The sequence below is a fragment of the Megascapheus bottae genome, chromosome 20 (genome assembly GCF_031878675.1).
Source record: "Megascapheus bottae isolate mThoBot1 chromosome 20, mThoBot2.hap1, whole genome shotgun sequence".
NCBI lineage: Eukaryota > Metazoa > Chordata > Mammalia > Rodentia > Geomyidae > Megascapheus > Megascapheus bottae.
Window position 1 is genome coordinate 18957903 of NC_143528.1, and position 144179 is coordinate 19102081.

The 144179-nt window shown below is 39.3% G+C and overlaps 2 protein-coding genes across 8 annotated transcripts; both read left to right on the forward strand.

The window, feature by feature from the left end:
- The first annotated feature begins 6222 nt into the window (after positions 1-6222).
- Fat1 (FAT atypical cadherin 1) lies at positions 6223-116993 on the forward strand. Of its 7 annotated transcripts, none has more exons than XR_016539037.1 (30): positions 6223-6484; positions 20787-24073; positions 56463-56777; positions 70847-70908; positions 73625-73954; positions 74238-74448; positions 76323-76391; positions 77425-77564; positions 80195-80470; positions 80603-80813; positions 86092-90159; positions 90862-91058; positions 94446-94599; positions 95540-95773; positions 96282-96671; positions 97671-97885; positions 98484-98621; positions 99833-99976; positions 100246-100443; positions 100796-101600; positions 101740-101874; positions 102050-102207; positions 102898-103363; positions 104625-104778; positions 105329-105439; positions 107773-108404; positions 109066-109203; positions 109707-109759; positions 111735-111794; positions 114462-114489. XR_016539037.1 is itself a non-coding variant. In XM_090354048.1 (30 exons), exons 2-30 carry the CDS (start codon positions 20806-20808, stop codon positions 116138-116140), a joined length of 13947 nt encoding a protein of 4648 aa, XP_090210174.1. In that variant the 5' UTR covers positions 6230-6484; positions 20787-20805; the 3' UTR covers positions 116141-116993. The 7 variants fall into 7 exon arrangements, 6 of the variants coding, with proteins under 6 accessions (XP_090210174.1, XP_090210175.1, XP_090210176.1 ...); XM_090354048.1 differs by lacking the exon at positions 109707-109759 and adding an exon at positions 115509-116993 and having other exon boundaries at positions 6230-6484; positions 114462-114497; XM_090354049.1 differs by lacking the exons at positions 109707-109759; positions 111735-111794 and adding an exon at positions 115509-116993 and having other exon boundaries at positions 6230-6484; positions 114462-114497.
- Positions 116994-123747: 6754 nt separating this feature from the next.
- Positions 123748-138345, forward strand: Mtnr1a (melatonin receptor 1A). The gene is made up of 2 exons (XM_090353768.1): positions 123748-123949; positions 137477-138345. The coding sequence occupies exons 1-2, from the start codon at positions 123748-123750 to the stop codon at positions 138343-138345; spliced, it is 1071 nt and encodes a 356-aa protein (XP_090209894.1).
- The last annotated feature ends 5834 nt before the right edge of the window (positions 138346-144179 follow it).

The window sequence follows — 144179 nt, forward strand, 5'->3', positions numbered from 1 at the left end:
AAGCACAAACATACAATTTTTTGCATAGTCAAGTCTATCTCTAGGTAGGTTTAACTGTAATCACAAGTAACTGGGTGCAATTCATTTTCATTTTTAGTCACATACTTATTCAATGACATCACTGTATAAAGTGTTGCTAAGAAATACTCTCTCACTCACCAGGTGGATGAATCAGCATTACCTTGTGTGGTTAGGGAAGCCATGGTTAAACCAGTTGGTTCACTTCTTGATTCTTTAATCAATCAAGCAAATGAGTCAGGTGTGTGAGACATTCAATTGAATCCATAGTTTCATGTCAAATAAATTGCACATTCATACATCAAAAGAAATCTTAGAAAGGTCTCACAAAATACAGTTTTTTACAACATGCATTTAAAAAAAATATAGGTTGAAGTAATTGCTTATCTGGACTTCATAAATAACTCATCTTCCTTAAGAAAAATCATGATTGGAATTGAGGTAGACAAAGTTACTGAGACCCCCATCTCAAAAATAGAATTAAAAACAAAGGGGTTCTTGGGTTCAATTCCCATCACTCTACTTCTTTGATCCCCTTCTCCACCAATGACTTTGGTTAAGAACATGGGCTGAGGACTTTTACTCACTGTGATTTCTTTGACTTGTTTTTGAAATAGTCATGTGTTGGTTTAGAAAGTGTCTAGACCTGCACTGTTCAAAGGGTTGGCCATTAGCCGCATGTAACTATTTAAAGTTAGATGAATGAAAATGAATAAAATATTCCCTTGGTCATTTTGCACAGTCTACATATAAAGTATTCAGTATCACCATTCAGGACAGCATAGATCAAAACTTCCACCATCACAGATAGAACTGTTCATCATGAAGTTCTGTCTAGATATTCTTATAGTCTATTTACATGGTTCTAACATTCAAATTAGCCTTTATGGTTTTTCTCATCCAATCATTCACCAATTCCTTACATTTTATTGGTAGAAAGTTGTCACCTCTAAATGTATTGATTGCTGACTAACAGACCCTGGCCTCCCCAGCTTACAACAGCATTTATTATCTCACATAGTTTCTGCAGGCCAGGGAGCAGCTTTGTTGGGTGGTCTGCCTCAGATTCTCTTAGGAGATTGCAGTCAAGGCATCTGCCCCGTTTAAGTTCTCTGAAGACAGGACTGGGGCTGGTTTGACTCTTATGTGTCTGTTAGAAAGCTTTAGTTCCTCACCAAGGGGGCTTTTGGCTTTCCCTAGAGTAAATAAGGGAAAGAAGATGGAGAGGGAGAGAAAAACCTTGTTATAATAGATGAATAGATCATGCCAGCCAAAAGTAATCCAAATCCTAACATGAATCAGCTTAATACAGACACTTATACCTTCTCATAAAAAAGTCTGGAGTGGCTGGGAGTTTGGCCTAGTGGTTAAAGTGCTTGCCTAGCATGCATGAAGACCCGGGTTCGATTCCTCGGTACCACATACATAGAAAAAAGCCGGAAGTGGTGCTGAGGCTCAAGTGGCAGAGCTCTAGCCTTGAGAAAGTCCAAGGACAGTGCTCAGGCCCTGAGCTCAAGCCCAGGACTGGCAAAAAAAAAATAAAGTCTGGAGTTAAGAAACTGTTGATCCAGTACTCTTATCTACCTTCCCTAGTTTAGCTCTCATTCTCAGTTAAGATGTCTGGTATATCTTGACCTGACACTGTCCATACAGGGAGATAGTTTCTTTGGTGGATCCTTATTAGAATGAGGGAGGGAGATTTTTACCCCCAGAAGTCCCCAAGAAGCATCCTGGCATCTCATTGGATAAAGTTGTTCCACATGCCCATGACAAGTAGTGCATATCTATGATGGGTTTAGATATGTACTGTGGTAAAGAATGACACTTAGCAACCATTCCAATACATATTGCATTTCTTAAATGGCATCCTCTGAGTTTCTTCATAAGATTGGCTACCATGACCCCCAAAAACACTGCAAGAAAAAGAGATCGAATCTAATATCAATAAGTACAAATAAAGGGAAAATTCCCAATGGTAAAATTACTTGTTAAATGTAAAGGGCTAAATGAAAGAAAGAACTGAAAGAAGAGCACCAGTGGTTCCAGACTTGGAAAGGGAAAAGCAAGGCATAAATTGAAATGCTGATCACGAAATCCTGGGAGATAGTCCTTGTCAGAATTCATTGAGAATCAGTGGTGTGTATTTTTTCTGTTGTTCAGCCTAAGCAAGTCAAAAGCCAGATGCTGATTTTGAATTCAAACGAAATGCACCTAAGTGAATGTATACCTCCTTTAAAAAAATCTGAGCAAATAATGGATGTATTACAAATATATTTCTAAACACAATTAGTGATGCTGGCACTCTGTGATTAAAGAACCTGCTTTTAAAACATCATTTGTCCACATTTAATATAGCAGCTAGAAAGGAACATTTCCCTCTGGTCATTACTTGAGAGTGTTTTCCTCTCTTTCCGGGCCAATTCTTAAAACCACAACATTGTTGATCTTTAATGTAAAACAGTCATGGTTCATAAAGAGTGTAGATGAGGTGCAAGCTATAAGGAACTAGTATATCATAGCAGACAACAATGTTGGCTTATCAGCTAGTCAGCTATAAGTTTCAGTCTGGAAGGTGAACAATGTGTTTCTCATTTATAAAATAGTTTAGGGCATTAATTGGTAGGATTTTGTATGAACCAATGAAATAATAAATGTAAAGAATTTAGAGCACACTGGATCCCAATTGGCTTTGAAGTAAGTTAAAGTTACTTATTACCCTTGGTTCTACAAAGCTTCATAGCTGAATTGAGAATGGCCGAGTAAGACATGGTGCGTAAATTTCAGAAGAATAATATTGTCAAGATTTACATTCTCTAATTGTGTTTCTCAAAACCAGTGAGGCAGATCATTAGGGCATTCATTTTACAGGGGGGAATGAGACTCCTAAAATTTTGTAAATTCATACAAATTCAGATTTTTTGTTTATCAAAGGAAAAATTCACACTGTCTTCTTAATTCAAGCCTGATTGTGAAAGAATTGTATCAATTTCTAGATGATTTCTTTCTTATTGTTTAAAAATGATAATCACCTCTGAGTTGGGAAAGTGTTAGAATTTTATGCATCTCTCAACATCTTGTTTTCAGCATACTTAGGGATACTGAGGTACTGTATTTGTAGGGAAGGACAGCCCCCTCACACCTTATTATTCTATGTATCTCCATAACGAAGGTGTACCTTGTTTTTTAGTAGTTAGCTATCAATAGATAATTTGTAATGATTTTCCAATTAATTGGCTATGGCTTCTAGAATTTCAAAGTTACAAGAATTTTTTTTTTATCATTAAGGTACAGTTTTAAGAAAATCCTCTTTGTACTGAACTAGGAAAGGAGGAGAAATGCTCATGGTGGTTTGAATTCTTAATAGATTGCCTAGTTTTTCTTATGGCCCTATTGGAGAACAGCAGAAGGTCCCCAATAGAGCTGAATTCAAATGTAAATAGAGTAACTGTGAGACTTTTGCAAATGGAAAGAGTTGACACTTCTGCCACCTCCAGGAAGTGTAGGCAGCAAGAGAAGAGCTAGCAGATGAAGAACAAAAAGGGTAGGGTGCTAGAAATTAGTCAAGACTACTTAGGATTATTTTGTCCCAGGCCTGTTCCTAAAAATGATTTAAGAGACAGTTTAATAAGTGAAATTAATGTAAGATTCAAAAGTTAATGAGTTAGGTGTGTTTATTGATTAAGAAATATGAACCTCTCAACATGGCCTTGTTGTTTTACATCTTTGCTGAAAACAAAAACTAAAGTCATCTTTTAAGTTTCACTTATTAAACTGTTGATAATTGATAAATATTTGCTGAATGTGTGAATCCTTTCATGATTCTCTCCCCAACCAACTGCCCACATTATTTTTAAAAAGTAATTCAATATTGGAGGCACTGCATTGTTAATATTTGAAATAACTCTTTGAAAAAGCCAGGCATAGTCAGTCAGGCAGTGGTGGCTTACACCTGTCTGTAATCCTAGCTACTCAGGAGACTGAAATTTAAAGGATCTCGGTTTGAAGTTAGCCTGGGAAGGAAAGTATGTGAGACTCTTAACTCCAATAAACTAGTACAAATGCTGAAAGTAGAGTTGGGGTTCAAGTGGTAGAGTGCTAGCATTAAGAAAAAGAAGCTCAGGAACAAGGACTCACACACATACACACACAATAGAAAGCCAGGCATAAGATGGTATATAACTATAAGTTTAGTAATTCAGGAGGTGGAGACAAAATACGTGTACAATGATAGTTCAGTTATCTGGAAAAACCTATCTGGAAAACAAAAACAAAACCAAACACACACACACACACACACACACACACAGAAAGAAGGAAAGGATGTGGAGTGTGAGTCAAATGGTAGCTCTTCTGAGGTCAGTCTTCAGTTCCCTTCTCAAGTTGTGTTCTGACCTGCACAATTGCCATTAGCCAAATCTGGATATTGAATACAGGAAAAGGTAGTTAGGAAAACGAGGGAATTCCATTTTTACTTTTTAATGATAAGTAAACACACGTGACTAATCACTAATTACATTACACATTGCAAGTCTAAGAGTTTTGTTAGAAGTGTTCTGCTCCTCTCACTTCAGAAACTAGCTGTTAGATCAATCCCGTCAGTAGGGATGTGTCAGTTTCTCTCGTTTGTCCAGTGTACTTCCTAGCAAACCACATCAAGTACACAGCAGCAGCTCAGGGAACTTTACGGGCATCCTTCTGAGGACTTGGAGTATGTATCCACTTTCTAATTTCAACTCAAATAAAAGGAGTGAGCCTCTGTAGTTGAAGGAGTGCTGGTCTACCCAGCCAACCTCCCTTTTGGTCTGCATCCTCCTTCCTAGGGATTTTGGCACCTCTGTCCCCACCCCCATCCTTCTCCACCCTCCTCCACTTCATGGATTCCCAGAGCCCTCCCCACCCCTGCCAAAAAAAAAAAATCCATAAATCTTAAAAGGGGAGTGAGTTGGAAGCACCAGGAGATGTCCACTTACAAACACTGAAACTTAGAGCAGTTTATGGCGTCCCAAAGCCCAGCCACACACAACTACTTCTACCTCTTTCCTGTTTCAACCCCCCCCCCCTCATTGCTCATGTCCTGGAGGGGGTTCATCCCCCCACCCCCCTTCTCTCAAAGGTCTAAAACCGAATGACCACCTCAACTGACCAATAGGTTTTACTCGGGCCGGTGCCAATGTCTAGGTAGACCCTGCCCCCCCCCACGCGCGGCTCCTGTTCCCCGGCTCTTCGTGCCAGCCACGCCAACCTTTGGGGGACAGTGTCAGTTTACAAAAATGGCTCCCTCAGAATTTCACGCTGTTCGGGAGATTCATCCTGGTACCTTCCTGGCGTTCGAAATATTCCACGGCAGATATTTGCACACACGCGCGCACACGCGCACACGCGCACACACACACACCCCTTCCCTGGGGTCTGCATTGGACTGAATCGTCGCGGGTCTCCGGGGCCGGGGGAGGCCTGAGCGCGTTGAGTCCCCGCCCCGCCCCTCGGATCCTCCTCGGCTCCCGACCACAGTGCACAGACGCCGGGGCGTGGGGGAAGGATTTGGAAATTCAAGCCCAGCACCGTCGTCCCTGACACTTCCCAGCCCCCGGCCAGGGCGCGTGCACGCCGCCACTCGTTCCGACTCTCCGCGTCCCCAAGTTCGCCCAGTCGGGTCCGTGGAGATTTGAGGCACGCGTTCGTCTGCCCGGCGAACACTGGGGCCGGCGACCCTAGGGGACGCGAGCCGCACCTGCGGTCCCCGGCGAGGGACGCGCGGCCCGCGGGACGCCGTGCGCCGGAGAGGGGGCGCCCCCCCCCGGAGCCCCGGGGCCCGTTCCAGAGCGGGGCGCCCGGAAGTCCGGCACTCGGCTGGACCCCCCACGGGACCTCCCCCCTCCGCCCCCAGCACCGCAGCCGGACAGACGTGAGGCCGTGGGGAAATCCGAGGCAGCCGCCACTGTCCGGGAGGCCAACCCGGCAGGAGCACCCTTTTGGAGTTGGAGAGCTTGAGGGGTGGGGTGGGGGGGCCCAGGCGGGGCGCTGACGTCACCGCCCCTTCCCCCCCGCCCGAGCACCTCCAGGAGGGAGGGAGTGGGGAGAAGAGGCCGCGAGCCGCCGCAGCTCCCGGCCGCAACTCTAGCCCGGGCGGCTGGCTGCCTGGGCATGTCCTGACAAACTTGGCTTCTCCGTAGCCCTCGTGCGCTCCGGCCGCCGGCGGTTCATTTATTTTTATTTTTATTATTGTTATTATTTTTAATTTTTTGCTGCTCAACTTTTCCACCTGGTCCGATCACTCGGGTCCGGAGATGCGACCACCTGGGTCCCGGCCGCGCCGGCGGGTCGCGCCCTGGTTGGGGATACGCTGAAGATCTCTAGGAGGCAAAGTTAGCACTTCCCACACGGCCGATCACCACCGTCCACACCGCGCGGGGAGCTGCCGAACTCGCCGGCGCGGCGCAGCGGGCGCAGGACCGGGACGCCGTGGGTGAGTGCCTCTCCCCCCCCCTTTCAGTGGAAATGTAACTGATAAGAATCCGGGGTGTTGGATCTACGCGAGTGTAGACTGAACTGAGGGGCGAGGGGCTCGCTGCACGCCCCTTGGGTCTGTGCACGCTCCGGGAATGGACGCTCGCTCACGAGCAGCTTTGGGCATTCATAAAAGACACGCCGAGCACCGTCGAGCAGAAGTTGAGCCGCGGCGATGCCGAGTGTGAGTTATTGCCAGCATAACTTGCTGTGTTAATGGTGCCCGGGGAGGGCGCGTGGGGGACCCGAGCCATCCGCAGTGGCGCAGCGCCCTCTAGGCCGCGCGTCGAGCCAGGCGCGCCGCCGCCGGCCCGGGTCCCGGGTCCGCGCTGACCGGCCGGAATCCCCGGGGACCTGACACCTCCTCCTCCTCCTCCTCCTCCTCCTCCTCCTCCTCCTCCTCCTCCTCCTCCTCCTCCTCCTCCTCCTCCTCCTCCTCTTCCTCCTCCTCCCCCCGCCCCCCCCTCGGCTGGCCAGCTCCCCAGGCTTCACCCCCCCCCCCCGGCCGGGCTACCTATAGCTTCGGAAACCCCCTCGACTGGACTGGAGGCTGAATCGAGCAGGGCTGGAGGAAAAGGATTTTGTTTTGGGCAACCAGCCCCCTCTCCCCCCCATTGCTTGGGTCCTCAGGGGACCGCATTAGGGAAGACTGTTTAAACCCCCCCCCCACACACACTTTATGTGAAGGTAGTTCGATAGATAGCGCCAAACTCAACCGCCATTGCCGGCTGTTTGGAGAAAGGATCGGTCAAATCGCGGCGGCAGCAGCCGGGTCTGCAACCTTTGACTCTCCGCGGCTGCCGGGGCTGGGAAGTGTAACTTGAGGCAATTCCAGGTTTCTCCAGGAGCCTGGAAAACCTGAGTTCCCAGGCCCAGGGTCTAGTCCTCGTAAGTGGTAGTAACATTTATTAACCAAGGGCCATGCTCTCCATCTAGCATGCGTGGAGATTTTCACGTGGCAGATGGGCATCTTGGTACTTTTTGCACCTTCTTCTCACCCCAAGGTCCGTGTTCCCCTCTACCCACTCCCCCCCCCCCACTCCGTCCCCAATGGCCGGAGAGGTTGTGTTTGGTCAAGAGTTAAAATCCTGCCCGGGGAGCAAAGTGGCCGAGCTTGGAGATCAGGTTATCCACTTTCGAGGTGTTCCGTGCGTGAAATCGACCTGCGCCTTCCTCACCCCGGGCAAACCACGCGCTAGCTGGGGGGCGTTGGTGCTAGCTGACGGCGTGAATTGGTGTGCGTTTTCTAAAATAGTGTGCGGACGGAATCCGCAGGGCCTGGCAGGCCGTCCTCCTCATTACGATGATGATTATTTTCAATCACCTTCTTTAAGATGGCTTAAGAAATGACCACGGTAACTTTGAACCGGAGAAAGCTTTGTTTGGCTCCTCCGGCTCGGCTCGTCGTTCCTCCTGCAGCGCCCCCAGCCGTCTCGGGGAAATCGGGTCTTTTTTATTCATTTATTTTTTGTCCTGGCAGTGTTCAGACCTCACAAACTTTCCTAGGTCGTGCTTACCCTCGATTCCCGGCTTCCGCCGGGTCTTGGGGCGCCGTGTGAACCCTCGTCGGGAGCCTGGCGGGTGTCTACGAAGGGCTCCACGCCCCCGGGACGCGCGGACCCGGCGCTCCCGGCTCGGGAGGGAAGTTTCCCCGGAGCGCGCCCGGAGCTTTCCTTTCCCCGGAGGCTCCCCGGGAAAGGAGGGCAGGGAATGTGCTCGGGGCGGTTCGGCGCGGCCTTTTGTCCCGCAGATTCACAAGTTGGGGGTGTTCGCTTGGGGAGGCCGGCGTGAGGGGGGGCGGGGGATATGGGCAATCAGAGTCCCGGCGGCTCCGGGATGTAAGGGGGGGAAATACAAGAGGTCTGGGAGGGAAGACGGCATTTTCTGAAGACTTACAAGTGTTCATTTCATCAGGAAAAAGATTTCGGTCTAGATCTGATTACTTTCCAGACCTTCGGCGGGGTGGTGCCCCTCCAGAACACGGCCTGGCGGGGGCTCTCAGGATTCAAATGCAAATTTAGGGATTTCCTGGAGGTTCTTAAAAATAAAGCCTCTAAAGGGATGCTGGGGGGGGGGGAGAGACTTTTCCCCCTTTAGCTTAGCTCGACATTTCCCTTTTTCCATTTCTTTATGAGTTAAGCTCCGTTCTCCTTTTTCTGAGCCGAGAACATTCCAGGTTAATTCTTCGCCTCGGTGTGGTTGGCTGGCTGGCCATCACTAATGTGGGCATTTTGAACAAACCCCTAACTACTTCTCACGGACGCGCGGAGATCACCTTGCGTGCATGCCTGCTCACCTCCGGGTTCGGGGTTGGCCTGGGCGGGGGCCCGGGACTGGGGAGGGGGGGAGGGTCTCCGGACCCCTGCACGGGGCGTGGTCGTCCCGGACCCGCGGGCGGTCGCAACCGCTTTGGAAAAGTGGGCTCGAGTTTCTGCGCTGGGGGAAAAGAAGCTCCGGCAAAGGAGGGCGTGGCCACGGGCGGAGGAATATCCTCGGCGCGGAGAGAGCGAGTGAGGCTCCTGAACCGAGCGGGACGCCGGGGGCTGGGTGCGCTGGCGGTGGAGTGCGGCTCGGAGCCCGGCGCGCGCCGGGGCGAGGCTAGACAAACCCGAGCCCGCGACCACACCATGCGGACGTGCGGGCCCAGTGAGGTCCCCGGCAGACCCGTGCCCGGCTCGTGGGCACGCTGAAGCTTCCCGGTGCCCGCGGACATCCCCTCTCCCACCCCACCACCAGAAGCGGCGTTTCCACTGAGGGGAGAACTTTGAAGTAAGTTTGCTGTCCGTGAAGTTGGGGCCGGGGCGATGAAGTTGGGGCTGGGGCGCCTCTGCCAGTGCCAGGCCGGAGAGCCGTCTGCGTGCCCAGGTGGCGTGCAAGTTGGCCGTTTCGGATTTTGCAGACTTGCAGCAGCTCGGTGCGTTGCTTTCTCTCGGTTATCCAACTCGGGACTGGTTCCCCTACCCAAGGGGGAAACAAGGAAGAGCGGTGGAAGAAAGAACTCGGTTGCAAGGTGGGGGGCACTGGAGCCCTGCTTCCCACTGGGAAAGTTGGGTCTCGTCCCCAGATTCGCGGTCGCCGGGGAGGACGCGGAGGCGGAGGGGAAGGAGGGGGGGCGGTAATGGGCGACGTGAAGGGAATGGTAATTACCGAGAGGAGCCGGCAGCGGCGGTCGGCCCTGCCCCCGGGTCGGCTCCGGAGCCATTGCTGGAAACCGCAGCGGCGCCGCGCGCTGGCGCGGAGCTCCCGGCGGCCGCGGGCGCAGCGCCGCTGCCCGCAGCTCGGAAACATCCCGCAGGCCATCGCCTGCTCTCCCCGCGCGGTGACCACCCGCACCCCGCGCTGGACGTCGCTGCCGCGCTCTCACCTCTGATGCAACTTTTTAAGTAAATCTTTTATTTTGATTTATTTTTTTTTCCTCGTCGAGGAGATGAAGGGGATGTCAGTGGCCGCCAGTGGGATCTTAGTGGTGGAGTTCTGTGTGCGGGAGTGGGGCTCCGGGGCTGAGGCTTTCCAGTGCAACTTGTTGTTTGTGGGCTAGACATGGGGGAGAATGTGCACTCTGCGGTTTCTTCGGAGGAGAAACTTGCGTAAGATCTTTATTAAAGGAAGAGATTCCGGTTTTTTGGTGCTTCCCCCATCCCACCTCCTTATTTTTAGGAAGCTAACTTTCTCAAGTTTCTCAAGAAATCCTCCCCCCCCCCATACACACCATGTGAACTTCTGGACTTTGGAAACAAGGGCGTAATTGTATGTATTAGGAAAGTAAACTCATAAATATTTTCTATGTAGTTAATTTTTTTTCTTTTTTTTTTTTGCTTAGGTCTAAACTAGTTTCGTTAAGTGGCTTTTGTGAAGCAACTCCCTGGTGCCTGGTAGAGGAGACTTTTTTTTTTTTAACTGAGTATTTAGAATGAGTGTTAAAATTGACAATGATTTTTAAAGGCGCTTAACCTTTGGTAGCCTACTTGCCTTTTTCAAAGCAGACTCCTAAAGTCTTCATATATTCAGTGATCAATAGTTTCTGAAGATGTTTGCTTGTGTTAAAACTACACAGTGCATTGGTTTTCAGTTAAGGTAAACAACACTTCCAGTTGTTACCATGAAAAGGTGTTCTCCGGATATATTGGTGAACCCTGGTGTTTGTCTTTGTCTTAGAGAATGGCTCTGATTTCACAATTAGAATTATCCCTCTTGTTCTGTAGTTAAGCTTTAAGATATACAAACACTCAGCATGTTTTTTTTTTTCAAAATATATAATTAAGTTATGTCAAACTTGGCTTTTGACAAAGCTCAGCATTAATTTTGTATTTCAGGTTTGCATTTGTGAACCCATTTTTTGAAAAGTTACATTAGGCTATTTTTTTCCTTTTTTTACCAGTCCTGGGGCTTTAACTCAGAGCCTGGGAACTGTCCTTGGGCACCTTTGCTCAAGGCTAGCACTCTGCCACTTGAACTACAGTGCCACTTCCAGCTTTTTCTGTAATGTGGTCCTGAGGAATCAAACCCAGGGCTTCGTGAATGCTAAGTGAGCACTCTATCACTAGGCTATGTTCCTGACTGACAGTGAGCCAATTTTTGTCACTAAAAAGAAATAAGGTTGTTCAAGGACTTGGTGAAATAATTTAGACCAGTGATATATATATATATATATATTGATTTGTATATTGATTAGTTTCTAGGAATGTCTATTGTATTCTCATCATGTGATTAGATCATTTAAATCTATGTTAGAAATTTATACCCAGTGTGGACATTTCAAAATGATATCCTCATATAGTTGATGGATGCTATTTTTTTTAAGAAGGGCTACGAAAGAAAACTTACGGCCAAACAAATACAGTATTCATTCTCCTGAACGTCTGCCTTTGTAGTCCATCCACTTTAGACATAGCTCTTGAGCCATCTTTGAAGCAACCATTTCTTTAAACATTAGAAATGAAAAGAATCTTGGTGATTATCATAAATATGATCTACTTTAAAGTACTCTTTATCAAGTCATCAAGTAGCTAGGCTTGTTGATTCATGCCTGTAATCTCAGCTCTTGGGAGACTGAAGGAGGAGGACCAAGAGTTCAAAACCAGCTGGGCTACAAATAGATTTCCCACCCAAACAAACAAACCAACAAACAAAACATTCTATTACTACTTGTTTTCCATTCAAGAGTAAGTGGTCCAGATGGAATCAATATGTACTGTTACCATTGTAGTCTGCTGTTGTGTTACAGTGACTAATCTGTGGCCCAAAGGACCTGGTTAATAGAGGAAACTGTGGAGCCTTGTGTGTTCATTTCAGTTTTGATAAGTGAGAATTTTAAGTGGAAAGTATTCTTGGTGGGAATTGCATTGGTAATGAAGCCAAGCTCTGTTGATCTCAATTATTCGGTTAATAAATATCAATTTATCCTTAAATTTGGAAAGAATTTTTTTAAATGGGTGATACACATTAAGATCAAAAGGGAGAGGGAAAATGCAGTTCTAAAATTTAATGCATATTCTACAAAATTCAGAAAATTTGAGGGAGGGAAGGGCTTAGGTTGAGAGGGATGGGGGAGAATGATGATTAGATGGCCCTGTTCAAGATTCCTTTTATTCTAATACTACTTTGTTGAATGGCAACTCCTTTCCCATCTTTTAAAGAAGAGGAGTTTTACTTAAAAAAATGTGCACAATCAGATTAGGATTTCTATATATTGTACATTTTAGAAGATTTTAAATCTCAGTGTTTTATTACTGAAAAGTCCCAGATGCACATTTGAGTACAATTCTTGCTTAATCCCAAGAGTTCATTCTATATATGGAGATAAGTCTAGGAATTGAATGTTTTCTACAGATCATTTCAGAAGTCTTTCACAGAGCATTCAGGCATTGAGCCTGTGCTGCGATCTGTAGCTCAGGCATTTAGTTGACATCCCTACCCAGTCTTGAAGCATTTTGAAGTGGTTGGTGACCTCTTCTGAGACTGTGGAAATTGAGTCATCTGCACTGTTGTCTCTAGCCTGTTGCTTGTGCCTGCTTGTTTTGTGTTAGTTTTAGAGGGATGGAAGTATTATCTTCTTACATTATCCCCTCTTCCCTTCCTCTGTGGTTATCTTCCCATACTTAGCACCTTCCATTAAACATTTCATAGTAGCACCTTCTAATCTCCATTCTTAATTCTTTTTTTTTTTTTTTTGCCAGTCCTGGGCTTGAGCTTAGGGCCTGAGCACTGTCCTTGGACTTTCTCAAGGCTAGAGCTCTACCACTTGAGCCTCAGCACCACTTCTGGCTTTTTTCTATGTATGTGGTACCGAGGAATCGAACCTGGGTCTTCATGCATGCTAGGCAAGCACTTTACCCACTAAGCCAAACTCCCGGCCCCATCCATTCTTAATTCTTTATCCTTCAGTCCAGCAACTGCGGGTCTGGTTTGTGCCAAGTATTGGCACAGTAGGTAGTCATGAACAAATCAGATTCCAGTGCAGCGAAGGAGGACAACTAAGCATTCAGTTTATATATAATATAGCCTGGTCCCTACTTTTTTGTTGATATCGGGTCTCTAACTCCACTGCCTTCCCACTGGCCTTAAACAGTGAGCTGTGATTCTCTTGATCTTTACCTCCCAAGGAGCTGGGATTACAGGAGTGTGGTACCACACCCAGTAGAGATTTATTTTGAAGCAAAAAAGTACCTGTGTTTGTAGACTCAGCAGAAGGTCATTGTTGTGAAGAGATTGTTGCGGTTCAGGTATGGAGCTAATTCAGGGAGAAGAAATTTAAGGCATCAGGATGTCTATTTACAGGTAGGCTGTGTCTCATCTTTTGTGAGGTGTGAGCAGAAATAAAAATGGGCCAAAAGAACATTTAAGGAAACAAAGGAAGGTCAAGGACTTTTTCCTGGATGACCCACTTTCTTCCTGTCCTACTCATTACTCAGGAGCACCGAAGTGTCCATAATAAAACCTTACTAATTTGGGAGTGGAAGAAGTGGCCCTTGGTAATTACTGACTGCCCTTCATGTGAACATATCCTGTGAATGATTTCTCTTCGCAGAGAAAAATGGATTAGGTGAAATGACTTTTTAAATTTTTTTTTTACCTTGTCTCTCTTTGTCTTTATTGCTCATTTCTATTAAAAAAAATGACATTATTAAGGCGTTGTATAGAGGACTAAGTGAGGTAATGAGGACATTTCTTTTTCTTGGACAAAATCATACCTTCCTTTACTTTTTCCATTATTTTTCAAATACAAATGCTCACACATTTTTGAGAGTTGGTTCAATAAAATACAACTTAACTTGTAAGTTCCTCTCCTATTTACCGTCATCCACCATCTTTTTACCCTCTCATAATCTTTTGTAACTGCATTTATTATTTACTGTTTTAAATAAACAGCTTTATTGAAATATAAGACAGAGCCCATGAAGTCTGTCCCTCTCAGTAGTTTTTAGGGCATTCACAAAATTGTGCAACTATCACCACTAACTACTACCAGGACACTTTCTTCAGGAAGCAGAAGCCTGGCCCCCATTTTTTTTTTAAGAATTTATTAACATTGATTTTTACATCATATTTTAAATGACAGGTTTAACAAATGAGTGTTCAAGAAGGGAATCTCTATTTACAATCACTAGGACTTAGTATTTAGAACTTAATCAAAATTAGGCTAAGGGTTTGTATGTCATAGAAACATTAATTTATGAAATAAAACATTATGTCTATAGAGTCATAGGTTTTTATATCTATATAGTTATGTTTATATTTCCATAACCATGTCCATAGCATTGGGTATGCAGTTATTGAGTCCTTGCTCTTGTACTCTTTGGATTTAATAGCCACATATTAAGGATACCATATGCCTTTCGTTCCTTTGGTCTTGACTTGTCTCACTCAACATGATTCACTCTAGATTCATCCACTTCCCTGTGAATGCCATTATTTTATCTTGTCTGTTGGCTATGTAGAATTCCATTGTGTTTATATACCACATTTTCTGTATCCATTCATCTGCAGTAGGACATCTGGATTGTTTCCATCGCCTGGCTATTGTGAATAGTGCAGAGATGAACATAGCTAAGCAGGTGTCCTTATCATATCTTGGGTTATGATGTTCAGGGTAGATGCCCAGAAGACTTTTTAAATTTTTTTCTCTTTATTTTCTTTTTTTTTTGTGCCAGTACTGGGGCTTGAACTTAGGGCTTAGGCACTGTCCCTGAGCTTTTTCACTCAACACTGGCATTCTACCACTTGAAACACAGTTTCATTCGGTGATTAATTGTAGATAGGAATCTTAAGGACTTTTCTGCTTGAGTCTTAAGGACTTTTCTTCCTGAGTTACTGACACCTGGCTAAGTGGTTTATTGAGCTGTTCTATGGGCAGAGCTTGTCCTGGAATGTGTGTGCAGTGATGGAAGATGAGAAGATGAGTACTCTACACTGGTCATCTCTCCCCCAAAGAAGAAAGGGGGAGAAGAAGCCAGGACTGCCTCGCCCAGCCAGAAATGTATGTGCAGCCTTTGTTTGCCTGCTTTGAATCTTTGCTCACAATGGCACACAACACGTAGAAACAGTGGTCTACATAATGCTTTATAGAGGTGTTCTATAGAGTCAGATAATAATAGATAGTAGAGTGGGGTGCAGTGGCTCACACCTGTAATCCTAGCTACTCAAGAGGCTGAGCTCCAAGTAAGGATCAAGATTCAAAGCCAGCCTGGGCACAAAAGGACCCGAGATTCTTATCTCCATTAACATCTGGGCTTGGCTCAAGGGTATGGCCGTAGCTAGCTCAGGGACAGTGCCCAGGCTGCGTTCAAGCCCCATGACCCACCCCCCCAAAAATAATAGTAGATACTAGATTTTACAATGGAGGTCATTAAAAAAATACCTTTCTTAGAATGAGAGATTACATTTATTATTGAAAGGCCTTTAAAATTGTATTTTGGATTAATCAAATTATTTAAATACCCAGGTGTTAAAATGGAGGGAAGTTTTGTATTGTACCCTGTTAGTTTGAAGACTAGTCTCAGTCACACTGAAATCAGTTGATGATTACAAGGTAATTCTCCATCTGTCCATTACATTATATTGATCTGTCTATTTGCCTATCTACCATTTATCTATCTATGAACCATACATTAGTTACACAGGGGGAGATTTCAACATATTTCCACCCAGAAATATGTATCCTTCAATCAGTCTCATCCTCTCTATTACTCTTCCTTTTTCCCTTTGGCCTCCTTCCTAAAACAGTTTCAACTGGCTTCATTGTTCTTTTTCCATGCATGCAAATAAATGACTCTGACATATTCATTCTCATTCACTGTCAGTGTTAGTTCAGCCCCCACCTGCTTGTGTCCACTCTACCAATAGAGCCTGCTCCAAGGTAATATTTAACTAGAGTAATGCCATCCACTGCAGCTTCAGTCAAAACTAACAACCTATAAGTGGAGTTTTCAGAAGAAATCAGATGATATACACCAAGCCTAAAGCTGCTAGTTTCTCGTCCCATTTTTACCGAAAAATTTAAGATGGTTTTAAAAGAATAAGTATGCACCTAGAAAATAGAAAAGATCTACTATGTTTTCAGTGTCGAAATAATAGCTCTTAAAAGTGTGGTCTGGCTATTATAACATTAAAAATTGGATAGGTTCCCCCTCCCCCATTTCAATGTTTCTAAAAGCTGTGAATTGATTATAGATGACCAACAAACAGGTTTTTTTGTGTGTGTGTGTGCGGGTGAAAACTTTCTAATTTTTTTATTTTGCATGCTCTTAAAAATAAAGTGTTTAATATAAATATTTTTATTGAAAATAGTTTACGGTGTGTGTGTGCGCGCGCGCGTGTGTATTGCATAACAGTATTGGGGCTTGAAATTGGCCTTACACGCTTGCTTAACATTTTCTGGTCAGGCATGGTGCATGCTCTACCACTTGAACTATTACCTCTACTTCTGTTGCTTTTGTTGTTGTTTGTTGTTGTTATTGTTTTGTTTTGTTTTCTGGTTGACTGGAACTAAGGCTCCCATAAACTTTTCTGCTTAAATTGTCTTTGCATTCTACACCTCCGATCCCAGCCTCCTGAACAGATGAGCTTTCAGGTATAAGTGAGCCAGCAGCACCCAGCTGGCTTCATAGTTGTTCAAACAACTTTGTGATCTGACTTTGGAACATAACTGGATTCTTTGCAGTTTTGAGGTCTTTAGAAAATTACGTTAAAAATGGCAACAAGGGCTGGGGCGGGGTGGGGGGGAGTGATAGGAGAAGGGTCAGAGCATCGCTGAACATGTGTGAGGCCTTCACCTTGAGTCCAGTCCCCAGCACCCCCAAGAAAGGAGGGGATAGTAAAGCAAATGTGATGCCGAATTTCAGTAGTGAATCTGTAGTGAAGCTCCCTCAGGGTTGTAGATATGAAATAAGCGTGTGGGGGACAGTGCCTTGAGGGACAACAGAGTTCTTCAGCTCAGTGTTTCTTGCGTGTTTTGTCTTATGTGGAATGACTGACTATCTCTTCCTGTGGACAGTACTGCTCATGCATGAAGGGGAAGGGCCTGACAGTAATAAGGTAATAAAATTGCTGCCTGGTCTTTTGACTGTCCTGTCACTGAAAAGTAGCACTTCTCGTGTATTTCAAGCCTTGGGCTTCAGCCTGGGAACGAATAGTTACATTCTCCCCATGGACTCTGGCTTCCTTGAGGAATTTGCTTTCACAGTGATAGATTGGACAGAGCATTTTACATGAAAGTTTCCTTAATGAAGAATTATGAGGATATTAATATCTCATTTTTTACCAGCAAAATTATTTTTGTCTTGTGTTTATGGATTTTCAGAAATCTATACTAACAGTATTTAAGCTTTACAACTCAAGGGTCCTTTCCCTAAATTGTATTTTGGAAATGGTAAATTGCTGTAAGTTCAAGTAGTGTGACCACTTCCTGAATGTCAGGGTAGCCCTGGGCTAAATTGGTTCTGAAGTTTAATGTTCATAAGCATGAACTCTAGGTAATGAAATATTGCTGTAGTATCTTCCCCCACCCCCAATCATGCCTTTGCTGTTTGTTTTGCATGGAGTAACAGCCATAGTTTGATCTTGGTGTTTTCTTGATAAAATACAAATTCACAGTTTTTTGTTACATAGCTGTGGGGTTCAGCATGTCTCCTAAGAAGCAGATTATTTTCTCACCAAAGGGTTACACTGAATAGTCCTAATTATGGGTAGGTGTTGGGTAGGTGTGCAGATTGAAAAGCCTCTGTTAACAAATGTGTTCTGGAAGTTGCTGAAGTTGTTGCTCAGACTTCCAGGATCAACAAGGCTCCATCATGGATTTCGTACCTCCCTACCCCCCATCTGTGTTGTCTTCATTTATGGTCTCAGTCATGATGACAACAAAACAAAAGAAGAGGAGGCTTGGATAACTTTCAAGGCAGCCCTCAGTGACCTAACTTGCTTTCTCTAAGCCCCAACTTTTAAAGGTTCCCCAGCTGTCAGTACCACTATAGGCTGATAGCTAAGCCTTTCAACACATGAGATGGTAAGAGATCCTTCCAATCCTTAGTCATTTCTAAACTCTTGTTTTAAACTGAGCTCCCTGATCTTACTTCTTAAGTCCCATTCCTTCTTTGGTCTTCCCATTTTTGGACACATAGCAGCACCATTTCCTTTGCTTGGCATCTACTTCTTGAAAATTTCCAGGTTACTTGTTTTTCTTTCTACCTTCCCCCATCCCTTCTAATGAATCAACAAATTCCAAATAGGATTTCTTGGTTCTTTGAATTAAATTAATCATGTTTAAGTTTCTTTTTTATGTGCCTGGAATTCTTCTCTCAATTTTAGACATACACACCCAATTTTTTTGCATCCCTCCTTTAAACCAGCAGATGTGATTAGCTCAGTTTTTCCAGCCAGTTCACCAATATACTTGTCAATGACTTTACAAACCAACATATAGAATGGTTGTGTAACATTTTACATGAACTAAGCAAAAATATGGTTGGGTGCCAGTGTCTCATGCTTGTAATTCTAGCTACTCAGGAGGCTGAAATCTGTGGATTGTGGTTCAGAGCTAGCCCAGGCAGGAAAGCCCACGAGACACTTACCTCCAATAAGCTACCAAAAAATGTGGGAAGTGTAGCTGTGGCTCAAGTTGTAGAGTGCTAGCTTATTGCAAAAAGAAGTTCAGGGACAGTGCTCAGGCCCTGAGTTAAAGCCCCAGGACCAGAAAAGAAGTATATATTTTAATGTATTATATATGTGTATGTATACATATATATGTATATTATATTTCACGTGTTTACAATAGAATCTTGGTGTAATATCTTTCTGAAAAGTTTAATAATATCTCCTAAAACATGGGTTTCTTCAAACAGTGCTTATTTACCATCATTTTTATGAATGTTCTTTTGAAACAGTTTCTTAATATGCATATCTTATTCTTCGCTTGTAAATGATTGGGGATTGAGATCCTTGCCATTTTCTAACCTATGTACTAGTATGATGGTGTAAGATTGTGACCCAGAGCAACTATAGGTTGAATTGCATTGGTTCCTTTATTTCTGTTAAAATTAAAGGATGATTGAAAAATACCCTTAATGTTGTTTTCCAGTTGTTAGAACCACTGGCCAGATTGATATAATTACAGAGATAACTCAGAGAGAATTTTTTTCTTATTTTGGTTTGTGTATCAAAGGCCAAACATCTGCATAATGTTCCTGATCCCACCCGAATATTAGAAGGCATGCTAGTTCAAGATCAAGTTAGGTGCCCAACTTGATCATGATTCAGTATCAATTAAATTTCTAATTGCTTTAAGCATATGAAGTCTTTTCTGTTTTTTTTTTCCCTCCCTTAATGAAATGACTAATCGTGCGAAGTTGGCAGTGGCTGAGTTAAGTGACTATAAATTAATGTTGCCATACTAATTTCAACCTGGCTGATAAACCAGTCTGCTGTGTCTTTTTACCTTTGGTAGCATTCCTATTTTGTGAATATTAATCTGGGAGTTACTTTGTCAATGGTATAGTGCTGTCTGCTACTGACAGTGCTGTGGAATTTTGTGAAACAGCATTGATTTACAAGTTGAATTTGTTAGCATAATAAAAAACAGTTAGCCCGGAATGTAATTGTCTTATTCCTCTGAGCAGGCCACTGGACTCGACCTTTGTTCCCACTGTGAAAGGTGACCCTTAGTTCAGTTTGCCCTCCTCCTTTCCAGTTGATCTCTGAGTCTCTGACAATTTTGCTTCTTGGCTGCATTGGTCTGTTAGTTTTGATGGCTTCATCCTGGCGTGTATATATATTGTCTTCTAATTAGGGCCTATTGGGTGACGGGTGGTTCAGGGTCTTGGAGATAGTAGACACTCTGTGCACTGATGATTGACAGCTGTGCAGTACAATATCGATGTTGTTTGTGAGATTTGCTCCTCTGACTTAGACAGGAAAAGCCTTGCTATCCATTAGCTGGATTCTGGTTTTCATATTGCAGACCTTTCTGGATGTCCAAATGGAAGTTCCAGAAATTATTTGGCTATCCAATACAGGATTATATATAGCTGGAAGTGAGATTAAGGCTATTTTTTCACAGGGTCATATAAAACCACTGTTGAGGATTTAATCTCAAATTCTTTGTTAGAAGCTCTGCATGTTCACAACACTGTAGTAGCATCTGCCTGTAGGCTTTTCCCACATTTAATTCATTCTGTGTAAGTAAAGGTAAATTGTTGTCAATTATAAGGACAAAAATGTAGTTGTTATTGAGTTGTTACTCCAGGTAGCTTTTCTTGCGCGCGCGCGCGCGCGTGTGTGTGTGTCTGTGTGTGTGTGTGGGCGTGCGCGCGCACGGGTGCTGGATCTTGAATTCGGGGCTCAGACACTGTCCCTTACTTTTTTGCTCAAGCCTGGTTCACTGTCCATTGAGCCAAACCTCTACTTCTGTTTTGTTTTTGTTTGGTTGTTGTTTGTTTGTTTTCTGGTTAATGTGAGATAAAAATCTCATGAATTTATTTACATGTAATGACTTCAAACAGTGAGTCTCAGATCTCAGTCTTCTTGGTAGCCAGCATTGCAGGTGGGGCCATCAATACTTGAGTCATCACATATGAAATAGAGGAACTTGAATCATTAAAAGAAGATAGACTTATTAGAAGGATGTGGATACTTGAACTGGAGCACAGGAAAAGCTTCCAATCCATTATATTTGTTCATATTTTATATAGATGAGAAATACTATTTTTTTAAGATGGGCATTTTGCTTCTTTTATTTCTCCAAAGTAATAATTCTTATTTCTTTTATTTAGGGTTCCTGTGAATTAAACCATGGGGAAAGATTTGGCCTTGCTTCTGCTACTGCTCTTCGTCCTCCAGGATTTTGGAGATAGCCATGGAAGCCAGAAACTTGAACAGACCCCTCCTCTACAGTTTACACATTTCCAGTACAATGTCACTGTTCATGAGAACTCTGCAGCCAAAACCTACGTTGGGCACCCTGTAAAAATGGGCATTTACATTACAGATCCATCCTGGGAATTACGGTACAAAATTATCTCAGGAGACAATGAAAACCTATTCAAAGCTGAAGAGTACATTCTTGGAGACTTTTGCTTTCTAAGAATAAGGACCAAAGGAGGAAATACAGCTATTCTTAACAGAGAAGTGAAAGACCATTACACACTGGTCATCAAAGCAGTGGAAAAAACCACTAATGCTGAAGCACGAACAAAGGTCAGGGTGCAAGTGCTGGATACAAATGACTTAAGACCCTTATTCTCCCCCACCTCCTACAGTGTCTCCTTACCCGAAAACACAGCCATAAGGACCAGCATCGCCAGGGTCAGTGCCACTGATGCAGATATTGGAACCAATGGAGAATTCTACTACAGCTTTAAAGACCGAACAGACATGTTTGCTATTCACCCAAGCAGTGGCGTGGTACTGTTGACTGGGAGACTTGATTACACAGAGACCCAGCTCTATGAGCTGGAAATCCTTGCTGTGGACCGGGGAATGAAACTGTATGGTAGCAGTGGTGTCAGCAGCATGGCCAAGCTAACAGTTCATGTGGAACAGGCAAATGAATGTGCTCCTGTGGTGACAGCTGTGACCTTAGCCCCATCAGAACTGGACAAGGACCCAACATTTGCAATTGTCACTGTGGAGGACTGTGATCAGGGTGTCAATGGGGAAATAGCTTCTTTAACTATTGTGGCCGGGGACCTTCACCAGCAGTTTAGGACTGTGAGGTCCTTCCCAGGGAGCAAGGAGTATAAAGTCAAAGCGGTGGGTGCCATTGATTGGGACAGTCATCCTTTTGGCTACAATCTGACCCTCCAGGCTAAAGACAAAGGAACTCCTCCCCAGTTCTCCTCAGTGAAAGTGATTCATGTGGCTTCTCCACAATTCAAAGCCGGCCCAGTCAAGTTCGAAAAGGATGTTTACAGAGCAGAGATCAGTGAGTTTGCCCCTCCCAACACACCTGTGGTCATGGTCAAAGCCTTTCCTAGTTATTTGCATTTGAGATACATTTTTAAAAGTGCACCTGGAAAAGTGAGGTTCAGCATCAATCCCAGCACTGGTCTCATTTCTGTTTTGGAACCAATCAGAAGACAACAGGCATCTCATTTTGAACTTGAGGTATTGACAAATGACAGAAAAGCCTCCACCAAAGTCTTGGTTAAAGTCTTAGGTGTAAATAGCAACCCACCAGAATTTTCTCAGGCAGCCTACAAAGCATCCTTTGATGAGAACACACCCATTGGTACGACTGTTATGAGTGTGAGTGCTGTAGATCCTGATGAGGGCGAGAATGGGTATGTAACTTACAGTATTGCAAATTTAAATCATGTGCCGTTTGTGATCGACCATTTCACTGGTGCTTTGAGTACTTCAGAAAACTTGGACTATGAACTGATGCCTCGAGTTTACACACTAAGGATTCGAGCGTCAGACTGGGGCTTGCCTTACCGCAGGGAAGTTGAAGTCCTGGCTACGATTACTCTCAATAACTTGAATGATAATACACCCTTGTTTGAGAGAATAAACTGTGAAGGAACAATTCCCAGATATCTCGGGGTAGGGGAGCAGATCACTACCGTTTCTGCTATTGACGCTGATGAGCTTCAGTTGGTACGATACCAGATTGAAGCTGGAAATGAACTGGACTTATTTGACTTAAACCCCACCTCTGGGGTGTTATCATTAAAGCAGTCTCTTATGGATGGCTTGGGTGCGAAGATGTCTTTTCACAGTCTGAGAATTACAGCTACAGATGGAGAAAATTTTGCCACTCCGTTATATATCAATATCACCGTGGCTGCCAGTCGCAAGCCAGTAGACTTGCAATGTGAGGAGACAGGCGTTGCCAAAATGCTCGCAGAGAAACTCCTGCAGGCCAATAAATTACACAGTCAGGAGGAAGTAGAGGACATTTTCTTTGATTCTCATTCCATCAATGCTCATGCCCCACAGTTTAGGAGTACCCTTCCAACTGGTATTGAAGTAAAGGAAAATCATCCTGTGGGTTCCAGTATAATTTCCATGAATGCTACAGACCTTGACTCTGGCTTCAATGGGAAGCTGGTCTATGCTATTTCTGGAGGGAATGAGGATAGTTGCTTCGTTATTGACATGGAAACAGGCATGCTGAAAATTTTATCTCCACTAGACCGTGAAACAACAGACACGTATACCTTGAATATTACTGTGTATGACCTTGGCATACCACAGAAGGCAGCCTGGCATCTTCTACACATCACTGTCCTTGATGCCAATGACAACCCACCCGAGTTTTTACAGGAGCGCTATTTCATTGAAGTGAGCGAAGACAAGGAGATAAACAGTGAGATCATCCAGGTTGAAGCCTCTGATAGAGATCTAGGCCCCAATGGACATGTGACATACTCCATTCTTACTGACACTGATAAATTTTCAATTGACAGCGTGACTGGTGTGGTAAAAGTTGTTCAGCCTTTGGATCGTGAAGTCCAGCATGTGCATTACTTGAAGATTGAAGCCAGGGACCAAGCCATAGAAGAAGCCCAGCTGTTTTCCACTGTGCTTCTGAAAGTGTCAGTAGGAGATGTTAATGACAACCCTCCCAAGTTTATTCCACCTAATTACCGTGTGAAGGTTCGAGAAGATCTGCCAGAAGGGACTATAGTCATGTGGTTAGAAGCCTATGATCCTGATTTAGGTCAATCTAGTCAAGTGAGATACAGTCTTATGGATTATGGAGAAGGATACTTCGAAGTGGATAAATTGAGTGGAGCAGTTAGAATTGTACAGCAGTTGGACTTTGAGAAGAAGCAAGTATATAATCTCACTGTGAGGGCAAAGGACAAAGGGAAGCCAATTTCTCTGTCTTCCACTTGCTATGTGGAAGTTGAGGTGGTTGATGTGAATGAGAACCTACACTCGCCAGTGTTTTCTAGTTTTGTGGAAAAGGGTGTGGTGAAAGAAGATGTCCCCATTGGCTCATCAGTCATGACAGTGTCAGCTCATGATGAGGACACAGGAAGAGATGGGGAGATCCGATACTCCATTAGAGATGGATCTGGTGTCGGTGTTTTCAGGATAGATGAAGAAACAGGTACATATGTTTTTATTGCTCTAGCTTGATATACCTTCTCATATATATGTGAATATATACATATATACATATGTGTATAGGTCACATAAGTAGGGCATGATTATATAACATATTTAATATATTGTATACGATTATATACATATATATGCATATATATATGTACATATATAATCTGTCTTAAGGGATTTCTGCAAATCCCAATTGCGCTCTCAGGGTTCAGTATAAAAGTGCATATGGCCGGATGCCAGTGGCTCATGCCTGTAATCCTAGTTACTCAGGAGGTTGTGAGCTGAGGATCATCATTTGAAGCTAGTTGGGCAGAAAAGTCCACGAGACAGTTACATCCAGTGAATTACTCAGAAAAAGACAGAAGTGGTACTGTGGTTCATGTGTAAAGTTCTAGCCTTAAGCACAAAGAGGCTTAGGGGAAGCAGGAATTAGCACCAAACCCTAAATTCAAACCCCAGAACCGGCCAAAAAATAAAAATAAGAAAATAAAGTACATATTCATATTTTTGGTCCTGTTGTATGTAAATGTCCTTATGTATAGTAAGCCATGAAAATCGAACCAAAGGAGCCCGAATGAGTATAAGATGAGTAAAAGAAAATTGCTAATACTGATATTGATTTCTAACAGTGTACTCTCTGTTGTGATTTTGTTGTTAACTTCAAAAGCTCTTGGGAGGAGCTTAAAGGCCTTAGTACTTGTCAGTTTTTACTTACCACAACACCAGTGCCATTTGGCAAGCCATCCAGAGGTTATTGCACACCTGCAAACTTGTGCAGTGACTCACAAGATTATGTGCTAAAACTTCTACATTGTGATCTGCTGTTCTTCAAGGTTGAATTTGAGAAGCCAGTGAAGGAAAATAGAGTGTTGCAGGGCTAAGATTTGGCTTGTTATCCTGGCTCTTTCAGTTGCTAATACATTGTCATGGATAAGTGAAATACTTCTTAAAATGAACTTCTTGAATCAGTAAGATGGAGACATTCAAAATTACAAGTTTTCCGTGAGGATATGGTGGAATAACATGGGGGAACTCCTAGTAGGTGTTAGATTTAGGACTATATTTGGAAATGGTAGCAATGTTTCCTTACGTTAGTCTTTCTCCTGAAATAAGGTTCTAAATCTGAAATCTCCAAGGTAGTCCATTGTCGCAAGTATATACTGTTTATATTCTGTGTCCCTTCCTCTAGCAGCATAGATGTTGTAGTTATTCCTCATCAGTCTCCCTGAGGGACTGTGAGCCTACTGTAAACTGCACCAGGCAAGAAAGTGCCCGGTACATGGAACCTTCTTAATCAATGTTAAAGGAAAAAGTGAGGCTTGGCTTTGATTGTCCTGCTCTCTGAGCATGGTAGAGAGGAAAACAGAAATGACAGCTCTCATCATCCTAAATGAGTTTCAGTTTACTATCAGTGTTTGCTTTGTAGATCTGTTCATCCTAAATGGTACCTATTTTATTATATTAAAATGTTTATGTTCAAATCACACACTCACATATACACACCCTCTTTAGTCAACATTCATCCTACCCTCTAGTCAACATTCTACCAGTATCTAAAGGTGCACAATACATGAAAAAAAATTAATTGTCATGGAAACAGTTGCTGGTAGACTAATAAGGGCTTTTACTGTGCTTCTGTTAATTTAAGGGCTATTTGAGTGTGGTGGTCAGGTGAGAGTGAAGGTGGTCCTTGGGCTTGAACTCAGAGCCTGAATACTGTCCCTAAGCATTTTTCTTTCCTCAAGGCTGGCACTCTACCACTGGAGTCATAGCTCTATTTCCAAGCATTTGTAAGTGATTATATGCCACAATTATGGATGTGATATAAGTTTACAGGTTATATTAGCTTACAGGTTATATATTAGGTATCCAAATTTATATTCTGTTTAATTCAGGAAATAATAGCACGATCAACACTGTTCAACAATCACTCATCAGAAGAGGAGAATGTTGAATTGTTTGTGCTTATGTGTACATTAGAGTTTCCAGATACAATTTCAACATAGGAAAATACCTGAAAGCTAAAGCTGAAATTATATTGTGCTTAAGTAAAATTTCGAAGAATAATTATTCTCAACTCTTTTCCAAGAAGGTTTCCAAGTCTATAAAGACCTGTTACAAAGTTAGAGTTGAGTCAAAATAGAACCTGAATCTTAATTTACATTCTCTTTGTGACTCAAATTATATAGGCTTTGCCCTTTTTTCCCCTTTCATACAAAGAGTATTTTTATTGTTGCTTTTTAAAGAATCATTTAGAACTAGTATTTTTCAGCTATAAATTTAAGGAATTGTGTTATTCTTATTATGGAGGAAAAAAAAAAGGAAACGGCCAAATAAATGAAGGTGAGCCTTTGAATAGAAGTACAGTAGTTTTCAAAGCTGAAAGGCAGTGCTGGACTTCCGTGGCAATTTAGTGGGAGGCTAAAGGAGATGTTAGGGTTGTGGGTAGGGTGGTTGGTAAGTTTATAGCTGTCATGCATTTGTATAAATAAATGATAATTAAAGATGAGAGAAGCTGGAAATTTTTACTTCATTTATTCTCTGGCCTTTGCTTGACAGAGGAAAGTACTCAGCATACAGTAGATTTAGGTTTGTCTCCTTTTAGAAGTTGGTTAAATGATATGATACACAGTGGACTGGTGTGCATGATACATTTTTAGGAGTAGAATTATTTGCTCAAATTATTGTACAGATTCCAAGCCAGAATAGTTGGTATTATGGGATTCCCTTAGGAAAAACTGGTATGTTTTATGCAGTAAAAGTGCTAAAAATTAGGAAAGCTAATTCCTTATTTTAATTGGAGTTTAATTTTTTTTTTTTTTTTGCTAATCGTCGGGGTTGAACTCAGGGCCTGAGCACTGTCCTTGAGCTTTTCTCAAGGCTAGCACCCTCTAGCACTCTACCACTTAAGCTATAGCACCACTTCCAGCTTTTTCTATGTATCTGGTACAGAGGAATCGAACTCCGGTCTTTGTGCATGCTAGGCAAGCATTCTTACCACTAGGCCAATCTCCCGGTCCCTGGAGTTTAATTGTTAAGGCAGTGTATAACTGTGGGGCCAGATCTGTCCCATGGAGGGGAGAAGAGAAAGTACTAGCGAATACCACACAGTGTGTAAGAAAATCTCAGTGAGAATTGGCATTGATCTGGTGCAGTTCTGGCTAGCAGTTTTGTGGGTTGTTACTCTCCGCTCATTTCCCATTTCACTCAGCTGTTTCTTTAACATTGGTGCATTTAATAATGGCCAAATTGATTCAAGTTGGACAGGACTACTTTGGTTTTAGAGAGCAAAAATCTGCTTGTCTACTAGCTTCTTTGGCTCTCAATTACGAGTGTTGGTGGGGTAATTGGATCAAAGTTTTGTGGTGGTTTAACTATTTTAAAATTGTGAAATATTCTTTCATGTACTTTACACAGACCAGCAATCCGAGTGTATTTTGGTTTTAATAGTCTGCATTTTTCTCTTTAAATTGGTTTTATGTTTAAAACAGCCCCTGAAAAATTGGTTCTTAAAAAGTAGAAATTGCATGGATCACCTACAAACATGTCAGTCGCCACATATTTTGTTAATGGACCTTGTAGGGAAATAACTTATAATTGCTGTGTGGGGATGACTATCCTTTGCTCATCTGAAAATATTTCCTTGTAATATATCTAAATCTATATCTATATCTATATCTATCTATATATTGTCCCCAGAAAGTCTCCTAGGTACCAGTGAATAGCTCTGACAAACCCTTTACCCACATCATTGCTCTTCCATTTGAGATGAAGCATTATTTGGAAAGTCAGTCTGAAAGTCTCAGCACCATTCGCCAGAGTTCCAATTAAAATTCCTTAAAATTTCTCTCTTTGAAATCTAAACTGTAGGGTTTCAACAGTGTTTAGTAGAACAAGTATCTTGGATGCATGTGTAAGTTTATACGTTGTAGATTTTTGGTTTGCCTGGCCTTGCATTTCACTTGAGTTTTACTTACTCTAGTTTTACTTTCCAGTTGCTTTATTGTAGGCTTCAAAGTTAAGCAGAAAAGAATTGAGCCCCTCCTACTTCTCTGTGGAATCAATTCTGTTTGATCTTGGCTGATGATTGTCTGTCTCCCCAGCACATTAATTTTATTTAAGAACCTAAAGCATTATTCCTTGGTAACTTTTAAAACTAAGGTAGTTTAAAAGAAAATGTTTGGCCAGATGTGTTTGATAGTTAATGGTTTGGAGCAATGTTATGATAGTTAATGGTTTGGAGCAATGTTATGTCTTTTCCCTGTTTGTGGCAGTGATGTTCCCGTGTGTAGTATGATGTAAATAAGCACCTTTCCCTCTTTACTTGGGGAAGCCATGCTTTTCATTAAGATAAGGACCACATTTTAAAAGTTATTAATGCTGTATTGCTTTTAAAACCCCAATTATGGTTTCAGGATTCAAATTTACATACATTTTGCTGGAAAGACTAGGAATGTGTGAATATAGAGGCACAGCTGTTGGGACAAGATAAATCACAGTTCATGAAAGTGGAGAGGGAGAATGAAGACCGCTTTTTTCTGTATTCTCAGTGTGGGAAACCTTCTTGGGGATGGGCTTTTGGCTTTCTTCAAGGGGAAACAATTAGTATATTTGTATGGTTGGAAGCCGATGTGAACTCCCAAGTTCACTAGCCCAATAACCTATCTCATCGAGAATGAGAAGTTTCCTGCTGCCTTGGGGGCAAAAATGAATATTTAATATTATTTGACTTAGCATTTGAGTTTGAAGAGTGCATTTTCTTATCTTACATAGGATATTCTGGGTTCTTTTCCTACTGTCCATTTGCTCGGGACAGGAAGTAGAATGGGAAGGATGCATTCAAGCGCTAGCCACCAGTACTAAGAGTAGTGGGAGTGGCCAAGAGCTGGGGGGGTCCCTGGGAGTGTGGCCTCTGTGGTGGGTAGGAGCAGCTCCCTGGATCAGAACTGAGTTTAGAATTCTGGCAGCATGATACTGAGGGGAGGTGTGGTTAGGGAGTTAAGAAATTTGCTGGTGAAGGAACTTTGGTATTGTTGTCGCCTCCTCCCTTAAGTGGCACCAGCTGCTGTCCTCTTCTCTGTGGTCTTCTAGGAAAGTTGGAGAGCCAAGAAACTTACCCCCCCCCACACACCCACCACAGTGAAATTGAAAGTCAAGCTCTAGAAGAAAGGGCATTAGGATAATGCACTGGGGCTCTATTAGGGAGTAGAGCTGTGTGTTTGTGTGTGTGTGTGTTTGTATGTCTGTCTGTCTGTGTCCACGTCCTTGAATCAAGGCAGTGCATGGCAGTATGATCTCAGGTAGGATAAGTATACTACTTGAACTAGGTGGGTGTTTAAGGTCAAAGTGAGGTCTAATTAGAGATCTGGCTGAAATGAAATTCCATTTTGTTTTGAAAGCAAACAAGACCAGGCTTTTTAAAGCTATTTTTACAGTAAAGTTACATACTTTAAGTGCTCAATGACTAAATCTTGTTATCAGGAGTGTGGGGATAAAAATGAATATACTATGAGGCAAAACATGGTAATGTACTGTGCCATTCCACAATTCCAAAGTAGGAGCCAGGAGTGGGCAGAAATAGGGAAGAGAAGGAGTAGAAACAGTAGACTACATTCCTTCCACAGTAATGATAATACTAATACTGATAATCAGTAGTAATACCATAAACTATAGACACTGAAATATTACCATCAGGTTCTGTTCTAAACACTGGATGAACTTAATTACTACAATTGCCAGAAGAATACTGTTTGTTTCATATAAGGAAACTTTTTGCACAGAAATTTAAGCAAGCTGAGACCTCTTGGGTACTAAGCAGTCTGACAACATTTTTTTGCCTCTGACTTGTAGAGATGTTCTCCAGAACTACTAGTTAAGTAGGATTTGGGATTAGGCTGGGCTGGAGACCTGAGTCCTAAATTTGAAGCTTGGTCTTGAAGGAATATTAAATGACATGTTTTTGTAGAATGGTGGAATTTTTTTTTTTTAGCTCACAGAACATTAGAATGCATGGTGGTTGTATGAGACAAGATTATTACAGTGTCATGATTGGTCGGTAAATTATAGCAAACGCATTGTCAGTGAAGAGATGACAAACTGGTGCCTTACCTGTGTTTGCAAATAAAAGTATGCATGCCATTAGCCAAAATGCTGGCTCTCTAAGCGCACCTAGGCCATTCATCTTCTAGAGCATCTTGTCAAACAATGTTTTAGATGGTGGTTAAGATCACAACTAACCTTCAAAACAACTACCTCCACAGAGTAGTTGACACTAACTTTGTACACAGATCTTTTTTGAGTCAAGTTACTGTGATCATTGTTTCTTTGCATTGTCCTCCTTGAAGCTTGGAGCTGCAGCTGTTCCCCCAGGCATCTAGTCCAGTGTGAAAAGCCAGAGTTAAAGCAACCCTCCTCACATGTCTTTGCAGGGAACCATTTCTGTGTTCTAAGAATGTTTCGGTTTGGATGGCCGTAATTGATGAGAGACCTTCGGCTACAGAGATATGATATGCAATTGCTGTCTTGTCAGTTCTTTCCATACTACCAGCCTTTAAAAATTAAAAACTGAATAGAGCTTCAGATTACAGGTGTTTCTCAATGTTGTTTTTTTTTCTCCCCTTCCCTCTCTCCTCCCTCACTTCTCTCTCTCTCTCTCTCTCTCTCTCTCTCTCTCTCTCTCTCTCTTCCTTCCTTTTGTTTTCTTTTTCTTTCTCTCTCTTTTTCTCTTTCTCTCTCTCTCTTTCTTTCTCTCTCTCTCCCTCTCTTTTTCTTTTTCTTTTTCTTTCTCTCTTTGCCAGGATTGGGCTTCAGCTCAGGGCCTGGGCACTATCCCTTAGCTTTTTCACTTAAGGATAGTGTGCCACAGTGCCATTTCTGGCTTTTTGCTGGTTAACTGGGGATAAGTCTCATGGCCTTTCCTGCCTGGGTTGGCTTTGAGCCTCAATCCTTAAATCTCAACCTCCTGAGTACCTAGGTTTGCAGGTATGAGCCATTAGCACCCACGTAGATTTTTTTTCCTTCATACTTTAGAGGCTGTTGTTCTAACTGCATTATTGTAGTTCATCAGGCTGAGCTTGTCAAGCTTCCCCTCATTATTAATTTGTTTTCTGTGTTATTATTACTTTGCAGTTACTTTTATGTCATTTAACAAAGGATAAACCATGACTTATACCTACTGCTGGCTCACCATATAAGACCCAGTGCCCTGACACACAATCTCTCCAGTCTTTGTTACTAGGAGTAAATGGATTTGAGAGATTGCCATTCAAGGGCACATGCCTGTGCTTGTTGAATTGGCAGCTCTCCAGTTCCATAGCACTGATAGAAAGTCTAGGAAACTATTCACAGAGCATTTCAAGGGCCAGGCTTATCATCTAGCTGCCTTGCTGGTTAAGCTGCACCTTATCTTCTCAGGATATCTGATACTGTATTGAACCTGTTTCATTGCAAGGTCTGCAAAGGGCTGAGTGTACTAACCTGTTGAATGGAATTCTTTAGAACTGCATTTTTTTTTAAAGTTTAATGTAGGGAGAGTCTATTAAATAGAGATTTTTTTTTTTAGTTTTAGAGTAATTGATTTTTTAAAATAAAAGCTGCTTTGCTATTTCAGTATTTTCTTAAGACTTCTTTGTAGCTGGTGATAGTTTAACCATATTCTTATCAGCAGCAACCTCCCATCCTCATCAGTATGAAATTGTAATGGATATTTATTGAATACCTACTGTATGCTACTTTAAGCTTTTTCATGCACTTATATGGTTACTGTGATCCATGATAAAGTTACATGGCATTATGTACTTCATGTTATGCAGCTCTGTAGTTAAATGATAAAATATGTCAAATATGATGAGGCACACTGATTTGAGTCACTGACTTTTGAAATATTCCTTATTAGAAAATTAGGAGTGTAACAGAAATGGATATAGCTTTAAGTATGGTACTGGGCAGGGCTCAGTGTCACATTGATGTCATCCCAGCTACATGGGGAGCGAGATTGGGAGGATTGGGTTCAGTGACATCTTGGGCAAGAAGTTAGTGAGATCCCATTTCAGTCAATAAGCTGGGCATAGTTTGATTGCAGTGCAAGGCCAGACAAAGACCCTATATGAAAGGCTAGACCTTAGACCCTATATGAAAAATAATGGAATTGAAATGGGGCATATGATGAGGCTGCTGTGATAGAGTGCCCTGAATTCATATTCCAGGACCAGTCCCTCCCCCACAAATCCTCCCCCCCCAAAAAATACTGAAGTGACACATTTAAGGGTAACTGTGTAATAGGTTCTTCTTGAGTAGCATTGATCCCACCCTCATGTGATCTTCCTTGAGACTCCTTACTCCCTTTGCATGAAGTCTGTACTCTGTAGTGAAGCCTGTAACACTTTCGGTTTAGGTTTGCTTTTAATTCTATTATTGTTATTGCTACTATCATTAGTATTTCTATTGTGAGACAGAGTCTTATTCTTTACCTAAATTGTCCTCAGTTCTAGATCCTGTCTCTCTGTGTCACAGCTATGAGTGTCTTCACTTCCTTTCCTATCTTGAAGATGCTTGACAGGTAGACTCTGGCAGATATTTCTCTCATCACAGTGCCTGACACATATTTGGTATTTAGCAAATACTCACTGATGGTCATCTGTTAATGAATCAGATGGGCTTTTTTTGGGGATTTGTTGCTCAGCTTGGAAGTATTTAAGTGGAAAAAAATAGATAAGTTTGTCATGTAAGTATCCGGTTAGTTTGTTCCTTGAGGGGACCTAATTTGAAGGCTGTGAAAACACTTTTTAAAGGAAAGGGTTTCGTCATAGTATTATGATAGCTTCATGTAGGTGAAGCCTGAGTGTGAAGAGAATTCATGGTTGGTGTTAATTAGCTGAATGTTGTCAGAAAAGCCCACCTAAGCACCACATCTGCAGAAGGTAAGCATTATAACTTACAGCCAACGGTTTTTACATGGCATGTTCTGCATAAAGCATATACTAAGAGTTATTTTAACAATTTACAAAACCTGCTTTTGCCATTTTTTTTTGTTGGTTGTGGGACTTGAACTCTGGGCCCAGGAGTTGTCCCTGAGCTCTTCAGCTCAAGGCTTCCTCCCTACCCCTTGAGCCACAGTGCCACTTCTGGTTTTCTAGTGATTAATTGGAGATAAGAGTCTCATGTTCTTTAGTGCCCAAGCTGACTTTGAACTGTGATCCTCAGATCTCAGCCTCCTGAGTAGCTAGGATTACAGGCATGGGGCCACCATGCATGACTTTTTTCCTTTTCTTTTCTTTTTTTCATAAGAAAACTTGGCAGAGCTTTATTTTTTATTTTTTCATATATTTTTATTGTAATTAATAGAAAGGTTACATTATATTCGCCAGATAGACGGTACATTACTTCACATCCACTTATACCCTTTCTCGTGTCTTGGTCCTCATTTCCCTCCCCTGAGTGAACAAGGGGCTAGGCAAACAGGGAAGCACGCAGTCAGAAAAGCACAGGCCCATGCTAACAGAATATGGTTGCTCTCAAAAGAAGAATCCTTCTCTTTTACTTCCAGAAGCTAGGATTCATGATGGCAGAAACTGCTTTTTGTCTGTGTGTATTGCCTAGCATTGGTGCCCAGAAAGCACTTGTTCAGAGCATAACAACTTGAAATTGAAATAGACTATGGTAAAATACTAAAAGGAAGCACTTATATAAATAACTATGATTAGGAAAGACCTTTCACATTTCTCCTGTAGTTTTGTATGGTCCTTTTGCAACTCCTGTTCCACTTAAACCATCTTTTTTCACAGCTGCTCCAAATAAGAATTACAACATCAAAAAATGGTACAGTAACAGTGCATTCCTTTCAGTTTTGATTTTTCCTTTTCCAGAAAGAGCTTCTTTTTTTGAGATCCAGTACCAAAGCAAAGCATTAGGAACCCTAAGTGCATATGATGCCTTACTCTTCAGGACTGAACATATTTCTTGTTTTCCATGTAAAAATTCTGTACTTTCTCCGTCTTGTGTCATTTGATAACGTCTCCATCTCTTATCACACTCAGTTTAGTTGAGTATATTTTTATGTGCACCATAATCATTGCTGTTTAATTTATTAGAACTTAATGTATTTATTTCTGGCCAGGTGCTGGTGTCTCACACCTGTAAATCCTAGCTATTCAAGAGCTGAGATCTAAGAGTCACAGTACAAAGCCAGCAGAAAAGTCCATGAGACTTACCTCTAATTAATTAGTAAAAAGCTGGAAGTGGAGGTGTGGCTCAGGTGGTAATACACTAGACCTAACTAAAAGAAGCTAAGGGACAGCATCAGGTACTGAGTTGACATCCCAGGACTTCCATAAGAAATAACTAAATAAAATGATGATTTCTTGAAGCTGACAGAGTATTTTTGAAACTTACCTGGATTAAATTGAATACCCACAATCTGTTCTTAAGAAAAAAAAAGGGGAGGGCTGGGAGTTTGGCCTAGTGGTGGAGTGCTTGCCTAGCATGCACGAAGACCCGGGTTCTATTCCTTGTTACCACCAAAATAGAAAAAAAAAAAAAGCTGGAAGCGGTGCTGAGGCTCAAGTGGTAGAGCTCTAGCCTTGAGAAAATCCAAGGACAGTGCTCAGGCCCTGAGCTCAAGCCCAGGAGTGGCCAAAAAAAAAAAAAAAAGAGGAAAAGTATTTGGTGTGTGTTTTAAGCTTGGTTATTTTTGTTGAAAGACCCAACAAATTTACAAGCAAATGCTCTCCTTTTTTGATCATGGCTGGCACTTTACCACCTGAGCTATGTTTCCAGTCCAACTTTTTGCTGAATAATTGGAGTGGGAGTTCCATGGCTGGCTTTGAACTGTGATCCTCAGATCTCAGCCTCCTGAGTAGCTAGGATTAGAGGCTTGGTAACTTTTAGAGTCTAGCTTCTCCCTTTCCTTTGAAGTCTGATTTAGCAATGAGAAGAAATTGAGGGACCAGATTCTTTTGAGGAGAAGTGTGTACACACACACACACACACACACACACACACACACACACACAATAAAGACATTTCCTTCATTTTTGTGAGTACATATAAACATTTTAGAAGCCCATTTGCTCTTTATCTTTTTTGCTTAGAGCTTGATTACAAACTTTTATGAGGAAGAAGGGTTAAGTAGCTAGTTATTCCTTAAGATGAGGACGGAAGAACTTTAGAAGGTGGTTTCTGTGTCCATCCTAAAATCAGGTCAGAGGAAATAAATTTAGGGTTTGTGAGAAATTATATGCTTTAACAGTAATTTTGGCTAGATAAGTTAGTTTGGAACAGAGATTAGAAAAGTGGAGTAAATGTAGACAACTCTAAAACTGAATTGAAGCATTCAGCAGCACAAGGAACTTTTATAAACATTTCTGTATTTGGGAAACAAACTATCCTGAAACTGAGGAGCCTCCAATTCCATCATTCGTAAAGGACACAGGACTTCCCTGAGCGGTTAGGGCTGGATCAGCCACATGCTTCCCCTGCTAGTTTCTGCTGTGTTTTCCCACGGGTTTACTGTTGAGCTTGGTGTCTCTGTGTCTGAGGTTGGCTGGATGTTGCCCAAGGGCAGGGGTGTAAGAGGCCCCGTCTGTCATCTTCCAGCAGCCAGTTCCAGGCCTGTTCCACAGGATGAGCCCTGCAGCTTTCAAAGAAAAGAAGCAGCATGTTCTTTGAGGTTACTCCCCTGCCCCCATTCAAGTCCTACATTCTCTCCTTCCCCCACTTAGGAACCATCTGATAGTGTAGTACCATTGGCTCTTTGATCTGGTTTTCCCTTGGAGAATATTCATTTTGGGTGTTCAGTGTGTTTAAGTTAAAGGCTTTTGAAATTGTTTGGTAAAAATAGCTATGTTATCTTAAAATCTCACATAACATAGTTCAGGCTTTTAAGGTACCATAAAACCATGTGATGGCATTAAAATGAATTTCAAGTTTTTGTTTTGCCAGTTCTCCAGCTTGAGTCTCAGGGCCTGAACTCAGGACCTGGTGCTTGCTAGATTGGTATTCTGTCACTTGAACCCTACCTCTAGTCTTCCATTTTGATGGATTAATTGGAGGTTCACTCTTTTTTAATATTCTTTTTTATTGTAATTAATAGAAGGGTTACATTATATTCGCCAGATAGGTCTGTCACTTGAACCCTACCTCTAGTCTTCCATTTTGATGGATTAATTGGAGGTTCACTCTTTTTTAATATTCTTTTTTATTGTAATTAATAGAAGGGTTACATTATATTCGCCAGATAGGAGGTGCATTACTTCACAAGCATTGATTACCCCTTCTGATGTTTTTGTCCCCATTTCCCCCCCCAACCCCCTCCCCTCATCTTGTTTTTCTCCCTTCCCTATCCTATTTCAAATAAACATATGTACAATATACAAGATAACAAGGTAAGATACTGTAACAATATGAGATAGTCAAGGGACAGGGCTTTTCTGATCAGACTGGTTACAAACCATGGTTCTCAAGGTCTCAGTCTTTTCTGTAGCTATGATTACAGTCAGGAGCCATGAATGCCTGGGTTCAAGTTATTTTTAATACATTTCCATTTAAGGTAGAGCCTTATGCATACTTTGGCTTAAGTTTCCACTTCAGCAGAAATGTGTACAAATTAACTTGAAAATGAGTATAATACATGTTGCCATTATGCAAAATAGAGTTTCTGCGAGAAGTTATCAGGGAACTTGCATGCAACTGAGTCAATAGCAAAAATGCTCTGTGATAGGTTCAAACAGAACTCTGAGAATATTCAACAGAAACTTGTAACTACTGATTCACTGTTTTTATTTCTGTCTGGCTATTTTGGGACTGAATTTTTAATATGTTGATATGTCAAGGGACACTTGGGGCCTTCTTGAACGGTGTATTAGAGAAATACTTGAACCGTATTGTTATTCTTCTGTTTAAAGAGAGGAAAAACTGAGTAGAAACCAAATCATCATGAGGGATAAAAAGTAAGTAACTAAAATATAGTGTGTGTTTATATGCAGTGGCATATTTCTTGGAGAAATTCTCAGTAGTCATTATGTGTCAAAATGTAGGATACTATTTCTAACATGGTTTTGTATAATCAGATTAAGTTTCAGTGGCAATTTAGTTGACAGACTTCATTGGAAGCTTAATCTAGAGGTGCTGGCTTTAAATTTTATATTTTTATATGTAGTTAGCCTTGGATATACATAATATGATACATGAGATCATTTTGCCTAAGAGAATAACAGTTTTAAACTCTTCCCTCTGGTATCATAGGACAGCCATTGTAGGTAATCTAGCATTATAGGTGCAATCAACAATAAAAAGGTGAAATTAGTTTACTCATATTAATTTAATGCAAAATATCAAAAAGTAAAATTTTAGCAGTGTTCAAATAAATAAATGAGACAATATTTGGATTCTTTTTTTGTATAGTATCTTTTAGGTCAATTAAAAATATAATAAATCTCAAGTTGAAATAGTTCCATTTCAAATTCCCATCTACCATGGCACAGGTTTATATGTGTTTTTGGAGTTTGGTAATTTGAGGATTATTTGTCAAGTTAAATTTGAACAATAAATTATTTAGGTGAGTAGCATTCACAGAACATTTGACTAACATCTAAGTCTCTGGCCATGCCATTAAGAGGTTAGTTACAATCTGAAAATAACTTCTGCTGGATTCTTCTGGCATAGGAAGATGATTTGATTTTTGATTGTTTTTACTGTCTCAGTTGTCTTGAAGTCACTAACATTCTAAGAAATATATGTATTCAAATACATAATAATTTTTTCTGTAGTCTCAAAAATTTATTTTTGGAGAAATAGGGCTTTGTATAAATTTTTTGTTGCTGCTGCTTTGTTTTATTTAGTGTTTAGAGCTTGTGTCTTGCCATATTACCCAAGTTAGGCTCAAACTTCTGGGCTCCTGCAATCATTTTTGTCAGTCTCCTGAGTACCTGGACTGTGTGCATGCACTGTTATACTCAGCTAACTATACTGATGGATGATGCTTTGCAAGAACTAATGTTTCATGTTGTTTATAGCTGTCTTAGAATATGAGGACATGTAATTGAAGATAAACTTCATCTTAATAGGAAGTGGCTGCTCAAATGTGCTAAAATAAAATGGTGAGAAAAACTACTCTTCATTTGCTGGGTGATGGGGGTCTCTAAGGGAGTGAAAATTCCAATATCCCTTTCAAAGAAAGTTAAATATTGTGATTTTCCTGGTGACTATTAAGAGATGGTTTACTAAGTCCCAGTTAACTGAGTCATTGTCCTCAGGTCTGATCCTTTATGATTGGTTAGCACACTCTTGTGGACAGAGGAGATGGAAAGAGTTAAGTTCTTCATGTGGCGTGTACTGTAGCTTTGTGTGGGTGCCAGAAACCCTGTTCTGATGACATTCAGTAAGGAAATTAAAAGCCCATTGTGCTGGTGTTTTAGAAAATTTCTTTGTTAAAGACACCGATGGCTTGGATCCTGGCATGGCTTTAAAAATAATACAGTGAAGTAATTCTTGGGATGTTTGAGCTCATATCAAAGCTAGATAGAAACACATTTTATAATTATTTGACTTGGGATTTCTTGTTCTGAGTTAATGGATGTAGGAAAACATCCCAGCAATTAATTTTAAACCGGAATGTTGTTTTCAATTAAAAACTGCCTGGTGATAGGTTTAAAAAAATTCTGAGTAAATCAGCCAATTTCTCAGGATCAGCATCTGTGGTTTTATTGAAGTTGCTCCATTGTAATGGCTCATCGGGCATATTTGGGGTTGGTAGCATCATTCTAGTTGGATTTGACTTTTGAGACATAAGTCTTCCTTCTGTGGAAGTATGGGATGGCTTAAAACAATCCTTTACACAGTAATTTTCCAGGAGATTTATTTAACCCAGGTTCACCATTCTGAAGCCTAAGGGAAACCTTAAGTAATTAGCTAGCAAGGTCCTTTGTGCTTCTCGAACTCTTACCTTGTGTAATTAACTTAAAATGTGCAAATTTTGTAGTGCTCCTTGGAAATAAGAGGAATTCATGGAAAGCAGTTGCTGTTCTGCAAACCTGATCTTTGAAGTTTCAATGGCCTGTTTAATAAGTTCCAAAAGGCTGCCATTTTGAGGCTTAAAGAATTTTCCATGTAAATGGATTCATTGGCTAGGGTGATTTTTCTACTCTAGGTCTTCTTATCCTGATTCGTACTATGATGTCATTGTATTTCTATGAACAAGGAGAATTAAAAGCTCTGGTGATGGCATATTGGCCCTGCTACCCTGGTTTGTCACCTTGTCCTTCTCAGCCTTCAGTAATTTCCCACCAAAAGTTGTGAATGAAGCCTGAGTAAATAAGTTTATTTTGTGCTGGCTGCTGACCAGGAAATCTGCTGGAACAGCAGAACGTCCCCCTACCAAAAAAAAAAAAAAAAAAAAAAAAAAAGCTCCTGCTGGGCAAAACCATCACTGTGACAGGTAAAAAGCTTTCCTCCATAAAGCCCCAACTCCCTCCCTCTTCATTTGGTTATAGCTGGTGAATGTGGGGATTGTCTGGCTTGGTACCCTATTGATTAGGTCAGTGCCTGGTCTGCTAAAAACAGAGCTGCCCCAGGCCATCTCACCACAGGGGATTTGCTAAAGCCCGTGTGAAAGGCTGCTTGGGGTTTTAACCATTACCTTCTGAAGCAGGATCACTTCAGGCCCCAGAGCAGATATTAGGGAGCTATTAACTTCTACAGGCTTCTCTTTGAGTTGAAAAGCTATTGGGAGCTGAAGAATAATAAAAGGAAATTATTACCACCACCACTGAGGGTGTGTCTTGCCTTATCTCTGTAGGTGCATCTGTTGAATTGCAAAAGCATTTCCTGCTGGGGCATCTGTGTAGCTTTAGAAGTCTCCTAGGAAGGTCTTTTAAGGGGAGTTAGAAAATGATGGCAGTGTTGATTTCTTTTCTTGAAGAGTTGACTTTCCATGGCATCAGAACAAAATTAGCAAAGCACTACCCCTATTTAAAAAATACCCCGTCTTAAAAAGAAAAGAAAAATGTAGTAAATAAGCTGTTGTAGAAAATGGGAAAATGAAAATGTAGACTCATATAAAATTTTAAAATGGACTTTTGAGAGCACCAATGATGTTTTCCTGAATGCACATATGGGCATGTGCATAACTATATCCCCTTGAAACAGGATCAAATTTATTCATCATTTGTGTATTGTTTTTAATTTATATACAGCCTTTTTGGATTTGTAAGTAACCCCAGCTTGGTTATGCCATAATAGAGATAACCTACCATAGGTATAACAGGAGTTTTGTACATTTGTTTTCTTGTTTGTGTGTATCTGTTGTGTGAAATTAATTGGCATAATTTTTCAAAGCTCTTAATAAATAATGCTGCATGTCTGAATCTGAAATAGTTTTCAGAAATAAAGGTCCCATGAGCATTTGCTTATTTCTCTTTATTTTTGCTGCCGTTGACTATTTAGGTTTAAAAATGAAGGCAAATGGTGTCAGTTTTGTTAAATGAAAATTACTTCCTCAGGAAGCTCATATTAAAACAATGATTGTTCACTAGTGGCTGTGGTTCTTGGTGAATAATCTGATTTTTACAAACCTGTGGGACAGTATTTTGATTTAACTTTTCTTTTTCAGATTTTTGTCCCAGAGGTACCTTTTGCATTAATTGGTTATTATTTTTTGAAAGACAGTGTCTCTCATGTGCTAGTTTCCAGGTTATGTGTGGGAAAAAGCTATAAAATGAGCTTCCAATTTTCCTTTCTTTTGGTTAGATACTACTTAACCTATAAAATCATGGTTAAGGTGCATTTACAGATTTAGCTACTATGAGCCTTTTCAATTTTTTTTTAAGTGACTTTGAAAACCAAGAATGAACCTTCACCCTTCCCGAAGTGGTCTTGTAAATTAATTCATTGTCTTATGTCTGGAGTTAATATTTGCCCCATGATGCAGTGATAGAATCTAAACAGATTATCTTCCTCCTGGGATTTGAGAACAAATGATCAGATTTGTTTCCAGACAACAAGTAATTTCTGGGCAGCTGTTGACTATAAAACATATAAAAGACACAGGGTTCAGTTCAAAATGTAATTGGGTAAAGAACCACTGATGAAGAAATCCCAAAGAACATAGCAATACTAATAATAAATAAAGGTTTAAAATTGGAGATTTAGGCAGTAGATTCAAGAAGTTACTATTAACATGGTATTTTGCAATTGAGGCAGAATGTTGCATTGGAACAAATGAGTCCCAGATGTTAGTCAAGTTCTCTGTGGACTTCAATGAGTCCTTGGAAAAAGGAACACCCATTCAAAAAATCCGAGTTTTTATTTTTCCTTAGCTTCAGGTTGTACTTCTATATAATTCCGGTAACCAGTAAAAGTGGTATTGTAGAGTCTAATTTACCAATAAAATGTTCACAGTAGGAGGAAGTATGTAAGGAAGAAAAGATCCCTACAGGCTTTTTTTTTTTTTTTTTTTTTCAGAATTAGAGTGGAGAAGAAAATTCACACATAATTATGGCATACAGGTTTTCTGCCTTCTTGCTCCATGGGGGAGCCAGTCTAAGGCAGTCTTACTGAATAGGTGCATCTTTAATCATCTAGAAGAAAAAAAATCATTTTTATAAACCAGACTGTGCTTGTCTGTTTATGCCATAGTTGGTTGATTATAGCTCTTCGGGGATTCATTTCTGAATGTCTACTTCCCGTAGATACTTTGAGTTCAGCTTTCCTGTTAGTCCTAAGTGAATCAGTCAAAAAACTTAAGAATAATCTGCTATTAATGTATTAGTTTTGTGACATTGCAATGGGAATTGAAGAGAAATTATTATTTTTTTTATCAGATTCCCACATCCTGGATGCTTAGTTTGTTGGATGCTTAGAAGTTGAGTCCTACCTGCAAGTACATAAGGAAATCTTTTTGCTTTGGTGAAACCTACCAGATAGAATTGAAAGTTCATGATGTGCTAACATTTTCTTCTTCTGGAGATTGATAATTCTTATCTAGATTGAAAGGGAAGAGATTCTGGTAGAAGTTACTAGAAAGGCTTGACTTTTTTTTTAAACCAAATACATATCAGCTGTATAGACATCAGTCAGTAATTACAGAGCCTCATATATGGAAAGCAATCCCAGGACACTTTAACAGACTACAAAATCTGTGATTTTCACAAAATCCTACGGGGGTTTTAAAATTTTTTGAAGTAGGAATTTTTAGCCGTTCCTATATTTTATGTTCTTACTTAAAAAAGGAAATAGAAGAATTTGCCTGAATGTTCTTTCCATGATAGTAATCGTGTAATGGTGTCTGATACTGTTTCTTACACTATCATTGATTTAAAAATTTCTTCGAGAACATAGAAAAAGGCTTAATTGCAACTTTGTCATTCATAAATTGACAGCCTGATCTCTCTTTTCTGTGAGGCAAGCTTCCTTTGCCTTTCTGGAAAGCTTTACTTGATCTGGATATAATGCCCTTGAAATACCCTCTCAGTGTAGGGGAAATAAGCTACATGTAAATAATGCCTGGTTAGGGGAATCCCTTCTTAGGTAACCTATATGGATTTGGCTCTGAGACTGGCAGTTCTTTACTCTGGAGGGATCACTAAGGGCATTAGTTGACTTTTCTTTTCTTTCTTTCAGATTCAGTGTTTCATGCACAAACTGGATATGTATGCCCTCATTTCTGAACTCACGACTTGATTTTTGGACATAAAAAAAGAATTGTGGGCCGGGAGTTTTGCCTAGTGATAGAGTGTTTGCGTAGCAAGCACGAAGATCTGGGTTCAATTCCTCAGTACCACATACATAGAAAAAAAGCCAGAAGTGGTGCTGAGGTTTAAGTGGTAGAGCTCTGTCCAAGGACAGTGCTCAGGCCCTGAGCTCAAGCCCAGAACTGGAGGGGCGGGGGGGGGGGGGGAGGATTGCTAAAGTGATAAGAAATTCACTTGTCTAGTCACTTGAACACAAAACATTACAAGAAAGCTACATTTTGTTTATTGCTGCCTTACTGAGGTCACTTTTTTCCTTTAAATTTACTAAATTTTAGATTCATTTGGTTACCCCATTCACATTATTTACCTGAAAGTGTCTCATAGTGTTGTTAATACTGGAGTTCCCCTCCCCAGTTAATAATTCACATGTGTCCATTCACTTTTGGGGGGAATGTGGCTTGCTTTGGAGATACTGGATAATTGTTTAAAACTTCCTAAAGAAGCTTGGCAGCTATTTTATTCTATTGAAAATAGGCTTAGTGTCAGTTCCACTATTGTGCTGTAGAATGTTCAGGTGTGGAAGGCCTTTTGCTAGGGAGGAAACACAGTTAACAGTAGCTAGTGATTCTAGTGTGGCAGCCAATAGGAGATTTACAAGCATACTTTCTCCTCAAAGCTACAGCCCTGGCCCTTCTAAACCATGGTGGCCAATCTGCAAGTACTCATTAATATGCCTTGTGCAGAGAGGAGGGAGGACTGGATATAGTTATAATTAGAGCAGAGGTTCAGTCTAGGTTATAAAGTTAAAAAAAGACAGTATAGCTTATTATTACCAAATATACATTTCATAAGGAGCTAATTGAGTGGGGAGGTGAGATTTCTATGTAATGAGTTTTTTTTTCACAGAGTTAATACATTCTTGAATGCACTGAACATAACAAATTCTGGTTTATTTCCTTAAGGAGGCAAGCATGTATTTATAGTTCTATCTAAGCTATTAATTTGCTTGTTCAGTTATTTGCATAAGTGAATTATGTTGTGCTTGTATGTATTGGCTCAGTGGGATTAACAAAGTAGCTATATTGTGCTGTAACTATTGAAAATCATGGAAAACTCAGCTTTATTAAGTTTGCATGCAGCCCTTTGTGGTTTAAATACCCTTCCCCACTTCCAGGATTTTTGAGACTTGTTACAGAGAGAGTTTAAGCATTTTCAGATTAAAAGTAATAATAATTTCTGAAACACAGTAGGACTACTCCAACTTCCTGAGTTGATTAATGATCCTTGATGGATGGAGACTTTCAGAAGGACCGACCAGCTGGGGCTAGCTTCAGTCCCTGGAAGAGGCTGAGGGTAAATGACACTGGGAGAGGAGAGAGAAGAGAGGAAGTGTAAGTGCTTCTAGGGCTGTGTCTCTGCAGTTCATCCACAGATGAACCCATAGGTCCTTGAAAGGTGAGGACATTAGAGAAATCTTGAAAGGCCTGTACAGTAAAGAACTGAAAGAATTTCAGAGGCGAAGTTTCAGAGGATGAAAGAGAAGACCTGGTGAAGAGTTCCTTCGTGCTTTCCTTCACTGGATAATTAGCATTTATTGACGGCCTCTCTGCCTGAACCTGTTCTGGGTGTTGAGGATTTCATGGCACCATGTGTTCATCAGGAAGTTTGCTTTCTGGAGAGACTAGACAGCTAATGAGCAGCTTGATAAAATTCTCTTGGTCTCTGACACATACATACTCTCTCTCAAACAGACTAATGGCTCTTTTTTTTTTTTTTTTTCAAATAGAGGTATGTGAATGGTTGGGAAGTATTTCAAGAGAGGAATTGTAAGCTGGGATTTGAATGCAAAAACAAATCATTTGAAGGTGATTTCTGATCAGAGGCAATAGTAGCACAATGCCAGCAAGCATGTATGGCTGGAAGTTGTGGAAGTTGTGCGGGATAAGCCCAAGGACTGTGATCTGTGGTCTGGGTGTGGACTTCAGGTGAATGATAGGAATAAGTGGCTGTAAAGAGTGCTGCTTGCTTGTATCCAGACCTCTTCTGTGAATAGCTCTGCCTTTCCAGAGAGTAGGACTAGCATGTTTCCTACTTCTTTGTCCTTGCTTTGTGACAGGTAGTCCTTCCTTTCCATGTTGTAGATCTATCCTGCTGTCTCCAGAGTCCCCTTGCAAGCTTTCATCCTAAGTCCAAATTTTGCCTCATTTATGGCTCTACTAGGGCTTTCTGGATTCCTGTTATCACCAGAGATACAGGAGAAGACAAAGGTTCCTCTATCTTGTCTCTTTTTTCAGTTTTGATGGTGTGCTAAACCAGTTTTCCTCTTTGGCAGTGGACTTTCTCTTGAATGTAAACCCTTGAAATAATATTCCTATTTCAACCACTTAAGAAAAGACGTCACTTAAAGCAAGTTGTATTATCAGAAATGGTTTTTCTTTTAATCTCTAAGCCATTTGTCTTCATGTATAGAGCTCATAAGAAACCATGCTAGAAATATTTACAGTTTTGAGTAATTCATAAAGAAAAGTTAATGCTATTTTGGAGAAATTTTTAGGAACTGCATTACTGAGTCATATTCCTGCATTTGTGTAGGAACTTAACTTTTCTTCTCCAGCTCCAAATGAAGAACTCTAATGTTCCCCATCTCCTTTATATATTATCAGGATCTTTGTATAATTTAAAAAAAAATCCTGGTATACTCTAGAAATGACTTCCGTTGAATTTGATTTAAGTTGAATTTCTGAAAATATTTAAATAGGAATGATGACTAAAGTTGATGAAAATAAATGGAGAAACAGTGCTGGAGGCAAAGCTGACCTCATGTTCTCTCTGTGTGCTCCAGACGTTTCTAATTTGATTTCCCAGTTTGGATTCTCATTCACATTTGAAGTGAGATTTTATCATGCCTTGCAAAGCAGCTCTGTGCTCTGTAGAGGGTCAGAATTGTGTTTATAAACTTACTTTAGGACTATTGGTGTGTGCTGTACACATTTAGCACATTCTTTACACTGTCAGTTGAAATCCGTTCTTACTCGGAATTGGAAAATGTGACTGGAATGAGTGAGTAGTCAGTCGTTGTTACCATGGTAAGGTCAGGCCTGCAGTACTTTTTTAGGGCTGTTACACCATTCATTCCGAGATTGCATCACTGACCCTTGTTCATCCCCGTTATCAGTCATTTCCCTCAGAAATCAGAAATGTCGTATTTCACGCCTGCTGGAATTTGAGTTAGTACAGGAGGCCCTGCTCTCCTGGAACCACACGTGGAATTTCAAGAGAATGAGTTCTTTCATTTAAAGTCTATATTCTAATAAGCACTTGTTTACCTTGTAGATTTTTGCCTCCTCAACTGTAATTAAAGGGTTGAACTTTCTGAACTTTCTTACTACTCTCTTCTTCTTGTCTACTTTTCCACTCTGCTGTATATTCATTTTAGTCATTTAAGGTAACCAAAGGCTGTGTTTTAGGACCCATCTTGCACTTGAAATTAATGTTCCCACACAAAGGTCAAGTGCCTACATGTGCCTTTGTCACAGTGTTTGTCATGTGGGTCCAGTGACATTTCCTTTCAGGGAGGTATATGAAGCAGGATGGTATGGAGAGGAAGGTACAGAAATGGTGGAACACAATGGAATTACATGTGTTTTATGTCAATCTTGTCAGCCATTATAAATGTAAATGTAGTCATAACCATTCCTTATGATTGTCTTACTATATGTATTATCTTTAAGTCTGCCTTATTTGAAGATGTGTCCCTTTTTGTTTTTTCCAACTGAGTTCAAAATTAATAATAAATAAAAGCATGGACAACCCCAGATTTTAAATTCGCGTATGCATTGAGCAGGTTAGTTGATGAGGAGAGGCTCTTGGTCAGGCCAGAGGTATTGCCATTTGTATTAAAAATCATCTTGTGAGCTGCTCTTGGCCAGCCTTTAATTTTGTGAAAACATAGTATGCTTCCCCAAAAGCAAATGCTACCCCCAATAAAAAAACAACAACAACAAAAACCAAAAGTAAAATTAAATGTGTGTCATTTAAGTGGCAAAGAGAAAATCTGAGATTTGTTGACAGGTGGGATATCTAATGGAAGCTGGGCAGTGTTGTGGTGACATTTCCAGGAGGGCACTGAACCCTGGGCCATCCCAGCAGGTGTGGTTTTCCTCAGCAGTGGTCTCCTGCAGACCACAGACCTGCAGATGCCAAGAATCTACAGTACTCCATATCATTTGTTTCCTATTTGTTTAAAATAAGATAAGGTAATTTAACTCTGGACTGTAGTTACTGTTGACAAGTCTTGGCTGGGATTGTTCAGTTTGAGAATGTATATTGAATATTCTAGGATACTAAATATTCTCATATGCCTTTTAATTTTAAAATCTACTCTCTTTTGTGTAGGCTCCCTCGTGTGATTTCAAACTAATGTACCAACTTAAAAATCCTTAATTAGACAGATATGCCACATTGCCCTTCATAAGAAGGGAAGAAGTTAGGAAACAACTGAATGGCTGTATGTATTTACAGATTGATACTCTAGTTTGTTAAGGTTCTTTTTTTTTGGGGGGGGGGGCGGTGTCAAGGGTCTTGAACTCAAGGCCTTGGCTCTGTCCCTGAGGTCTTTTTGCTGAAGGCTAGCACTCTATCACTTTGAACCACACTGCCAATTCCCTGGTTTTCTGGTGGTTCATTGGAAATAGGAGTCTCATAGACTTTTCTGCCCTGGCTTCAAACCATGACCCTCAGATCTAAGCTCCCGAGCAACTAGAAATACAGGTGTGAGCCTCCATTGGCCCCTCCATCCCTGGCTTGTCAACGATGATTAAAGTTTATATAAATAATCAAATCAGAAAGCACATCCAGATCATTATTTAGAGCTATTTGTTTAAATCTGGAGTATGTGAGATGTGGGTTAGCAAAAAAATTGATACCCAATGCTTTTGCTATCAGTGTCCACAAAATCATTTATACCTTGAATTAAGCTCCTCACTTCTTTTCTTACAGATTTGGAATTTGTCAGTAAATTGTACACTAAAAATAGGTGACTATTGCCTGTAAAGCATTTTTTTAATATACATAATATGCTTTGCTTTGTTAAAATGCAAACATTTCACCTCAGTTACAGTAGACATATTTTGTTATTTATTAATTTACTTAGAATCAAAATGCAAACCCAAGAAATGGAAAATGCCACTTGGAGTGAATAAGAAAGATTTTTACAAGTCCATAACCATAGGTGCCAAAATGTAAATGGGATTGTTTTAATTTGCTTCAACTTTTGGTTCATATAAACACACCTTCTATTTTGTAAAACTGTAGTACATAGGGATCTGAGGTTTTATTTTAAGAAAAGTGTCCATTTTTTGCATTTCTTTTTTCCTAGCGAAAAAGGCAAGCTTGCTCTGGACTGGAATTGTGCATTCTAGAGCTCTGGAGATGACGGTTAGAGAGCTCTTCCTACATGCAGTGCCCTGGACAGTCCCTGGGGGCAGCGGGAGGAAGCTCATTCCATTCCTTCCTTGCAAGGGAGTGCTTAGGGAGGTTGGCACTGGGCTCGGTGGCTTTAACTGACATTTCCATCTCTGAATGGTGCCTTGTCTTCATCTTTGAACATACTTTACACTACAAATGCTTTAAGCAGTTGCTCAGCTTAGGAAAACTTCTAAGGCACTTGCAACTTCTAAAGGTCACTTTTACATTTCTGAAATGTCTTAGGTGCTATTGATAACACTTTAAGTTAGCCTTTTATAAGTATGGCTTTTTGAATATTTTAGTATTATGTAGTATGCAGGGTTTTTTTGAAAATTGAGAAAAATATTAAGAGAAGAAAATAAAATACACTCTTTCTTGTAACCCACCAGTTCTAGCGTATGTGTGCATGTATGTATGCATATATATCTCCAATTTTATTTTGCTTTATGTGCTAAAATCATTGCTACATGGTACATTATGCAATGCCGTTAGAACTTGCAACCTCAGAAAGGACTTAGTTGGTCTTTGTATAAGACATTTATAACTATATAGAGGATAACTGTTTACCTACTTGGTAAAATACTGCATTGTCCTTTTCAAACAAATGTCACTTTCTTTTCTCCTGGTTGTTCTTCTGAATAAATGAATTCTTATTTAATTGTCTATATCACAAAATCTAGTGTTATCTTCTTTTTGTTTGCTTGCTTCTGTTTTTTTTTTTTGAGGACCTTATACTACACCTGGCATGTAGTAGGAAATTATGTTTTGTTGCACTAATTAAAACAGCAGTGCTAGGTTTCAGTTTATTTCTAGCAAGAACCAAGTGCTATCAACTAATATCAAATCCCTGTTGATGAAGAATGTATGGAGTACAATTTTCAAGGATTTGTTATGCCTGTGTTGAGAGTACAAAAAAATAAGTAATTGAGAACTTTTTCAGAGAGAGCCTTTCCTTAAAACATCCATTTTGATCTGCCACAAAACTTGTGAAATTACTTTAGAACTTTGAACTTAGGGTCTGACACCTGCCATTCAGTGTTTTAAAGTTACTAAGGATAGCTGCATTCACAAATTCGGTAGGATGTTCTCAGAACACTGATATCCAGTGTTATTAATACAGAGCCTTATGTTTCATATAGTATAAATTTAGTCTGCCTCAAAAGGAGATGAAAGATAAATATAGTAATGTTCTTATTATAGAGCAGAGTTGGATTTTTTTTTTTTTGGGAGTGCTTTTCCTTTTTGATCCTAATGGACTCAGTTGCATAGGATTCTTGAGCTTCATGCAGATCACTGGTCAGTTTGGCTTGATGTGTTGATTTTCCTCCCCCTATTAACAATGATGGATTAAAGATACCTACCCAGGCTTATGGGCAGAAGCCAGGGTGTGTGTGAGGCAATGCTGCCTGACAAGGAGTAGCAGCCTGGAGCTTCCTGTGTGATCCGTAGAGAGTGAATCAGCCAGCTTTGGGGTTCTGTTCTGGCTAAAGACAGCTCACTGAAGTTTGGAGCAAGGTATTATTAGATAATAGTATGCTTAGATGACTGACTGATAAAGTGACTCATGGGTAAATTTTTCTATTATAATGATAAGCAGCTTTAGTAACTTTTCAGCCCCCAGTTGGTTTCTAAACAAAACATAGGGAAAGACCTTTGCTCTTTAAAAAGATTATTTTCAATAAACAATATGTATATATACAGCGTGTTTGTCAAGGGTGACTGCACTAAACAGAAAGTGAGAAAAGTTTTAGTGCCGAAATGGCTTGTCTTCTGAAACTTAAACTTCTAGAAACATTGCTGCTAGTAGGTAAAATATATTGTTTGTATTATAATGCTTCCAAAATTGTCATGTATATAGTTTCACCTAATCTTAAGTGTTCAGGTGGTAACTACTGTGTGTATGGGCAGAAGATAATAACACTTGAACTCAGGGTGTCATTCACTTGCTTGGCTTCTTCACTCAGGACTGCCATTCTGCTGCTTGAATCATGCTCTGTTTCTTGCTATTTACTGGTTAATTGTAGATAAGAGTCTCAGATCTCAGCCTTCTGAGCTGGCAGAATTATAGACATGAGCCACCAGTACCCAGCTAGATGATAACTTGAGTACTCAAAAATAATCCTCTTTGAGAAGAGAGAGGTTATCCATGAGAACCCTCATTAAAAATATTAATGATTCTGACTTGGAAATTAGAACTTGGAATGCTTTCTGAGATAAGTGGGAAACATGATTTAGTAGTGTTTGACCTGGGAGTTGACTGCAAAGCTGAAATCCCTGGGTTTGAAATATGATGCTTAAAATAAGTTTATGAATTTAATGAAAGTTTTAGTAAGATTCTAAGTCAGAAACATTCTCAACTCATTTTATTTTATTTTTTTATGGGTCGTGGGACTTGAACTCTGGGCCTGGGTGCTGTCCCTGAGCTCTTCAGCTCAAGTCTGCTGTCCTACCCCTTGAGCCACAGCCCCACTTCCCATTCTCAGATAATTTTAACTGAAAGAATTGGGTAGATGTTTTTCCATTAAAATGATTTAAAGAGCATTCTAAATAAACAAGTCAATAGTTGCCATATAAAACACTTACCATTAGATATTAACTTCTGACTCATTATACAATTTTCTAGATCTAAAACTTTTCAACTAATTTGGTATATAAGTACTTTAAAATATTAGTTGTTGAAGCTGAATTGTTCAGAATCCACTGTTTAAATTAAACAAGATAGCTGGAAATGAATAGCTATAGGTTCCCATGTATACATACACATATATATGTATTATATATATATATAATGAAAAAGCCAAGAGACTTAATGTACAGTATAAGATTTGTAGGTCATAAAATTGTATTGGATTAGGGATTCAAATGAGTAGATTTTAGCTGCTCTTGCTATGAAAATCAAAAATAGGTAATTATGTGAGACTACAGACTACTATGTGTTCATTTATTTTCTATATTAACCTATTACAGTTTGAATATTAGAACAACATTGTGTATTCTTTAAATATATACAATAATATTTATTTTAAATAAGGAGAGTATATCATGCATCTAAGATAGAGGAAAAATGTAAGAATATTCTGCTAGCAAAACTTTTATAGGACTACTGGTTATATTTTATATAACTTTTTATTGCATACATGTTAAATGCAATTTTTGGATTCATTGTTCTAGAAAATCAGTAGTTTTAAATAATTAATCATTTGGATCTGTTTTCTTCATTATCTTCATATCATCTTGCATATTCTAGATCATTCTTTTTTTAACATGTCAGCATATGTGTGATATATATATATATATATATATATATATATATGAGGGGGGGGAGAGGTTTACAGTTACTTTTTTTCCGAACATAAAAGATTTGAAATACTTTATACATGTTTGGCAGATTTTAATTTTCATTCAGTTTGGATACCATTGATGTTCTTTCTGGTAGTATGCATTTTCTTTTCTCTAAAGCTGGATGATAAGACAGATATTCTCACATGTTAAATAAATCCCATTCTCTCTGAATATCATGGATTGCTTGCTCTACATTCTCAAGTTCATGGCTGTTGGAAAAACAAAATAAAGGAAATGAATGCCAAACTTTTTTTTCTTTTTATATTTTTCCACTACATTTTTTCATTCCATCAGTGACAGAAATTCCCTGAAGTGGGCAATGTTCAGTCACTCCTTATGCTCTCTCTCTATAACAAGCTTGCTGGAGACTCTCTTGCTTAGCATGCACAAAGACGCTGGTTCAATGCCTTGGTACCACATACACAGGAAAAGTCAGAGGTGGTGCTATGGCTCAAGTGGTGGAGTTCTAGTCTTGAGAAAGCCCAAGGCCAGTGCTCAATCCCTGAATTCAAGCCTAGGGCTGTCAAAAGAGAAAAAAAAGAAATAAAAGTTTTTGTCTGAAGCTTTGGTATTGGGACTTGTTAGGGATTAAGGTCTATTTAAACAAAGGAAAACTGGAGCAAGAAATGGTGTTCTGTGACCATGGAAATTTGAATCTCTTAAATTATTTTTGGCACAGTGAACACCCTAACTTTATTTCTGTTAAAAAATTATTATGTTGAAAGCATTTTGTTCCCCCTGGATTCGTTGGCAAAACTTGCTGGCTGTGGCTAGTTAAGGACAACATTTAAATTAACAGTAGCATCAGCCGTTAATGGTGGGTAGGAGGAATTAATAATTCTTAGTAACCTTTATTTAACTTTTTTATCATTTACTTGAGCAACTGGTTCTGTACCTTATAAATTTTGAATAATTGGACTGTGGGAAGTCATCTCAATACTAGTTTACTTAAATACATGAATTTTAAACATGAATTTTAATAAGTCCTTTGAGAAGGAAATTTTGCCGTGAGGTCTGTTTTCAACTGGATTGGTCAAGACACCCCTTAGCTTCAATGTCGTTATTTCACTGAATGCATATTTGAAATTAGTTTCCATAGTGACATCTGGTGGTGGTTTCAAAATCCTAGAGGGTATGTAAGGAATGGTAAATATTTTTACTTAATACTTCCAGATTTCCAACATCTTTCAAAAATTTTTTTTAGCTTATTAACAACATTTTTGACAATGTCTTCATTGTGTTCTTGAGGTTAGACAGTTGGATATTTATTACTTCTGTAATGCTTCAGTGAACGAAAGGAATTGATTCATGGCTACTCTCCTGGGTAGGATGTGTGACAGGCGGGCCTGCACTTGACTTCTGTGCTCAACATGTGTGCTGTAGCTTCTCACCCTGTTCTCCTGCCTGTGCCACTGAGGTTCTGGATAAGAATAATGTGTTTCTTTCTTTTGTATTTTCCTGATTTCATCCTTTTAACATCTGGCTGGAGAGAATTTCTTCATCTACTTGACAGACTGGGCTTATGCAGCCTCCAGCTGCATCTGTATCCTAGAAAGGGAAAGAGGGACTAAAAAACAGGTGAAGTGACTGAGAAAGAGAAGATCTGAGTGCATAGATAGTTGAAGACAGCCAGAAAACCTATGAAAAGATTTATTAATTAGACGTTCATATGGGCCCCCAAAGGGGAAGGTATTATTTTTATATATATTTAAAGCAATCTATAAAAACTGTGGATTTTTGTCTTCTTTTCCCCCACAGCAAAAGGTGGTTTATAATTCACTGTACAGAAAAGTTCATTATTGGGAGTTGATTGGTAGACACTTGAGATTAAATATGGGTAGTTTTAAGAATTAATATGGTTTTCTTATTCACCCCTCAGTGGTAGGTAGGAGGCTTCACTTTGATTTTTTTTTCCCTCATGTGTTAAAGGAGCTGATTAGAAGTCTGAAAAGTTCAAAATTTGTTCCACTCTGCTGACTTACAGTAACTGATGGAGTTCTGGAAAAAATCCATCTGTGAATCTATAAATGCTAATTATGCCATTAGGAGGGTGGCGGTGGGTACATCGTAGGAGTTAGTGACTGAGAGAACTAACACTGCTTCTAGAATGTGGGTCAGCTCAGAAACGAGGAATCTTGTGAGAGCTAGTTTGGATCCTGATGAACCTCTAAGGAAAGAGGAGCATACAGACTACATTTTGTAGTCAGTACAGCCATATGACTTAGTGTAGTACATTGCTCCTTAGCTTTAGTACAGTCCTAGTTTTCTCCTATATCAGAGTAGAGCCACATCACTGTCTTTTTTTAAAAAAACATGTTTGTAATACCCCAAGAAGATGTCCTGCTTCTGACAAGGGAGAGGTGTCATGTACAAAATTATGTGGCCACTGTGGCTCCAGGCCTACATGCAAAGGGAGTGGCACCTCCAAGCTGAAGGCTTCTACAGTACAGCCACATGAGAGACTAAACTAGAAATAGAACCTGATGAAGAATAAACAGCCATTTTTATCTGTAATAATATTTTTCCTTCTATTACCCTTTTAGAGAATGCTGTTGCATAGGAGTGGCCATTTAATTCCTCTCCCAAATACTGACATGTGAAACATGGATGGAAAATGAAGTTGGCTTTTCAGCTATCACACTAAGTTTTCTTTACTGTCAGATTTGTCATACTTACAATAAGACAGACAGAATTCATTGGTTCTGGAGTCAGAGATGTGTGGTATGGCATATAAGCTTGAGTATTCTGTGTCCCCGGAAGAGTTCTTCATCTGTGATTTTTATCAAGAAGCAGGGACAATTGCGCAATCTGTATTGCCAGGGCAGAAATAAAGATCAGATTAGATAACATTTGCAAGACATTTGCCATCATGCCCACAAGTAGTAAACACTGAGTGAATTGTTTCTATGATGGTCATTTTTCACATGCTTATAATCACATTTAGAGGAACACAATTTTCAACAGCTGCCTAAAGCATTTGAGGATTAGAAGTGAAAAGAAGTGAGAAAAATCACCATGTTATTTGAGAGCTTTACATTTTTATTAATACTTGTCATATTAAAATTAATTGCATTTTTGAAGTTCCAGAAGATAAGAAGACTGTGTGTGCCTCATTGTTGTAATCTTGTAGTGAGAACATTCTGGATACTCTGACTTCCTTGGGTTAGGTGATGAAATGCTGAACAACAACAAAGTGAAGAAAGGTTAATTATTTACACTACAAACAGAATTTTACTAATTTGGTGGATGGGTAAAGTGTGTTGATTTGTATTTGAGCCCAGGTGTTTACTTTTACTTATTCATTTTTCTTGTGTTTATTTTTCCAGTTAGGTCCTTTTTCTTAAGTTCTGGAGCTTTGTTTCATACTTTGACAAACATATGTCTTTGTGAGGGTTCATTGAGATAATTAAAATGCTTTTGAGTAGCCATAAACATGTGACAGTTTATATCACGTCTTATTCAGCTAAGTTTGTTAACATTTAGTATATATATTAAACTCAAATAGGCCAAAACTGAAATTTAAGTAGAAGTCATACATTTAACATGTTGAGTATAGTTAATAACAATGTATCCTGAAAATTGCCTAGAGGTTGGTGGGTATTAACTGCTCTTACCGTGAGAAAGGATAAGCATGTGAGGTCATGCATATAATGATTAGCTTGCTCCAGGTTTCCAGAGTATATACATGTTTCAAAATATGTTGAATGCAATAACTGTAATTCTCATTTGAATATTTGAATAAATACAAAATTGTAGATTTTTGGTTGACGTCAGTGGTGTTTTAGTGCTGAACGTAGATTAATTTTTTTTTCTTATAGCATCTTCATTGAATAGGAAAAGTGATTTTGGAGTTGGGATTTATAATGTCCATTATGGACCAAAAATCTCATTAGTTCAATAGGAGACAAGAAAATATCATGAGATATTTGTGAGCAAAGGGGTAAGATTAGACTGGTGAATAGTGTTCTTTTTGCCTGAGAAAAGTTGATATTTCTACTTATTATCATTTAGCAGGGAATTAACACTGTTATGAAGTACAGTTTTGCTATGTGTCAGTCACTGGGCCAGAATAAGACACTGTTAATGATGTTATGACCCCATCGCTGACAAGTCAACTCCATAGATAACATGCTGTAGCTTGGATGTCAATTGAGGATTTTATATACAAAGTCCAGTAACATTTACACATTTTATTTATTTGTTGAATCGTCATTTTGTATCAAGTGCTAGAGATAACTAGCAGTTTGAGAAGGTTATGAGCTCTTTTCAGTAGATAGAATGTGAAGAATTTCTATTTTTATAGCATATTGACTGGTTGTCTTACCATTTTTATAAGATGATTAAGAAAAACATAAAAACTTCTGAATACAGGAGACCTAGCAATCCTTTACTCCGGGCTTGAAAACTTTATAATTTGTTAAACAGGAGAGTAATCAAACTAAGATGTCTAGAGCATCATTGCTCCTATCTTTTTTCCTGAATGACTCAGCTTGGGGAATAAGGAGCAGCCCTGGCTCTTGATTTCATCTTTGGTTTCTCTTAGATGATTTTTTAGTGCCCAGTTTTTGAGATTGTTTTGTGTTTCAGAACTGAGTACTGGCACTCAATATGAATAATTAAAAAAATACTTTAAAAATACTTCCATAGTACACATGTGTGCCACATATTTTTATAATCATGATCTATGTATTTATTAGTTGATTTTATCAACCCATGGAAAACACAGTGTTGTTAGCTCCATTGTAAAGAAAGGAAACTGAGGCACAGTGCCTAGGAACTTAAGAACATTTGGCTGGTAAGAGACATGAGTGTTCTGGAGTTGACATTTTCCCAGCATGGCATTTCTTTGTTGCTGACATGCTACTTCATAGTTTGCTTTTTTCTTTCTAGGTGTTATAGAGACTTCAGATCGACTGGACCGGGAGTCTACCTCCCATTACTGGCTGACAGTATATGCGACAGACCAGGGTGTCGTACCGCTCTCGTCCTTCGTAGAGATCTACATCGAGGTTGAAGATGTCAATGACAATGCACCACAGACTTCAGAGCCGGTATACTACCCAGAAGTAGTAGAAAATGCACCCAAAGATGTATCTGTAGTCCAGCTTGAGGCATTTGATCCTGATTCTAGCTCTAATGACAAGCTCATGTACAAAATCACTAGTGGAAACCCACAAGGATTCTTCTCCATACATCCTAAAACAGGTAGGTGAGAATACTATTATATGAAGTGTCATGACAGTATTCTCCAAATGGGGAAAAAATAAGAATTAGTATTTATCTAGTGTACAATTTTCTTTGGTTTTGGTTTTTAAGTATTTATTTTCCTTGAAAATATGTGTTTTTCCATTTAGTTTGCTTTTATAAAGGTAGTTTGTCATTTTTTCATCAGTGAAATTTTACTTTTAAAAACAAATGTTAATTTAATAGTTGCTCCTGTGATATGTTTGAACTTACATCAAATTTTGCCACTGAGAACTTGAATTTTTATAACTTAATTTCATATAAATATTAAGAAAAGTTTATCTTACCATTCACTATTTTTAAAATGGTAATTCTTAAAATCATTACTTAAACCAGGTGTAGTGGCTCCTGGCTACTTAGGAAGTTGAGATCTGAGGATAGCAGTTCAAAGGCAGTTTGGGTACTAAAGTCTGTGAGATTCTTATCTCCAATTAACCACCAGAAGAGACAGTGCCCAGGCCCAGAGTTCAAGTCACACAACTAACAGGGAAAAAAAAAAGCATTACTTATTAGTAATATATAAAGAGTTTTCGCTAGGCTAGGCTAAGAAATTTTATAGGTTAGGCTATACATTTATATATACTTATAGTCAGATAAAGGTCAAGCGCAAGCAGTTTCCAGATTGGGAGTATTAAACTGACAGAGTAAATTTTTGTTTTTCAAATTATTTTCTTATCCATGTCCAGCCTCCTCTTCTAAGGTTAGCTCATGACCCAGAATCTTCTTCCAAAACTTTCTATAAACTTCTCATTTTTATTTTTTTATATTTTCCTTTAGTTCCTAGGACTCTTATACTATTTCTCTCCCCCTACCCCCCCCCTCACACACACACACACACACACAAACAAATCTTTAGTGAAGTTATTATCATTTAAATACTAAGATCCTGTCATTTGTAGAAAACTTCTCATGGGAAGTATAGGAACCTGGATTGATTTTAAAATAACAACTTTCATATGACATTGAGAGGACAGTTTATTTGTAGGAAGATGAAACTTAATCTAATTGATTCCTGGCTTTAAACAATAATATTGTCCAGTTATTCAGTACTTGCCAGTAGAATCTAATTAGCAAGATTCTGAAGAGTAAGATTTAGTAATTTATATACTTCTTTCTTGCTTGTGCTGATTATATCTTTGCTTATTCTAGGGCAATTGGCCTTTCTATTTACTTGCCTGTATATTTGGTATGTCAGGAAAGTAATATAGAAAAGAAAAGAAAAATCATGAAACCGCTTTGTTTTGTAACTAGTCTGTAATACATTTTTTGCGTTTTGGGTTTTGGAACTGGGGATTGAACTCATGACCTTTTGCTTGCTAGGCAATTGCCCCACCTTTTGAATTATGCCTCTAAGAAGCCCCCCACCCCCTTTTTTATATAGGTTATTTTCAACATAGGATCTTATTTTAGGCCCAGGCTACCTCCTACTTATGTCTTCCTATGTGCCTTGGGTTGACAGGGGCCCATGACTGTATCAAACCAGTGTCCTTCCCTCTTGTGTACCACTGGTTCTGATGGAGTGATCTTGAACCATGATCTCCCAATCTTCCTTCCTGGTAGCTAGAATTACTGGCTTAAGCCACCTTGTCCCTTTTTAGTGCAAGTTTTATATTTCCCAGTTTCTTTTATTGAATTTAAAAGGAAGCCATTTTCAGGGTGGAAAGAAATCTTAAGCTTACTATCCTGTAGAAATGGCCCCTAGAAAAATCACTCATAGAGATCATAGAAATAATAGGTTTATCTCTTAAAGAGATCTCTTTTAAGGGCAGGGGATGAAGTTCAGTGGTAACCTATAAGGCTATGTTCCAAGCTCTGGGAATAGAAAAAAGAAAGTTTAAAGATGTTGGTTTGTAGAGCTCTTGTCAGCCTGCAAAGCTCTTTCAACCTGACATTTATTCAGACATTTGATCAAGATTTATTTTTAAATTTCTTAGCATTTATCACTGAGTGGTTTAGATTCTTAAATATACTGATGACTCAGACAGACTGACTGAACATTGAAAGAGAATTCGATTACATAGGAGAGAACTTACCAGTTCTGACAGTTTTTCTTTCTGAAGCCTTAGGGGTTTAATAGGGGGCCTAAAGCTCAGGACTAAAGGGCAGGAATCAAGACATGAACCTGCTCATCACCCTGCAACAGCATCTAAATGATGAATAAAATCCTTATTTCAGTAGTGTCTCCTACATTGTTTTTACTGCGCAGATGGTAATTAAGTTCTACCACATTTTTCTTTGAAATAAAGTGAAAGACAGCCAAGAGCCAAAATAATTAGAAGGCATTGTTAGATATAAAAGAAGAAATTCAGGAGCTTTAAAGAAGTTTGGAGGAGGATTTTGGAGTCCAGATAATATGCCTAGAGAAACAGGGAAATCTAGAAATAAAAGCCTTGAAAAAGTAATTCAGGAAAGTGTAACTACATGTATTTTAAAATTATTTGATGAATTGGCCTTTTTTTTCTTATACTTTTGACCTTTCTTTTAGATTAGGTCGAGGGAACTTTGGAATAGACAGGCAATTCTCAATAGTTGTGATCTCATCATTTCAAAGGCTACTCTACATTTTTTTTAAGGTGCTTTCTCCTCCCATCAGTTACACCCAGACCTACAATATCTACTCAGAGATACCGTAGATCCTGTAGGTCTGGGTGTAATTTTTTTCTTATGCCTTTGGCCTTTCTTTTAGATTAGGAGTAATTGATGGGAGGAGAAAGCATCTTCAAGAAATCTGGAGTAGTCTTTGAAATGATGAGATCACAGCTATTGAGGTTATGCCTTGTAGAACTAGGCTGATAGGACACCACCTCCCCTTTTTTAAGCATTCCTTATCTTCTGCCAGAGTAAAGCCTTTCTAGGAGTTAACAGGTAGCTCTAACCCCAGGGTCGAGGAGATACACTTTCTGCTGGCAGGAGAAATTGCATCAGTATACAGAGGTTTTGCACTTCATTATTATTATTATTACTACTATTTGAAAGCACGTAATAGTGGAAAGTTAATATAGCCCACAGGACTATTGGTTATGAAGTGTATTCTAAGTGTGCTTAGTTAGAACCTTCCACAGATACCTAGTTTCTACAGGTCAAAGGGAACTGTATTTTAGCATTGTTAAAGACTTTTAGTGAATTCAGCCTCACAAGATCTGTGTCTAGATGATTCCATTCCTTTGACACAACAGAAAATTGAAGCCTGATACTTAGCATTTACCATGTAAGTGCCCCATCTTCCTCAAAACCTTTAAAGCAGCCTTATTTATAGTAGGTAGGTTACTAAAGTAGGGTTGGGTAGTGCAAGGTGATCAAACAGTCTGGTACAAGGAGGTTTTGTGATTTACTGACCCACATTACCACCTGGAGAATTTAAATCATCTTACTTAATAATTAATGAAAATCATTGGGCTGGAATTGAAAAGCTATGGGCTGTGGATCTCCAAGAAAATAGACTTCTAAGTCCTTATCCTTATTATTAGTGATGATAATTTTATATCTCTCCTAAAACTTGTGTATGTAGATTACCCACATTCATTTATGGCAAAAAGTACTGTGCATCCCTTTCTCTTCAATATGTTATACTTGCCATTCATAGATAGATAGATAGATAGACAGACAGACAGATAGACAGACAAATTTGTATCTACATATATACACACAAAAAATCAAGATTTTAATAGATTGATCGTTTTGTGCATTCCCTTTGAATAAATCAATTTCATGGAATAAAATGCATCTACCTGCTTCTTGGTTCTGAAAATAAATTTGGGATCTTACTGATTATCAGATATGTACAGCAGACTAGAAATTCTAAATTAATCATCATAAACTGTTTTCACACCCACATTTTTACTGATCAGAAGGGCACAGAAGTGGGGAATCTAGCATACTGATAGATGCCTGACAGTGTGTAGTATGATGTGAAGGAGAAAAGGAAACAGGTCCAAGGTAGTATGGCTCTGACTGTAAAATGGACCTTTTTGGAGAAAGAGAATATGCCGGCAGGGTGGAAGCAGTTAGAAAAGTGAAGCTCCTTGAAAGAGCTACTGGACTAATTTGGAAAAAGTGGATTGATGGAGAGAAGATAGAGGACATCTGTTACTTTGAGGGACAATTTGAAGGACTGATGAGCATAAGAAAACAGAAATAAAGTTTGGTAGACGTATGGGAGTATCCATTCATTTATTAGAATAAACGTTCACTTTTATTATATATAAATATATTATATTGTATATTGTACTATATTATTATAAAGGTTCACCTTTATTCTAGCATATGAAAGTGTAGAATTATGTATGTATGTATGTATGTATGTATGTATGTATGTATGTATGTATGCATGCCAGTCCTGGGGCTTGAACTCGGGGCCTGAGCACTTTCCTTGGACTTTCTCAAGGCTAGAGCTCTACCACTTGAACCACAGCACCATTTCTGGCTTTTTTTTTTCTATGTATGTGGTACTGAGGAATCAAACCCAGGTCTACCACTAGGCCAAACTCCCAGCCCTTATTTATTATTTTTAAGAGCCTTTGCCTACCCTTAGGATATTTTGTATAAAATGTAAATGACTTAATTCAAAGTCACTTTAGTAAAGAGGAAGACATCTCAGTACCTTCTTTCTCTATCTGTGCTAGTACTTCTGCTTGAACTTGGAGTCAGGTCATTATCCCTTAGCTTTTTTTGCCCCAAAGTTATCTCTCTACTGTGAAGCTGTGGCTTCACTTCCAGCTTTTTGGTAGTTATTTGGAGATAAAAACTCACTGACTTTTCTGTACTGGGGTAACTTTGAAATACAGTCTTCAGATCCAGTCCCCCGAGTAGCTAGGATTACAGGCATGAGTCACTAGTGCCTGGCTTTGCAGTACCTATTTGATTTATTCATATATGACAAAATGTTTTTTAAAAAACAAAATAACTTCTAAAACTGGATTCGCTAATTTCTTGAATTTCAGACAAGTAACAAGTTTAAATGAAGCTTTGGATTATTTAAAATATGCTATAGGGCCAGGAGTTTAACCTAATGATAGAGTGCTTGCCTAGCATGCACGAAGATCCGGGTTTGGTTCCTAGGTACCACATATATAGAAAATAAACCAGAAATTGTGCTGTGGCCTAAGTGGTAGAACTCTAGTCTTGAGAAAGCCCAAGGACAGTGCTCAGGCCCTGAGTTCAAGCCCCTGGACTGGCAATAAAAATTAAAAAAAAAATTGTATAGTCAGACTATTTATGTTTAATTATAGTATCAAAAAAGCTGTCTTTCTACCTCTTAGTTTGCTTTATGATTATTGGTAAGGTGATAATGGATCCTCTCTATTAGGGTATACCAGCCAAAGACACTATTTCATTTTTGTTTTCTGTTTCCTACACTTCTGTTGACAACATAACACTTTATAACATTTCTTTTTGCTTTATTGTCTCTGAGGTAAATTTGCTTCTTTACATATAAATTGTGCTTTTGTTTGAGGCAGGAGAGTGAGAGAGATGAGAACATAGATGTTATTGTTGGGAGTCTGGACAACTCCAGCTCCTCCAAACAAGTAACATGGCTTTGTGGTATGTCAAGGACAGAAAAGAAAGGGAGTACTGAACACAAAGGACTAGGGTGAGCTTTACAGGTCTCCTTATCCACAAGTAACCTCAGGAAATTGACTCCAGGCTGGCAAAGCATCTTTTTAGTTAAGGTTATCAGTCTGAACTTCATGGAGTGATATGCAGCTTATAATTGCCAGATAATTTTGAAGGTTACTCTTGAGGCATGGTGCATGCTTTAGAACAGACAAGCTTTTCTAAAATTCTCACTTCTATATTTGGTATTTTCCAAGGCTTTTGATACAAAGCCAGTAATGCTCTTTATGCATTTTTAAAAGCTATTTTTTGCAGTGAAATTGTCAGATGATAAATATATAATTAAAGGCTGTAGATTAATAAGTTTTGACTATTTTCTGTAGCCAGAAAACTATTTTACTACAAGCAATGAGCTTGCACATTGTATAATCTACAGTCACAGGTCTCCCTTTATTTGCTTCTTGTCAGGAATTACTTTCTTCTTACCTTTCAGGGGCCTGAAAACTTTTACTCCATGTATTCTGTCTTTTTTAGAGTAGTGTAGTGTGGAGTATAAATCTGATCCTTGCAAGTAGACATAGAGATCCAACTACTGCTTTTAAGTAGTAAAAATTTAATTTCTAAGTTTAAGTAGAAGCTTATTAACCTGAGTATATTTGAGGAGTTTGTGGGAATATAAATTAGTATTCACTTTTTCATGCAGTGTGTATGTGTGTGTGTGTGTATGTGTCTGTGTCTGTGTCTGTCTGTCTGTCTGTCTTTGTCTAGAATTGTGTTAATGTGTTATATCCCACTGCCTTGAGTGACAGTTCTCAGTTCTGGCAGGCGCATGCTCTTCACACTACCCATTTGTTACCTGCATACTCTGCTTTCCAAGACTGGACAGTAGATTTGTGATGTCTACAACATGCCTGAGGATAAAATGTCTCCCAGTGTATTACATATTTTTAAGTCAGAAGTGGGTTCACAGGACACTTAATTCAAAAAGCACAGGAAGATTACACCCAGAGAAGAGGTCAGTGTGGTTCCTCAGACCTTCAGCTTCCTTTCTGTGTATGTAGTACCAAGAAATAGAACTCAGGCCTTCGTGCATGCTAGGCAAGCACTCTACCACTAGGCCAAACTCCCGGCCCTCTCAACTGTCTTTCCCTTTTTTCTCTCCTCCCCTAATTTCTGTATTGAGACTTTGGTATCTGGACTTCAGTTACTAGGTAGATAGAGAGCACTGGACTGGAGAAGTGTGCCTTTCCTGAGTGAACTAACCAACCACAAGTTCATAATCAAAACTACCTGCCTTATTTTGTTAAGTCCCCTGTCCTTTCCTCCTATCATCTCAGTGCAGACACCCAAGAACATCCTTTTGCTCCATGCTGGTAGACCCAAAGAGCCAGATCTAAATCCGTTTGTTTTTGCACAAGTGGTAGAATCCTGTTCCTACCGCTAGACATCTTTGCTCTTTCTCATAACAATATTAGCTGCCATGCTTCAGAAAATCCCTTTATTATTATTGATGGGCTTGGCACATTATTACAGGTTGGGTATCCACTTACCTTTCACTACCCATTTCACTGAGCTACTTATAGCTTTACTTGTCTAGTAAGTATGTTGCTTTTTTTTCTTCTCTTGAGAATACAGATGCTTCAAGAGAATTTTATTTTTATGATTTACGCTATATGTATTAGGAATCTACAGGAAATAAAATAAAGCAGGGACATCCTTTTCAGATATGTGTTCATGTCTGCGTGTTGAAAGACGTTTGAGCTTTTTGGCAGCTGCTGCTGCATCTGTTTCTCTCCACTTGAGATTGTAAATGACTGAAAAATATTTTCAGGCTGTGTCAGCTTAATGATTTTGTAACTTGTCTTTGAAAATTACTTATATTGGATTAATATCTTTATTCTAAATCTAAATTACTTCTAAATATCTTATCATTATGGGAGTGGTACATTGTTAGACTCTCAAGTCTTGCTGCTTCTCTTCTCTTTAGACTGATTTCCATCAGACAGACTTATGTTCTTTTAGGAGGTGAGCTGGAAGTGGACAACCAGAGAGATGAGTTTTCCTTTGTTGCTACCTTTCTATATTGCTCACTTTTCTTCTATCCTTCTTCCATTTCCTGATTTCACTTCAAACTTTTATCAAGGGTCAGAGTGACATCCCCAAGTTCATCTTATACCTTTCAATCCACGTTCACTTATTTAATCTTCATGAGAACCCAGTGAGAAGAGTAAAAACTACACATACCACCAGCTCTGTTGTGTTTATCATGTGTATCTTCTCCCCAATCTCCATGTTATAAGTATTTATGTGACTCTGGAGGCCCAAGCCAGACAACTATGAATTTCCTAAATTCTGCTTCATGGTACATGCTGTGTTTGATGTGTGTGTGACAGAAGCCATTTTTCTGAATCTTACTGTTAAGGAATGTTGGGTCCCATGGTAGTTGCTTGTAGCTTTAGGCTAAAGTTATTTTTATTGCACTCTCAGACCAAAATACATAATGTTTCTAAAAGATACTAGATAATACTACCTGCTATCATTACCATGTAGTGCAGGAGTTAATTGAACATTTTCTAGAGAGGTCCACATAATATTTTCAACTCTGTAGTTGTCTGGTGTTGGTTGCAAACATTCAGCTCTGTCATTGCAAGAAAGCCAGCATATGGAAATGAATGAACACATAGGATAGAACTGTCAAATTAAGCTCTGTAGAGTTCACTGGGACACTCAACGGACTGTGTTTTTTCAGTTTATATACATGTAACATAGTATATTTTCATTTGAACAGTTTTATATTGGATATAGGAACTGTGTTATTCAATATATAAGAACTGTGATTTCATTCCAGATAGATTTGGTAGATACATAGCTTACTTAAAGGAATGATCCCTAAAACATTACAAGAGTCACAAAATACCATTCATATATAGTAGATGAAATAGGTATTCAATTGTGTTCTAGTCTTGTATCATTTTTCTGCTACTTTTTTCTGAAGCAAAGTCAGTGGTATTTTATTATGGCTGTATCAGAGGCTGAGCAATGCAATAGGAAGTCGCCTTAGTACCAAACAACTTCCGAGAGTTTCCGATGACATTTGACAGTTACAAAGGCAGGAAATGAAGAGCAACTCTAGTCATGGAATTGGGAATTCATTAAAAAAAAAGTATAGTTATCAGTAGCTCCACTAAAATATATATATTAAGAATGTAGATTTTTGTTGGGTGCTTTTCTATATATGTTGATGATGTGCTTTTCTTCTTAAAAATCTGCCTTTGAATCCTTAGGATAAATTTCATCAAGGATAAATTTTTATTATGTTACTGAGTTTGTTTGCTAAAACTGCACTTAAGCTTTTGTGTCTATGTGCATTTGTGTGATTTTTATGTCAGTGTGATGCTGACCTCATAATAATAGACTGTCCTTTTCTCCTCTCTTTCTTTCCTTGCTGAAGATAGCATTTATAGAAATAGCAAAGTCAGTTCCCCATAAATTGAGCTTGGCTTTTGATCTTATTTTTTAATCAGTTTTCAACAATAACAACAACAGCAACAACAAAAGCACAACTAGGAAGACAGAATTAAAACTAGAAGTGAATTCTGATTAACTAGAATGGGCACTCTTGCTTGTCCATTCTTTGTGTGACTTTAGACTGTTCATTTGATTAATTTTATTAGCACTTTCTCTGCAGCTCAGAAGGATTGAACAAAACGAATTCTGAGCTGTTTTCCAGCCTTGACAACCTATGAATAGAATTCCACTTCTGGCTCCAAGCCTAATCCCGCCGGCACCAGTACTAGAATGACAAACAATAGTGGTTCAGATGGCCGCAGCTGCCAGAAGAGCTCTCCACAGGCTGTCGTTAAATGTGGCCTTGGAACAGCACCTAAGGGAGGGCAGTGGCCCGCTTACATGGGCCCTCTGAGCTCATAGCAAGGACATGGTCGCCTAAGGACAACATAAGCAGAATTGAACCTTTCCTTCATGGCCTTGCTCTAAGGCAGTCTATTTTTAGAATGGGAAGTGAGGAGAAGTGATGTCTTCCTCCCTGTAAGTCTTCACAGGTCTGCTCTGACTTCTTTTCAGTCTTGGTTCTTGTCTTGACGACATTCCCTGAGGACCCCATCCTGGCTCAGGTTTTTAAAGGGCAAGGATTTTCCCTTCTTCATTCATAGTGTTTCCCAGAACCAAGCATTACAGGTTAAAGATTTTGAAAGACTTTGCTTACCGTGTGTTTCAGATGAGTTCTGTGATTGGTTCTGCTTCTGATTCCTCTCTGTCTACCTGTGGATATTGTCTTACCCTCTAGGCTTCTCGGCCCGCCAGCTGTGTACCATCTAACTTGCAGACACAGATTTGTGGTGAAACCATTTTCATTTACTAGCACTGACTGGTTGCAGATGGAGAGACTGGACTATTTCAAGGAAACAGTCATGTTGCATGGAGTTCTATACTTATTGTCTCCTGTGCCTGTGTCTTACTGTATGCATGATTTTACTGTATCTAATACTTCATTTAAAATTTCAGTACAGATTCTGTTTGTCCTCTTTTACTTTCTGTGAGTTGGATAGTCTCTATACTTATTTGAAAAAATAATTTAACTGAGTAAGCTCTATTTCAATTATTATGACTTGCAAATTTAAAAAGAATTGGATCCTTGTATTTGAATATATGGTCCTAAAACACTTCTGTTTCAGCTCTTAACTTGCTATATTGGGTCCCAAAACAGGTCCTAGTAGAAAAAAATAATAAAAAGGATGAATAATTTTTGCAAATTGGGGTGAGCGCATATGAAGTATTTTCCTGACTAAAGAATATTTCATTAGGTAAATTATTTTTGGAAGTGATTTTCTTGATTAATTTCATTGTACCCTGCATGTTGCCTGTTAAGTGAACTTATTTGAGAACAGAGAGAAATTATTTTGATTCATTCAGGATAAAAATGATTTTTCTTCTGTCATGCTCCTTAGTTGAAACAACTTTATACTTAAGACTTTAGATTTCCTAGACTTTTGGCTGTTGTTTATAATTACTTTTAATAATAGGGTTGTTAAAACATATTTAGGTAGTTTTTATTCTAATATGGAGAATGAAAGAGTATGAGAACTAATATATTCAAAGATAGGTCTAAAAAACAATGTTTGAGTATGTGTTCTAAGCTCGTGGTGACCCCTCTAGAACACTTCACCCACCTCATGTGCAGAGAGCCCCTCAGGACTAGCCATAATAAAGATCACACCATTTGGGGAAAGCCTTTATGGGAACCGAGTGTTGGAGCACTTGAAAGGTCAAGATGTAGGCAAGACTTCTAATCTGACCACAGCAGAGTAGCCCTGCTTATAAAGCTGAGAAAGAAAATGCAGCATACCTGGGATCAGATTATAATTCTGTCACAGAATGGTGTCCAGTCCACCCAGCCCTTTGCCTCACCTAAAAATCAGGCTCTTTTCTGCCTATCATAAGGATTCAGGGGCAGAGTTTCCAATTTTCATTCTTCTCTTCCTCTGCTTTTTCCCAGGTTAGAACAATAGGAAAATGGTTCAAAGTCAGTTTCCTGTCAAGCAAAGTAAGCCCCTGGCTGAGCAGTTTTTTTTTCCCCCCCCAGGGTGAGTGTCTTAGCATCTTCTCTCTTAAATTTTGCAAAGTGTGGAGACAGTGACATATAGAACAAATCAGAGTAAAATTTCATTCTGAGCCATGATAACTAATCTACATTCTGCCTTAAATAAATTCTCTAAATATCTAGAGTAACATTGAAAGGCTGCAAATGAATTTTGTTAATTATATTCATAAACAACAGTAAAGTTGGGCCCTTTAGTATTAGGTAAATTTATGAGGTCTGTTTATGGCTGTTAGTCACTGAGAAGACACTGTACCCACTATGTCAGCCTGCACACATTTTTTAATAGACTTGGGATAAAGAATACCGTGTTTTTCTAGATCCAGGAGAGAAAATTATCTAATTTTTATCCTTTCATTTCTGTTTTTAATTTAAAGGTGCTTGCAGAAAGTGGAAACAAAACAGTGTTACCAAAGAAGAACTTTCATAGACGTTTTTCTGCTTTGCCCCTCTTATTTTATTTTCTAATTTGTCCTTTTTTATTTTTTAAACCTATTACAATGAATCATGATTAATCATTGTTGTTTTATTTGTAAAACTTTTTAGAAGTCACAATTCTGAATTTATGGAGAGTTGAAATAACCATATGCACCGAATTAGGCAGTTTGGTATGATAAGAAGGAGAAAGAGAGAGAGAGAGAGAGAGGGAGAGAGAGAGAGAGGGAGGGCGGGGATGGGGGGAGAGAAAAAACTCACTTGAGCCTCAGGAGAACAGCATTCTTAGTTCCAGATTTGTTAATGACTTGATTTACTGGTGGTGACCTTGACAGGAAAAACTTTAGCTTGATCACTGGAATTCTGAGCTGTCTCTATGAAGTGTGTATTTGTAGGATTTAGGGGGAATAAAACCCCACAAAACAGTGCAGATTTGCATAAATGTTCACAGTAAAGAAATGGATCATACTGTTAATTGTATATTTACTAGCTACAGTGCTTATAACATGTAAGCATAAGGAAGTCATATTTTGGATTTGTTTTTGAAATAGGTACTTTGTCAAGTAGGCCAGGGACCAGGCGAAGGTTAGGAGGGGTGAGAAGTGTTGAAGTGCAGAGGTGAGAATGACTATAAACAGAATAAATCCTACCAGAGAGCAGCATGTTCAGATAGCGCTCTCGGGGGGTTAATCTTTCAGTGTGGTTCCTTGCTGTCAGGTAAAAGCATACCTTTAAAACACTCCCAGCTTCCTAGTGATTCCTTGTTTCATTAAGAAATTAATCAATTAGTCAATTTAATGGGGTGCTGTGAATGGAGCTGAGGGCCTCGCAAATGCACTCCACTACTGAGCGCTGACCTCAGCCCTGACAATTTCATTCTTCAGGAGCTCATGGGAAGCACTGATGTTTACTTCCTCACCCAGAGGGGCCCATGGCATTAGGAGAAATCATCAGGACGCCTTTAATAGCATTTTTTTTTAAGTGGGAAGGTTGCAAATTTAGAGCGATTCTTTTTTTCCATACTAATATTGCCCAGGCTGTCATTGGACTGTGATTCTCCTATCTTGACTTCCTGAGCAGCTAGGGTGACAGATCTCTGCTACCACACACCCAGCTTAATTTTATACTTGAGTAGTCTGGAATTTTTGTCTTCTCTGGTTTGTAGACACCTCTTGTTTTCTTTCTCTCCCCCTGTGTTATTATTTGTTGTGATTTTTGAGACAGCCTTACTGTATAGCACAGGCTGTCTTTGAACTCTGGATCCTCCTGCTTGAGCCTTCTAAATGCTAGGAATACAGACACGTGCCACCACATTTGACTCCATTCTATTCTGTCTTGACATTGGTAGCAATCTCCTCTTCCAAACTTCTCCGTGATGTGTGGACGAGGGACTTCCTTTTTAACTTTCTCTGCCTTTGGTTTCTAGAAGAACTGGGATTTCTTTTCTGGGGTACCACTTTTGAGGTTTTGATTTCTCATCATCCATTTGCCTGCTTGTTTGTTTTGTAGCGTTTCAGACTCCTTTGTTTCTGTGTGCACCCCCCCTTTTTTTGTAGTATAATCCAAATGAGTCTGTGCACAGAGCTCTAAGCGTTTCCCCACACTCCAGGCCCCCAAGACACCCCACCCAGCACCTGGGCTGCCCAACACAGTATGACACATCTCGCCTTTAAATACATCATTAATTTTTTTTAAGTTAGCACCTTTGTATTATTTGTAGATTATTTTAATTCTTTCCTTGAATTGTTATAATGTTAATATGACAGCATTTTAAGACACGGATTTTACACATTGGGGGCAGGTAATTTCTGTTTTTATGGGCTTTGTGGTATAGGACAGATGCTGATATGGGAGGGGAAGATTAACTCTGTAAGAGTTTTGACTGCTGCAGACAAAGCTTATCCTGCACTTCTGTGACAGAGGGAAGTATTTCTCACAAGCCTTGTTCCCATTTCATCTGGTCTGGGAAAAGCCCGGTATCTATTTTCAATACAGAGTTTTGTTACTTTTGTTGATAAGTTTACTTAGAATTTTAGAGAAATATTTTGAAATAAGTTAGAGAAATATAATTTTAGAGAGAGTAAATTTAGTTTGATATATGCTAAGTTTGGTACAGATTTTCTTTGAGAATCATTTTTTTCTTTCATTGAACATTAAATTATTATTGACTGTAGCATTACCTGGTAAATTACATTATTGTATTGTAACAGTTCTTCATTTTGAGGGTAGATGATTCAGAGGTAGTAAAATGTTTTTCATGGTTCTTTTGAATACATTGATAGAATTTATTTCTATTCATTCTGTTATGGTCGGAGCCAGCTAAAGGAGATACAGATGAAGTTTTACAGCGGTGTGATTTCAGTTGCACTATTTTATAGTAATTGACCTTCTTCTGGAAGGATTGATAAGCTGTTCTCTGTTGCAGGTCTCATCACAACTACATCAAGGAAACTAGACCGGGAGCAGCAGGATGAACACATATTAGAAGTACGTGTTTCTTTACTTTTAATGTCCTAGGAAAACATAATCTTGCTTCCATTAATCAGAATATACAACTGTTGATATCTTGTTTTATTAGCTTCTGGTCATTGATAAGAAGAAAATCAAATCATTCTAGAAATAGCTTATGTCTCCTTTGTTCTCTCAATCCATCCGCAGACTACACTACTGTTGTAAACTATTCAATTCTAACCGTGTTCTATTAATCATGTATGCATGCACACACACACATCTACACACCTAGGAAATGTACCTGCAACTTTGTCATTTACCTTTCATTGTCATTTATAGAAGTGATATTTCTCTGCAGCTTCCTTTTTCTTCCATGTAATATTTTCAAGATATATTGGGATGATATCCACCTAGTTTAAGCTATTGAACTATTACATCATTGCATTATTTTTACATTGAAAAGGGTTTTTTTTGGGGGGGGATAGGGTTAAGATTACTTTTGAAGTAAAAGTAGAATGAAGTCAAACCTATCTTCTAAAATATTCTCTTTGAACAAGGCTTTCACTCTCTGGTTAATTTATAATGTTTTCTCATCTACTGGGCAGCTTGTTTTCGCTTGTAGTAAATAGTTTGCAGAGTGCACATTAGGAATATTTGCAGGAGAAAGATGAAACGTAATATGGAGAGAGCTAGGTACTATTGTCTGTACACATTGAAAATATAAAGAAACAGGCATTCTTGTGAGAAGAAACAGAACAGACCAAACCTGCTACCTCTGTCTACATTTCTTTATGATGTATTGGAGCTAGATCTGGAAAATCTACCATGTTTTTCTTCCCCATCTGTTCTAACCACATAGGTAACCCTGAATTCTAAATGACGAGCTTTCTCATTCTCTTGCTCTATGTGACTGCTCTTCATAATGCTTTCTACTTAGCATCATGTCTTTCTTTGTTGAAGGTTCCTAACTTTGTCAGCAAAACTCTTCGTCTTTAAGAGCTTTGCAGCATGTGTGCACATAGGTTTGAGGCCAGGCAAGTGTGTGTGTATGCACATGATTTTCCTCTCTGGAAAAGGTTGTTTCACAGCTGTGGAGCTTTCCCATTAGGAATTTTAACATATATTCATTATATTGGAGTCTTGAGTAAGTTCTGTTTTCCTCTTGAATTCACTCTCTTTATTATAAAGCAGTATTTTGGATTTTCATTCAGTGTCCACAGGTATTGATGAAGGGCAGATGTGGTTATTGAAGAAGATAAACAGATTGTAAAATATTGAAAATATCAGGTTAAAAGCACTTTCATCATGCTCCTGTACCCTCAGCCTGGCTAGAACATTAATTTTATACCTCACTCTCGAATCCTTTTTTACTAATGAAAGTTAGTGACAAGATATAACACATTTCCTTCAAGATAATAATACTACATTATTGGGAAATAGGGTATTGTAGTAATTTATTTCTATATGTCTATTGTTCTTTTGTACTTATACATGTGCAGTTGATGCTGACCTGGTTTATCTGAAAGAAGAAAAAAAAAAGTTATTTCTATCACTGTTGGAAAGTTACTGGTTATTGGATCTAAATTTAAGAACATGGAGATTCACACCCATCATCCTAGCATTTTGAAAGTTTAGGCAGGAAGATTATGAGTTCAAAGCCACCTTGGATTTACTTAGATCCTGTCTCAAAGCAAAACAGAAAACTTAAGTCATAAATACTGAAAAGCACAGTACTTGATTGTATTTCTCTTATGAAGTCAATAGCTTTTTTTAAAATTTTTGTTTTATTCTGAAAAGTTCATGAAAATAAACCATGTATTTTTTAAGCATGGTAAAACAACTGAAGTTTGCTTGTTCTTGACAAGTCCTCTAAGGATACATTCATGCTTTAAAACAAAATTTACCATTGCCAAGTTTCAAACAGAATAGATCTATGGAAACATCACTTTAATTTTTAGTATTATAGTAGTTAGCTCAAAAGGAGGTATGAGTGAGGAGAAAATATTAATATGAAGGTCTTTCTTTTTAATGTGTACTTGATGAAAAATGAACTGTGAGGGGTGAAATTAACTTTTATGCATATATTGTCCTGAAGAATCTCTCATCTTTATTCCTTAAACTGAGTCAATGGACAATTTAGTGAAAATGGAAGCCTTTTTACATTTCTTAAACTAAAAATAGTGATTAAAAGGTGTTTTGTCTACCACCTCCTAAACATTTAAAACTAGTGTATAAGAAAAAGCCAAATGAAATCAAATACACCTTTAATACTTTTCATATAGTTTAAAATGTTACTTTTGATGAAAATACCATGACAGATTTTTAAAAAATGTAATAGACTTTAAGTAGAATTTGCTGAAATATACTCGGTATATATTTTCCTTCTTAAAGGAATCTTTTTAAATATTTAAAGCCAGTTCCTTAATTATATGTCCTATCCATGGTTGAAGAATATTAATGTCTGGTGGTTTCACAGTTTGTCAAAGTTCACATTGTAGGGATCTTAGTTAAGGAGAAAAATACTGGTAAGGAAGGCCTGAGGGAACCAGGCATTTTTCCCAGCCACTACTCTGCTCGCTGCATACCTTAAGCCCATAGAGGAGGGCTGCTGAAGTGAGAAGAGATGTATGGCATGAGCCATCCTGCTGTGAGAACCAAAGAAGCATCCACAAATGCTGCTTGTCTTTAGGAAGAAGATGTTCACTTGTTCTAAAACTTAAAAGCATTGTTGATCTATTCCTTTAAACTACAGGTGACGGTGACAGACAATGGTGTACCCCCCAAGTCAACCATCACAAGAGTAATTGTGAAAATCCTCGATGAAAATGACAACAAACCTCAGTTCCTGCAGAAGTTTTACAAAATCCGGCTCCCAGAGCGGGAAAAACTAGAACGAGACAGAAATGCCAAACGAGAGCCGCTGTATCGAGTGATAGCGACAGATAAAGACGAGGGCCCTAATGCAGAAATTTCCTACAGCATCGAGGATGGAAATGAGCATGGCAAATTTTTCATCGAACCCAAAACTGGAGTAGTTTCATCCAAAAAGTTCTCTGCAGCTGGAGAATATGATATTCTTTCAGTGAGTGAAGATCGTAATCTAAATACTCCTACCTATTCCAACTTTATTCAGTAAATGGATTTAGTGTTTGTGGCCCAATTAGGCGGTGCTCTAGTATGATTGAGAGATAGGGGGATTGTTTTTTTTCTTTAGCTTTCTTGAGTCACTCATGGAATACATGGTGGTCACAGACATAGTTATTCAGTGTTTGAAACCGGCTTGCTTGTTTGAAAACAAACCTGTTTCATTGTTGGGATATAGCTTATGATTTGTTGCTTTTATCCCCTCTGCTTCTATTTAACAGATTAAGGCAGTTGATAATGGTCGTCCTCAGAAGTCATCCACCACCAGGCTCCACATTGAATGGATCTCTAAACCCAAACCATCCCCAGAGCCAATTTCATTTGAGGAGCCAGTTTTTACCTTCACTGTCATGGAAAGCGATCCAGTCGCTCACATGATTGGTGTGATATCTGTTGAGCCTCCTGGTACACCCCTGTGGTTTGACATCATTGGTAAGTATTGTCCTTGTGTAGGTGACATGAAGGGAAAAAAGTGCATATGCTTTTCTCATTTCTGTGCACATCTGAGAATTTAAAATTGGGATTAAGACCTAGAAGTGGAGAATTTCCTTTAAGTTGTAATACTTTGATTATAAAAATCTTCACAGTATACAATAATATATATTAAACTTAATAATATATATTAAACTTAAATAAGTATTCTGTAGCTAATTAATATTTAATGTTTAGTACATTTTTTTAAGTGAGTCAGGATATTGTAGAGATTCCTAAATGTCTTAGTCTGATTATATATGTGTATATATATATAAGACATGTTACATTGTTATTTTTAGTGAATATTATTGGAATGTCTAAAGTAACTGTGCTTATGTGACTATCATATGTCAGTGATTAGTAGAGAATAAACTTACAGATTTTGATTTGTATAACTCAAAAAACTAGACTGTTAGCTTCAGGGTGTTAGTTTTATTGACCTCACCTCATTTTCAGGAAGAAGCATATCTTACTCATTACGCTTTTCTTTTGTAAAATATAGTTTTAAACTAATGTTTCCTTTGTGGTATTTAATGAACTTACATATAGAATGTAATAACCAATTCAATATGCATTTAAAAATCTTGATTTTGAGATCTTTTATCCAGGTGCATATAATTAATTAATTAATTTTTTGCCTATCTAGAGGCTCGAACTCTGGGCTGGAGAACTGCCCCTGAGTGCCTTTTGCTTAAGGCTAGTGTGCCACAGAGCCATTTCCAGCTTTTTCTGTGATTAACTCACAAGAGCTGGATGTGGTGGCTCACTCCTAGATCCTAGCTACTCAGCAGGCAGAGATCTGAGGTACAAGGTTCAAAGCTAGCCCCCACACAAAAGGACCCGAGACTTATCTCCAATTAGGGGGACTTGGCTCAAGAGTAGAGTGGTATCCTTGAGCTAAAGAGCTCAGGGACAGCGCAGAGGCTAAGTTCTAGACCCATGTCCCACAAAGAAGAGTCTCACAGACTTTCCTGTCCAGGCCAGCTTTGAAGCGCAATCCTCAGATCTAAGCCTCCTGGTAGCTAGAATTACATCCTACTTTTTTTTGCCAATCCTGGGGCTTGCGCTCAGGCCTGGGCACTGTCCAGCTTTCTCAAGGTTAGTGCTCTACCACTTGAGCCACAACACCACTTCCAGCTTTTGCTGTGTATATGGTACTGAGGAATCAAACCCATGGCTTTGTGCAAACACTTTACTACTATGCCACGCTCCCAGTCCACATCCTATGTTTGAGGTAGAGTTTTTCTAAGATGTTTTTAGGCTCAGACTTGTAATGTTCTTTGCTTCAGCCTTCTAAGTAGCTAGGATTACAGGCATATATTGCCCTACTCTGTGTGATTCTATTTCTTCACAGTATTTTAATTATTAGGATACTCTGAAACAAATTTGTATTGCAGTTCACCTCTAGTTGGAATGTCATATTTCTTTTCTGGTGCTACTGCGTAGCTGAGCAAATACTATTTCAGAAAAAGAAGCTGTGAGCTCAGGTTGAGAGACCCAGGTGGTCAAAACAGGTGTTTTAATCACTGTCCCTTTCTTACACTATCTCATACTACACATTTAAGCTGTCTTCTCCATATTTGGCCACAATGAAATCTTTGTTGATAACAGGTCTGAAGCTATTAAAGTTTATTTTAAAGGAAACTAGGATTTTCCTGGTTAATTATAACTAATTCCTTTTCTCTAAGGATCACATTTCCAGATGGTCAGAGTGCTTGCTGTTATGTGGTACCTGACTCCATATGTGGTTGTGTTTGGAACTGGTTTGACTGACTTTTCTTCTTCTTCTGTGCTTGCTTTCCATGCTCGCTTGCTTCTTTTGGCTGTGCCAGGAGACACACTTGCTAGAGAAGTGTTTTACATCTTTCAGATGACTTGTGACCTGAACTGTACAGCAGAAGGTATCTGCTGAAATCCCATAATTTGCTTCAGATTATGAGATTGAAAATAAAAGCACTGAGTTTTCATTGAATTTTTTTTTTAATTTCAGTGCCCGTTTTCATTGCTATTCCTTCTCTTAGCATGTTTGTGGTCACCTATTCCAGTTATAAATACATTAACTACTTTTTCATTTGTTATTTGTTTATTGTTATTATATGAATTAGTAGAGTTCCTTTGGGCATTTTTATACTTATGCATTATATATTGATTATATTTGCCCTCTATCATCCTTTATCACACTCCTTCATATGCATGGTCCCTCTAACACTAACTCCTTCTGCTTCTTTTCTTTGTTTTATTTTTCACCTAGACCTCTTACTCATACGAGTTTCATAGTTGTAGGTTTGGTTGGATACCTTGCATGTGTCCCTGTATTGTTTTGCCTTTTAGGTTAGTAGACAGTCATGGCTTCATTTTTGCTCCATTTCATTTCGTTTCATTTCATTTCATTCTGTGTTTGATAATGGGAAAACATTTTCAAATTGTATATAATAACTAGAATGAATTAGCAGTAACTATCACTAATTTTTGTTCCAGTTAGTATTTGTTTATAATTTTTAAGTACTTATGCAAAGGGGAAGCATTTTTAATAGTTATTTTACTCAAGCAATAGGCTCAAAGTTTCATAAAAATTTCTTTTAAACTTTCACATGGCCAGAAATGTTTTTGAACTGACATATAAAGTAAGTAAATATTAAGAATATATGAAAATAAAATTGACATAGATTTTTTGGCAATGTTTGCAGTGTTTTCCTCTTTAGAATTGCTTTTTGGCTTTCTCTCAATTGTTGGTTCCCTTGATGATTAGCATTCAGCATTGGACCCTAAAGCCCTGTATTCCTTTCTTCACTTTGAAAATGGTAGCTCCTGGGATTACCTTTGATGGCTATATTAGGAGTGAATTGTTATTGCCATTAGGTATCAGAAAACTGCAAAATAAATGACAGATTTTCATCCTGTGACTTGCTCTTCTGTTGTCCTAATTTATACTAGGTGGCAACTATGACAGTCATTTTGATGTGGACAAGGGCACAGGAACTATCATCGTTGCCAAGCCCCTGGATGCAGAACAGAAGTCAAACTATAACCTCACAGTTGAGGCGACAGACGGAACCAGCACAATCCTTACTCAGGTGAGTGAGCTACAGTAATGTGTGTGGACAGAGAAGATGAAGACCATGATACATTTAGAGTGCATGGTGGCACAGGCAGCTGACTGTGCCAGCTCAGAAGTAGGTAGGTAGTTTACACACAAGCTTACGAACCATTTTTATTTAGAGAGATAAAATTAACTACCAATCTCTACTTGGTTTGTATATGATTAAGTAGTTGTAGAAATTTAACACCTCTACCACCTTCGCGTGTTCCTATCTCATGATGAAGATGGCCACATTGCTAGCCTTTGAAACTCCTTTAAGTCCTGTAAGTTAAATGCTCTTTTCCTCTCTTTGGTTGGTGGAATGTTGTGATGGAGCTGTATAAAAGGGACATTTCTAGATGATGTGTGCCTCCAGTAGTCGGCAGAGAGATGTTCATTTATTCATTTAACAAATGGCTTGTTGAATATTTGTTATATGCCAGGTATTAATTTGGAAGCCAAGTAGTATGGGCAATAGCAGAAAAAAATCCTGCCTTCTGTCAGCTTGTATTACAATGGGAGAATCTACAGGTTGTGTGTGGTCTCTTTATCCTTAGAAAGGAAGAAGTTAAGGTTAGAGAATAAAATGCTTCTAAGTTCCAGTTTCCAATTTTTATGTAGGTTTTATCCCTTTAAATCTCTCTGGGGTAGTCACTTGATATATAATCTCATTCCATTGAATTATAAAAATATTTTCTATGGTGGATTTCCAGTGAATAAGCCAGCAAATAATCTAGACTCAGTTTTGAAAATATTTTATTCCTTTCTATAAAAACTTATGGTTAGTAATGGATGGGAAAGTGATGCTATGTGTACTATGTGATGCTTTTTTGGATCCATTTACTCATTTTCATTTTGCTTTTTTTGTTTGTTTTTGGTATGAGTTCTAGTTAGTCCTGAAATTTCCATTTTATTGACTGCTGTTCTAATTTTAGTGACCATAAAGCCCCATAAAATTTAACTTCAGAAACTATAGGCAGGAATAAAAACATGAAGACACTTCAGACAGTGATGCAATAGGTAAGTTCTGAGAGACAGCTTCAGGGTACAGCTCACAAGATTGGCTAAACAGACTGCCTAGGCATTGTGCACGTGGCCTACAGTCAGGTGTGCTCATTTCTACCAATCGGACCTGTGCCTCTAGCGTCTGTTATACAAAAGATTCTTAGCATGCACCTCTTCTGCCCAAATTATACTTTTAGCTAGTATGAAGAACCCAACATACCATACAGACTAAAGAAGACTAAGTGAAGAGGTAGGTAGAGGAAAGATAGATGAGACTGTTGATAGGAGGGACACTGATCAAGATATATTTATAACTGCTTTGTCAAATGGCAACTCCTTTGTACAAAGAAGGAGACGAGGAGGAGGAGGAAGAAGAAGAAGAGGAGGAAGAAAAAAGAATTATAAGAAAAATAAGAAAAGGGGGGAAAAAGACTCACTTAGCTCTACAGTGAGTTCAGTGGCAGGGAGGGGGAGTAAGAAAACCTCAGAATGAATAGTATCCATAATATCCATCGACAAATTCCTGGAAAACCTAGGAAATATATTCTAGATTCATTTTCTCTTAAATTTCAGTGCTTCGTTGTAATTTTTTGCTTTTGAGTTCATTTTCAGAATCTTGATTATATCCTCATGAATGAATTGTGGTCAGGGGAATGAATCAGAATATAAGTTCTCAGGTTGACCTGTAATGGCATAGGGCAAAGGGAACAATTAGTAATTAGGTTTGAATTTCCAGGTTGGGACTAACAAGAAAGAGATAACCATTAGGGAGAGAACAGAGCCACAGAGTTCACACAGAAAGGAACACAGAAATCCAGATCTGTGCAGATAAGGCACCAGAGCACAGCAAGGTAGACTTGGCTTTGTGGGTGAAACTCAAGGACTAACAGAGCAGGTTTTATTTAGCCAGATTAGTGGCAACAGATGGCATATGTGAGAATGTTTATGGGACATTGTGGGCATCACACAGAGTGCATCCTCCACACAGTAGGGGTAAGGCAAGGCGGTGTAAATGCAGGTGGTCTGCAGGTGCAGCCCCTGTGTGTGCTCCATCTGACTGCTCTCTTCTTGAGGTGCTGCCTGGTGTTGCTTCCTGTCACATTGCCTTAACCTTCTTTGTGTCTCCAGGTAACTTAGCAACCTAGGTCACAGTTTTCTCTTGAATGGAACAGCATTGCTTTCATGGTTCTCCAGTTAGCATCTCTTGCTTTGCATCTCTCCTACTTGCTTCAATGGATGGACAGTTACAGATTCAAATGTAACATAGGGGGTGTGTTGTCTATACATCCTGGCAAAGGAAATTCTTGTGTTGCCTACAGAGGTCTCGTGAGATCCTATCCTACTCCTCCTGTACCGAAGAGAAATTAACTTCGCATTTTGGAAAGACAGTTTAAGTGTGAATAGAATTTTATTACCTCACTTGTACTTGAAGTAAATATGAGAACTCTGTAAACCTTGTTTTGAGTTTAGATGACTTTGACTTCTATTTCTCAATTGTATTTTAATTTTGCTAAAAATATCAGTTTTCCCTGTGTACATGTGGTTTCAGTATTGATCTTACTATTAAAGTATCATAATTAGTAATGTTATTACTATGTGACCCTTTGTCACTTATTGTAGGTATTCATCAAAGTGATAGATACAAATGATCATCGCCCTCAGTTTTCTACATCAAAATATGAAGTTGTTATTCCTGAAGATACAGTGCCAGAAACAGAAATACTGCAAATCAGCGCTATGGATAAAGATGAGAAAAACAAACTAATCTACACTCTGCAGAGTAGTATAGACCCATTGAGTCTCAAGAAGTTCCGCCTTGACCCTGCAACTGGCTCCCTGTATACTTCTGAAAAACTTGATCATGAAGCCATTCACCAACATACTCTTACAGTCATGGTATGACCTCTGCTTGCCCTTCTCATCCTCTTTTGGTTCCTGAAGAGTAGTTTCCTGTGTTTGAGAGTGATAATGCTTTTCAATCCATGAACGAGACCCTCAGCCTGTTTGATCATATGTTGATTCTTCTAGGTACGAGATCAAGATGTGCCTGTAAAACGCAACTTTGCCAGGATCATCGTTAATGTCAGTGACACAAATGACCATGCCCCCTGGTTCACCAGCTCCTCGTACGAAGGGCGTGTTTATGAGTCAGCTGCTGTCGGCTCGGTTGTGTTGCAGGTTACAGCTCTGGACAAAGATAAAGGAAGAAATGCTGAAGTGTTATACTCAATTGAATCAGGTAGTTTTGGAGAACTCAAGAATTTTAACTTTTGCATTTGATAGAATGTATTTGTTCTTTTCTAAAAACAGCTGTAAATACTGGAATGTCACTACAAAAAAATTGTATCGCTGCAAACATTGCTTAAATTGATCTTCAGCTACCATATCACTTGCCTAGGAAGAGAGAATTGTATTTACTTTTTTCATTTTTAACTCAGCAGAGAGCAATGATAAAAATTCTGGTAGATTTGGGAATCAAAAGTTTTGGGGCTTCACAGTATTAAAATAACTTAAGGCTGTTAAATCCGGTGGAAAGGAAAATATGTAGTCAATTCAGTATTACTAAAATTACTGTAACCACAAAGTTATTTCTTCCAAAATACTGGTTAAGTATGAAACACACTTAAGAAAATGAAGGCCTAGTAATTTAACCTTATATTTTTATTCAGAGAGCATTTTCTCTTGGACAGAGCAGGAAATTCCCCGACAGCGCTGACCTGTCCAATTCTTTTTGTGTCAGTTCTGTGCCTCTCCTACTCCCTCCTACGTTTAGCTTTCTTTTCCCTATACCTTTATCCTATCTCCTGTCATGTGGGCTTTTATATGTGGAGTTGGATTATTGTAAGGTCACAGTGTAGATCTGGGACTAAAGAAATGTTCATGAAGCTGAGGAATCCTGCTGCAGATGGCCTGGAGGCAGTAAGAATCAGGACCTATGAGTCTGGGTGTTTGTGTGATGAGCAAAAGATGCAGACTCCTGTTTTTGATAAGAAGGATTATAAAACAAGCAGTCATAGCTTCCCTCCGTCCCCCAACTCTGTTCTGTGTTATGTTGCTGTTCATACACTCATTCATTCCACGTAGAGTAATGAAGGTCATTTTATGTGCCTTACATGTAAATGGCATTCATGTTTGAACTACAATGGTACACTTTGTGTATGTTTTGAAAGAAAAGACCTGGTATAGAGCACATCTGTGCAGTTGGAGGTAGCATAGTGTTGGGATTTCTTTATTGATACAGGTATTATAAGTAAGCGATCAAATACTGACAAGACAGTTTAATTTCCTTCTTTCTTCAACACGATTGTTAGTACAAGAAGTACAGTCTTTCACTCTAATATCTTTGTAATGATTTTTAGAGAATTGAAATCTTCCATTTTACTTGTTTTTTTATTTTTCTGTAAGCTAGAGCTTTACCTGTATGTAACCATATAAATGGTCTTATGGGTATACATTGCTTATAGATCATGTAATCAGAATCGGAGTAAATTGAGAATAATTTTAACAGAATACTACTTGTATGCTGAAACTAATTTTATTTGTTCATATATTTAAAAATTTCATCTATTTTTCTTATTATGGCTAAGTTGAGTTTATTACTCACAAATAAGATTCTCTATGCTGCTTATGATTGCAGTGGTCAATTGCATTGTACTCTAGTTAATGTCTTGAATAAAGATGAAGCATTTTCCCACTGCTTCGGAGACTTGGCAATTAGAAAAACAGTACATTCCACTTATGCATGCCTGAGCATTTCAGTACAGTGATTTTGTCATACACAAACTAACTGGGTTTATATAGAAGAAAAATGTTAAACTTTTCCTTAGCTTTCACATAATTTTCAACAACTGGGTGGATAAAATATGACTGTTGGTGTCTGAGGAAGGCATGTGCATTCTTTGAATAGTTGCAGTGACTGATGGAGTTAGTAACATGGCATTCTAAGAATGGAACGCTCCCCCCCTCAAAGAAGAGATAGTGCCAGCAGACTGTTCCAGTGTGAAATTGGGGCTTTTAAGTTATTTTTATAGTTTTGTTCATTTGAAGTTATGGTAAACAATTACTTAATAGGCAACCACTACCATTTAAAGTGTGACTCGGTGTGTGTGTGTGTGTGTGCCATACATCTGTGCGTATAATATGAACTGTAAAAATCTTATACTGCTTTTCATTTAACAGTTAATTCCTAATCAGCGGGTTCCAATTTCTGTCAGGTTACATTTAATAAAGTTCAAAAGACTGGTTATAAATTCTGCCAATAACACTCCATGTTTAATTAACAGCAATTTATTGAGCAAAAGGTTTAGTGTGATTAGAACTCTTTAGGGAAATTTAATGTTAAGATATATAGATATATTTTCAGTAACAATCAAGTTATGTTCTAGAGACATGTCACTGCCAAACCCTGGGTTGTACAGTCTTTTCCTTCTTTTTATGTTATTTAAAAAAGTACATAGTTATAGTTACTACCCTACTATTTGTGATGCCTGGACATAGAATTGGTTTTCTTCCTCAAACTTAGCTTAAATATAACTGTTATTGTAAGTTGGGAGACATTGCCTTATTAAACAATGCCCTAACATCTCTTTTCTTCTCCCTGTGGGGATTATAATCGTGTTCTATTTAAATACAGAGAACAGTTTAAGATTACAGTATCTCGACTTTAGAGAATGGAAGAGCCCCCAATACTTCTAAAACTCATGGCCTTATTTGCTTGTTCACAAACACTATAGGTGTGTCCCAGAGTTTGACAAATCTGCCAGTTATCAGCAGGAGAGCTTTTATGCCAGTCAGCAGCCCCCATTGATTTCCCCCAAACCATGTTATTGATATCTCCTCTGGAAATCTGAAGCTTTCTTCCTCGATATGTGTGTGTGTGTGTGTGTGTGTGTGTGTGTATGTGTGTGTGTTGAACCCATGGACTAATAAGTCACTAGCTGGAGTATTGCTTAACTTCCTTGATACCAGTGACAAGCTCAGAGTTGTTATCAAAGTTAGGATACACCAAATGATAAAGAATATCTCTGAATTTCTAGCTCATACAAAGAAAGGTTATCATATATACTACTAAAAAAAAGTAAGAGTGAGGTAAAGGCTGAATCAATGACTGAATGGAAGAGGCCTGGGGGAAGGCTGTGTGAGGAGAAAACAAAGCAGATACAGAAGCCCTGTGATTGAATGAGTATCCTCTCTTGATGGAGGAGCAAAAAGAATGCCAATGTGGCTGGAGGCACACTGTTGTATAGGAAGTAGTATACTCTGACACTACCGAGCTGTTCCTCCTGTATCTGAGAACTGGCATATTATAAGCCCCAGTGAGTATAAGGTTTCACTCTAGACAATACGTAAGACAGAAAGATGAGCAAATACATTTGCAATAATTAGTACACATCTAGGACCCTCCTAGCAGAAGATCACAATAGCTCAAAAGCCATGCACAAGTATGGTTATATAGGATGAGATTAAACAAAACTCTAGGATATGGAAACAAGAGGTTTATCTTTGTGATTGTTGTTCTTAGTGTACTATGTACAACTATTTCTTTTCTAATTTTTTCTCCTTATGGTTAATCTCATGTGGTTACTGTATCTGACTGTTACTTGGTATATTGTCTATACATTTATTTGTTTATTTGAAATAGGGAAGGGAAAGGGGAAAACAAGATGATTGGGAAGGGGTGGGGGAAGGAAAGGGGGACAAAATCATGAAAAGAGGTATCAGTGTACCATAAGTAATACACCCATTACCTGATGAATGTAACTGTAACCCCTCTAAACATTAGCCAGAGAATAAACTAAAATTGAAAAAAAGGAGAAAGATAAGCAAATACAAACAGATATATTAGCTTGCGTTATAAAAATAGACCTAAGTAAGAATGTAAGTACAAAGCCACCCGGAGGAGTGATGGCATCTGACAAAAGTTACCAAAGTCCCCTACATCAGGCCAGGCAACCTGTCATAATTTGAACAAGTTGGGGTATGGCTCAGATAGCATGAAGAAAGGAACTCTAAGCTCTGGTGGCAGACTGCAGATAGAGTGAGAGAGATCCTAGTATCCTTGACTCTTCTAAAACAGACAGGCAGGAAATTAGTGTCTGAGCAGCCTGGCAGAGGAACCAGAACACTGTTCTTGAGCCAGGATTCAGCTCAGAGCTTCAGGGCCTGCAGAAACGTGGACCTCCTCCACAAATGGAGGCACTGCCTGGAGGCCTAGATTCATAACCCAGCAGACTTAATGAAAACCAGGCTGGGTCTGACTTGAGAAAAAATTGTCATGGATTTTTAGAAAATATATGGAAGGAAGGAAATGGAGACTGTTAGAGGAAGTGTTTCATGTTAATGAGGTGGAGACAGAAGTGCTTGGTTAATTTTCAGGTTTGCAGACCACACTTAAGTAGCTCTGGTCTGTGAAATGCCATATTGATTACAAGCCTGGGGAGGAAGCTCGTGACAAAGCAGTTAAGTGAACTTTGTTTTGAGAAAAGCATAATAATAGCTCTTGGAGGGGAGAATAAATTCAGTATTATGAAGAGAATAGTGCATTCTGAACGTATGAAACAGGAAAGGAATGAATGGATCCAACCTGAGCATCTTCCCATGGCGTTGGTCTGTCTCAAAGGCTATAGAGAACTGCTAGTTTCATCAACGATACAAAACTATGGTCCACTGTGGAGTTGAGGTTAGGGCTAAATCTGGGTTAGTATAGTCTAGAAAGGTCTGAAATAAAACTGTCTTGGAAGTTTGTTTCTGCAGCAACATTCTGAGCATTTGGAGTTAGCTTTTGTATAGAGCTTTTCTGGGTGTTGAAGGGGTTTTCCCAGCATTTCTGTCCCCTCTTAATGATGGCAGTAATACACTTTCTTCTCAGTTTAAGAACCAAACATTGCCCTGTGTCCTTAGAAACACAGTCTCCTCTCCTAAGCATCACTGAAAGATAAATGGCCCTGAAAAAGATTAAGAAAGAAATGTTTTAATGTTTTAAATCTTCAAAACTGATTAAATAGGGTAGGTTGCAGAAAATGGTTTCTCGCTTCACTTGATATTTAAAATAAGGGACAATCTTCTTGGATCCTGGTGTAAATTTGCTTCTGGAATTACGGTCTTCCCTTGAAAAATAAATAGGAATCTTGAGAAATGCTCAAAGGATAAACTGATCTAGAAAGGCTTTAGGGACTATTGGAAAACCATTCACTTGGTTGCTTCATAGAGGAAGGGGATACATGTCTTTCCTCAGAGCACTTCCAGTTTAACCAGAAGAGAACACAGTTGGTTTTAGGTATATAATAATCTTTCTGCTCTTTATTTTTAATAATTTATGGTCAAACATTTGAAAAGCATGCTTCCTTTAGGGTGGGTAACACATGAAACAAGGGCTCTATTCAGATACTGATTTTTTTTAACATGCATCTCTGCTGAGTGTCAGAATATCTTTGAAGATAGCATTCTTTTTTTCCAACTGTTATTTCTGTTGGTCCTTGTGCTTCTCACTGACATATATTTTTTTTCTCACCTTTTAGGAAATATCGGAAATTCTTTTACAATTGATCCCATCTTGGGCTCTCTAAAAACTGCCAAAGAATTAGATCGAAGTAACCAACTAGAATATGATTTGATAGTAAAAGCTACTGATCAAGGTGACCCACCACTGAGTGAAATTACTTCTGTGCACGTCATGGTCACAGTTGCTGACAATGCCTCTCCCAAGTTTACATCCAAAGAATACTCGGTGGAAATTAGTGAGACAATCAGCATGGGAAGTTTTGTTGGAATGGTTACGGCTCATAGTCAGTCATCAGTGGTATATGAAATAAAAGATGGGAATATAGGTGATGCTTTTGATATCAATCCCCATTCTGGAAGTATCATTACTCAGAAAGCCCTGGATTTTGAAACTTTGCCAGTTTATGTGTTAACAGTACAAGGAACCAACATGGCGGGTTTATCCGCCAATACAACTGTTCTGGTACATCTGCAGGATGAGAATGACAATGCTCCCGTTTTTATACAGCCTGAGTATTCAGGACTCATTAGTGAATCTGCATCCATCCATAGCGTGGTCCTCACAGACAGCAATGTCCCCCTAGTGATCCGAGCAACTGATGCCGATAAAGAATCCAATGCCTTGCTTGTCTATCACATCGTGGAACCCTCTGTGCACAAGTATTTCTCTATTGACTCCAGCACTGGTGCTATTCACACAGTCCTCAGTTTGGACTATGAAGAAACAAGTGTTTTTCACTTCACTGTGCAAGTGCATGACATGGGAACACCACATTTGTTTGCCGACTATGCCGCTAATGTGACCATACATGTAATTGACATCAATGACTGTACTCCTGTGTTCTCCAGGTCATTATATGAAACATCTCTTTTATTGCCAACTTACAAAGGGGTAAAAGTTATCACAGTAAATGCCACAGATGCTGATTCCAGTGCGTTCTCCCAGTTAATGTACTCCATCACCGAAGGCAACATCGGGGAGAAGTTTTCTATAGACTACAAGACTGGCACTATAACTGTACAGAACACAACTCAGTTAAGAAGTCGTTATGAGTTAACCATTCGAGCTTCTGATGGCAGATTTACCAGCTCTACCTCTGTGAAAGTTAATGTGAAAGAAAGCAAAGAAAGTCAATTAAAGTTCACCCAGGATTTCTACTCCGCAAACGTGAAAGAGAACTCCACAGAAGCCAAGACATTAGCTGTCATTACTGCTATTGGGAATCCAATCAACGAGCCGTTGTTCTACCACATCCTCAATCCAGACCGCAGATTTAAAATCAGCCGCACCTCAGGAGTACTGTCAACCACTGGCCTCCCCTTTGATCGTGAGCAGCAAGAATTGTTCGATGTGGTTGTCGAAGTGACCCAAGAACGTAAGCCTGCGGCAGTGGCCCATGTTGTTGTCAAAGTCACTGTGGAAGATCAAAATGATAATGCCCCCGTGTTTGTCAACCTTCCCTACTATGCAGTGGTTAAGGTAGATACTGAAGTAGGCCATATCATCCGCTCTGTCACTGCTGTAGACAGAGACAGCGGCAGAAACGGGGAAGTGCACTACCACCTTAAGGAGCATCATGATCACTTTCAAATTGGACCCTCTGGTGAAATTTCCCTGAAAAAGCAATTCCAACTTGACACCTTAAATAAAGAGTATCTTGTCACAGTGGTTGCAAAAGATGGAGGAAACCCGCCTTTCTCAGCTGAAGTTATAGTTCCAATCACGGTTATGAATAAAGCCATGCCCGTGTTTGAAAAACCTTTCTACAGTGCAGAGATCCCAGAAAACATCCAGATGCATAGCCCAGTGGTCCACATTCAAGCCAACAGCCCGGAAGGCTTGAAAGTGTTTTATAGCATCACAGATGGAGATCCTTTTAGCCAGTTCACCATTAACTTCAATACTGGAGTCATCAATGTCATAGCGCCTCTGGATTTTGAGTCCCACCCAGCGTATAAACTGAGCATTCGAGCTACAGACTCTTTAACTGGGGCCCATGCTGAAGTATTCGTTGACATCATCGTGGAAGACATCAACGATAACCCTCCCGTGTTCGTGCAGCTCTCCTACTCTGCGACCTTGTCGGAGGCATCTGTAATTGGAACATCTGTCGTTCAAGTGAGAGCCACAGATGCAGATTCAGAACCAAACAGGGGAATTTCCTACCAGATGTTTGGAAACCATAGCACAAGCCATGATCATTTTCATATTGACAGCAACACCGGTCTCATTTCCCTCGTCAGAGCTTTGGATTATGAACAGTTCCCACAGCACAAGATTTTCGTAAGGGCCGTTGATGGAGGTATGCCCCCATTGAGCAGTGAGGCCATGGTCACCGTGGACGTCACTGACCTCAATGACAACCCACCACTCTTCGACCAGCAGATTTACCAAGCCAAAATCAGTGAGCATGCCACTCATGGGCATTTTGTGATGTGTGTAAAAGCCTATGATGCAGACAGTTCAGACGCAGACAAGCTGGACTATTCCATCGTGTCTGGCAATGATCATAAAAATTTTGTCATTGACAGCAAAACAGGGATTATCACACTCTCAAACCTGCGACGGCACAACCTGAAGCCATTCTATGCCCTGAACGTTTCTGTTTCTGATGGAGTTTTCAGAAGTTCAGCCCAGGTTCATGTAACTGTAATTGGAGGTAATTTGCACAGTCCTGTTTTTCTTCAGAATGAATATGAAGTAGAACTGGCGGAGAATGCTCCCATACACACCCTGGTGGTTGCGGTCAAAGCAACAGATAGGGACTCTGGCATTTATGGACACATCACTTACCATATTGTAAATGACTTTGCCAAAGACAGATTTTACATAAATGACAGAGGGCAGCTATTCACTTCGGAGAAACTTGATCGCGAGACCTCAGCAGAGAAAGTGATCTCAGTTCGCCTGATGGCTAAGGATGCCGGAGGAAAAGTTGCTTTCTGCACCATTAATGTCATCCTAACAGACGACAATGATAATGCTCCACAGTTCCGAGCAATTAAGTATGAGGTGAACATCGGATCCAGTGTTGCTAAAGGAACATCGGTCCTTAAAGTTTTTGCCAGTGATGCTGATGAGGGTTCCAATGCCGATGTCACATACAGCATCGAAGCAGATTCTGAGAGCGTTATGGAGAACTTGGAAATTAACACACTCTCAGGCGTAATTACCACAAAGGAAAGTCTAGTTGGCTTAGAAAATGAGATCTTCACTTTCTTTGTGAGAGCTGTAGATAATGGGTCTCCACCGAAAGAATCTGTTGTTCCTGTCTATATAAAAGTACTTCCCCCGGAAATAAGGCTTCCAAAATTTTCAGAGCCTTTTTATACCTACACTGTCTCAGAAGACATGCCTATTGGTACAGAAATAGATCTCATCAGAGCAGAACATAACGGGGCTGTTCTGTACAGCCTCATCAAAGGGAACACTCCAGAAAGTAACAGAGATGAATTCTTTGTGATTGACAGACAAAGTGGGAGACTGAAACTGGAGAAGAGCCTCGATCATGAGACAACAAAGTGGTATCAGTTTTCCATACTCGCCAGGTGCACTCATGATGATTATGAAGTAGTGGCTTCTGTAGATGTTAGTATCCAGGTGAAAGATGCAAATGATAACAGCCCAGTCTTGGAATCCAATCCCTATGAAGCATTTATTGTTGAAAACCTGCCAGGGGGCAGTAAAGTGATCCAGGTCAGAGCATCTGATCTGGATTCAGGAGCCAATGGCCAAATTATGTACAGTCTAGACCAGTCCCAAAGTGTGGACGTCATTGAATCCTTTGCCATTAACGTAGAAACAGGCTGGATTACAACTCTGAAGGAACTTGACCATGAAGAGAGACGCAGTTACCAGATTAAAGTGGTTGCATCAGATCACGGTGACAAGGTACAGCTGTCTTCCACAGCCCTGGTAGATGTTACCGTCACCGACGTTAATGACAGTCCACCACGTTTCACAGCCGAGATTTATAAAGGGACCGTGAGTGAAGATGATCCTCCAGGGGGAGTAATTGCCATCTTAAGTACCACTGATGCTGATTCTGAAGAGATTAATAGACAAGTTACATATTTCATAACAGGTAAAGCATTGCAATTACATGGTTTGATTTAAGATGAAAGTGTGTTACAGGGGTGTTAGATTCAATTTTAAGGAAGTCAAGAGTTAGAGGTTTTGGATCAGAATATCTAAAATAAGCTGGGCGTTGGCAGTTGATCCCTCATAATCCAAAATATTCTAGGCTGAGATCTGGGGATAGATGTTCATAGCCAGCCTATCTCCACTTAATCAGCAAAAAGCCAGAAGTGGAGGTCATGACTCAAGTGGTAGAAGCTCCATCCTTGAGCAGAAAAAGTCCCTGAGTTCAACACAGCACTGACAAAAAAAGGGGGGAGGTGGAGAATACCTAAAATTGAGAAATCTCTGAAGCTGCATTTCAGGTTTTTTAGTTGACCAAAGCTAATAGTTTCACTACTATGATTTGTATTATGACACCTATTGAATTGTTCATTGTAAGCTGAATTACAGCCCAGTAATCTATATTTTGATTTGGTTTAATGCTGTGCTTAAATACACATTTTAGTGATGCTTAGAGGTTGTTGGTTTTTTGTTTTTGTTTTGTTTTTGGTAAGGAGAAAGCCTCATGTAGATGTATTTTATGTATCTAGCAATTCTTAAGATTTTAACTGGAACACTATGCATCCTTTTTACAGTTTATTTTTCTTGTTACTTAATTACCCTTTCAGTTCAACATAGTTCTCCTCTTCCTCCATTGATTTCACAGGAGGTGATACTTTGGGACAGTTTGCTGTTGAAAATATACAGAATGAATGGAAAGTCTATGTCAAGAAACCCCTAGACAGGGAACAGAGGGACAACTACATTCTGACAATCACAGCAACTGATGGGACCTTCTCTTCCAAAGCCATAGTTGAAGTGAAGGTTCTTGATGCAAATGACAACAGTCCAGTTTGTGAAAAGGTAAGCCACATTCTCCTTAAGTTTATTGTGAATTTAAAGTATCTTAATTTCTTTTTTCAGTGGGACTATTATTCAGTGCTATGTTGTAACTCAGATGGTTTTATAATATCCCTTACTATTTAAGTAGAGGTGAGTGTTAAATGGGTCAAGACTTGGAAAATCATCAGAACAACTTTACTGGTTGTGACATAAGTAAAAACTTTCTAATTTACAATTTATACTTTAAACAATTAAAACTTTAGTCTAAACTATAAATTATGGGTGGGATTACAGTGTTATCTGAACTTAGCTTTACATGAATTATCATAAAATGAGGAAACTGTTACTTTGGGGAAACATCCAGGCCTGTGGTTCTTCCAATGAAGCTCTGTTTGGCTATACAGACCGTATTGGGATGTTTGCTTTTCTGCATACCAAATAAGCTAAGAACTTACCAGAAGGCTCATGTGCCTGTGGAGCTCACCATTTGATGAGAGAAGAATATCCAGGGTTAAGTGGGGACAGTGGGAGTCGGGAATGGACACTGGAGCTGGGGATGGGAAATACTGCTGAGGGCAGGATTTTGAGTTCTTCCTCACAGAGGTCAGTCAGGGAAGATTGGAAGTAGAAGTAAACAGAGTTGAGGGAATAGTGACCCCATTTACCCCACGTGGGGAAGAATTAGTGAAGCAAAGTAGAATATAAAGGGATATGGTTATTCATTGTTGGCAATGAACCTTGCCAGTGTGGGGATAGAAGGGGTTAGGAGGGAAAAACAGAGAAGATGATAGAGAGTGAAACACTTCAAAAAGAAGTGTACTCATTATCTGACTTTTGTAACTATAACCCCTCTGTGCATAATCTTTATATGAAAACAAAAGAAAAAGTAGACATAATTTTTCCAGGTTTTCTATTTCTTTACAGTTGATACAATATCGTTCTTTCTGATGGATGAGCAGAATTCCATTGTGTATATATGGCACATTTTCTTCATTGTTCATCCATTGAAGGGCATCTGGGCTGATTCTGTATCTTACCTATAGTAAATAATGCTGCCACAAACATGATTGTGATAGAAAGACTTGGAAAAAGTTATACTAAGTGAAGTAAGCTAGACCCAGAAAAGCATAAGTTGCATGATTTTCCATTTGTAGAAGTGAGAATGTACTTACAAGTACACCCAAATCTACAAGTAAACACATTGGGTGGTAAGCAAGAAGTTTCAAATGAATTAATTGTAGTGTAATAGATGCTGTGGAGAGAGCAGATAGTATAATTCTGTAAAAAGACTAAGTCAGAGCCTAACAAATTAGGTACCAGAATATGCATACTTGCAGGAGAGTAAGATGGGGCCAAAGGGTAGAAGAACAAAGTGGGGGAAGGGTGGAGAATGCAGGGAAGAATTCATTGTATATATCATAGAACTGAGAAATATAAGGGAAAAGGTGAGGGAGGTGAAGATACAGAAGTGATAAAACAGATACTTTGTACACTAAACTGCTTTGCTAAAAGCAAAAAAAAAAAAAAAATTCTAAGTACATACCCTAAAGTTAAGATAAGTGAGGGAAAGATTAAGATGGGAGGGGTGGGTAAGAATGTTAAAAGGGGTGGCATTGATCAAGATGCACAGTATTCGTAAACTAACTTGTTGAATGGCAAATCCTTTGTACAGGTACTTAGAAAAGAAAATGTGCCTACACTAATGTGTTACATAGGAAAATGGATATGGCAACATGGCACAAGTGTTCAGCTAGGCCTGAAACGTGTCAGAAATAAACCTGGGTTTTAGGGAAAGTATGTTGAGTTTTCCAGTTCATTTTAAGTTAATGGGTCATATCATTAGATAGGGGGATTAGGACTAGATCTATACATTTGGTATTTGCTGTGAACAGCTGGTAGTTGAATTAATTTGAGAAGATAAACAGAAAAGGAGAAAATGAAGAGATGGGTATTTATGAAGGGAGAAGGAAGCAGAGACGGAAAAGGAAGACAAAGGTACCAGTGCTGTGTCCCTGGAGGTGAGATGACAAGCAGTTGCTAAACGCCAGACAAGAGGGAAACCAGACCATTTGAATCCTGTGCCTGATTTGGACAGGTCGGTTAGGGGTTGTAAGTGGATGGATATCTGACTACACACTGTGTGCTGACCTGGAAGACTATGAGTTGAGAAAGGAAGAAGTATATAGTAAATTCTAGCAAAGTGGTTTTGAGAAAGGGTTAGAGCACTTGGAAAATGTTGGAAGCCCATCATATATGAGATGTGTTGTAGCTGGTGAAAGAATCAGAGCTGTTCTCAGGGAAATGGATACTTGACAACTCATCTTGAGAGGAAGAGAGAATCCTGAGAGATTTGTTCCAATCCATATTTGTACTTTCTGGTAATGTATTTGGTAGAGGAGGCAGGACTATGTCTGTATCTTCTCTTTTAGAAATGAAATGTGTATAACATCTTGGAGAAATTTAGGCAATTGACTTAATTATCAATATTCCAAAGTATTGTTTCCTAAATCATAAAATAATATACCTGTGCACTTGAGCTCATATAATGAAAGTGAATTAATTCATGGAACCGGGAGTTTGGCCTAGTGATAGAGTGCTTGCTTAGCATGCCGAAGACCTGGGTTCTATTCTTCCATACCACATACATAGAAAAAGCTGGAAATGGTGCTGTGGCTCAAGTGGTACAGTTCTAGCCTTGAGAAAGCCCAAGGACAACACTCAGGACCTGAGTTCAAACCCTAGGACTGCCAAAAAAAGAAAAACAAAAACAAAAAAAGAAAGTGAATTCAATAAAACCTTCCTCTGGTGCTTTTATGTTCTCATTTATGACATGGGTTCTTTAGTAATTGGAACTGAAAACAACTATTAGGCTCAGAGGCTAAAACTGATGAAAGGATCAGATAGCATAATAGAATGGTCTGTTTCTTACCTGTCCCTTCTGTAGCGTTGACGAAATCTGGCTTCTATGATGCAGAAGTCACTACTCTCTCAAGTATGTGTTTTACTTTTTATTTGTTATATTTGCTTATCTATATCTATATTTCCAAACTTGAAAATAAACAGATATAACAAGTGTTTATTTACTCTGATTTTTAGATGAATATGGACAACTACTTATATTTTGTCCTAAGAATTCAACATCAAACTGACTGGACAACATTAAAATTCTTAGTATTCTGTTGGTTCAATATCAGGTCTGACTCAGGGTCATAAAGTTAACCATATCCTGGATTCTCATTTTACATGAATTTTTTAAAAGAAAACTGATTTTAAAAGCTCTTTGAATATTAACTTTAGTCACTTTCCATGTTTTCTGTGGCCAAGTGAAATGATTTTTGCTATTCCCCTGGCAGTCGCTACTGACTGCTAATGTTTTTACTCTAACAATATTGTTTAAAATCTTCACAGACTTTGTATTCAGACACCATTCCTGAAGACGCCCTTCCTGGGAAATTGATTATGCAGGTCTCTGCTACGGATGCAGATATCCGTTCCAATGCTGAAATTACTTACACATTATTTGGTTCTGGAGCAGAAAAATTCAAACTAAATCCAGACACAGGTAATGATAGGGCTAAGACAAGTTTAATTATGTATTTCCAACAAAATAATGTGTATGAATGATTTTAGTTTATATACAAAATTAGGAAGTCGCATTTTGTTCTTTTCAAATGCTGTAGGATTGATGTTATAGAATTAACATCTTTTAGAAGTCTACACAGCAGTTTAGTGCATAAAATCTGGGGTGACATTTAAAAAATAAGCAGCAGTCGTATCATTTTAAGGTAATGATTGAAAATTCAGTTGTTAAAACTCTTTCACTAAAAATGAACCAAGTAGGTTTCAAAATTACCTGCATTTTTATTTCTATAGTGTATATTTTATTTATATAGTGTCCTAAATTTTTGGTCTTAAGTGTATAGTTCATTAATTTTCATAATTAAAATGATTTGTGTTATTTTCCTCATCCTTACTGCACTTATAAATTTAGAGAAGTTTAATAGCCATTTTACTTTGCAACATTGTCGCGTAAGAGGGTCTTGTCAGCCAGGTACCAGTGGCTCATGCCTCTAATCCTAGCTACTCGGGAGGGTGAGAAGGATCATGGTTCAAAGCCAGCCATGTGCATGAGAAAGTCTGTGAGACTCTTATCTCCAAATAACAACCAGAAAATGGGAAGTAGCTCTAGGCTCAAGTGGGAGAGCACTAGCCTTAAGCTGAAATGCTCTCAGAGCCTGAACCCAGGCTTAGAGTTCAAGCCCCACAATTGACCAAAAAAAGGGGAGGGGTGGGGCTCTCGTCTTCAGTCCTTGTGACAGAAAGAATGAGAACCTGCAACTTGCTAGGTTCATGAGCAGTTCCTGAAACATGATATTCAGATGACTCCTTCTATTCAGATTTTGTCATTGTCGGGGGGGGGGGGGGGGGGGGGAGAGGATGCACAAACATACAGTTCAAATGGTCAAGGTCAAATCTGTCCATTTATTTCTGTTTGTGTTTAGGTGAACTAAAAACATTAGCCCCCCTTGATCGTGAGGAACAAGCAGTTTATCATCTCTTAGTGAAGGCCACAGATGGAGGTGGGAGATTCTGCCAAGCTAATATTGTGCTCATATTAGAAGATGTGAATGATAATGCACCAGAATTCACTGCTGATCCATACACCATTACCGTGTTTGAAAACACTGAGCCTGGGACACCATTGACCAGAGTGCAGGCCACGGATGCAGATGCAGGTACCTCTCAGCAAATGTTGTGTCTTCACACTGTGTGAAGGGTATAGGCCCAATGGGCATGCCCAGTACAGCCTGTTTCCTCATCTCATGATCTGGACTTGCTTACCTATTGTTGTAGCGTTAAATCTTCAGGCTAACTTAATTTTCTTACATACATACTTGAAGTCTCAAAATGACAGTGAAATTACTACTATAATGTCTCTCCAGGGTTAAAGAAATTCTGGTGAGTGATTCCATTAATTGATCTTCATGTCTCATTGGATCGTTGAAGTGTTATTTTGTGAACAAATTATTAGTGCCATAGAGGAAGCTATGTATCACAGGATCTTAACAGAAATTAGAATTTTACAAATCTTTCAGAAATTTTTGTAGAGGTAATTAGTTTACCTGTGACATATTTATTTTAGCTCAATGAGTCTATTAGCATGTTATCTCTTTTAAAGTATGTGACATGATTATTTAAGCTTCCTTCTATGAAATCCTTTGACACTCTGTCATGTCTTCACAGGCTTGAATCGGAAGATTTCCTACTCACTGATTGACTCTGCTGATGGGCAGTTCTCCATTAATGAGTTATCTGGAATTATTCAGTTAGAAAGGCCTTTGGATAGAGAACTACAAGCAGTGTACACCATTATTTTGAAAGCTGTAGACCAAGGTTTGCCAAGGAGGTTGACAGCTACTGGCACTATTGTTGTGTCAGTCTTGGATATAAATGACAACCCACCTGTGTTTGAGTACCGTGAATATGGTGCCACAGTGTCTGAGGACATTCTCATTGGAACAGAAATTCTGCAAGTGTATGCGGCAAGTCGGGACATTGAAGCAAATGCAGAAATCACCTACTCAATAATAAGTGGCAATGAGCATGGAAAATTCAGCATAGATTCTAAAACAGGTAACCTACCATGTGAATGATAGGAGCCCTCTTCCACCCAGAGTGCTAAGTTCGTCTGGCACTTTACCTGAAGCAAAGTGATGAGTAGAAATCTTAAAAGATAACACCCATGCTCTTTTTCTGTTGTTTCCAAACAGGCCTTAAAAGTAGTTCTACTTAGTAAAATAGTTTTCTACCAAACACATTATCTTAAAATAGAAAGCTGAATTATCACATTCTAATAGTTTAGAGATGATGTAAGTGTCCCACATTATAGAGAAAAGAATGCCTGATAATAGATGACCTTGAGTAATGACTTCTTTTATCCTCATTGTCAAAGACATGTAAAATGGCTTCCTAAGTGGAAACATCTTTTGAACTTCTGAGAGCTTAGCTTCTATAGTAAGCATCTGATATTCATTGTGCTGTCTTCCTCACTGAACAAGTGACACATAATCATGGAAGTAGTTTGAGTCACTCAGCAACACTGCCAGTAAGGTCTAGAGTCAGACACTTCTTGACTCCTGTTGCATACACATTGAGGAGGCCTTATCAGCCAGCGGTCTAGAATAGCTATTAAGACATTGCCCTTTCAAACTGTACTTAGTTGAATGTGGCTATTTGTGATAAGGAATGGGTGTGTGATGATACTGTTTTAAAATGAATTTTTACTCCCTATCTTAATGGTTACTTTTAGAATTCTAAAGTAATTTTTAGAGATTCAAAACAAGAAGGAAATGGAACAGCCCAGAATTGATTCTTTTAAATTTCTTATTGTGTTTATTATGAGTTGTATTGAATGGAAAGCAGCTTAAATACCACAGTCACTATCAAAAAAACAATTAAGAGAAATGAAACATCTAGAGGTTGGTAAATTCACAATTGTCCATACAGATAAATTGTCAGTGAACCTTGGTATAATGGAAACTAGTTTTGTTTAACAGTGTTCTCTGTTGAATGAAACTAAGAGAAGGTCATGGGATTATAAAGTCCTGGGAGTAATTTTGGTGCTCTCTGCAGGTGCCATATTTATCATTGAGAATCTGGATTATGAAAGCTCCCATGAGTACTACCTGACCATAGAAGCCACAGATGGAGGCACACCTTCATTAAGTGACCTGGCAACCGTGAACATTAATGTCACTGACATCAATGACAACACCCCGGAGTTCAGCCAAGACACCTACACCACAGTCATCAGTGAAGATGCTGTTCTTGAACAGTCTGTCATTACAGTGAGTTATTTCTCTCTACTATTTCGTCTAGATCTTTATCGTAGTTGTTAGTAAAGACAGTACAGGTTTTGTTTTGTTGTTTTTTTTTTAATTAATTAATTAATTTTTGACATTTTTTTTTTCCAGTCCTGGGGTCTGAACTCAGGGCCTGGACATTGTCCTTAGGCCTTCTCAAGGCTAGAGCTCTACCACTTGAACCACAGCACCACTTCCAGCTTATTTCTTTGTATGTGGGGCTGAGGAATCAAACCTGGGTCTTCATGCATGCTAGGCAAACACTCTACCTTTAGGCCAAACTGCCAGTCATTACTCCAGTTTTGATAGTGGTTTTATTTGAAAATATTATTAAAGCTACATAAAACCTGGGTATGTAGCTTAATGTTAGAGTAATTTTTCTCAAGGCTAGAGCTCTACCACTTGAGTCTCAGCACCACTTCTGGCTTTTTCTAAGTATGTGGTACCAAGGAATCGAACTCGGGTCTTTGTGCATGCTAGGCAAGCACTCTACCACTAGGCCAAACTCCTGGCCCAATATCAGGATTCTTATAGACAGCTATTCTTGCTTTAGTTCTCTCCTAAATCGAGTGATATTTTCTAGGTTGTGGCTGATGACGCTGACGGACCCTTAAACAGCCACATCCACTACTCCATCATAGAGGGCAACCAAGGTAGCCCATTTACAATTGACCCTATTAGGGGAGAAGTGAAAGTTACCAAACCTCTCGATCGGGAAACAGTAAGTAGTTTGGTTTAAGTTGTTTACAAGTTACTGATCAATAAACATGAATATTTCTTTTTTTTTGGTTGTGTGTCTTGAACTCTGGGCCTGGGCACTTACTATCCCTGAGCTCTTCAGCTCAAGGCTAGGGCTCTACTGCTCTATCACTTGAGCCACAGCGCTATGTCCAGTTTTCTGGTGGTTAATTGGAGATAAGAGTCCCACAGACTTTCCCTTACTGGAGCTGGTTTTAAACTGGAATCCTCAGATCTCAGCCTCCTGAGTAGCTAGTAAGATTGCAGGCATAAGCCACTGGGCACCTGGCTACACATAAATATCTCGTGTTCATATCTGCTCTGAAAAAATGCGAAATACCAAAAGAGATGGAACTAGCCTTCTCAGGAACTGATAAGCAAAGGTGTAAATACTGAAAATGTAATTAAATTTTAAAGTATTTATTTTTTTCCCCTGACCTATGATTTTTGAATAGGAGTTAACTAAACCCAGGTCCTTTAATGTACTTGTTTCCACTGTGAGATAGAAGAATTAGCCAGTGGTGTTTTTCTAGCTAATTTGCCCTGGAAACCCCTTTTTAGTTGAGTGGAGCATTCTTGCAGAACTAATGTTCTGCAGAATATTACTGAAGGAGTTCGATTTTTGGCGGCTTTCACCACTTTCTTTGGAAGAGAGAACTTAACGGGATACTTCCTGAGAAAGAAGCTGGATTTCTCTTGTAGGAGGTCACAGAAATTATCTTGAGGGAATTAGAGAGCTAAGTACAATCCATGTGTGAAATTGAGGAGGAGAGCAATCTGGCATGGCCTCAGATATTGGAAATGAGTCAGCACTCAAAGGTGAGAGACAGCTCATGGCTGTGTATTTCTAAGAGCAAGATTTGGTCCTTAGGGAAGGCTTCCATGTTATTACTGGAACAGCAGTTGAGATACGTTAACACTTTTTCCTAGCCACTTATATTGCTTGTCGGCCTTATTTCTGTAAAAGAACAGCACGTTTTTAGCCATTAAACATTTTAATAAGACCTTTTGGAGAGACAATGGAGAATCTGATTGTTTTGGGTAACTTTCTGTTGAGAAAATACATATTATTTGCAGTGCGCTCATTTGCAGTTTAGAGAATTATCTAGACAGAGTTCAGTAAGTCTTGATAGTTAATCCTGGTTCATTGGCTCTGTGAAAATAAGAATTATTCTCTGTCTTCTCCCTGAAAAGATTTCAGGTTACACACTCACAGTTCAAGCTTCTGATAATGGCAGTCCACCCAGAATCAACACCACCACCGTGAACATTGATGTGTCTGATGTCAATGACAACCCTCCCGTCTTCTCCAAGGGAAACTACAGTGTAATCGTCCAGGTCAGCCACTTCATGCACTCTTCTTGAAATGAGCTATCATTGAACTTTGTCGTTTGTTTGAAATACCTTTCCCTTCCAAAGACGTATGTTTTAGGAAAATAGGAAAAGTAAAATTAGAAGAGTCTCTGCTTGTGCTGAGAGATGAACGTTTTTGAGATCAGCCATGCTTCTGTCTCCTCTTTTTGTGTTCAGATTTTAAGATACACTCACTGTTCTAGGACAAGTGAGAGCTTTTCATAAGCTGATCTGATTTTTAAATTTTGGTCCAGGAAAACAAGCCAGTGGGTTTCAGTGTTCTGCAGCTCGTGGTGACTGACAGGGATTCTTCTCACAATGGTCCACCCTTCCTCTTTACCATTGTGAGTGGGAATGATGACCGAGCCTTTGAAGTGAACCAGCAAGGAGTCCTCCAGACGGCAGCTGCCATCAGAAAGAAAGTGAAGGACCATTACTTCCTGCATGTTAAGGTAGCAAATGCTTACTTTATGGTTTTGTTGTACACCCATAGAGAAGAGCTATTTGGCTGCTGTCTTTGATATTTAGCTGACAGTTTGAGGACAAATGTATGTCATAATGGCCTCTTATTTGCACACCATTTTGTCACCTTGCTCATGGGTTTAGGCATTTGTCCCATTACTATAGGAGTGATGAGATGAGCTTTAGTATGAATTAGTAAAAGATCTATAAGGGTTATTTGTTTTCTTCCTTCATATTAAGCCTCTCCTGTGTAGAAATGGGTATTAACAGTTGGTAAATTTTTGTAACGGGAACAAAATGAGTATGTTTTTATTAATAAAGACAATGTGACTCTCCCCATAGGTGACAGATAATGGAAAACCTCCACTGTCATCACTGGCACATATTGACATCAGAGTTATTGAGGAGAGCGTCCATCCTCCTGCGATTTTGCCACTGGAGATTTTCATTACTGCTTCTGGAGAGGAATACTCGGGCGGTGTCATTGGGAAGGTCCATGCAACAGACCAAGATGTGTATGACACCTTAACCTATAGTCTTGATCCCCAGATGGACAACCTGTTCTCTGTTTCCAGCACCGGGGGCAAGCTGATTGCACATAAAAAACTAGACATGGGACAATACCTCCTTAACGTCAGCGTCACCGATGGAAAGTTCACAACCACGGCGGACATCACCGTGCACATCAAGCAGATAACACAGGAGATGCTGAACCACACCATTGCCATGCGCTTTGCCAACCTCACCCCGGAGGAGTTCGTTGGTGACTACTGGCGCAACTTCCAGCGAGCTCTGCGGAATATCCTAGGTGTGAGGAGGACTGACATACAGATTGTGAGTCTGCAGCCCTCTGAGCCACATCCACACCTGGACGTCTTACTTTTTGTGGAGAAATCAGGTAGTAGTGCTCAGCTTCCCACAAAGCAACTCGTGCACAAGATTAATTCTTCCGTGACTGATATTGAGGAGATCATAGGTGTTAGGATACTGGGCGTATTTCACAAGCTCTGTGCGGGATTGGACTGCCCGTGGAAATTCTGTGATGAAAAGGTGTCAGTGGATGAAAATGTGATGTCGACACACAGCACAGCCAGGCTGAGTTTTGTGACACCTCACCACCACAGGACAGCCGTGTGTCTCTGCACAGGTAATATACATGAATATTACAGTGAGTATTAAAGAATAGTTTAGTTGGATTTTATGGATTTTAGTAGCTATAGAGATCTTTTTTTTTTCCCCCTAAAAAGTTCCTGTTTCTCTCCCTTCTTTTTTTTTTTTACATAAAGAGGGGAAATGTCCGCTCATCCACCATGGGTGTGATGGGAACCCGTGCCCTGCTGGTTCTGAGTGCATTGCTGACCCCAGAGAGGAAGAGGCTTACACTTGTGTGTGTCCTGGAGGCAGGCCGGCACAATGCCCAGGTAAGAGTGTAGTGACAAAGCACAATTTGACTTCAAAGAATCACTTTCAAAGTTTCTTCCTTTTTTTTCTTCGCTGGAATCAAACTGTAATGTAAAATCCATGTATTATGGCACATTAAGCATCAAGATGAATAGACACTCATAGCATCTAAGTTTTCCTTGTTGTGATTCACAGGGACTTCTTCTATAACATTTACTGGAAATAGCTTTGTGAAATACCGTCTGACAGAAAACGAAAACAAGTTAGAGATGAAATTGACAATGAGGCTAAGAACCTACTCAACACATGCAGTTGTAATGTATGCTCGGGGAACCGACTACAGTATCTTGGAGGTATGTGTTTGGCTTCTTTGCTGAAGGCTGGTACTCTACCACTTGATCCACACCTTTACTTCCAGTTTTTCAATGGTTAATTGCAAGTAAACCTCGTGGACTTTTCTGCTCATGCTGGCTTTGAATTGTGATTCAGTTGCTAGGATTAAAGGCATGAGCAACGAGCCTGAGGTTAGAGCAAACTTAAAAATATGTATGTTCCATTTTACATTCTGATTAAAAAGATGAGAAAAGCACGACAGATAAGTTGCACATTCTTTGATACAATTTGTGGGATGAAAGCTTCTTTTGCTTTGCAATAGCAAAGACATTCACATCTGTATTTTATAAGCATTCATAATGTCTAGTTATTGCATTTTACTGACATTATAAATTTACAAAGGGAGTATCTTACATTTATTTGAGGTGATGGGGCTTGTGCCCACTTACTGAATTTTGACTTTTGTTACTACTTTTGATATAATATTTTGATAGGTAATATTTGTGAAAAATGTGTGTAGGGGTGTATGTTCAACAGTCATTTGTGTGTGTTAAATTAGCACTCATTGTCACGATGCCCTTTGGTGTGCATTTGGCATTTGCCTTCCATTGCCAAACACACCTTTCCTTCGGATTCTTGGTCAGAGACCATGGTCAAAGGTTCTCGGAAAGCATTGTGTTGTGTTTTGTTTCGTTTCGCTTTCCTTGTAGATTCATAATGGAAGACTGCAGTACAAATTTGACTGTGGAAGTGGCCCTGGCATAGTGTCTGTTCAGAGCATCCAAGTCAGCGACGGCCAGTGGCACTCAGTGGCTCTTGAAGTGAATGGAAATTATGCTAGATTGGTTCTAGACCAAGTCCATACTGCATCAGGTACTGCCCCGGGGACTCTGAAAACCCTGAACCTGGACAACTACGTGTTTTTTGGCGGGCACATTCGTCAACAAGGAACAACGAGGCATGGAAGAAGCCCGCAAATTGGTAATGGTTTCAGGGGCTGTATGGACTCCATTTATTTGAATGGGCAGGAGCTGCCTTTAAACAGCAAACCAAGAAGCTATGCACACATGGAAGAGTCAGTGGATATATCTCCTGGGTGCTTGCTAACAGCTACAGAAGACTGCTCGAGTAACCCCTGTCAGAATGGAGGCATTTGCCATCCATCACCTACTGGAGGTAGGCCTCTTAACCATCTAGTCTTTAAAAGGCTGCACATGGATACATTTAAGGGAAAGTTCCCACATTTGGGTTAAACTCTTTTTAGTTAGTTTCATCAGTACAGACAGTGCCATCAGATTGAGCAGTGTGTGTTAAAACACAGTGGAGCTGGGCTTATAATTGTTCCCAGAAGTAGACGGAAGAGAATGACAGGCAAAGCACAGCATACTCAGAATGCATCTTCCTACTCCATACATACTGACTCTGGAATTTAGAGATAGCTTCACTTCATTCTGCTCAGTTCTTGGTACTGTCCTTTATCTGACAGCTCTGCACAGAGGGTCTGCTAGAGTCTTGTTAGCCATAAAGATTTTCTCGGCCTTCAACTCTTACGGAAGTGTTTTCCTATCTTTCTGTCATGAGACCCTTAGTATTCTGGGGATACTCAGGGACTTCTGGATCCTTAATTCCTATTGGATTATTTAGAAGTGATAAAACATTAGGGAAAAATGACAGTCCTCATGCTTACTAAATAGAACTTGGTGTGCATGGTTGAATAAACTTAAAAGTAATATTTAAGTAAATAGGATTCAAGGGATTTGATTTTCTGTCATTTCCTCCAGAAAGTGTGTATGTCCACTGAAGTGAACAGTGGGCTGGCTTTTCCCCCTCAGTACCACTCTGACAATCTTAGAGTCATGGCACAACAAAACAAGTATTGTGCTCATGGTAATTAACCCTCCAAATTAGGACAGCAAGGAGGCTGTACTCCTGAGGCATAGAGAGATGTCTTTTCTCTTGTAATTTGGTGTTTGTGGGGTGAGGGAGGGTGACATTTACCTACGTCAGATAGAGAGTAGTGCAGTCTTTTTGGCCATTGTTACCCCTTCCCTCACTTGGAGAGATGCTTTCTTGACACTTGCTATTATAACCATTGCATTAGCCACTACAAAGTGGCTCCTCAAGCTCTTAGCACAGAAAAGCCCATAGCCATGGGTTTTTGAGGCAAGAAATGCCATTTGTCCTGTTCCCTAGACATAGCCTCCACTCTTTTCCTGAATACCATATTCGCTACAAAATGAGTGTGACATTCTTTGGGTTTGTTTTTTTTTTTTGACAAATATGACACTTTCTCCTTTTATTTTTTTGTGTCATTCCTGGGGTTGGTGTAGCTTTTTTTTCTGTTCAAGATTGGTACTCTACCACTTGAGCTGAGGGCTACTCAACGTACCCCAGCAGTGGAAGACTTTAGACACTGTTCTCTTTTGTTGACATGTAGGTTACTATTGCAAGTGCAGTGCCCTGTACATAGGCACCTTCTGTGAGGTGAATGTCAATCCTTGTTCTTCTAATCCCTGCCTCTACGGTGGCACCTGCGTGGTAGACAATGGAGACTTCGTTTGCCAATGTAGAGGACTGTATACTGGTCAGAGGTATGTGTCATTTTCTTAACTTTCATGGTAAGTTCCAGCATTGATTTTGTTGCGCTTGCCTAACACTCTAGTTCTGAGCATTGCCTCCAGCTGTTTGTTGTTTGCGCTGTGTAATTGTGTTTTGGGGGTCTCATTTCCTGCCCACTGTGTGCCTGGACTGCTATCCTCCTTTTAACTTCCTTCCATAGCTTGGATGACAGCTTCTTCAATGGAGGGAGCCCTGTGGACTTTTGTGCCTGAGCGGGCCTGTAATCACAATCTTCTCCATCTTACCTTCCACACATCTAGAATGGCATGCCTCCTTACACCTCATATTAGTTGAGATGGGGGTCTTGCAAGGTCTTTTTGTCCAAGCTGGCTTCAAACTCGATCCGATCTAAGCTTTCTTAAAAGAAGAACCTTCCCTGGCTGACTCTTCAGTCAGCTAGGATTAAAGGCATGAGATACTGTTGCTTGCTTGAATTTTTTAAACTTGTGTGTGAAACATCTGTGCCCTTCACAGAACGCTTTGCATTTCGCTGTAAGAAACTCATGTGTCCTTATTTTTCAGATGCCAGTTGAGTCCATATTGCAAGGATGAACCCTGTAAAAATGGTGGAACATGTTTTGACAGTTTGGATGGTGCTGTTTGCCAGTGTGATTCAGGATTTAGGGGAGAAAGGTAAATGGTTTTTTTCTTTCAAGATGTGTAATTCTCCCCTTTCCTTAGTATCATATTTATTAGCTGACACAACAGTACTTCATTAGTTCAAACTACATTGCTTCTGAAATTGGTAATTATCATTGGCATTTTTTTTTTGCCAGTCCTGGGACTTGCACACAGTGGCTAGCACTCTACCACTTGAGCCACAGCCCCACTTGGGGCTGTTTTCTTTGTATGTGGTACTCCTCAGTACCCAAGGCTTTATGCATGTTAAGCCAAGCACTCTACCACTAGGCCTCACTTCCGACCTCTCATTGGCATTTTTATCTCTTATCTTTCTCTGCCTTAAGATAAAAGAAACTGTCAAGAAGATTAACATATTATGCCTGAAAATCCCTACTGCATTCCTTTGGAGGGATTACTTATAGAAAAAGAATGAACGATTTTGTGGTGGGCAGGAAAAACTTGAATAATGTGTGAATTTATTGTTTTTAACACAGTGTGGTGCTATGCACAAGGCCAACTTTGAAAGTAATGATATTTACTGTATTTTTGTAACATGCTGTACCTAAAATTTTTACATAACATCTAAGAAACCTTTCTAAATCTCTTATTGTCTTTTATAATTCTTATCCTAATCCTAAAAGGTGATTGGTATTTTCCAGTTGACAGAAATGAGGCATAGAAGTGATTCTTATACCTTGGAAACAATGTATGACAGATTTTGGTTTCAGAAAGTCACTCCATGCGTACTCTCTGTAAGCATGTGCCCAACTTAGAGAAGCCTGCAGCATCAGCCGCCATGGGCTTAACTACAGAATTGAAGGCATCTCTTGTAGTTTTGCACATGGGATTATATATAATCCTGCATCTTGCCATTTATTATATGGCCTAAGTTCAAAAGTTGATTTCCCTAATTCTTCTCTCCCCCCCCCCCCCCTGCTGTGGGTTCTGGGGCTTGAACTCAGCCTAGGCACTGTCCCTGAGCTCTTCAGCTCAAGGCTACCACCCTGCCCTTGAGCCAAGCCCCATTTCCCATTTTCTCGAGGCTAATTAGAGATAAGAGTCTCAGCCTCCTGAGTAGCTAGAATTATAGGTGCGAGCCACCACCACACCTGGCTTGACTTCCCTAATTCTAACCAACAAATAATGTTGACTCATTTGACAAAAACTATCAGTGGTCAGAACTGTGCCAGAGGAGTCATAGGTCTGTGGGATGCTAAGTAGATCCTGTTGATGGAAGGAGGAAGGAGAGGTTGGGAGGTGTCACAGTGTGTTGGATGCCTCTGTTGGGGAAAGCAGAAAGGATTTGTGATCTCTTTTGTAAAGGTAAGTCACCTGTGAACGTTTTCAACAAGGATATACCATTTTCAATTGGAAAAGAGTTTTCTAACCATTCACATGTTGTTGTTTTTTTTTTTTTTTTGCCAGTCCTGGGCTTGAGCTCAGGGCCTGAGCACTGTCCTTGGACTTTCTCAAGGCTAGAGCTCTACCACTTGAACCTCAGCACCACTTCCGACTTTTTTCTATGTATGTGGTACCGAGGAATCAAACCCGGGTCTTCATGCATGCTAGGCAAGCACTTTAACCACTAGGCCAAACTCCCGGCCCCACCATTCACATGTTTTATAGAACTGTTCTATTCCCAATGTGAAGCATATTCTTACAAATTTAATGCATTCTATCGGAAAAGTTACAGCATGCTATTTATCAAAGTTCACAGGGCAAATATCTCAATGAGAAACATGTCTGTAACAACTAGAAAAAAACTGATGTTTAGCCTGTGGGGTTAGTAGAGTACTCCGTTGAATCCTGGAAGAGTGACAGTTACATAATTGATATGTTTGTTTTCCAAACATTCAGAGCATAGAACCAAGTGAGTAACTAGTCTACAAAAGTGTTTTTTTAATCTCAGTGATTTGGGGGGGGGGGCGGGGATATCACTGGGGCTTGAACTCAAAGCCTCACACTCTGGGTTGACTTTTTTTTTGCTCTAAGCTGGACTCTCCCAGTTGAGCCACACACCTCCACTTTTGGTCTTTTGGCTAGTTGATTGGAGATGAGAATCTCATGGACTTTTTTGTCCAGGATGCCTTTGAACTTTGATCCTCAGCTCTCAGCTTCCTCAATAGCTTGGCGCTCCAGGCATGAACTACCAGCACTGGCTGTCCCAGTTATTTTTGCTGCTGCTATGTTTCCTGGTATCATCAGATTTGATTTGGTTAGGTTTGGCTTGGTTTGACATGCTTTATGAAGGAGGGATTTTAGTAGAATCTGGTCTCTGGAGAATAATAGGTTTGGCATAGTGTGACAGTGCAAAGTTCTGTCCTCATTCTTGTCCATCTTGGCAGGTGTCAAAGTGACATTGATGAGTGTGCTGGAAACCCCTGCCGTAACGGAGCACTCTGTGAGAACACACATGGCTCCTATCACTGTAACTGCAGCCACGAGTACAGAGGGAAACACTGCGAAGATGCTGCACCCAATCAATATGTGTCCACCCCATGGAATATTGGGTTGGCAGAAGGAATAGGAATTGTGGTTTTTATAGCAGGAATATTTTTACTGGTGGTGGTGTTTGTCCTCTGCCGCAAGATGATCAGTCGGAAGAAGAAACACCAAGCTGAACCTGAAGACAAACACTTGGGACCAACCACAGCTTTCTTGCAAAGACCTTACTTTGATTCGAAGCTCAACAAGAACATTTATTCGGACATACCACCCCAGGTGCCTGTCCGTCCCATCTCCTACACTCCGAGCATTCCAAGTGACTCCAGAAACAATCTTGACCGGAACTCCTTTGAAGGATCTGCTATCCCAGAGCACCCAGAATTCAGTACTTTTAACCCCGAGTCTATGCACGGACACCGAAAAGCAGTGGCTGTGTGCAGCGTTGCTCCGAACCTGCCTCCTCCGCCTCCTTCTAACTCTCCTTCTGACAGTGACTCCATACAGAAGCCTAACTGGGACTTCGACTATGACAGTAAGAGCAACTGTGTCCTTGCTGGAATGTTACTTAGATAGATAAAAAGGGACAGTGTAGAATTCTGCCATGGTTGTTGATGGTTCAAGTAAAAAACAGCATCATTGGTTGCAGACAAATGATGCTCCCAATCGGAAATGCTCATGAGTGGGGAACTTGTATGTCAGGAGTGGTAGTTGCGCATTTTAATGAAGGATATGGATCTGGTCATGTTCCAATTGATATTCTGGAAAGATCCATTTCGTTTTTATAATCCATACAGGTGGTCAACAATGATTTCATGTATGAAAACTAGGTGTATTTCCATGCTAGAATTATTAGGAAATATAGCTGGAAGAAATGGCATTTATTAGTGACGTGGCATGCATTCAGTGCTTTAGGGGAAAATGTTATATGTACTGTTTTCAGACTAAAAACTTCAGTATTATTCATTGTCTGAAGGTATCCCTAGGCTAGTTCATGGAGAAATTCTATTCTGTGAATGCCCAGGAATATTTATAGGCCTGTTACTTATTTTTTTTTTGCTGTTATTTTAAGATATCTTGTTTCGTTGTTGTTACTGTTGTTGTCTTTTCTTTTGTTTTTGCTTTATCAAGTCTTAGACAGGAAACCATAACCCTTGGCCCACTTGGAACCCAAATTTTTTGTCTCTTCCTTGTAGCTAAAGTGGTGGATCTCGATCCTTGTCTTTCCAAGAAGCCACTAGAGGAAAAGCCTTCCCAGCCATACAGTGCCCGGGAGAGCCTGTCTGAAGTGCAGTCCCTGAGCTCCTTCCAGTCTGAGTCTTGTGATGACAACGGTGAGTGTCACTGTGTCCTTGTGGTAGCTGTCGCCAGTGCATGTACTGTTCTTGATGTCCTATATAATAGGCAAATGCACGGTTGTCTCCGGAGGGTTCCACATCCCACATGGACCACTTTTCAACCACATGAACATTAGCTGGGAAAATACTTCACATATACCCTGTGCTCTCATCTAGCATGTAAAGAAATACCTATTTTAACTGTCGTAATGTGTCAGTAATAGGGAAGAACATATCATTAATTGAAAGGTATTTTTTATTTGATTGCCTAATCTGGTATTGCTTTTTCTTTTGCAGCATAGTAAATGTTATGGAAATTTTGTGGGTTCTTCAAAAATTCTAGTGACAGCTTTCCTATCCACGCAACATACACACACACACACACACACACACACACACACACACAGGAGATGTAACAATCTGAAATGTTCCATTTTCCTCACACCTTTGGTATTACAAGGTTTTATTTGTCTTTTCCCTCAATCCCACTGCGGCCCCAGCTGCCATTTGGATCAGAGCGTACTGACTGAGAGCGCAGTTTAAGAGATTGCTAGTAAGTTTGATTATATTTTTAATGAAGAAAGTTTGGCAGGGGGATCGATGATACCAGTTAGCTTCGTCTGATTTCCCTAGGGTAAAGTGCACTGATAAGCAGCTCGCCTGACGAATACATATGAATACAGAACATTGTCGACATAGTTCAGTAACACAATGAAGGCCATCTGTAGTAAAGCTTTTTGAATCTTAGAATTTGTGTGTTCCATTAGTTTTCCATCTTGGGTAAAAATTTGGTGTGTTTATATATTGTTGGTGGAAAGAAATAATCCACTAATAATTGTTCGATCCATAATAATGTAGTCTATCATCTAGAGTAATATAGTTCATAATAGATTATGTATCTATGTTCCATAAGTCATATAATTCAGGAAAGAGTCCTTACTAAAGATGGCCAAAGTTTGTCCCATTTTCTTCTAATTTCAAGCATGTTACATATGATATTATATTTATAATGAAGTAAATTGATGTATCTCTGTTAAGCCAACAGTAACAAAGTAGGGTTATTTCTTCCATTTGTTTCATTTTTTAAAAGTCTACATTGCTAACTTATATAATTTATACGTTGGCCTTTAAATGTTCTTCATCAACATTTTCACAGAAGTGTGGCTCAAATGGCAGAGCACCAGCTTGAACAAAAAAGCTAAGGGACAGCTAAGTTCAAGCTATAGTAGTAACAGAAAACAAGCGAGCAAGAGTGAGAGCCAAAGAAGGGAGTAAGGGAGGGAAAAAAAAAGAATATATTTTCAGAAATTTTTCATTATTTTTCTTTCTTTTTATAGTTCTTTTTGCTGATATTGTTACTTTTAATGGGTACTTTTAGCTCATCTTTAGTTGTGGTCATTAGTTATGAAAATGAATTGCCAGTTTTAAAAGTTGTAGAGAACCATGAGCCAGAACTGTTTATATTTCAGTTATCATCACATTTTCATCAGTATCAGTCATAAAATTAAACTCTGCACTTACTGATCCATTATTTGTTCTCTAACCTTTATGAGAAACTACCACAGAATTAGGGGTTTAAAATAGTACAAACAGTCCTCCAGAAGGCCTTGGGTTAGAAATACACCATGTATCTCATTGGACTAAAGCCAGTGTCCAGAGGACTACAGTCCTTTCTGGGAAGTATGGAAGAATCTGTTTCCTTGCTTTTCCACATGCTTAGTAGACAGTCACCCACATTCTTTGGCTCATGGCTTCAGCAAAGCAACATTGCATTTCATTGACCATTCACTTGCAGTCATAACTCTGACTCCACCCACACATGACAAGGATGTTTGTCTTATCAAAACTCATTCAGCCTACCTAGATAATTCAGGAAAATCTTTCTGCCTTCCATCCTAGGGTCTCAATTATGTTAGTGCCCTTTCTGACCTGGATCAGAGGTTCCCAGGATGAAGATGAAATTAGGATGTAAACCTAGCAAGTGTATACACATTTTAAAAATAATACACAAATAAAAACAATTTCCACAGGGAGCAGCCAGATAGATTGCTGGTGTGTTAGCTTACCAGCTATTTAGTACATGTACAAAATGGCAAATTTGGGGTTGGAGCCAGTGGACAAAGCCATGTTTGTTCTTATATTTAACTATATCTCCATAAGTTTTCTTCCTCACCAGTAGAGTACAGGCTCTTTAAATATGATGCCTTCTGTCCATATGGTGTTGACAAAAGATTTGTTTTGCCCCATCATTATCTATAATGATAATTGTAAACACTTTTGTAGCTTAAATTTCAATAAAGCCTTTCATTTGATTAATGATAATAATAAGCATTTAGCTTGATTTGAAAAGCCTCTAAGATATATAGCTAGAAGTTCCAGTCATTCATGGTAATAGGATTATGTTGAGGCATTCATTTCACCTTTTTAAATGATAGGGAAAATTTGCATAATAGGAACATATTTTATTTTGTGCACTGTATTCTAAATAAAGATTTTCCTAACTCACTCCTTTTGTCCCTTTTTACAAGCTTCCATAGTGACTGTAATACACCTTGTCAATACTGTAATTGACACAGTGAATAATGAAGGTATAGTCATAAATGCTTTGCTTTGTGTCTGTGTTTCATGATGACTGGGTCAGTGGAGTGCCGTGGTGTTGATGTTGTTTTGTTTGTTTGTTTTTTTGTCTGTTGTAATTTCCTAAAACAGATTGTGACTTGAGGGAAGTCCAATATTTTTGAGCTTTAATTTTGAAAGTGTATATAGTCATAACACGAGTGTATTGCAAAATTACTTCTATGTGTTATGTCTTTTGTCACATTCCACTCATCTGTAGTGATGTCAGAAATAAACTATAGGATCTCAAGAACTTATCTTCCTGTGACACAATACTCAGACCTTCTGAAATAGTTTTAACTTCTTAAGAGTTATAATAGAAGGCTCTTGAGATGAGCACAAATAAAACTAAATACCAAAAGCTTTTTATAATTACTTAGAACTGCTTCTCCTTCTTCCTGAGTATACTCAAAGGCTGTGGTACGAGGTAAGCTTCCCAAGGTGAAAGTCATGTGCTGTGACGCTTTCTTTGACTAGAACTAAAAGAAAGGGCACTGACCACCTCCTTCAAAGCAGCCCTTCATTGGTGCACTGAAATTACAGGTGGATGGCACAGGCTAGTAGTGTGAATCAGAGAACCTAGAGGACTGGTTAAGAGTGGATTGACTGATAAAGCAGGTCTGGGCTGTGTGTTGAGAATTCTTTTTAGCAAATTCCTGGTTGATTGTGATGTTCTCCATCTAAAGACCACAGCTGGTGTACGTGTAGAGGCTTTAAGAATACTTCAACATTATCATCATCAGGCTCTAGCGTTCCTTCTTGGAAGGGTATGAATGCTGTCTAGATGGAGTTGCTTATTTGACTAGAAGTGGCGGGGACAAACTGCCCAATTACTAAAGAGATCTGATTTTTTTTCCTTTGTTTTCCTAAATAAGCAGTACCACTTTTTTATGTGGTAAATCAGAAAAGAGTTCTATTCTGTCTAGTGATTTTTTTTTCCTTTTCCTTCCCTTCTTCTTCTTTCTCTCTTTCTCTCTTTGCTTTCTTCCTTTCACTCTCTCTCTCTGCCGCCTCCCCTTTCTCTCTTTGTTTCTTTCTATTCTTTCTCTTGCTGCTACTGGAACTTAGGGGTCTGGGCATGTTGTCCCCGAGCTTTTTTTGTTCATCCTAGTCTAATGCTTTACCATCTGAGCCACAGTTTCACTTCAGTTTTTTAATAGTCTCAGAGTCTTGCTGGGTGCCAAAGGCTCACGCCTGTGTTCCTTGTTCTACTCAGAAGGTTGAGACCTGAGGAGCAAGGCTCAAAGCCTGCCCAGGTAGCAAAAGTCCCTGAGACTTTTTCAAAATTAACCACAAAAAGCCAGAAGTGGAGCTGTGGCTCAAAAGGCCTAACCCAGGCCCTGAGCTCTAGCCTTAGGAGCAGCACAAAGAGAAGGGAGGGAGGGAGGTTGGGAGGATTACAGTTAGGAGCCATGAACACTCACTCTGGCTTAGTGAATATTAGTTTTAACCTGTTGGAATTCCAACATTTAAAGTATTGACAGTACTTAAAACCTAATTTTTTAAAAATTCATTTCAATATCTTTCACTGAAAAAGAATATTTTTTGCTTACCTAAGAACTAAATGAAACTGGAAATTCAAAGCAAGTTTAAATTGTGAGGATTATCAAGCACTCATTCAGTAATAAAAATTGTCAGTCCTTATTTTTTCTCTTTCTACATTTTAGTAGACAACATTCATGTGTTTTCCAGTAACATCAGAGTCTTTCCAGGTTTTTTTTAATTATTAAGCTTGTAGAGGAGAAAGCAATGAAATATAGTATCTGTTCATAAATAATTGGCTTGGATATTGAAGAACACGTAAAATGCACTGGAAGTATTACCATTGTTTAAAGAACACTAATGTGGCATATTTCTACTCTGATTGCTGCTTTTACAATGGTCCATTAGTGCTTCATCTAATCCCCCTCATCATCTGAGGGATTTTTACCCTTGTTTTCAAAGAAACTGGAAACTTAGTCCAGGGTGAGCATCTTAGGATGGGGAGTCTTAACACCCAGAAAGAGCGACTATAATGACAGATTTTTGAAGAGAAGACTGAAGAATTAAGTACCATTAATTGTGATTTCTTGGGGGGTGGGGCAGTGAACAGCACAAATATTAAATCGTAATCACAGAGGATAGGTTGGAAGAGGTTTTCAGCTTTACCTACCTAAATTCATACAAAATGTGTTCAGGAATTCCTCTGAACTCAGTATGTTTGAGATTATAATGTGCAATAGGGCGCTTGAGATGCATTTGGATTACTGTCACAGAAATAACTGATCCATTTATATTTGCGAAGTTTATTTTTATTATTCCAAAGAAAGTTCTACATTTCTAGATTTAGATTGTCAGTGGCAACAATAACACTTGAATTTCCTAGCAGAGTCTCCAGTTCATCATCATCATCATCATCATCATCATCATCATCATCATCGCTTTTTAGTTCTTCTTCCCATATCCTGTTTTCTTTGTGCTTCGTAAGTTTCTCAGCCATGTGAAATGTGTATAGAGAATGGGTTACATCAGAAATACATGGCTGACTGGGCCTTTACAAACAGCTTACATGGTACTGTGTACTTATCTTTATTGCTTTTCAGCCGCCTGTCTATTTTAATTACCTATCTTTTGTTTTCTTTTTACTCTGCCACCAAAAGAATCTTTGGCTGCTCCTGACCTCAGCAAATCAAGAGGTGATTTATGCATGCCAGTTGCTCATTGATAATTACTAAGTCTTTGGTGAAGATTTCACCCAGTACTGACTTGCTTCACTTGATTGCTTGGTGTTTGAAGCACAAACTTAAATCTCTGACTGGTGGGCCCTGCATGCTAAGCATGCTAACCTTTTCCTAGCTGCCAGAGGATTTCTTAACCCCTAAGAAGGAAGACATAAAAAGGAGAAAGAAAAGAAATGACTATCCCCAAGGACTTTACTTTTTCTTTTTAATCACAGAACTTCATATAGTCTAAAATGATCCTTGATTCTTTTTCAGTATAACAAAGACTGTTACATTGATCTCAAACACTTATTCCTTTATATTTGGAGGTATGGTTTGATACATAACTGTAGTAAGATCATTCATTGTTTTATTAATGAAAAATTATACAACTTTCATAGTACATGTACCACATTCACACAAAGGATGATCATTTTCCAAATTTTGACATGTTAAAGGATACTTTCATGACTTTAAACTTTGCCTTAATTAGTATTGTTCAATAATAGGTAAAGATTGGCATCTGATAATCTTACTTAATAGAGATTCTTCCTTTCTGAAAGGACACAGCTAACGTCCTGAGATGGTACTAATGCCTTCCTTCATGTAGAGTGATGAGTTCTTAATCACAGAGGGAAACTTGCAGGTGACTAGGACTCTGTGTAGAAAACTGCATGTGTTTCAAGACTACATCCTACTTCTCTCCAGTCTTTTCATGTCCCTGAATGCTACATGTGTACTAAAACTGCAAGTTCACCGTGTGCACAAATCAATCCTCCTTCATCCAGAGCTTCAAAGCTGCACCAGGGCGAGGGCTCTTGTCTTCCAGGCAAAGACAAAGTGTTTTTCCCAAGTAATGAGCTTTGAAAGAATGCATAAATACTGTGGCGTCTTTCTGTCTTTAATACCCAGAGTTGTTGTTTTTTCCCCCCAAGATGCAAAAAGCTTAGGAGAAATACATTGAAATCTCTTTCCTCTTCCATCAAGGGTACCACTGGGATACATCAGACTGGATGCCAGCTGTTCCCCTGCCAGACATACAAGAGTTCCCCAATTATGAGGTGATTGACGAGCACACACCTCTCTACTCAGCAGACCCAAACGCCATCGACACTGACTATTACCCTGGAGGCTACGACATTGAAAGTGATTTCCCACCACCACCAGAGGACTTCCCTGCACCTGATGAACTGCCACCATTGCCCCCAGAATTCAGTGATCAGTTTGAATCCATACATCCACCCAGAGACATGCCTGCTGCAGGTAGCTTGGGTTCTTCATCCAGAAACCGTCAGAGGTTCAACTTGAATCAGTACCTGCCCAATTTCTATCCCGTCGATATGTCTGAACCTCAGAAAAAAGCCACCGGTGAGAATAGTACTTGTAGAGAATCCTTTGCCCCTCCTTACCCGCCAGGGTATCAAAGAAACTTTGAAGCCCCCGCTATAGAAAACATGCCCATGTCTGTGTACGCGTCCACAGCTTCCTGCTCAGATGTGTCAGCGTGCTGTGAAGTGGAGTCTGAGGTCATGATGAGTGACTACGAGAGCGGAGACGACAGTCACTTCGAAGAGGTGACAATTCCGCCACTGGATTCCCAACAGCATACGCAAGTCTGATGCTCAGACTCCGCCCCAAAGTGCCTGGACTTCAATGAACCTAGAGATGGTCTCGCTGATCTGCATTGTTCTCTGTAGCAGTGCTTGAGCGCTTTTTTCTTTTCTTTTTTCTTTTATTTCAGTGAGCTCCCATGAGCATGGCTGCACTGAATCTCGCACCTCTTGACACCTTAGCCATTTCCAGCGCCCAGACCTACTGTAATGGGACAAAACCTTCATCGTCGTGCCATTTCTAAGCATCTTTTTGTATTTACGTTTGTCTGTGTTAAAATAGTGAGACGAAAAGAAAAAAATCAGTCCTATCAACACCTTAGCATGATTCATGTACTTATGTAGATTTGATTAATCATCCTGTCTCTCCTGTTTGTAAATTTTATGTACAGATATGATTTTTTTTCCAGTTTTAACTAGATTTCTCAAGGTACTTTGTGTATTTGTTTTTGGCTGAATTTTGGTGGTGTTAGTGTCATTTACTAGCACCCTGTTATTTTCTTCTTTTTTAAAAAAATATAACCAGGGTTTCATTATATGTTCTTTCCCACTGAAGTATGACATTTCATTAACACATTTCAATGTAGTCATTTATTTCTAGTTGTACATAGGACGGGAAGATCTGATACATGGACATGTCTTAAGTGGGTTGCTGTATTTTAGGATAATATGCATTTTTCATTATCGGAAAGTGTAACGGGGACCTTCTGCATAACTATTTAGAACCAAAACCACCACGACACAGTTTTTATGGTGTCTGTATATTTGTGATGCAATGGTCTTGTAAAGGTTTTTACTGAAAACTACCATTAGCCAGTCTTTCTTACTGACAATAAATTATTAATAAAATACTTTAGCTTTATTGTCTGGTTTTCTTCTGTATTTACATTCCAGTGGTGAGTCTAGACGAAAGGCTCCATTATATGGAAAACAAGCTGTAGTTACAGATGGCACCTCTAGGTGGCAGTATATGGCTACAAAAATGTGATTTTTTTTTTTCTTTTCTTTTCTTTTTTTTTCTTTTTCTTTTCTGTTTTTTTTTACAAGAAACTCTCACTATGTTCTCCAGTCTGGCCTAATTGGGGATTCTCCTGCCTATATTCCACTTCGTGAATGCACCTCCGTTCCAGCATTTTAAAGAAAAAATGAATCTTTCCTTCCTTTCCTCCTTTCTTATTTTTGCCAGCACCAGAGTCTGACCTCTGGGCCTCAAGTTTGTTAGGTGGGTGTTCAGCCACCTGAGGCATGCATGCATCCTTAGTCTTGAGTTTTGCTGTTTATTTTGGAGAGGGAGTTGAGCAGACCAGGCTAGCTTCAAACCACAATTTTCTGAGCCTCCTGAGAAACTAGGATTATAGGGAAACTAGTACCTAGCTATAATGAATATTTTCTGAGTAAAACTTGGTAATTCTTTCTTTATACATTTTGAAATTTATTGGCCATTTTTAAATATCAGTGGTTATCATATCAATTATTTATACATCATAAATAATATTTTGAAGCATTTTCTTTCTCTTATGAACATTTCATACTTTTTTATGATTTAATGTAGAACCCAGAAGATGTTCTTCACAGATTGTCATATTGTCGATTCCATCTTTCCATTCAACATATTGTTTCTGAGCACTGTGTTCACTAAACAGAAATCATAAGCAAAAAAGATCAAGCTTGTTTTTCCTTCACCTTCATTTCCTATCGAGTGCTGTATGTGTGCATGCGCACACATACTGTAGATACACATACATTATTTAAGAAAGCATAGTTGGCCCATGCACTATGCTACTGCTTTCAACTCTTCGAGCTGTTTTTCTCATTCTTCCTATTCATATTTTCGAAAAGCATCTGATGCTATTTGAGTCAATAAATGCAGATCTTGCCTATTGATTCTATGGTGTTGAAGAAAGTCTATGGAACATAACCCTCATCGCTCTTTTTTTTCCTTCCACTAGTTGCAGCATAACATTTGACAGTATAATTGATGCAGAGTGGATCGATTATGTCCAGCTATGACATTACTTGGCCTTTATCTTTTCTTCTTGTGGCTCAGCGGGTTGAACTCGGAGCCTCATTTGTATATAGACAGACACTGTACTACCCTCTGACGCTCTTTTGCTTTGGTTATTTTTCTAATAATACCTTGCATTTTTGCCTTGGACAGCCTTAGACCATGGATTTCCTACCTACACCATCCCAACAGCTGAGTTCATAGTTGTACCCTGTCACACCTGACGCATTCAGTTAAGGGGCTACCTAATTTTGTCCTGGGCTACCCTCAAACTATGCTTTTCTTCCAGTAATCCAACGATTATGCTCATACTAAGAATAAAAGAGCAAATATTGGAAACTCTAGACAAAACAAATGATTTTAACTCTCCTTAATCTCAGGGAGGAAATCAGCTGTGGATCCAAACTTCAGCTCATTAAAATGAACTTGTACTAGAGATTTAAAATATGACATAGTGACTAGAGTTAATCATTTATACTTATTATGCTAATAATATGTGCTGCTCAGCACATAAAATGTGACCCTGTGAGAGGGGTGGATGCATTTATCAGATTGATAGAAGCAAACATTTCACAACAGACAGGCATCTCAAATCATCACAGTGTAACACCTTAAATAATTGGGTATTTCTTTGTCAATCATGTTTTCATAACACCATAGAACTCCAACTACACAAAAGATACATCTTTGGTACACAGTGCTGATATTTCTTTAACCTTGATAGAATTCTCTGTTGTAATAATGGTGACAATGTTTTGTTAGCCTATCCCCTTGTTTTTCCAGGGGCCTAGCAGGGCCTCACCAGTTCTGCGATAGAGAACTCTGTGTAGCTCTGCCCTCTTTTTCTCCTCCTTTGAATTTATTTCTAGGAAACAGTCTCAACAAGAATTGGAGCATCGCCAAGCACTGGTGACTTATGCCAGAATTCCTGTCTCCTCAGAAGGCCAAGACTGAAGGATTGATCATGGTTCAAAGCCAGGCCAAAGTAGGAAAGTCCATGAGACTCTTGCCTCCAGTTAACTATCAAAAAGCTGGAAGTGGAGCTGTGGTTGTTGTAGTGAAAAAGTTAAGAGACAGGCTCCGAGTTCAAGCTCTAGTACTGACATGAGACAAAAATAAATGAATGATAAATTTGAAATAAACATAGAACCCTGGGTCATCTTTATGTGTCACTAGCCTCAATTTTGTTTCAATTGTCAAGAATTTACATACATGTAAGACCAAGGTTAGTTACCCATCAGACTTCGTAGCAGACTCGCCAGCCCCCGTCCCCACCTGTGTTTACCCGATGGACTCCCCTCCCTCTTTGAACTGCAGTTCCCTCTTTGCCCAGGTTGAAGTGGAGGTGAGTCTGCCACCTTAGTCTACTCACTCTGGTCAGTCACTTGCCAGTGACCTGCTTTTCTGCAGGCACATTTTGTGTGCTTTCAGCCTGTTCTTCATCAAAGAAATTAGGTTCGATTTCAATTAGTGTAACAGCTGAGAACGGAGCTGTTTGTCAGAACTGAATTTCCTCACTGACAGTTTGCTGCTTCCACTGCAAACATATTGAGCCACTTGAAAGAATTGCAAGGTTTTTTGGTTTTATTGTTACTGCTTTTTTTTTTTCTAAGAAAACTCGGGCCTGTGTGAGCACGTGGTTAATGCACTTGTCCCTGTGATGCTAGACACAAGAAGGAAGAAAATGTGACACATTGACACATTTGACTCTCACTGTGTGTGTGTGTGTGTGTGTGTGTGTGTGTGCATACCTTGCAAAGTGTACACAGCAACCAGTCAGTGTAGAGGAGGTAAGACAGATAAGTCAGTTTTTCTGAGTCTGTTATCCAATTCTCTCAAAGCTAAAATGAAATTTTCAGAAAGTCGAAAGACTTCAATTCATTGAAATGTTTATGGGCACTACCCAACAGCTTTAGGACATAAAATATAGGAAAATTAACAAATAATCTATTTGGAAGCTGTATTAATGCTCCAGGCTTAGAACATATTTAAAATATAGCTCTTGGTCAAATTCAACTGTATTAACTCACCTACACACTAGAATATAAACAGGCACCCTTAATTGAGAATTCTTTTATGTGTTGTGTGTGTGTGTGTGTGTGTGTGTGATTTTTTGTGTGTTTTTGCATGGGGGGGGGCTTCAATGAATATTTTTCTGTTCCTTGAAGTACAAGAGTATTTTTTACAATTTGTGTGTGTGTGTGTGTGTGTGTGTGTGTGTGTGTGTGTGTGTGGTGTATATGGAGGTTTCTTATACAGAATGACTGTAGTCAGTCTAACTTACATGTTTGTCATCTAACATCCCTCTTGCATGTTTATGTTTGTGTATGTTTATGCCTATACGTATTTGTATATGTGTGTTTGTTGAAAATGCCTTAAATTCAATATCTTAGTAATTTTTTCTAGTGTTTAGCAATGTTATTAGTCACAATCTTCAAGGTACATCAGATCTCCAGGCTTACTCATTCTTTATAATGCATGCTTCGTGCATTGATTTACATCTCGCCTTTTCCTTTCTATTATTCCTCCATGGTAACTTTTCTTTCTTTCATTCTTTCTTCCTTCTGTTTTCAAAAATTTTATTGCAAAGGTGATATACAGAATGGTTACAGTCACATAAGTCAGATAATGACTACATTTCCTTTTGAACAGTGTCACCCACTCCCTCATATTCTCTGTTTTTCCCCTCCCACCTCCTTATACCCCAAAGTTGTATAGTTCATTCCCAACATAGTGTCTAGTGGGTTTTGCTGCTGAATTGATTGACCATTCCTCCTACCATTTCTATACTTCCCCTCCCCCTCCTTAAATTCAATAAACTGATAGGCAAAACAAAGGGAATCAAAAACAGGGACCTGAGAGAATAAACCAAAGAATAAAAGGAAAGAAAAAGAAAGAACCATAAACAGTATAATAAAAAGAAACGTCCATTTCTTGAAGTTCATTTCGGTAAGCATCATTTTAAATGATCTTATGCTCATAGCTATTGAGCCCTTGAGACCCTTTCCTAAAAATCTCTTCCTTTGCTCTGTGTAAAAGACTGCCTCTCCAACAAATGGTGCTGCCCGAATTGGCTATTCATGTGAAGAAAAGTACAGTTATATACTTAAGTATCACACCAGAATCAACTCCAAATGAATCAAAGACCTCAGATACCCTGAAACCCTTACAGGAAGGGGTAAAGGAAACACTACCATTCTTGGCACACGTCAAAACTTCCTAAGTAAAACTCCAGAATCACAACAAATCGAAGACAGACTAGACAAATGGGATTGCACAAAACTGAAGAGTTTCAACATGGTGAAGTAAGATAAATAGGAAACCCACAGAATGGGAGAAGATCTTCACTAGCTCTGCAGGAGACAAGGGCCTCAGATCTGTTAGTTCATGTTCTCTTTGGATACTTGCTCTTGTTGAGCTATTAAAAATTGTTTTTCAAAAAATGCCAGAGTTGAGGAACTTTTATTATTTTGGGTCTTACATTTAGATCCTTCACTACAACAAGCCTTTTCTGCTGAGTTGGGACTTTGTGAACATTTATGGGCCAGACTTGACCAAGCCACATTACTTCTGATCTCAGCCTCTCAAATCAGTAGAATGGCAGGCACACACTACTGCACTCAGCTTTGTTGAGAAAAATCTCCTGAACTTTTTGGCCAGGCTGAACTTGAGCTTTCATCTTCCTAATCTCTACCTCCAGAGCAGCTCAAAGTATAAGCACCAACTGTTGGTGCTCTGTTAGGTAAATGTTTTTAAAATATATCCTAAGGATATTTTTATTTCCTCAGTGCCCTTATGGAATATGTTCTAATCCAACTTTCTATAAGTTTTTAGTGTAGACAATTGGACCAGTCAGATTCCAGGCCACATGAAACCAGGTCATTCAACTGTTGCTATTTTCTACCAAGTTTGTACATTACGCGCTAGAAAATTCATGTGATAGAGTCTTGGGGTCTTGTGGCTCTTAATTATGTTAAAAACTAACTTACCCCTTCATCTCAGTTTTTCAAATGTATGGTATTCTTTTAATATAGGAGATTTATTATTTTCACAGCAAAATATATCAGTACCAAGAAACATGATCACTTGTTAATGACGTGTCTAGCTTTTGAAGCAGAGAGGCCTGAGTTCAAATCAAGCCTCCAGGTATTATCAGCTGACTGACTTTGGCACATTACTTAATCTCTGAGGACCACAGACTTTTCATCCATGGTCTTCTCAACACTAAGCCTCACAAAATTAGCATTGTGCATGCACAACAACGATGGTAAAACACATACCTCAGGGCTGGAAAGTCCTAAGCGCAATTCATAGCACCTGTTGCCATTGTTTCTTGTGGTGATGTTTATTTTCTGTCCTGTCTTTACCTTGCTTAGAATGTTCTACTTTAACCCCAAGGTTCTGTAACTATCTACAGTAACTTTAGGATTGGGGTTTTGTAGTTCGATGGTACTCGGGTTTGGACTCAGGATCTCAACCACACCCTCAGTCCTCTACGTTGTCTTTGCGATTTAGTCTTCTCCACACTAAGTTGAAATACAAACTCTCTCAAATGTATTTCTCAAATACATTTATTTTATTTTGGGCATTTTTAAGACAGAGTCTCACCTTATAGACCAGATTGGCTCTGAAGTCACTATGTAGATCAGGCTGGCTTGGAACTCAAGACCCTCCTGCCTCAGTCCCTGGGTACTGGGAGAACACTGTGAACACCCCTATGCCTAATTTACTCTAGGTTTAAATGTGCACTTGATGTAATATATATATTATAAAATATATAGTACATAACATTATGTAATATATAACGTTATAATATAGACATAATGATGATAATGAATTTTAAAGCCAATGTTTTTTTTAATTGAGAGAAAACGAACGTTTAAAGCGTTCAATATGGTATGTCCTCCATTTACTGAAGCTTTCTTTTCTTTTTCAAGTCACAGAGGTTTGGAGGGCATTGACTCCCCATTCTGCACACAACTGACCAATCCATCTTCCCATCTTCACAAAGCTTTCCGTGCTAACCACTTCTAATTGTGTGTTCTGTCTCAGTTCACAGTGGTCTTTTAAGAAAGTGCACACTCTCTGCGGCTTCATAAGCAAGGCATAGGATTCCATCCCCCCATTTTCAGACCAAGAAACTGGGGCCAACAGTGGCTAAGTAATATGCTTCAATATCCGTGTTGGAGGGCCAGGTCTCTGCAAGCCCAGCAGGGGTGGAATAGCCCATCTGGGAGAAGAAAACCACCTGGAGAGCTAACCAGCGGCTGCGTTCAGGGTGGATCCCAGGCGTCGCCGCCCGGGCTGGGCGCGCGGGGGCGCTGTGGGCACGGAGTCCAGGTGGACGCGCGGTGGACACCAGGTGTCCCCAGGCTGTGCCACTACGTGGGTGTAGGTCGGGGAGTGGGGGGGGCACAAAATAAGTAAATAAATAAATAGCCACCAAAGGAGCGGAGGGAGAGAGGAGGAGGAGGAGGAGGAGGGAGCCGTGGGAGCCGTCCGGAGTGGAGGCGCCGGCGGGCGGGCGGGCAGGGCGCGGGGACCCTCGGGGAGGAGTGTGGGGTGGGAAGGAGGGACGCGGGGACCATGCCCCGCAGACGGTGAGGGCACCATGAGGGGTAATGGCAGCGCGCTGCTCAACGCCTCGCCGCCCGCGCCGCCCGACGGCGGTGACGCGCAGGGCGGCCGGCCGCGACCGTCGTGGTTGGCGTCCACACTCGCCTGCATCCTCATCTTCACCATCGTGGTGGACGTCCTGGGCAACCTGCTGGTCATCCTGTCGGTGTACCGCAACAAGAAGCTCCGCAACACAGGTAAGGGGTTCCCCGTGTCACCCCCACCCCATCCCGGGGGCCCCGGGCCCGCGCGCAGCAGCCCGGCTCCAGAAAAGTTGATTACGATGATTATGATGATGATTGTTTTAATAAAAGCTTTTCTCCCCAATCTGAGGAGTTCAGAGAGCACAGCTGGCCGGAGGGCTGGCTTTTTCCTTTCGCCTGGCAGCCTCTCCTGGCCCGACGGGTGGAGGAACCCCTGGCTTGTCCTCAGCCCGGCTCTGGGGTGGTTTGGTTTGGTTTGGGGATGGAGACGGGTCCAGGTGGCATTCCTCCAGACTCCCCTTCACATCCACACTGATTTACCTTTCCCAACTTCGCTGACGCAAGAGAATACCTCAACTGGCAACATTTAATACACAAAATAATAATAATAAAATATGATTGGTTTGGTTTGCTGTTTTGATTGTTTTACTGTATTTTTTTTTTTTTAGTTATTAGTATACGGTTGTGAATCCACCTCCTCCCCCGAGTGTCGAGTGTGCCCTGAATGCAGTTTTGCTCTGGCAAGTCTGCAGCTTGCCTGTTGGAAAGAGTCTAGGTAAGGGAAGTCTGCGCACAGAGGCCTTGGAACTCCCCTAAGACTGCGCTGGACCCGGACTTGCCTTTTCTCCCAGCAGCAGACTGAAAGCTGTTTCCTGGGGGAGGAAGGAGGTGGTGGCTGCTGCGACAGTCACTTCTGTTCCCATCTCTCAATCCTGCTGTGATGCTTCATTTCCTGGCTTGTCTTGGGGGGAGGGGGGAGCAAAGTTTTGGAAACAGGGATGGTGAAGAAAGCTTTTGTACTTGGTGTGCCAAAAATTGGTATGTTTCTGCTAAGGTAGATTGTTTCTAAAAGCTGATATTTTGGGGTTGGGGGGAGGCATCTGCTCTTGATTTTTGTTTTCTGTAATGCTTGTGGTAGTGGAGAGTTCCAGAATTATTTAGTAAGCATCTTATCATGTGAATTCCATCTGAATTAGAAGGTTCAATAACTTCACTCCATAGTTGACTGGATCAAATTAGAGAAATTCTGCCTTCAAAGGACGCCTCCAGCCGTGATGAAGCTCAGAGGTACATTGCCAGGTAGCATGCATGAGTCTCTAGATTAGGGAACCAGAACACACACACACACACACACACATACACACACACACCACCACCACCACCACCACCACCAGTGGAGTGGGTTTGTATTATCTCCCTCTCTAGTGATAACAGCAGCTTTTCAGGAGCCACATATGGTTCTGAGCACTAATAGACTAAATCTGTGGGCCAGCCAATGATGAGGTGTCATTATCACTCCACTTTCAGGAAGGACTGGTGGATATACGCTCGTTTTGCACACACAGTGTGGCAGGTTTGATTTGCAAAGCTTGTGCTACTTCAGTTGTCATTAGTAACTGAGCAATTCTGCTTCTTGTGTTTTTATGAAAGCTGCTTCTACTCTATTACCTTGCTTATTTGCTAAGCCATACTTTGAGCGGCTAATTCTATGTGGTCCACATTCTTGTAGGATCCTAATGAGCTTTTCTCATCAAAGCCCTTGAACTTTCACATTTGGCCAACCTTTGGGCCAAAGGCACCAGTGTTGGAATACAACCCAAACCCACCACTGTTGGAGGCTTTCTAGAATAGATCTGATAGAGTGAAAGAGATGACTGATTTGAATATGAGTTGTAACATGGTTCGGACCTTCCCATTTAGTCATGTTTCTTATGCTGACTTTCAGTTAAATTGATAGAAAAGGAAAAATGGAAAAACAATCCTGTCTAGGGGTTGAGATAGTACTTTTATGTAGAAACCTGGTAGAGATGATAACAGAATGACTTATTCCTATCCCCTCCTCCCTACGGGAGGCTTTTGATTTCCCAGGGAAGAAGTTAGCAATAATTAATGATGCACACAGGGAGACACTGGCCGGTCACAGCAGACACAGCCTCAAAACTTCTAGGCTCTTGGATGCTTGCACAGTCTTTACCCTACTCCTGTCCAGTTCTGATGACTACAATCAACACTGACACATTATGCTTTCTGACTGGACACCACAGCACATGGGAGAATCCCTGTAGTGGAACTCTGGGATTGTGATCTTGCTATCTGACTTTGGACTTGAAAAGTCAATGGTTACCCAAACCTCTCTTCCACCATTTGTGGGGCAGAGGGTACACGTGGTCATTTTGGCCCTCTACAGTGTCAGACTGCAGCTGTTGCAATTTCCTACAAAAATGATGAAAACAAAAACACTTGGACAAAAGACAAAAGATATTGTTATGTGTTTACATTTTATTGATTCTTCAACTTGTTAACTTTGAGCCTAGGAAAGTATTATTCAGATTTTACATATGCACATCATACTTTAAAAAGTATGTATTCAATTATATATATATCATACTTAAATAAAAATTTTGTTAAATATGGTAAGGCCCAACAGAATAAATACCAAGAAATGGGTACTTGCAGAAGGGGAAGATGGGGCTAAGGAAGATGGATAGAAGATTGAAAGGAGAGGGAAAGAATGCAGGCAAAAATTCATCATATATATCATAGAATTGAGAAAAATATAAGGGAAGGGGTAGGTTGAAGAAAGGTGAAGATGTTGAAGTGGTGGCACTTCAATCAAGATGCATTGTACACCAAACAGAAAATTCAATATACAACCTGAAATTAACATAAGCAAGGGAAGGGGTGTATTGGGAGTGGTTGGTGAGAACGTTGAAAGGGGTGTCACTGATTAAGATGAACTTGTAGTCATAAACTGCTTCAATGAATGGTAGCCCCTTTGGACAACTTCTTAAAGATAATGAAAGTATTTTTTAATACAGATGCAAGGGTAGTGTAAAAAGGATACAAACATGAATATAATGATATCTCACCTATCTGAATTTCATTTATCTGGCAATCTAACCTGCACAGGATGTAGAGGGTGGAGGGAAAGTAGAAATGAGAAGCAAGAATGGGGTCTGATCCATAGCCAGTCTGTTTTAACATAAGGTTCTGCTAATTTAGGATTCTACAATCTAGATCAGGAGATTATACACAGGAAGTGAGCAAAGCCACTGATTCAAAGGAACACCCACGTGGACAACAGCACAGTTGAAACCAGCACATTAAGAATAGCCCTGAAAACGTGAGCAGGCATCCTGGTTGGTGGGTACCTATGACAAACCAGGATACCATTCTCTTCTTCGGAATGCATTGCAATGCAGGAGATGTGTATTGATTCTGATCTGCTCTATCCAGCAGACACCATGAGCAGAATGTTCTTATTTATTTTTTTGAGCAATATGTTCTTAGATAATAGGAACCAGAGACATATTGAGAAACATACTTACCTAAAGCAAGTAATAATAATAATAATAATAATAATAATAATAATAATAATAATAATGGTATGGGTGGATAGAACAGTAAAAAATGGAGGAGTTGTAGCCTTCCCCAGATAAATGTGTAAACTGTGTAAACAGCGTGCTGACCCTGGGCTATGTCAACCCATCCTCATTTCTTTCAGGTGTGCATAGACTCTGCCTCACCTCCTAGATTATGAGGACTGGATTCCAGTCTTAGGCTCACCAAGCTGCTATAATGTACTACTCTAGGTCCTAGGTATACCTATTCAAATTATTTTTAAATCAAAACATAACTTACACAAGGGAAAGTTTATGATTAAGATCTTCTTATGGATGCGATCCATGCCCTTCTTCAGAAAAGACTTGCAAAGGGAAGTGTGGATTAGCCATATCTGGACTAGAACTTTTGCCGACTCCAGGGTCGATCAGCTGTCAACCTCATCTTTTGTGACCATTATCATACGTAAGGAAAGGGTTGCCTGTGGTGGGCTGGACCCATGCTTGGACCCATGGCTCAGGTAAGGAAGGTGGAGACTCACTGCTTCTCCATTACCTTAGACCTACAACACTAAGCAGCTGCTGTGAGTAGAGAAGAAGCATGTCAGATAACAAAGGGGTGGTAGAAGAAGGAAGGTGTAAAGAGAGTGGATCCAGAATTCACATTCCAGGGATTATAGATGATGCCTCGCTTCTCAGTCATTTGACAGATCTTCATGTTGATGGGGTTGGGAAAAGCGTATGAGCTTCTCTCCAGTTCCAGTGTTCTTTCAGTCTCATGCTTATCAAATACACTGCTTTATTCATTATCATGCAAAGAAGTTGGCTAGAAAGTGGGTTCAGGGGCTCAAGCCTGTAATCCCCAGCTACTTGGGAAGTGAATGGGGGGATCATACGTTCAAGGCTAGTTTCAAATATAAAACTTTATGAGATTTCATTTCAACCAATGCCTTGGCATGTCCCTGTCATCCGCACCACAGGGGAAGGGCAATGGCTGGGCTCTTGGTATGAGGCTGTTATCTGTAAAAGTACAAGGAAGCGTAAGTAGGAGGATCACAAACTAGGCTTGCCATGACGCCATGGTGTAAAGCAAATATTCACCACACACACACACACACACACACACACACACAAACACACACACACACATGCACACAAACCAACACATAAGGTTTGGCGGCATGGCTGAAGTGTTAGAGTACCTATTTATATGAGTATAGAAATAGGAATCATAGGTCTAGGAAAGTGTATTCTTAGGAAGAGGGCCTGGCTTATCCTAAGCCAGCTGGTTTGCTTCTCATGTATTTCTGTCCATCAGAGAAAACAGTCTCTTAATAGCATCTGCTTTCCCTGCTGAACTTTACAAAGAACGTTTGTAAGGTTTTCTTCATCAGTCGGGCAAGAGCTAATGAGCTGATGGGACAGGCCTGGGGCCAACTCTCCAGACTGAGCTGGGCAGAGGTGCCATGGGAGAGGGGCAGGGTCCCCACCAAGGACAGCTCACTCTGGAGGAAGAACCTAAGCTGACAGGCAGGCTGGCCACTCCTACTGAAGCCATCCAGGAAGGGTTCCAGTGAACAGCTCACTTCTAGGCGGCTGAAGTTTGTCACTTGGTCTGCTGGTGATTTCAAGATCAATACTGTGTGGGATCTAGAAAGCAAAATAAACTATGAATGTGTGACATTTGTGAATCACAAAGAAGTATGTTTTTTAAAAAAGCAAGCATCTTAAAAATTAATTTTATATTGTTTGTTCCTTTCAGGAGTTTTACCCCCACAGAGATTCATTTTGCATCGTGTATTATCTTCCTGTAAACAATACACAACTTCAGATGTCAGATAAGTAGCATGTTATTAAAAAAGGGGCTTTGGGGATTGAGCAATTGGGACAGTTTGGAAATAATCCTCAACAAGCTGATCTAGTCTTCCACCAAAAGATTCATAATTCTGTGATTAAACCCTCACCCTCTTTCATGTTGTCTTTGTCCACAATGGATTTTTGCAAAAATGACTAGGCAAGTTTGGGTGAATTTTTCCACTTAAAGTACAGATAGTTAGGGGCCAGGAGTTTGGCCTAGTGGTTAAAGTGCTTGCCTAGCATGCATGAAGACCCGAGTTCGATTCCTCGGTACCACATGTAGAAAAAAGCCGGAAGTGGTGCCGAGGCTCAAGTGGTAGAGCCTTGAGAAAGTCCAAGGACAGTGCTCAGGCTCTGAGCTCAAGCCCAGGACTGGCAAAAAAAAAAAAAAAGTACAGGTAATTATTGCACCCATTTAATTTCAATCCCAACAATTGTGTGTTAGGTTTTTACCCGATAGTTTTATTATTTGTTTAAATTTATATATGAGTTTGTGTTTGAAACATTTTCAAGCGGGAAGAAATTAAAAGAGAAAACTTGTAGAGTTGTTCTTTCATACTTTTCAAAGACAACTGATGTTGGTCTGATTTCTGTCTCTTATAAAGTAGGAACATAACTTATTTTATTGTGTAGAATGTCTGATTGCTTACAAAGAATGTTTTATATTTTTCATATATTTTTATTGTAATTAACAGAAGGGTTACGTTATATTCACCAGATAGAAGATGCAATACTTCACAAACATTGATACCCTTTCTCATCTTTCCTTTTAAGTAAACATTTACTTTTTTTTGCCAGCTGTGGGGCTTGAATTCAGGGCCTGAGTACTGTCCTTGGACTTTTCTTAAGGCTAGAACTCTACCACTTGAGAGACAGCACTACTTCCAGCTTTTTTCTATGTATGTGATACTGAGGAATTGAACCCGGTCTTCGTGCATGCTAGGCAAGCACTCTTCCATTAGTCCAAACTCCCGGCCCATAAACATTTACTTTTAAAAGTTGCTTGCTATAGGATAAGGCTTAATGAAATGACCTCCAAGAGATAGAAACAAGAGCCATATAAGGTGAGACTGTTGTTCTTAATGTACTATTTCTCATCTTACCTTGTTATCTGATATTTTGTATATATGTTTATTTGAAATAGGATATGGAAGGGGGATAAACAAGATGAGGGGAGGAGGTGTGGAAGGGAAATGGGGACAGAAACACGAGAAGGGGTAGCAATGATTGTTAAGAAATGTACCTTCTATCTGCCAAATATAATGTAACCTTTCTATTAATTACAACAAAAATAAAAAAGTTGCTTGCCAATTAGTTTTAATTTAATTTTTTACCTTTTGTTACCTACTTATTCTTTTATCTTAGCATTGAGTGTTTCTGTACTTGAATTTGGAATCTTTTTTTTATTTTTCTTCTTCGGTACATGTTATTACATTTTTCAGTAAATGCATTTTATAATAATAATTTCAAATATATCATTTCACAAATAAGGCACTCCTGTGTTGAAAATTAGTTCTGTTATATACTCAATTATTAAACAATATATATTTTCTGTAAAGAATGTGCCTTGTGTCACATGAGCAGGAGTTAGGCCCACTCTCCATCCAGTGTGTGACCCTGGCAAAGTCACTCAAATGGTCATCTATTAATTTTCAGCAATTGTAATGTTATAAGGGTTAAAGGAATTGGCTTACTTTGCTTGCATTAGAATTTAAATATAACATCCCAGTCTGCAGAATAAATAATTTAATATTTTTGGTGTAGAGTTATGACAAATGAATGCACGTTTTATTTTTAATGAAATATTATATTGTTTAAAATATCTATAATATGTGTGTATGTATATATATTCTCTGTGAGAACATCAAGGTAGAGTTAAATTTTGAATTTTAAAAAATATTTTATGATACTCCTACTTTGTACTTTTTCAATGTTAACTCTTCCTTTTTAATCTCATCAATTTATTTATTTTTCTTTTTGTGCTGGTCCAAGCTTGATCTCAGGGCCTAGACACTATCAAAGAGCTTTTCTTGCTTAAAGTTAGTGTTCTATCACTTGAACCGAAGTTCAACTTCTGGCTTTTTAGTGTTTAATTGGAGATAAGCATCTCATGGACTTCCCTGCCAGGACTGGCTTTAAAACACAATCCTCAGATCTCAGACTCCTAAGTAACTGGGATTACAGACATAAGCCATCAGCTCCCAGTTCATCAATTTAATTTTAATATAAAAATTGGACAGTATACGATTGTATTATTTTAAATAATGATGGAAACCATTTTTATCATTTAGCAATTTAGTGTTATTTTAATGCAGTAATTTCTTTTCTTCTTATATTTTTATTGTAATTAATAGAAGGGGTACACTATATTCACCAGATAGAAGGTGCATTACTTCACATACATTGATACTCTTTCTCATGTCTTGGTCCCCATTTCTCTCCCCCCCACCCTCACCCCTCATCTTGTTTTCCCCCCTTCCTTATCCAATTTCAAATAACCAAATACGCATTTATCCAGTATATCAGATAACTAAGTGAAATTCTGTAACAATATGAGATAACCAAGGGACAGCAAAAGAGATGAGAGATAACATAGTACATTAAGGACAACAATCACTCCTTATATGGCTTTTGTTTTTATATCCTAGAGGTCCTTTCATTTAGTGTCATACTGTATGGCCTTATGTATCTAGATTTTGCTTTATTGTAAATCCTGCTAGGAGAGCCCAAGGTTTCTACTGATTATGACAAATGAGGGAAGCCATTGGGCCTATGTTCCTTTGAGTCTGGCTTACTTCACTTAATATGATTTTTTTCTAAGTCTTTCCATTTCCTTACACATGGGACTATGTCGTTCTTTCTGACAGCAGCATAGAATTCCATTGTGTACCAATACCATATCTTGTTGATCCACTCATCAACTGAGGGACATCTGGGTTGGTTCCATATCTTTGCTATGGTAAACAGTGCTGCAATGAACATCATTGTGCTAGTGGATTTAGTATGCCCTTGTTTCAATACAGTAATTTCTTTATTTAAGCTGGATTTTTTAATGAATCCACAAGGTTGGAGAAAGTGGCTAAGGAAATAAGGACTCCTGCCCTGAATGGGGTTTATATAGTGTTTTTAACTTGTGTGTTAATATGACTAAAATAATATACCATTGCTTTCAAGGATTCATCTTAAATTCTCTGAAATGAATGCCCTAAGCATCAGTCATTTTTGCCAGCTCAGTCAGTATGGCTGTGTGTTTTATTAATAAATGAGCACAATTCCTACAGAAGTTTACAACTTTAAAACTGACAAAAATCCAGACTGGAACAAGAAGATTGCATATATTAGCCAACCTGAACTTAAATTACTTGTGCTGCTCTTTGATTTGTTGCCTGTGTACTATACTAGTACAGCCATTATGATGCCGTATTAACCAGCTTTGATATAACCACAAAGAATCGGCGATCAACAGAATGAGAAACTGTACACACATTAAGACAGAGAAAAAGACTGGAGAAGTATGATGACAAATGGGAAAGAGAGAGCGAGGGAATTCTCAGATACAAGAATGTTATGATACAGATGGTGTACATGAATTGTGTGCTATAGGAAAAGGAATAGATATAGATGGTGAGTTAATATGGCAGTCTGATAAACGAGCAGGATTTTACAATTCAGAGACTGGAAGGAGAAGAAGTCAAAGAAAGGGGTGAGCAACTTTGTCGCTGAATACCTTCAAGAAAGAAGTTGTTTCTGTAATGTGATGTGACTAGCATTCAAACATACAAAGGTGGATTGAAAATGGTTGAGGAGGAAATGGTGACTGTTCTGCGTTGCAGTCTGGCTTGAACTGCTGAGTAGAGAATAAGAAGCTCATAGGCAGGATAAGAGAAGATTTACTTGCGATGAGGAGAGTTCAGCCTTGGCTGGAGTAGCAGAAGGAGCAGCCTCAGTCCTGGATTTCTGACCAGGGAGGAACCATCTGTGAGCAAGCCCACGCGCATTCCATCACAGCTCAACAGAAGTCAGAAGCATATATTCATCCAGAACCAAACGTGGGGGTGGCACACTTTCACAAATCCCTGCCATGATCACTATTACCTTGATGTATTAGGAGCAGACAGACCTTCTAGATGCTCAAGGTCATTTTCACAATCGACATAGACAAGGCGTTAATTTTTCTTCTAAACTTACAGGCTACATATCTTATCATCTGAAAAGACATGTTTCTAAAACAGTCCCATCAAGATCAAGAATGTGAAGACGTTGTTGTGTGCTCTAATGCCTAAAATAATGCCTTACATGTCCCTTTTATGGCCAGAGTACTTCAAAATTGCCTGCAGCCTCTCAACATTCTCTTCTCATTCCATTAACATTTATCCTCATGAAATTTGTTATACAAACAAGTTTATAACAGATGTTTTATTAAAAGACCTCTTGGATCTGAATTTATGGACTTGCTCTGTAAAAACAAAAGAAAAATGTTTCTAAGAGTGAAGCTCATTTCCCTCTCCTGGATTTACCACTTGGATGCTAAAGTTCAACCCGTTCTTTATAAGTCTTAGTGAACAATGAGTCAGTGGGTTTCTAATCTAGCTTTCCAAATATTTGAAAATCCAAAATAAAGCAGAAGACAGAACGAATCTTGGCCTACTGAGAAAACCAACTTCCTGGTGACTAAGAACAGATATTTTCTGCTTCCATACAGGTGCTTCTTAGGGTATGTAGGATAGCTTAAGGTACATTCATTCACTCACCAATTATCCTTGAGCAACTACTGCCACAGTAAGAATTTAAATGTGCATACCCACAATCCTTGGTTTCACTCTTTTACACATACCTCTATGTGAAAATAAAGTCTTGTGTTGCTTTACTATTGGAAACATGTTCACCTAAACCCAGGAGAGACTTCTAAGCAACAAGGAAAGCAGAGTATGAAAGTAAAAGAGTCAGCAAGAATAGGATCTCAACAAAGCCTAAGCTTGGCCTGATCTACAAACTGAGGTCTCCAGGTTTGAAGTTCTCCATAGAATTGCCATTAGTTGAAGCAGTGGGACTGCATTTTTGTTCTCTGGCACGAGTTATCTATCGGTCAGTGAGAACAATCTCTGAGGAAGCATAAAAAGCTATGAATCTAATACAGTCCTTAGAAACTTTGGGGGAAAGTATACCAGTCTGGCAAAAGAGATGTAGGTCAGGCCTTAGTGGCATCTGCTACAAGGGTGAACAGAACAACTCAAAGATGAGGACTGCCTTGTACTGGACTCCCATAGCTAGCATTTAAAAAAGAGCATGCCATGGCCGGGAGTTTGGCCTAGTGGTAGAGTGCTTGCTTAGCATGCACGAAGACCCAGGTTTGATTCCTTGGTACCACATACATAGAAAAAGCCAGAAATGGTGCTGAGGCTCAAATGGTAGAGCTCTAACCTTGAGAAAGTCCAAGGACAGTGCTCAGGCCCTGAGCTCAAGCCTATGATTGCAAAAAAAAATAAATAAATAAATAAATAAATAAATAAAAAAGAGCATATTGTATATATAACTCTGATTAATTGATTCAATTACTTCTTAAATCATGAATTCATGTATGTATATATATATATCTGGTACAGTTACTAAATTTTAAAAAATCCATATATTCTTCTCTTGCCTCCTCTATCCACACACAACACACCATATACATAGATGTGATAAAGATTCAAGCTCAGCAATTTGACAGTCACCTCCATATAGAGTCTATGGCCTAATTTTTCCCACTAACAGTTTGTAAAGAGGAATGAATTCAAGGAAAATTAGTAGATGATTTAATTAATTGGTTGAACAGTAATGAAACATAATTGCTGTTGAGTGAAGCTCAGGACTAAAGCCATAAAATACCTATATCATCATTTATGATATTTGACCTTTAAGTTTTTGGAAAAATAAACACATTTTAAGCTAGCTTGTCACTATGATAATCTGCATTATTATCTATTATTTCAATAATGTTTTAATCTGTACCTGAATTTCATATATTATATGTATATTAAAACATTATTTCGAGTTAGAAATCTTATAAAATTTGCTATTAGGAATGTAAATATCTTGTTGGTCATTGAAGCATCTGTGGAAAAAATTTAATTTGTCATTATTTCTTTAAATCAGACAGGATAAGCAATTTTGAAAGTATTTGCTTTTATAAAAATTTATCTGCAATTTTTAAATGTTACAAAATTTCCTTCTATCATGACTGCTAGTTTACTTTATTTGGGGGCAACCTTTTTCTTGGGGGAATAACATCATAATGTAGGAACTTGAAGTTCAAAACTTACATTAGTTGAAATGTTGGTAAGTGATTTATATTACAAAACATTAGCAAAAGCATTCTACTTGGGTACTGTTTAAAATACATCTACAATGAAGGGATAGTCTTATGGGGTAATAGAAATGTAGAAGAGCAAGTTTACAAATGAAAATGTAAATCTCTTCTACCCTCTGGAATCAAAGGCAATGTCATTAAAAGGCATATAATATACTCTTCTCATCCCTGTCCAGAGGCTCTCAGCCTCATCTCTTCTTACTCTGCACATACTTTTGAATTTATGATTCCATTCTGATTTTTTCACTGAGATTTTCTGCCTGCTCATTCATGTTTTGCCAGAACCTGTGATATACATATAATAGCTTTGTATGAATTAATATTATTATAATTAATATATTCAAAGTGGTATAATTAAAGTTACTTTTGAAGTCTGCAAAGGAGAAATCATTTTTCTCTGATTCGGTGAATAAACAAAAGCTCTGGAGACAGACATGATGGCTCACGGCTGTAATCCTAGCTACTTAGGAGGCTGAGATCTGAGGATGGCAGTTCAAAGCCAGCCCGGAAAACTAAAAAGTCTATTAGAATCTTATCTCCAATTAATCACCAGAAAAACCAGAAATGGTGCTGTGGCTCAAGGGGTAGGGGGTAACCTTGAGCTGAAGAGCTCCAAGTCAATGCCCAGGACAAGGGGTAGGACAATAGTCTAGAGCTGAAAAGCTCAGGAACAGCACCCAAGTCTAGAGTTCAAGTCCCACGACTGATAAAAAAAAATAAAAGCTTAGGGCATTTTTATTTAGGATGATTTGGGGAGATTGGTAACATATCCAGAGTTAGAATGAGAACCATATTCAAGAGAGAAGAAACAGTAAGAAACAAATGTTTTTAAAAGTCACAAAATAAAAGAGCTTATTTACAAAACATCCCATGCTCTTTCTCTTCTTCCCTCCTCTCCCTCCCTTTTTTCCTTCCTTCTTTTTCTTCCTTTTTTTTCTTTCTTAATTTTTCTTTCATTTCTATCTTTTTGTCTTTCTCTCTTTTTCTTTCTGTTTGTCCTCCTTCTCCTCCTCCCCCTTTCTTCTTATTTTGGCAGTATGTGGTCCTTGTGCTTGCTAGGTAGATACTCTACCACTTGAACTAGTACTTTTAGCTATTTTTCTGGTAGGGTCTTGCATTTATTTAATCCTGGGATCAGCCTTGGACCTTGATCCTCTTACCTATGGCCTGACATATAGTGGATATCACCAGTGATCTTTTCTTATACATTAAGAATGTGTTCATGTAGACAATTTCTATATTCAGATATGTAGAGTGCAACGTTTGTACCTTAAGTTCATAAGATTTAAGAGAATTGCTACTTTGTATCTTGGTATGAGGTGAGTTGTAGAATATAGATGATTTTATTTGACACTGGACACAAAGCACAGAAACTGGCATAGACTGTATGAGGAAAATATTGTCATCCTCTCATCCTAGGCGAGGTAAGACACCTGACCTCGGTTATGGAGCTGCCAGGGATGCAGTGGTGGCTGATGACAGCCTTTCCCCCCTAACTCCTATGCTGTAGACACACAAAGGTCCACTGCTCTGGAACAGCCAAAGTTACAGGCCCAGGAGACAGGGTTGAAGAACTACAAAGGACAGAACACATGAAATGTGAGGGAGTCGTGTCTGACTTGAGAAGCCAGGTATAACTTACACAGTGAACACAGAAGCTTAACGACAGATGTAAATCAACTAAAATGTACACAGGACAATTTTTAATAGAAGAGAAGCTAGTTTGAAAGGGAAGGTGTTTGGGGATATGGACTGTACCTTCTGGTAGAGAGGCAGGGATTTTTAAAGAGTGGACTTGATTTGACAATGAACTCGCTGCCTGGAGAAAATGTCCCTCCCCTTGTTTCATGAGTGGTGACTCTGGTGTCAGACCACTTGCAGAAATAGCACTTTTCTTGAAGGAAAAAGAAAAGTCCCAGTTCAGTTCATGAAATACTGGCATTAACCTGTCCATTACCATTCTATCTCTTTTAGGCAATATGTTTGTGGTGAGCCTGGCCATCGCAGACCTGGTGGTGGCCATTTATCCATACCCCTTGGTACTGACATCGATCTTCAACAACGGATGGAGCCTGGGCTACCTGCACTGTCAAGTGAGCGGATTTCTGATGGGCCTGAGTGTCATCGGCTCGATATTCAACATCACTGGGATAGCCATCAACCGTTACTGCTACATCTGCCACAGTCTCAAGTACGACAAGCTCTACAGCAACAAGAATTCCCTCTGCTACGTGCTCCTCATCTGGATGCTGACGCTCGTGGCCATCATGCCCAACTTGCAGATTGGATCGCTGCAGTACGACCCGCGCATCTACTCCTGCACATTCACGCAGTCCGTCAGCTCAGCCTACACCATCGCTGTGGTCGTGTTCCACTTCCTCCTTCCCATGGTCATTGTCATCTTCTGTTACCTAAGGATATGGATCCTCGTTCTCCAGGTCCGACGGAGGGTCAAAGCTGACAACAAACCCAGACTAAAACCACACGACTTCAGGAACTTTGTCACCATGTTTGTGGTGTTTGTACTCTTTGCCATTTGCTGGGCGCCCCTCAATTTCATTGGCCTCATTGTAGCCTCAGACCCTGTTAGAATGGTTCCCAGGATCCCGGAATGGCTGTTTGTGGCTAGTTATTACATGGCATATTTCAATAGCTGCCTCAATGCAATTATATATGGACTACTGAATCAAAATTTCAGAAAAGAATACAGAAGGATTATAGTCTCGCTGTGTACAGCTAGGATATTTTTTGTGGATAGTTCCAATGAGGTAGCAGATAGGACTAAATGCAAGCCCTCTCCATTAATAACCAACAATAACCCAATCAAAGTGGACTCTGTCTAAAAGGAGAATTACCTGAGGTGATATGTTCTCATCAAATAGGGTCTCACTCCTTTTCATGGCTGGTTTCTGCTTGATGTCCAGAAAAATAGTAATTGAACAACTTGAAGCTCTTCAGGGATGTTCTGAAGTTTCTCAGCAAATGTGCTGTGAGCCTTATAAATGATTCTTATCTCTCAGCAGCAGAAATCCAGAACCTCAAGAGAGTCATATGTTAGTTGGAGAATATGTTTCAGGGATGAAATGCTGAATGAGATGAGGAGAGGATATAAAGGCTTCTTTTATACATGAGTATAGCAAAAGAAGTCACTTCTGCCTCCTTTATCTGCAGGCTTACACCCTTAATTCAACCAGCCACAAATTGAAAATATTGGTGGAAAAAATTGCTTCTGTGCTGGACATTTTTCTTGTCATCGTTCCATGAACAACATTGCCTAGAAACCATTTACATAGCATTTATGATGTTACAAGAATTACAAGTAATAAGGTGATAATCTATGCACTTTATGCAATGATAAGGATAAGCTACTTGCCAGTGCTGTCCCATTTTATGTGAGGGATGGAAGCATCCATTTTTGATACCTTTTGGGTAGAATTCCTACAGGGTGACTGTAGTTGTTCTCCCTCCACACACATACCTTGGAAAGATACCTATCAGGAAAATGAATACAAAATTTTATTTAAGAAAAAGTAAATGGAACAAAAAGGAAATAGATTAAAAATGCATATTGCAGAATAAAAAGCTGAAAAATGACTCAATAATGACAGCAATGATCAACAACCACCACTCATTAGCAGTCATGATATTGGGTTGTTCTAGTAAAAAATCACTATTTATACCAGATGATAGGCTGAGCACAGAACTGAGCTCTTATTCAGATAAATACTGTAATATTGTAAGGCAGTAGCTATGTGTGAAGTTTCAATGAACTCTATTAAACATTTTATTTCTTATTATTTTGTGTCACTGACTCTTTTGAATGACTCTCTGTTGATGGATTACATTGTCTTATTGGTTCAGTGAAAATGGTAAAGAATGGAGGTGGAAATTTTGGATGGAGTGTGATTGTACTCTAGATTGATAATTAGGGCAAGTGCATAACCTAGGCCAGACAGCTTTTCTTTCAAAGATAATTCAAAAAGTATTCTTCATTATTCTTCCTAGAGCACTTCAATATTTGATTGTCTTGATATTACTGTAAGCATAGGAGGAAAAAAATGTTGTGTGATAAAGCTCTGGCTAACTAACTGTTGGCTGTGGTTTACCTCAAAAGGCTTTCTGGGATTGCTATGAAGTTCGATAGCTAGCGTGCTCTGCTACAAATTCTAGCCATACTTTCTTGTATTTTATGATCTATAACAAAATTGTTCCATACAAGAACAACATACTTGGGTATATTTGTTATTATCTGTATATCTTAGAAAGTCAGCAATACCTTCAGGAAGACTGAACTCATTAAAAAAAATTACTTCGATGTTTCTTTTCATGGAGCCAAGCATATTATGACAACATGAAATTATGGTAGAGGTAGTCACTATAGAAGTACGTATGTAAGCTTTCTTTTGAAAACATTGCCCGGTCATTGATTACGCAAATTTACTTCTTATCCATATCAAATATAAATGATAGAACTAATCATTAGATTAAGCTAATCTGCCTAATTTGGGACACTTACCTTCCCTACAAGATGTATGCTTCAATGTCTCATAAAATAGGGTCACTGTTTGTTTAAAACTAAAGAATTCATACATACTTTAGATGGGAAGAAGAACCTACTTCATTTTGTTCAACTATGTGCTTTTATTACCAAATACTATTTATTTTGTCTATAAAGATAATTTACATACATAAGCATGACATTTTTCAAAGCAACAGACTTACTTATTTTTAAATGTTCTTGGAGGTAATTTGGCAGAATAACTTACCTTGGATATTCAGTTTATTGAATGAACATACCAACTTGAGTGTTCTGTAATAAATAATATTTTGACCATTTTTTGGCTTACTTTTGAAGGATCCTACACTATTTCATTGTGAATAAGAAACTCATTTGAAATATAACACATTTTTTTTTTGCCAGTCATAGGCCTTGAACTCGAGGACTGAGCACTGTCCTTGGGTTTTCTCAAGGCTAGAGCTCTACCACTAGAGCTACAGCACCACTTCTGCCTTTTTTCTTTGTATGTGGTACGAGGAATTAAACATGGGTCTTCATGCATGCTAGGCAAGCACTCTATCAGTAGGCCAAACTCCCAGCTCTGATACAATACAATTTAAGTACATTTAGATAACCAACTTAGTGTACATAAGAACTTCCTCAGCATAAATTTTATAAAAACCTTTTCGATTTTTTTTTGCCAGTCCTGAGGTTTGAACTTAGTGCCTGGGCATTGTCCTTGGGCTTTCTCAAGGCTTGTGCTCTACAACTTGAGACACAGCACCACTTCCGGCTTTTTCTGTGTATGAGATACGCAGGACTTGATTCCAGGCCTTCGTGCATAGTAGGCAAGCACTCTACCACTAGGCCACACTCCAGGCCCCAACCTTTTTCCTTTTTAAAAAATAATTTTTTAGCCAGGCACTGGTAATCCTGACTCCTCTGATAGCTGAGGATTGCTGTTCAAAGCTAGCGTTGGCAAGTCCATGTGACCCTTATCTTCAATCATTTACCAAAAAGACCAGAAGTAGAACTGTGGCTCAAATAGTAGAACACTAGCCTTAAGCACAAAAGCTCAGGGACAATGCCGAGGCCCTAAATTCAATCCACATACACACAAACACGCCACTACTACTACTACTACTACTACTACTAATAATAATAATAATAATAATGATGATGATAATTCTTTATTAAAAGGTTTTTATTAGCACTGATTTTTACATCATATTTCAAATGCCATGTTTAACAAACAAGTATTCAAGAAAGGAATCTCTATATACAATCATTGGCACATAAATTTTACAATGTAATTTAAATTAAGCTGAGACTTTGTATGCCATATATATATATATGTATATATATATAGCATTATGTCAACAGAGTATGTATCCCATCATAGATTTTTAAGTCTATGTAGTTATGTTTATATCTCCAAGACTGTGGCAATAACCTTGGATACCCAAATATTAAGTCATGGCTCTTGTACTGTTTGAGTCAAGTATCCACATATCAAGGAGACCGTGTGTCTTTTGTTCCTTAGGTCTTGACTTATCTAACTCAACATGATTCGCTCTAGTTTCATCCACTTCCCAGCAAATGTCATTATTTTATCTTGTCGGTTGGCTATGTAGAATTCCATTCTCTCTCTCTCTCTCTCTCTCTCTCTCTCTCTCTCTATATATATATATATATATATATATATATATATATATATGCCATATTTTGTTGTAACCATTCATCTGCAGTGGGGCATCTGGGTTGTTTCCTTTGTTTGGCTCTTATGAATAGTGCAGCGATGAACATGGATGTGCAGGTGTCCTTGTCATAGCCTAGGTTATGCTCAGGATAGATGCCCAGAAGTGGTATGGCTGGATTGTAGAGAAGGTCTAGTTTTAGTTTTTTTGAGAAACTTCCAAACTGCCTTCCAGAGTGGCTGTACTAGTTTACAATCCCACCAGCAGTGCAGTAGGGTTCCTCTTTCTCCACATCCCCACCAGCATTTGCCATTGTCTGAGTTCAGAGTATTGGCCATTCTGATTAAGGTAAGGTGGTATCTTAGGGTTGCTTTTATTTGCATTTCCTTTATGACCATGGATGTGAGCATTTTCTCTCTTTTTTTTTTGCCATTTTAACTTCTTCTTTTGATAAGTCTCTTTTTAGTTCTCTTGACCATTTAGTGATTGGTTTGTTGGGTTTGGGGGGATTAGTTTCTTCAATTCCCTGTAGATATTGGATAAATAAGAATAATTTTTTTAAAGAATTCTTCTACTTTCCTCTCCTGTAATGCTTGAAAATAAAGTATTTCCACTTTCAAGTGAAAATACCGGGTAGAGTGAAATGTATACATTATCGAAGAATTAGTTTTACTGTATTGCAAAGTTTTTGCAAATCTCTTCCAGGGGTTGTGAAAATTTAGAAAATAAGTTAATCATGTTTGTGTTCAGTATTGATGCTGCTACTAAGTCAGTGTTCACAAAATGTTTTTTATGATTCTAAATAAACACATTTATCCAAAGTCTTACTATACACAATAGCATAATAACAAGTGGAATAGAAATTGAATAAACATGTATTTAACCAAAGTCTTATTATACACATTATGTCATAATAACAAGTGGAATAGAAATTGAACAGCAGACTAATAAGTACCAAGAGAAATATGGACACATCCTAACGTCTTCAGTTTATGCTTGTCTATCACCAGACCGTCAGTGGCAGCCATCTGTACAATCATTTTGTTTTAAAGTGCCAAGCGAAAATATATGCTTAACTATAAAGGACACTCATCCATAAATACATATTACTAACTATTTGAGAGTCATAAGCCTTAGTCGTGCAAATTTGTGTTCTCCATCTCTGACTAACAGAAGCACTTTAATAAAAAACACTGTCACAGAATTTGACATGAGAGAAAGTTTATATCTGGTTGTGTAGGGATACATTCATGCTGTATGTTTCCTAATTAAACCTTTTAGGTTTTATTTGTAATATTGGTGAACTTAGGGATAGGAACAGCTTCTTTACCTTTGAAAAGTATGAAGTAGGCTAGCTTGGTGGCTATAATCCTAGATAGTCCACTTTGGCTTGCGATTTTCTACTTGCTTGTCCATTCAGTAACTGTGAAATAGAGTTTCTATTTTCAATAAAAAATTCTGTTCTATCACTTTGATCAACTTACATTTGTTTGCTATGCTGTCATTGAGTCCGAGATTATCTATCATCACTGAATGCAGAACAGGGTCTCAAGCACCCAGCCTCACCAATTCTCTAGGATGGAAAAGGGAGGAAGCAGGTTCCATTCTGATCCTGTGAGACACATTTTAGCCTCCATCTGAAACAGGCTCCTCTTTTCTTTCTTTTAGAGACTGAATATTCAACATTTGTTATTTGCCTACACTTTGGTTGGCATCCTCACCTAACTTGGCCTTTCTATTAAGACAGGTACGTGCAGTGGGTCTGTAGAGAAATAGGAAAATATTTGTCAGAAAAATGGGGAGGCAGACACATGGAGAATAGATTAGTGAATGGATATAGTTGTTAGTCCAATGGCCACCTCTCCCATAGCGAAAAGGCAATAAAGAACTGACCTCTTCTCCCCTTTACTTTGAGATGGCACTCCTTTGGAGAGTTACAATCATATAAGGCAACTTAAAGTGACCTTCAAGTCTGGGTACTTATCTGCCACTTGGGCAGCAGCCATAAATCCTAATTCACCATGACGAAGCCCCTGGAACACAAATCCACACCTAGGTCCCCAAATCCTGACCTTCTTCTTGGTTGTACGCGTCACCTCAGAATAAGTTGGCACGTCTCATTTTATTTTTTTGCGAACAATAAACTTTTCTTTGTTCATTGTGGCTGGATGTCTTCCTGGTTTTCTGGCAAAGTCTAACAATAGTCATAATACTCAACACACACATGCACACACACACACACACACACACACACACACATATGGGAGTGAGAAACAATGGAGGAAGGGGTACGTGGTCAGGGGAGAAGGGCAGAAAGGGTGACTGATCAAGATACCTTATACTCATGTAATCCCAGCCATCAGGAAGCGGAGGCACGAGTATCATTAGTTTAAAGCCAGCCTGGGTCACATCATAAGCCTGTATCTAAGCAAGACACCACCACCATCAGCATCACGCACATACACACACACACACACACACA

Bases quoted from the DNA above. Each gene is read 5' to 3' on its own strand.
- Fat1 (XM_090354048.1), top strand. From the start codon at position 20,806: ATGGGGAAAGATTTGGCCTTGCTTCTGCTACTGCTCTTCGTCCTCCAG. The intron at 24,074-56,462 runs GTACATATGTTT...TTTTCTTTCTAG, and splicing joins CAGGATAGATGAAGAAACAG to GTGTTATAGAGACTTCAGAT. The intron at 101,875-102,049 runs GTAAGAGTGTAG...TGTGATTCACAG, and splicing joins CAGGCCGGCACAATGCCCAG to GGACTTCTTCTATAACATTT.
- Mtnr1a (XM_090353768.1), top strand. From the start codon at position 123,748: ATGAGGGGTAATGGCAGCGCGCTGCTCAACGCCTCGCCGCCCGCGCCG. The intron at 123,950-137,476 runs GTAAGGGGTTCC...TATCTCTTTTAG, and splicing joins CAAGAAGCTCCGCAACACAG to GCAATATGTTTGTGGTGAGC.